The sequence below is a fragment of the Balaenoptera musculus genome, chromosome 14, assembly GCF_009873245.2.
Source record: "Balaenoptera musculus isolate JJ_BM4_2016_0621 chromosome 14, mBalMus1.pri.v3, whole genome shotgun sequence".
Taxonomy (NCBI): Eukaryota; Metazoa; Chordata; class Mammalia; order Artiodactyla; family Balaenopteridae; genus Balaenoptera; species Balaenoptera musculus.
The window spans coordinates 7,302,089-7,408,436 of NC_045798.1; the positions used below are offsets into that span (position 1 = coordinate 7,302,089).

The window sequence follows — 106,348 nt, forward strand, 5'->3', positions numbered from 1 at the left end:
AATAATTCTACTAACTTCCATCAGAGAGAGAAAATTCTAATCTCAAGGCTAGAAGATCTTAAGGTTCAACTGTGTGACGTCTATGTATTTTCTGGAGTGTGCTTTCCAAACAATTTCCCCACGTTGTACAACAGGAGGCTCATTTCTAGGTGGTAACAATGCTCCCGTTGAGACAGAAGCCTTGCCACGTACATACATTGCCCTTGATTTGCCAGTGCAAAATCTTAGTTAACCCACAAATACTACAGGCAGACATAGGTTTGCAGAGAAATCCCAACATCAGTTAACAAAAGAAAAAAAGGGGGGGAGGGTGACGTACAAGCCCACCCACGCATTTAAATCAACGGGTTTGACACCCATGCAATGATTCTCTTATGTTTCTTCTCTCAACCACTTTTAAGTGCCATGAGAAATTTTTAGAGCAGGAGAAAACAAGATTTTTCTGTGGTTAGCTCTATTTGACAAAGGAAGTGGTGTGTGACTCGAAAAGGTCGGTGGCAGAAAGCAGGTTTGAGAAGGTTTATAAAAGGACCGGGCAAGGCTGAGCTGTGAACCTGGTTTGGACTGAGCCTTCTAGGGGCCATTGTATACAGGTGTGCCATCCAGAACCGGGCTTATTCTTGGCGTGTGTCCTTGGATGAGTTACTTCACCCCTCTATGTTCTGGAGTGCTCTGCCCTCCAACCTTATTCTTAACCTTCTGTGGGGAATTTGAGAAATTTCTGGACAACGTCTTAAGCCTCATGGATGAGAATTTCCTGGAAATATAGCTACTATTCACAGTTTGGCAGGTTTATACTTTTCCTTAAGAGAAAAGAAAAAACGAAACAAAACTGAGTGACTACCCTGGCCATAAACTTGAGTTTCTACATTCCCTTCCTCTTTATTGCGGTCTTTCTTCCTCAAAGCCACCTTTTTGGACCACGTATCACGAGCTCAAAGGAAGAAAACAACTGAGTGCCCTTTTTTCTTTTTTTTTGGCCGTGCGACACAGCATGCGGGATCTTAGTTCCCCGACCAGGGGTAGAACCCGTGCCCCCTGCATTGGAAGCGCAGAGTCTTAACCACTGGATCACCAGGGAAGTCCCGTGTGCCCTCTTTTGAACTCGATAAAAAACTTCTGTTTATGGACAGTATGAAATGCTTCCTCTAATTTTGCTTATTTTCTACAAATGTGTGCCCTTAGTCACAGGGGCTAGGAGAGAAAGAACAGGTCAGTGCAGCCCAGTGTAATGTATGGGCAGAAAACTCAGACCTTATGTTCTATGGATGGCGGAGCAGAAACATCTTCATACACAAAGCTCATTAGTCAGCCAGCAAGCGTTTACTGAATGCCTGAACTGTGCTCAGTGCTGAGTTATGCGTCAAGGTCAGTGTCGTAGGGTGCCAGCGTGGCGGATGCCAGTCTGGGAGCCAGGAGAGCTGCCAATTGCTCGATTCTGGAAAAAAACAAAAACTTCCTCCTCCCAGGGCCTCAGTTTCCTCATGTGTGAAATTAGGAGGCTGTCATGGTTAACCTCAGATTCTGCTTTCTTCCAACTAGAACTGTGGCAGATTCCAAAGCAGGATAACAGTTCCCAGAACTCCTGGATCTCGAGAGGCTTCTAGATAGATGGGGAGATGGAGCAATGGCACCCGAAATCATGTGTTTCTGAAAGAGCACAGCTTGGCCCACCTGGATGTCTAGGCACCTTCCTCTGAGTTGATGCAAAGGGGCCGCTCACGTGGGTCCTTGCTCACCATGCTTCAGCCATACTGGTTTTCCGCCCTTCCTTGAATGTACCAAGCTAGTCCTGACTCAGGGCCTCTGCACATGCTGGTCTTGCTGCCTTGGGCTTCCTACAGGAATGGTGGCTTGTTCTGCCCTTCCCATCCTTCAGGTCTCCTCAGATATCTTCTCTGAGAGGGCCATCTTCTACTACTCTCTCTAAAGGTATTCCTATTATTCTCTTATTTCAGCATTCATTTCCTTCTTTGCACACTCCCAATTTGTAACCATTTGACTTTTTTGTTTGCTTCCCCGTCTGTTAGCTCCATGTAAGCAGGGGTCCTTTTTATTTTATTCAGAACTGTGTACCCAATTCTTCGTCCACATAGTAGGTCTCAACAAATATCTGTCAAATGAATGACCTGGCTGCCCCACAATTCTGAGGAACCAAAGGCATCTAAGGTTGTTTTCCGATAAAGTCCCCTTCTTTGGGGTTCCCCGGGTCAGGCTGTGCTTAGGCTGCAGGAGCTTCCTTCCCACTGCCTGCTTTCTTTGGATCTAGGCATTTCTTTTCCTTGAGGAAAAGGCTCTTATGACATCATGGCGCGCACTCCCGTGCTGCAGTGACATCATTACCGCTGCTCACTGCGTCACAAGCCCCTCCCCAGGTTCCTTTCCCTTCCCTTAGAAGCCCCCTACCTTTCCTCAGACAACCCCCGCCCCTAACACGCCTCCCGCCAGGTGCCCAGACTGCTACGTCACGTCCGCCTGCCCGCGCGCTGATGACGTCACGGCCCAAGGGCTGGCGTCACGTGCCCCCCCCGCTGGGGGCGGGCCTTCAGGGCGGTGCTTCCGGTCTGCGGAGCCTGGCGGCCAGAGCGGCGGCGGCGGCGGCGGCAGCGTCGGCAGCCGAAACGCGGGGATGGCGGGTGCCGGGAGCGAAGCCCGGTTCGCCGGGTTGTCGCTGGTGCAGCTCAACGAGCTGCTGGAGGACGAGGGGCAGCTGACAGAGATGGTGCAGAAGATGGAGGAGGTGAGCCGAGCGGGGGCTGGAGGCGGCGGCGGCGGGGCCTCGAGGGGGACGCGCGGAGCCGGGGGCTGGCGGCGGGCTGGAGGTGGCCCAAGGCGGAGGCGGTCGCGGTGCCTCAGGTTGGGTTGAGGGGACTGGGAGGAGAAATGGGGGGTGGTCTTGAGACGGGGTCGGGGGTGAGGGGACCGAGGCTGGGGCGGAGCTGGGAAAAGCGTCCTGGGACGGGGCTTGCGGGGGCTGTTGGGGTCCTGAGGCGGGGAGTGGAGCAGGGATTAGAGAGCCTGGAATGGGCATTTGGGGACGTGGTCGGCTGTGGCTGAGTCCGGTGGGGCGAGGAGGGAATGGGGGGGTCGAGACTGGGTTGGAGAGGGTAGAGGGGACGGTAGTTGAGGATTACGGGTGCCTGAGACCGGACTGCGGGGGCCGAGGGCTGGGTCTGGGCGGGGGGCGGGGCTTGAGAGGTGCAGGGGGACTGAGGCAGTTATTGGGGTCTGAGAATAGGTTTTGAGGTGCTGAGTGGACTAGCTAGATAGAATCTTAGGAAAGGATTGGGGGTTCTAGGATGGGTTTGGGGGCCGAGGGTCTGTACCTAAGTCTGAGAGGTAGTTCTGAGATGGGGTTTTAGGGTTGGGCAGGGGTCTCCAAGGTTGGGAGACACGAGGCCACGGACTTACCCAGTTAAGATTTGAGGTGTCCATGTATCTGAGGGATCCTGATGTCAGAGGGACCCTCCAGGATCTGACTTCATTTGGAAGTGGCCTTAGCAGCGTTATCCCAGGGGGCTCTTCTCCAGGGTTTTGTGGGAGGGGTCTGAGGGTGGCAGCAGGATGCCCTTTCTGGTTAAGAGTTGCCCCGTCCGTGGAAGAAGGGAATGTGGTAATTCTAGTAAGGTAGCTTTGCCCCACAGTGTCCTTCCTTGCTGGGGCCAGGGAGGATTCAATCAGTGCTGTTTTTGGGGAGGAGATAAACTGGAGGTCGGGGGCTGACAGCCAAGCCCCACCTCTTTGATAGTGGAAGGGCTGCCCAGTCTCTGGAAGGCGTGCCACCGCTGTTTCTGGAGATCTCACTGCATCCCTTGTGGCGTGGTTTGTTCTCAGGGGTAACTGACTTCACTCTTGCGTTTGCAATGTGTGCTTTCTTTTCTCCTTTTCTCCCAGCCCTTTTGAACTCTTTCCCTGAAAGTCCAGTCCTGTGAGTCTGGGTCTTCTCCAGGCAGGTGGACCCAGGCCGATCCAGCTCTCCCCAGCCCATCTACCACTCCTACTCCTTTGTCTCTGAAGTCTGAGCCTTCCCACGCCTACAGGGCTGAGCTTCTCACCCAGAAGCCTGTGGGGGGGCTTTTGGCTTTCTTTCCGAAGAGGGAGTGATTGTTCAGCACTGAGCCAGCCCCCTTAAAAGGGGGCTTGTATGGAGGTTGCACATTCAAAATCACTGGAAAACCCTCAACAGATCATTGTCCCGAGCTACAGAGAGGCCACTGTAGTAAGATGGTATCAGTCTTTCCATTAATCCACCCCTTGTATTCCCGGGCTTTGTAACAACTTGGCACATACAACTTGCTCTGAGATGCAATTTACCCTATTTATGGTCTCCATGTGGCGCTTTCCTTTTTAGAGAAGAATAAGTGACAAAATCCATCTTTCTTGACTGAATGAGAGTTTCATGTCTCCAAAGAAAGAAAATCTTTGCTTAGTTTCTCTGCTTTTCAGTTGCCAGGAGACCTTTTTGTTGATTGTCAGCAGGCATCTTTCTAGTTTAATAATAAAACGATAGGTATGTTTCTCTACTTGGTAACACTGCCTACAAGTTATTTTATTGTATGTGACTATCCAGTTTCAGAACAGAGTACTGTAGTTATATTAGTAGAACATTAATAGAAGTAAACTGCTTTTTAGTGCAGGGAAGATTGTGGAGTCAGGTCATTCTGCTGACTCCGGCTTCACCTGTTTCCACTACCTGAGAAACTGGAGGTTACTATTTAAAGGGAAAGGTAAATTAATCTAGCAGGATTTTTTTTGGGGCGGGGGGTAAAGGTGACCTTCATACCAGAGTACCCTATAGAAATACTGAGGACCAACTCCTCCTGATTAGACCACGTGGTTAAGGTCAGTTACTCAGCAGAAGTTTGTTCTTCAGGGTGTACTGCTTTTAAAACAAGGAAACTGAACGTGAAGACGGAAATACCTTAGCCAGGCAGCTCACCTAGCCACGGTCACCCTTTGCAAGTCCTGTTACCCTGACCGTGTGTGGTGCGTTTCTGAAGGAACTGGTGTGATGTGAACAACCAAAATTCTGACCATGGTAGTTTCTCTCAGCTACTAATCTTGTGTGTTGGTTTATTTGGGGATGGCTGTGAGACACAGTAGAAGAAAATACTTTGTGAACTGTCCACTCTTGACCAGATGGCACATTTATGATCTGGTGTTAAAGAACATTTGGGCTCTGGAATGATACACTCCAGGCCAGACCGGGCCCCTGCCCAGCTGTGTGACTGCAGGCAGGTCACCTCACCTCTGTGAGCCTCTGCTGGGGAAGGATATATGAAAATATTTATTTCTTAGAGTTGATGTGGGGACTATGTGAAAGAGTGCATGTTAAGTCCTTAACACGGCATATAGTTAGTGTTCAATAAAGAGTAATTGCAGTTAGTAATTTGTAGTTCTCTTTTTAGGACGATTACTGACAATCATGCATACAGATCATCCTGACCAGTTAATAGGGTCTCATCTCAAGAATCTATAAAGTAAATATTTATTTGGTATTAGCCTAAGAAACATTTTACCTTTCTGTGGTCAAAATGGTTATGTATCTCAGTAGGACTAGGATGAGACAGTAAATGGAACAGGACTTGCACAGCATAGAATCTCTTAACCCTGAACCAAAGGCTTTTTTTTTTTTTTTTTTTGGCAGAAGGAAGTGTTTTAAATTGTAGAGTAAGGCTTCTTCAAGCCTGAGGGGCTATTTTGTGGCGGCTGGGAAGTGTGGCTAGGTTTTGAAGGCATTCACTGTTAGGTTTAAATACAGCTGTGCATTATGCTTCACTTACATCGTTTTAATTGTGGCATCTGAGCTTTAGTCCAGCTCGAGACTAAATTCAAATCATGCTGGAGCTGCAGACATTCTCATTTTCCCTGCCCGTGGGTTTCTCTTTTCCTGTTCCTCCTGTCTGTATGCAGTTCTCTAAATGTAGTACATCCCTTGTGATGGTAGGTTCTTTCCTTTTGCTCTGGGCTGATGGTTGTTATGTACACGTTTTTATTTTTATTTAAAGTTATTTTTACATGGCAGTGGAATGTGCCTTTCTCTATGTGTCCACATTAACCCCATTGGACTTGCAGGGCACTCCCTTAAAAGGAACTGTCGCTTAGGGGATTAGGCAGCTAAGCCGGACCTCCTGGGTCATTTCTCCCAGTGTGCCATCTGAGGAAATGCTGATTGGTTGATGTTAACTAAGGATTCACTAAGGATTCAAATTCAGGATCTTTGTTCCTGGGGCAAGTGAAACTGCCCACCGGCAAAAACTCTGCGGGTCTGAAAAATAGATTGTTTTGTGGAAAGTAAAGAGTCTGGTCTGGAAGAAGCTGTTTCCCTAAGGCGTGTTCTGGTGTGATTTGTGTGGGGCTTCGAAGCTACTGCATGAATCACAATGGTTCATTGAAATGTACCGACCAGGGACTGCTTCCTCAAACAAGCTCTGAACGCTGGTGGGACTGGTTTTTTTTTTTATAATTTTTTTTTTTTTAATTTACTTTTGGCTGTATTCGGTCTTCATTTCTGTGTGAGGGCTTTCTCTAGTTGCGGCAAGCGGGGGCCACTCTTCATCGCGGTGTGCGGGCCTCTCACTATCGCGGCCTCTCTTGTTGCGGAGCACAGGCTCCAGACGCGCAGGCTCAGTAGTTGTGACTCACGGGAGTAGTTGCTCCGCGCCATGTGGGATCTTCCCAGACCAGGGCTCGAACCCGTGTCCCCTGTATTGGCAGGCAGATTCTCAACCACTGCGCCACCAGGGAAGCCCCGGGACTGGTTTTTAGAAGCTAAGATTTAAAACCCTTTTGAGTGTCTGCTACTGGAGTTTGTTTCTGTTCGTGTTGTACAATCATTATTGTATATATAAAGGCTTCAACTTTTATGTTTAAAACTTCTCTTCCATGGACCTATGACTTTAACTCTTGTGTAAAAAATTACTGTGCCCCAGAATATTTTCTGAAATCCAGTATTATCTGACTTTTTCTTTCTAAAGAACCTGAGAGTTTTGTGACTTATTTTAAACTCTGCTTCCACTGTAAAGTGAGGATGGTAACCATGCCTGCCTTCTAAGGTTCTTGTGAGGCGAAGTGGAATAGCAGGCGAAGTCAGTAGAGGCTAGCCCCCTTTCTTTAAAGAGATTTTCAGAATTGTTAGATGGTCTTAGGTGAAATCCGATCCCTTATTTCATTTAGTTGTGGTCTCCTTTTGTATTGATCAGAAGTGCAGTGGGGGTGGTATATTACAGAACTGGCTTTTGATACCAGCAGTGTGACCTTTGGCAAGTATTCAGTCTTTCCAATTGCAGTTTCCTCATTGAAAATAAAGGGGATAATAGCAGTAAGCTACTCCATAGGGTTGAGGGTTGCTGGGTGGACTAAGTGAGATAAGCCTTTAACATGCTTATCATAGGAACTTCCCTGGTGGCCCAGTGGTTAAGACTCCATGCTCCCAATGCAGGGGGCCTGGGGTCCATCCCTGGTCAGGAAACTAGATCCCACATGCATGCCACAACTAAGGAGCCCATGTGCCACAACTAAGACCCAGTGTAACCAACCAGTGAAACAAATAAATGAATCTTTAAAAAAAAAAAAAAAAAAAGATGTTTATCATGGTACCTGGCACAGAGTGAACACTCAGTAAACTGTTATTATTCAGTAGTATTGCCAAAACTAGAAGGCATAGTGTCCTTTCTGCCATTTCAAGAGATTCCATTTCGTTTAAATGCTGTGGAGCACTTAACTGTGTGCGAGGCATTATAAAGGATAGAAACATGAATAGCATATACTCCCTATATTATAATCTAGGAAAGAAACCAAGTACACAGACATCAGTACAAGAGAGAATAAGAGGTAGGGAGCTTCAGTTTGGGGAGATGAAAAAGGTTATGGTGGCGATGATGGCACAGCAACGTGAGTGTACATAACACCGCAGGAAGCGTGCACTTAAAAATGGCTAAAGGGGTCAATTTCATGTTTTGTATATTTTACCACAGTTTTTTTGTTTTTGTTTTTTTTTAGAGAGAGGGAGAGAATAAGAAAAAGGCCACATGTGAATTGTAAATGACATTGAAGTTCAGATGAGAGGCTTTCTGGCTAGATTAGGTTCCTACTGCAAGAGACGGACTTTGATAGGCAAGTAAGATTTAAGAAAATAAATGATCAAATACAGTAATTCCTATACCAAATACAGTAATTCCTATACGAGGGTGTGGAATGATACAAGAAACATCTGTGTACCTGCAAGCAGCTTTGGAAGAAAACACGACCAAGCCAGAGAAGAGCCCTCTGTGCTCCATCCTGAACGTGATTCCCCACCCCCCAGGGAGCCACTGTCTTGAATTAGGTATTTATTTCTCTAAGTAGTATTTTGACAAAAGTGGGGGCCCACGAAGGAGTGACAGCCTGAGCACGGCACTGAGCAGGAAAGCACGGGACAGGTTTTATGACTCGTTGAGTTACCAGATCAGATATGCTTGTGCGAAGGGAAGTGATAGGAAATAAGGCTGGCGAGGCGGAGAGTCAGGCGAGAACTCAATGGCGGTTCCTTTGGTAGCACTGAGTTTCCGTGACTCTTTGGAGCAGGGCAGCAGTGTGACCAGAAGAGCATTTTAGGAAGAGTATTTTGGCGGCAGGGTGTGGGCGGGAGTGGCATGGGGAGGTTCAGGAAGACCAGGTCAGAGGTGGAAACGGAAGGGCAGGTAAGAAGAGGTTAGGATTTGAGCTAGAGTTCTGGGAGGGGAGTTGCAGACCAGCTGGTTGGACCCCTTCACACCATGGTGCCCTTGTGGAGCTGTCCCTCCCCCTCCCCTGCCCACTGAGGGACCCCATCAGCTTTGCCTTCCAAATGCTCTCCCCCCGTCAGTCCCAGACACACGGTCCCTTAGCCTCTTTGTATGCCTCCTCGGTGGAATTTGAGACACATTTTGTAAGTCCCTTGCTTCCCTGTGTCCCCGACTGGCCTGGGGGTTCCATTTTATCACGTTTATTTTTGTGTCCTTGGCACCCAGCACATGCCTGGCACACAGGATGTGCCCAGTTAGTGCTGCTGAGTGAGTGGAGGTAGCTGGGCTTTGAGTGGAAGTGAGAGGGTGGGCCAGAGCGAGGCTGGAGGAGGGAAGAGGGGGTCCTTGAGACCGTGGTGGCCTGGGTGTGGGGGACAAGCAGGGCAGCTACATGACATCGTCCGGCAGGCAGCTGAGAGTGCAGTTCTGGAGCTCAGGGGGATGGTTTGCTTAGAGATACAAATTTGGGGGCTGACTTCGTCCAAGCACTTGTGGAAGTCAAGGAGAATATAAAAGTTTGAAAAGCCATTAGGAGTAATTGGGTTGGGAGAAGGAAAGAGGTGCCATGGAAGGACACGGGTCCGATGACTCGACTTTACAGACAAGTTGACATCCTGTTGCAGTGCCTGTACCGTACAGACTAGTCAGGAGGAACCCAGAAACAGGCTGCACTGGTTGAACCTCATTGTCGTGTGCAGAATTGAGGTGCTCTTGAGCTAAGCCAGCCTCGTTGTAGATTTGGCTTTTATCACAGTGTTTGTAGCGGAACGTTGCTATGGGGATCATGCCAGGTAGCAGTGCAGGGTTGCCTCTAACGACCTGTGCGTCAGCCGCTGCTCACAGATGTGATCGCTGAGGCTCAGCACATGCCGGGGCAAGGGTTCTAGCTGGTTTATTTCCTTCCTCAGCTGTGTGGGGTTTCCACATCCCATCATTATTCAGGAAAACCATCTTACCCAGTGGTACAAAGACAGAGGAAAGTTCTTCATAGAGTTACTTCATAGGGAAGAGTGAAAGTAGAGCAGTAGATGGAGTTTTGTGGTCAGTAGGTTACCTTGCAGTGCGTCAGGGGAAAGCTTGTCAACGCATTTCTCATGGAACTGTGAGCAGCATTGGTCATCGTACCGAAGAGTGCGTGTGAAGAGCAGATGTTTGAATAGCTGTTATATTACAAGCAACGTCATAGTTAATAAAAGGCTTGATTTGAAAGAAACATTATCTCCAAGGTTAGCTAATGGCACCTTGAGGTTATATTCATACCCATAGCCCAGGGCTGAGGTTGGCAGAGGGACAGTAAGTGCTAATTGGTGTTTGCCGTCAGACAGCGGCTTTCATTAATGTGAGCACAGCTGAGGTGGGGTAAGTTTATTCATTTACTCAACCTTTATGGAGCACCTTGCGTGTGGGGCGTGGGGTGTGAAACCGCTCAGCCAGAGTTTTCATCTTGTAGGATCTCGCAGGTATGCAAAAGCCAGTTTCAATGTATGGGTGAAACAGTAGGGGTGAGGACATGCCCTAGTGGGAGGGAGAGCTGGTGAACCTTTGCAGGGCTCAGGGAGATCCTTGGGAATGTTTCCTGGAGGAGATGACTCATGAGCTATGATTGGAAGGGTGAGTTAACCAGGTAATGAGGGAGAAAGACTTCCAGGCTTGGGGCTGGGCTGCATGAACAGAGGCACAGAGGAGAGAAGCAGAGATTGTGTGCACAGGAATACTGCAGGCCTTGCAGGAGGGGCCAGGGCAGGGCGTGGGGGGAACGAGGCCGGAGAGGCGGGCAGAAACCAGACAGCCCCATGTTTCCTGAGAAAGCTTGGGCTTCACTCTCCAGTCAGAGGATTTTAAACCAGGGAGTGGTGTGGTCATACTTGGCGATTTATGTAGATGATTCAGGCAGCCAGGAGAGGATGGATTTGAGGGGGTAAGACCAGAAAGCGGGGAGATCAGTTAGAAGGCTGAAAGAGGATTGAGAAGAAAGATTTTCAGGCAGCCAGACTCTTTGACTTGGAGGCTTACACCAGACTCATTGCACAGCCTGCTGAGTCTTGCTTTGCACACAATTCAGATAACAACACGCTTGGTCCTATGGCTAATCTGTCAGCGGCAGATTTTTTAAAGGGTGTAGGGGAAAACTAGTAGAGCCAATTACACCATCCAGAAATACATGAAGCTGCACAAAAAATGTAAGATCAGCTGTTAAGCACAGGATTTGGGTTGCTAGAAGACTTCGGACACGGATTAACCTTTCTAAGTATTGGTTTCCTCATCTTTAAAAGGGGAGAATTAAAATACCGTCCTTTGGGCTTCCCTGGTGGCGCAGTGGTTGAGAGTCTGCCTGCCAATGCAGGGGACACGGGTTCGAGCCCTGGTCTGGGAGGATCCCACATGCCGCGGAGCGACTAAGCCCGTGAGCCACAATTACTGAGCCTGCGCGTCTGGAGCCTGTGCTCCGCAACAGGAGAGGCCGCGACAGTGAGAGGCCCGCGCACCGCGATGAAGAGTGGCCCCCGCTCTCCGCAACTGGAGAAAGCCCTCGCATGGAAACGAAGACCCAACACAGCCAAAAATAAAAAAAAAAAAAAAAAAAAAAAAAAAATACCGTCCTTATGAGACTTTGGAGGATTAAATAAGATAATGTTTGTAAACTGTGGAACACAGTGCATGACCATGATAAATGCCAGTAAATGAAGCTATGACGGTTGTTAATGAAGTGGTTGAGGCTGTTTGGTTTAGGGTAGTGCTTCCCTAATTCTGTGATTGTTAATGGCGATTACAGTAAGAGGGCTCTGGTAAAGAAATCGGGGGAATCTGGTTAAATAAGAGGGGTTTTGCTTTGCTTTGCTTTGTTTGGTTTGGTTCTTACAGCTAGTGTGTGTTGTAGTATTTCCCACACTTACTCCATCGCAGAACTCAGTCTGGTGGGGCTAGGTTCCCCGGGGCACACTTGGGCAAATGCTTATTTAAGGACATAAATGTATCCATCTGCTTCCATGGCCCAGGGGTATTGGTTTTTCATAGACCCACTGTAGTTACTTGATATTGATGATTCTGTCTCATCAAAGGCTGTCCTTTGTGCTTTCATGTGCTCTGTTTAAGAAGGCAAGGAAGGAGACTTCCCTGGTGGTGCAGTGGTTAAGAATCTGCCTGCCAATGCAGGGGACGCGGGTTTGAGCCCTGGTCTGGGAAGATCTTACATGCCACGGAGCAGCTAAGCCCGTGCACCACAACTACTGAAGCCTGTTCACCTAGAGCCTATGCTCCGCAACAAGAGAAGCCACAGGAATAAGAAGCCCAGGCACCGCAACTAGAGAAAGCCTGTGCACAGCAACGAAGACTCAGTGCAGCCAAAAATAAATAAATTAATTAATTTTTAAAAAATAAAGCAAGGAAGTGTATATAGTATTTAAGATTTCTGATCCCAATTGATCAAACCTTTAAAAAATGACATTTTTAACATGTTTATTATAGAAAAATTTAAAAATACAGAACTATAAAGAAGAAAAATATAATCACATGTAATACCACCACTCAGATAAACACTGTTAAACATTTTATACATTTTCTTTATGTGTTTTCTACCACTAGGATCATTCTGCATGTAGAGTTTTTGACTTCTTTTTTATCTAAATTTATGCTCTGGGCATTTTCTTATTTTTTGTCAGAAGATCCTTACATGACATGATTTTTAGTGGCTTATGATATTTTATCATGGAGGTATGCCACAATTTATGTGACTAGTCCTTTATTACTGGATATTAAGGTACTGGGTTTTTTCGCTTTCATAAATTATATTGCGGTTAACATCTTTGAACATAAATCTGTTAAAATATCAACACCTAATTTTTTTGAAAATGAGTCAGTCTTAAGTATCTAGGCAGTTCTTTTAGTTAGAACATCTTATTCCCTACATCACTTATAATTGCAGTTTTTTTGTTGTGAAATTTAAGTAGAATAATTTAGAATAACTCATTCTCCTTTGACTAATCCCTTTCTCTACCCACAGACTAAAAAAAAAAAATCTCGTTATTAGAATAGCATTTTCTCATACTGAATAGAAGATGAATAATTTCAGTCATGTGAGAGTAAACTTTTATCTATTAAACTGAATTCTTGAGTCAGGTGTTGGAAAGTTCATGTCATGATGTATTTTAAATGTAAAAGCAAAATTGTCAAAAGATGTAGTCTTAATATACATCTGGGATCTACCTGGATAGGCATTTTCTTATCTGCATCTGTGTAAAGACTATCCCAGAAAATTCACATACATGCTTTTCTTGTAGTTTGTGGTGAAGAGGGGAAAACCCCAAAGCTCTTACTAAACAAGTGAACGCTTTGGTTGGTTGTCTTGGCAAGAAACTACTAATAAGAAAAGCAAAGTTTAGAAATTCTGTCTTCTGTAGGCTGCTTTCTTTTGGGGAGGGGGGGAGGGATCTGGATTTTTAAATTACGGTAGAAGCTATTAATTGACCTCCCTCTACTTAACTAAAGTGTTCCAATAATTGGCATTCTCCATGCCCTTCATCAAATATAATGATTGATTCTGTTCATTCTGATTTTTTTCTTTTTTTTTTTAATTTTTGAAATTTATTTAATTAATTAATTTATTTATGGCTGCGTTGGGTCTTCGTTGCTGCGTGCAGGCTTTCTCTAGTTGCCGCGAGTGGGGGCTACTCTTCGTCGTGGTGCGCAGGCTTCCCATTGCAGTGCCTTCTTGTTGCGGAGCACGGGCTGTAGGTGCGCGGGCTTCAGTAGTTGTGGCACACGGGCTCAGTAGTTATGGCTTGCAGGCTCTAGAGCGCAGGCTCAGTAGTTGTGGCGCACGGGCTTAGCTGCTCCGCGGCATGTGGGATCTTCCCGGACCAGGGCTCGAACCCATGTCCCCTGCATTGGCAGGCGGATTCTTAACCACTACGCCACCAGGGGAGTCCCTCATTCTGATTTTGTTGCAGTAATTACATGATTTCATTAAGTACTGTGGCAACCGAGGAACCGTGCGTGAAAAGAGTGAAAACTGTAAGCTGAGTGCTTTGGAAAGAGTTACTATAAGGTGATTCACTAGGGAAAAAAAAGCTTGCTAGTATTCCAGGAGGATTCTGCTCTCATCTTGCTTGTCCAGTGTCTTCAGTTTCCCCACATTAGAAGGTGTGGTCTAAGCAAAGAACTTCTGGAAATCAAGCTAGTGGACCCTTTCTCTAAGAAAGGACCTTTGCCTTAAGTGAAAAAAATGGATAGATCTTTAAAATTCTATGTGTTTCGTGAGTTACTGCTTTAACCAAACTGCTTAGTTAACCAGCAGCTGACTGGTTCTGATTATATGAAGTGAGGGCTTCTCTGTGTTTTCCTGGCTCACCTGCTGTGAGATTCTGATTCTGTAGGACTAGGCTAGGGCCAAGTGTGCCAAGCCCCTTGCTTTTGGGAGATGAGGGACAGAGGCAGGTAACATTGTGTTCAGCTTGGGTCCCGTCCTGCCTTCTGCTTCTCATCCCTTTCTTCTTCCACCCGGAGTCCCCAGGAATTACAAGGCCAGTGATACTAGGAAAGTAACATGTATTATCGACACCACTATCCACACAAGTCCAGGAAGTGGGGAGATCTTGGTCCCCCCCTCCCCCCCGCCAAATATTAGGAAATACGTCTTCTAGGAAACAAAAAAACAAAAAAACAACGGAACACCCTGGTATGTTGTGCCTGCCAGAAGTAGAAAACAATCAAATCCTGTGTAGCTGAGACCACTTCTTCCCTGGGGCTAGTCCGTTTATTTTCAAGCCCAGCTTTTTGCATTTCCTGTGATCAATTGCACTTACAGTGAATAACATACTAATTTTTAAGATGCGAGTCAGCTCCATATGGAAGGGATTGGTCGAGTCTACGTCCATTGTCTGCTACTTTCTGAGGACAGCAAGTTTCTCTCAACAAGAAGGATTTTGATATCTGCGATCAGAAGTAGCAGTCTTTATTAATCTAATATGTTCTGCTTGTTGAGTGGTTGTTTCGGTGGAACATTTGATAAGCAGCTGGCAAATTTACTTTCCCGAGTAGGCTGTAGTCTTGGAGATGGTTTCACACAGCCCATGAGATTGCTATATTTTAGAACAGTTTCATAATGTTCTACAGTTCTTTCACTGCATTTTTTGTATTTTCATATCCTTAATTTTTTTTAACATGTTAAACAGTCCAACTCAGCAACTGTTAAGTTTTTTCATAGAAACTCAGGGAACATTTGGATTGAATCAAGCCAACACATTGGGTTGTGTTTACAGGTCACCTCTGGGTTATTATAGGCTTGGATTACAGGCTCCACCTGAAAGCCTGCCTTCAAATGGAAGACTGGTGAAATGAGTGCATCACTGGGAAGGTCTTTTCACTGAATGGAAGATGAATTTGGGTTTTCTGATAATCTAACCTTTAGTATTAAAGCCCAAACTCAAATTGCATGTGACTTTGGTGAAATCTACCGTAAAATTAATTGGTGAACTAGATCAAGTGTAGCACGATAAAAGGAAACGAGGTTAACCTGGCTGAATGCGTGCCAACCTTTTTATCACCTGATCCATAAGCCTGCTGTGTTTAACGTCTGAATGCAACCTGAACTTTTCTAGTGGAAAGTAAAAGGCTAAGATTTCTTTCATTCTGTATCTTTGTATTATATATAACTTTCTATTTAATTTTATTTGGAGAGGAAAAAATCAAAATGAATTTCCCACCAAAAGGAACCAGTGTTTCTTTGAGAAGGACCCATCTGAGTTAGGGGCAGCAAATGTACAGATTGGTCTGGGACATCTTGTTTTACCAGAGAGCAGGGCAGCTGTCAAACCTCTGGAGTATGTCAGCCTAAGAGCCAGCTCGAAGTGTCTCCCACTGGCCATGGACAATTTGAGCATTAGAAAGATTAATGACTACAGCTGATTAAAAATCTGTTACTTAATAATGATACCTCCAAAAAAAGCTTATTGGTCGTTTTTGGAGGTTGCTTGAGCACTAACTCAATCTTCTAAAAGTTGGCTTTAAAAGTGGAGGGGCGGCAAAATCAAACATTAATCCTGCTTTTTCTATATAAATTATTTCCGATACTCAAACAGATGAGGCAGAATGCTCATAGAGGAATTCAAGCCAATACATACAAAAGATGAAATTAAAGAATTTTTAGTAAGTGTAGTTACAGCATTGTAGTTAGAGTTATGAAGTTCTTGCCCATTAAACATACATATTAAAGTTTTTAAGGGTGAAATGATATTATGTTGAGATTTGCTTTAAAATACTTCCCCCCCAAAAGTGGGGAGTACAGAAGAAACAAGACTGGCAAATGTCGCTAATTGCTGAACCTGGGAGAAGGGCGCACAGGGATTCATTATACTACTTACCTCTGCTTTTGCTTTCTGTTTGAAATATCCTAATAAAAGGGTAAATGAGAGGCATAAATAGAAATGAAATTTAGGTGATTACTGGAACTTGAAAATAGAGAAGTGGTGGTAGACTGGATTTTGTGTAGTAGGGTAGATTCTGTGGCATAATTCATGGTGTAATCCTGTAGAAAACACACCTGGAGACAAAATACCCTAACTCTTAATGTCATACCTCTGGAGTTACTTCCTGGCACTTGTGACTTTGGTGATCTCTAAAACCTAAGATTGCATTTCCTTTTTCCTGAGTAAAATGGGGACAAATCTCTCTCACCCTCGCTGAGAGGATTAAGGAGATATAATGCATGAAGGGACGGTGGCAAAGCGCCAAGCACGCGGTGAGAGCTCAAGAAATGTTCACAGGTACTGTTGAACTGTGTCAGGTGCTGGCGAGAGTGAAGCTGTCACGTCACCACCAGTAACTTGTCTTACTTAAATCTTTAAGTTCGCATCTGTTTGATTTTTTTTCCCCCTTTTTCTCCCCTGAACCTTTCTTTTTTAAACTTTTTATTTTATATTGGAGTATAGCCGATTAACAATGTTGATAGTTTCAGGTGTACAGCAGAGCGACTCAGCCGTACATATACTTGTGTCTGTTCTCCTCCCCTGAGCCTTTTCTTTGAAGAGCAAATGCAGTCAGGGCTACAGGCTGCAGTACAGGGTGAACGGCGCCCTCTGGCGTTAGGCCCTGGGAGCTGAACCCCGCCCATCTCCGTGGCGGTCTTGGCGCGGAGACTTAGGCTCAGGAGGACAGACTGTGTTCTGGTTGCTGCCCTCCCAGAGCCTGGCGTGTAATGGTGCTTCTTAAACTTATTTTTTGAATGAATGAATGAAACGCGCAAGCCGCTGTGTTGGAGCATGTTGAGCCGTACGTAGTCTAGGTACTGGAGTTCATTGAGTGTCTTAAAAAAAAAAAAAAGATGTGTGAAGTATTGTGGGCTCCAGGTCATCACAATCACACACATTACTCCCACAGTCCCGTAGGCTTTCCAAGAGGGCTGGATTTCAGCTCAAGAGAGGGGATTGTGTGACGCTGACCCACCTCTAATGATTCTCCACATATGTGTTGCATGTCTGATGTCTACGCAGTAATGGGTAGTTTTGCTTTAGAGCAATCACTGTCATAATCTTAATTTTTTCCCTATGCTTTGCTTCCAAACTGTGATCACTCCTGTGGTGAAGAAGGGGTGCAGATAGTTTCACCTGGTTGGTTGTAATAACGAGCATTAATCTATGATGTTACTGTTTAAAAATTTATTACAAACATTCAGAGAAGCTAATCTTCAGAACAGCTTAGCAAGGTTTTAACAACTGACAGGTAGTGTGGCCTGAGGCCCAGCAATCAAGAGTCCTCCAGATTGAGCTGAGCACATGTTTAGCGGTAGGCATGTGTTGGCCTGGGTACTGTGCTGGGTTCTGGGTATCGGGGCGTGAACAGGGCTCAGTTTTCCTCTTAAGGGGCCTGAGGTTCTCATCAGAAGGGTGAGCGTGAGCTCAGACGCCGTTGTATTTCATGGGGAAAGCCATTCCAATTCTGTCAGTCAGGCCTTTGGCGAGACACGGCACTCAGCTTGGGGAAGGTGGGTGTAGACACCCCCAGGACTGGTGCAGGACTGGCCACAGGTGTGCACTTCTCAGCCCCAGGCCTGAGGGATGGAGCTGGGTGTGGAGAACGAGAGAGGGGGCTGCTTTTGATTGGGGTGGGGGGTTTGGTCACCTACAGCGACCCCAGAGGGAGGGGACCCAGAGAACCCCCTCCTCATTTCACTCTCGTCCCACCCTCAGTCCCCATCGCTGAACCCAGCTAGAACCAGAAGGCAAGGGGCCTCGGTGGTGGATGTGGATCAGCCAGTTGGCCCCTGGGGCACAGAGCAGGATGGAGAGGGGATCTCAAGGAGAGATGGAAGATTCCAGCCCTGGATTAGTCCTCTGGATGCCATAACACATTACACAACTTGGTGGCTTAAAACAAGACAAATTTATTCTCACAATCCGGGAGACCAGAAGTCCTAAATCAGGGGTGTCCATGCTCCCTCCAGAGACTCTAGGAGAGAATCCGTCCCTTGCCTCTTCCAGCTTCTGGTGTTGCTGGCCTCCTTGGCTTGTGGCCGTATCACTCCATTCCCTGCCTCTGTCTTCACATGACCTTCTCCTCTCTCTGTGTTCTCCTCTGTGTGTCTTGTATAAATCCACTGGCCATTGGATTTAGGACGACCCAGGTAATCTAGGATGATCTTTGTCTTCTTTAACTTAATTACATCTGCAAAGAGTCTTTCCCCAAATAAGGTCACATTCCCAGGTTCCAGGGATTAGAATGTGGACATTTCTTTTGGGGAGCCACCATTCAGTCCACTACAAGCACCCGTCACTCGCAGGAGAGTTAAAACGCCATTGTGATACCGTGATAGCTGTTGGTGTGACTTTGTTTAATTTGCCTTCAGTCGAGGGGCACTCCGCGAGGGCAGGGTCCGGCCTGCCTCGTTCACCCCTGTGTCCATCGCCGCCGGCCCTGCGCAGGGTCAGCGCGTAACAGTGCCTCAGAAAATCCTTGTTTGGATGAATGAATAAACAGATGAACAGACAAGCGCCATGAACTACAATACAGAGTAAAACCAGGGGTGTGCTCTGTGAGGCCACAAAAAGCTCAGATGTCACTGTGTGCTGAAGGAAAGCCAGTTCAGTTATATCAGTTGGGTCTCTGGCACGACAGGGGGCGCTCAGCTTGGGGGAGTCGAGGGACGTTTAGTAAAGGCGTTCCTTACAAGGAGATGGTGGGTGTAGACCCCTCAGGGCTGGTGCGGTTCAGCTTCGAGCCGAACACTTGCAGGGATGGATCGAGCGGTGTGTGAGTTGTGCCTCGGAGAGCACCCGGCGGTCAGGCAGCGAGAGCGTGCGGAGCTTTGCGTGCGGCTCTCGGAGTCGAAAAAGGCCAGAGCCACAGCCAGGGCAGGGGTGTGAGGGAGGGGCGCTGTATATAGGCCAGGGAGCAGCGTGAGCAGAGCTGTTGGTGAGGAGTGTTTTATCTGCCAGATGGAATGGTTGCTTGTTAAATAAAATGGGATCCTTGACTTTGTACAAATACTAGGCCTCTGAGCATGGCAGTAGGTGAGAGGGCAAACCTGTGTTTTTTTTTGTTTTTTTTGTTTTTTTTTGTTTTTTTTTTTTTAAATTTAAGAATTCTTTTGAGCGAAAATCTATTTGACTCGGCAGTGCCAAACCTGAAGTGGTTACTAGCATTCCAGCTAACAGGAGCTCCGAGAGCGACTTTTTTTTTTTTTTTTTTTTTTTACAATATTACTTCTTTTTTTTTTTTTTTTTTATTAATTTATTTATTTTTGTTTTATTTTTTTTTTGGCTGTGTTGGGTCTTCGCCTCTGTGCGAGGGCCTTCTCCAGCTGCGGCAAGTGGGGGCCACTCTTCATCGCCGTGCGCGGGCCTCTCACCATCGCGGCCTCCCCCGCTTCGGAGCACAGGCTCCAGAAACGCAGGCTCAGCAGCCGTGACTCACGGGCCCAGCCGCTCCGTGGCACGTGGGATCCTCCCAGACCAGGGCCCGAACCCGTGCCCCCTGCATTGGCAGGCAGACTCTCAACCACTGCGCCACCAGGGAAGCCCCAAACCTGTGTTTTTTTGTTTGTTTTGTTTTTTGTTTTTGGGCTGCACCTCGTGGCATGCGGGGATCTAGTTCCCCAAGCTGGGATCGAACCTGTGCCCCCCTGCAGTGGAAGTGCAGAGTCTTAACCACTGGACCGCCAGGGACGTCCCCCAAACCTGTGTTTTTATCTCAGTTCCCCAGCCCAGATTCTGTGTCCTTACTGGGTTTTGAGCATTTAAAGGACTTCAGTACGATCAAGAATTTCCATCTATTTTGTTGAGATTTGCTAACATAATTCAATAATGTCATTTACTTTGTTATGATAAGGATTATATTATAGTGTAAAGGGGGAATAAGGAACTACTCTGAGTATTTTTCCATAAAAGATTTAGCTTGGAAACGTAGGCAGATTTGCCCATTGTAGTGTTTATAGGAAGGCACAGTTATAATTATAGTTGAAGGGGCAGACAGGCCAGCTTAAATCGGAACTTCACATTGTGGAAGCATCTGGTTTGGAAAACATCCACTGCAGACTCAAACCTTGACCCAGCTCTGGACAGTGGGGCGCAGGCAGGCCCCCGTCCTGGCCCCGAGTGCCTCTCAGTTGTAACTACTGCATGTGTCATGCAGAGGGGGGTTTGTCTGTTTTCCTCCTCACCAACTTTATTTTCTACCACACTCCCCCAACCCAAATAAATAATGACCTGTGCATTTGAGGTAGAATGTACATTCTGTGAGAACGTCATATAGTGATGTAAGCCTCCCAGGAGAGAACAATATCTCCACTCTGCCTGGACAAGTATATGTAAAAGACCTTGGTTTTTTGTTTGTTTTAAACAAAGGCAGCTTATCTCCCTAGAGCCTCTGCCCTTCTGGTTCTACTAATACCTAACAGGTTTTTTCTTTTTTAATTAAAACATAATTACTTTCTATAAATTTATATATGCTTATTATAAATGATTCAAACACTATACACAAGTAGAAAGAGGAAAGTAAAAAAAAAAAAAGTCACGCCATTGAGAGGTCGCTGTTAGCTTTGGGTGACCGTCCTTTCAGACTGCCCTGCTCACGGATGGACAGATGGGCAGAAATCACTGTATAAGTGGATCTTATTGTAAATGCTGCTATCACACATCTCAGTTTTCTTTGATTTTGAACAGAAAAGGAAACTGAAGTGAAACTGAGTACATTTATAAAAATGTTTCATTACCACAGAGAGATGATTTCCTGAAAAGATTTCTCTATGGTTAAGAAAAAGAATCATGAGAAACCATCAAGAGGCTGGGACCCAGTTTTCAATTTCAGGGTGTATGGCTCCGCACGAGCCCTCCTCTCGCGCGAGTCCTCGGATCAGTAGGACGGGGGGTGGAGAGTCAGACCGCGCGTCACCCAGCGTGGCTGCCACTTAAGCCTTGCTGAGTGTGGTGGGCATGGTGCCCCGAGTCCTTTGCAAACGATAGAACAAGGCTGGCTGCTTCCTCCCAGTTTTCCTCAGCTGGGATGATGAAAAGGAACGTTGGGGAGGAAGGTCTTTCTCTAATGCAATATCAAAGGCGTGTTTGGGCGCTGATGCTTGTGCTGGAAGAGCTTTATCAGAGGCTTAAGAAAGAGGCTTTTCCCCACTTCAGCCTACGCCCTGGCCACCGCTCCCGCCACCACTGTCTCCACTGTCCACCTGGAGAGGGTGCGGGTGTGCCCTGGGTGGCCACTGAGAATTTCCTGATAGTCTTGTAAAAACATCTGAGTACCCGGGGATAGAAAGAGTACAGCCAGCATAACGGTCGTCTCCATCGGTTGGAATTTTGTTTTGCCTCTGCATTCTGTGCATGACATGTTGTAGGAGAAGTGATTCTGACCTGACTTGGACCCCAGGAGAATAAGCTTTATTCGTAGATATATTTTAGGGTGGAACTGTGAGGCAGGGATCACCTGGGGGCTTTTGAAGACACTCTCTAGGCCTGGGTCCCCTCCTAGAGAACTGGGCTCATCTGGGGCTGGTCTGGGCCTGGGGAACTTGTCAGCGCCCCCTTGCCTTCAGGTAGTTCAGCTGACGCTGAGAACCCCTGCGGTAGGCTGGCACTTGGCGGTGCTAGGACGGTGCACTTCTCTCACGCGATGCCTTTCCAGTGGCCCCTCGGGAGCCCTGTGCTTGTGGTCTGCCTGCGCTGAAGACTTGGGGAAACTCCTGATCGGATGGCCCTTAGATCCAGGACGAGTGAGACCCTCCACCGCAGTCCCCAAGGGTTCCGCTATTACGGGAGCCCGTCTGTTGCATAAAGGATTTGGGGCATTTGTTGCTTGACAAGCACAGCTCATGGTTTTTTTCTTTTTGACTCTGCATTTTGTTACCCACCTTGTTTGCCAGATCTGGCCTCAAGTGACTGGCTTTTTAGGGGATGAGAGGGTCTCTGATTGATTCAGCAGATCCTTGCTGAGTGGCTGCTGTGTGCTGGCTGTTTGGCACACCACAGATGACAGGACGCCCAGAGGGGGTAAGAGTGAGCGGGCGCACAGACGTAGTGCTCACTGGTTGCCGTTGGTGGCAGGAAGGAAACAGGTGCTGTGACAGAGGGCGGCTGCTGGCTTAGCGACGACGGCCAGGGAGGCCTCTGCGGACACGGCGCTCAGCTGGGGCCGGGCAGTGAGGCGGGGCCGGGGGCCTGCTGGGGAGAGCTTGGCTGGTCCTCAGAACTGCTGGGACGGGGCGAGCGAGGGCCAGGTCACCCCAGGGCTCAGAGATCAGGGCCTGACGAGTTCGGTTCCATTTTCGCTGATTCTCAGTTTGAGAATAGGAGGGTGCCTGTTCCTCTCACTTCTCTGGGCCTCACTCAGGGCCTGGCAAATAACAGTTGCTCGGGAAGTGTTTATTGAACACAGAACTGATTGAGTCAGAATGATGGCGTGCACGGGGCGGTGGGTCCTGACGGTGGCCTTGAATACCTCCCCCTTCCCGTCCATCAGATGAGACCAGTGGGAGCAAAAGATCTCATCAACAGTCTGTTTTATTTATTTATAATTAAAGTTTAAATTTTGAGATAATTGTAGATTCACATGCAGCTGTAAGAAATAACACAGAGATCCTGTGTAGCCTTCACCCGGGTTCCCCCACTGACAACATCTTGCAAAATTCTAGTCCACTCCCAAGCCAGGATTTTGACACCGATATGGTCAGAGCAGGGCACCGTGGCCACGAGGAGCCGTCTTCTTGCCTCTTACAGCCACTTCCCTCCCCCCAACCACGAATCCATCTCCGTTTCTGTAGTTTTGTCCTTTCAAGAATGTTGTATACACAGAATCTTGGAGTCTGTGACCCTCTGGGCGGGTTTGTTTCTTTCGCTTAGCCTTGTCCCCTGGATCTTCGTCCAAGCTGCACGTGTCTCAGCAGCTCATTCTTTCTTAGGTCTGCGCTCTGCTCGTGGTGTGGGTGTAGTACTGCATTAAGCCGTTCACCTGCTGGACACCTGGGTGGCTTCAAGTTTTTGCTTACAGAGAAGGGCGTTCTGAACATTCATGTGCAGGTTTCTGTGTGAACATAAATTTTCATTTCTCTGGAATAAATGCCCAAGTGTACGATTTCTGGATGGTACGGTAGTTACCTGTTTTGTTTTAAAAGAAATTGCCGAGCTGTTTCCAGGGTGGCTGTACAATGGCTGGTTGGTTTGTTCTTTTAAATGGCTTAATCGAAGGGAAGACTCTTCTGCAGGACCTCTGCATGCAGTGTACCTGGAGGCTGAGCTGCTGTGGGTAAGGGTTGGGGTGGTGCTGGGAGCCCCCCAGGACCCCTCCAAAGTCTGCAGGACCAGGAACCCGATTAAACCAGGTCTTTCCAGCCCCCATAGTCCTTGCTGGCTGAAAGCAGCAGCAAGAGAGGAGAGTATTTCTACTGTACTAGTTTTATAGTGTTGAGCTAGAGGCTTAATATTCTATTTTAACTTAAATTCTGCTTTACCCTGAGCCTAATCTTGAGGGCCCTGCCCTGTGGTCCATGCGAGAGAAGCAGATTATGTGTCTGCTGAGGAGAGGAGCCCCCCACTCGGTGCAGGGCCTCCTGCTAGAGACCTGCATCCATGGCTCTTTCTTTGTTCTCACACGTGTGAGAGTGTGTGTGTGTGTGTGTGTGTGCGTGCTGGGAATTGTGCACTAGCACCAAAGGGTATGGCTGGAGGGGGAGGGGTTGACGTGGAGGCAGCAAGACCAGGAATCTACAGTCAGACGAGCAAGAGGAAGGAAGTAGCAGCGAAAATAGCCTGGGTGGAGTGGGGTGTAGAAAATATCAAGGGGAGGACAGGATTGCTGGTGTGGGGCTGACAGAGAGCTTCGGAGAGAAACGGGGGCAAATAAGACTTCAAGTCCAGAAAGCGAGGCGGCTGCAGGCCGTGGAGGAGCCCCTCACCAGCAAGTGGAAAGGGGACTGAGCTAGAAGTAAGACACGTTGGTATTTTTGCTTTTTTATTCAAATGTACTTCTGGTTACGTTTCATTAGGACTTCCTCACCTTTTCTCAGACCTCGCATTAACCCCTCTCACCCCTGAGGTCCAGGCGGGCTTCTCCACCCACTCGTGACCTGCCACCCCCGGAAGCGCAGGAAGCGCAGGACCCCTGTCGGGCAGATAAATCCCCGCCCCCAGCTTTGGGTCAGCGGTCAGGAGCTGGGGAGACTCAAGCCTCTGCTCAGACGTGAAGAGCCGGTGTCGGGCGTAGGGGCAGAGTAGAACAGGGCCCCTGAGTGGATTCCTTCCCAGGGTCTCGGGCTTTCGTGTTTGATCTCAAAGCCTGATGACTAAGCCTGAATTGACACCATGCCAACTGGCCCTCCTCTGATAAAAAGTGATTCTTTCACTTCTCTGGAACAGCAGCAACTCGTTTTGGAAAACTCTAGCTCCAAATCTTTAGAGCCGTCCGCTCCTAAGAGCACAATGGCAGTGGTAAGGAATTCCGGTCACAGCGCAGCTCCTGGGGTGAAAGCTTCAGCAGGTCCTGGGACAAAGCCCGTCCTGCAGGCCTGAAGGAGAGGAAGCGGTCTCGCTCTTTAAGAACGGGAACAGCGTCCAAACTAGAAATCGGGGCTGGCGTCGGGATGGGGGCAGCTGCCCAGCCAAACGGAAGCTGCTGCGGTGGCCCCGGGGGTGGGGCTCGGGGCTCACACGCTGGTTCTCATCACCCTGTATGGTCTTTGCAGACGCAGAATGTTCAGCTTAACAAAGAAATGACGCTGGCCAGCAACCGGAGCCTGGCAGAAGGAAACCTTCTCTACCAGCCCCAGCTGGACTCTCTGAAAGCACGTTTGACCCAAAAATACCAGGAACTCCAGGTGCTCTTTGAAGCCTATCAGATAAAAAAGACCAAATTAGGTAACTCTTTTAGGGTGATCTTTCAAGAATAAAGAGCTGAGGCAAGGGTGCATTTTCAAGCTGTTGCACTAACCAGGAAAGAAATGTTATTATGGAACAATTTCAGATTAAGACAGTCATTACTGCTGTGAAAAAATAGTTTATATATAGGATTGTGTCAGTAATTTAGAAAAAGAGACTTGACTACTTTTTAAACAAGACCCTACCTTTTCCAAACAGTATAGAAAAAAGGCAATTTTCTGAATTATGATATACAACTAATGTTTTATCCTTGAAGTTAGGCCCTCACAGTTAATGTTGAAAAATATTCATCCCTGGAATACTTTATTTTAATGTCACACTTTACTTTGGAGCCATTATGAAGTGATGCAAGCATTGACTATTGTTGAAGCCTGAGTGCATTGGGGGTAGCTTTCAAGGAAACTCTGAGATTAAGAGAAGGTTAAAAGGGGAGTTCCCTGGTGGTCCAGTGGTTAGGACTCAGTGCTTTCACTGCCGTGGCCCTGGGTTCAATCCCTGATCAGAGAACTAAGATCTCACAAGCCGAGGGGCACAGCCCCAAAAAAAAAAAAAGGAGAGAGAAGGTTAAGAAATCACCCCCTTCAGTGAAGTGTACAGTGACATCCGATACCATGATCCCTATATCCGTATAACTGCAGTAAAAATGCACTGTAACGTGCCCGACCAGAATGAGTAAAGGTGAAAAGACGGGCAACACCCGTGCTGGTGGGGATGTGCGGTTCTTCCATTGCTGGGAGGAGTGAGAATTGGAGAAGCTGTTTGTTAGCACCTGCTACAGTGAAAAGTAGGCATGCTCCGTGATTCAGCAGTTCCACTGCTGGGTGTCTCCCCAGCAGAAGCGAATGTTCACTCATGTCTATCAAAAGATGCACGCGAGAATGTTCGTTATAGCTTGCTCTGTGAGAGCCAAACTTGGAAACAGTCTAAGTGTCCGTCTACAGAATGATGGGTAAGTCGTGACACTTACACAACTTTCAGTGCCGCAAAGCGCTGAAAGAAATGAACTGCCGATTCGTGCAGCAACACGGATGGTCTCAGAGACGTGGTATTGAGTGAAAGAGGCCAGCACAGAGCGCATACTGTGTGAGTCCACTTGTGTGAAGTTCAGAACCAGGCAGAACTCTTGGGTAGTGAAGGTCAGCACCTCTGGGAGTGGGCCTGGGAGCCTGTGCAAACATTCTGTATCCCAGTCTGGGTCATGGTGGTTGGGTTTGTGTGTGTAAAAATTCAGGTGGTACGCTTAAGATGTGTATACTTTATGTATTTATGTAAATTATCACTCAGAACTCCAAAGGAAATAAATTATGGGGTGACTGCAGGGTTAGGTTGCAAGGTTAGGTCACATGCTCAGTAATCGCCGCTGCGTTGTGAGGCAGGCGGGTGACACTGGCTGCGTTACGGCCTTTCCTGTCAGCTTCCTGGAAAGTCAGCTCATCAGGTGTGACTCTCCTGTCGCCTATCCAGCGAAAGTACACTCTTTCTTCGAAAGGGAAGTGGGGAGGAGACTGGGGGAGCGTGTCATCCTGAGGGGCCGGGGGTCATGGTGGTTTCTGAGGGTGTGCCGGTGCCCCTCACTCGATCGTGCCTCCTGCTTCTTCCAGATAAACAGTCCAGCAGCGCTTCCTTGGAGACCCTGTTAGCGCTTCTGCAGGCGGAAGGGGCCAAGATCGAGGAGGACACGGAGGTAAATCCAGCCAGCCCAGCGGGACGCCCCAGGGCAGTTACCCGGGCCTGGGCCCAGCTCCCCCAGGGCCAGGCATGCCGGCTGCGCGGAGAGGGCGGCCCAGCCGGTGGGCTGGGGAGAGCACCAGCCTGGGGGCCAGGGGAGCAGCGGGGGCGGTCTGGTCCTCAGGTGAGGGGTGCACGCTACACTGAATCGGCGCCCGTCCCGTGGGTGCCGCTGGCTGAGTTACCATCTGTCTGCGTCAGCTGGCCGGGCACAGCCTGTGGGCACGGCCAGCTGAGCACCCGAGGCTTGAGCCTCGCTGAGCGATAAGGAAATGAGTCAGGGTCCAAAGTTGTGCAGTTGTAGCCTCGCCGGACTAGGCCACTAGGCCGAGTGCTCTGAGGAACCGTCGGGCGGGGCGGCCCTCGTGGGCGCGAGCAGGTTTCTGTCCTGCCGACCGTGTGGGGCTGTCAGGGCGCAGCCAGTGGAGGGAAGGAAACGCTGGTCTCCGGCCGGGGGCTTAGCATCTCGGGCCCCTCACCTTAAGGCGGGCTCTCCCCAGGGCCCGCCACCTGTCCGGCAGGTGGGACCAGCCCACCTGTCTTCCCGCTCACTCGGCCCGGGTGGGGCGCCAGCGGGGTCTGCAGCGAGCAGCGGCCGGGGACAGGGAAGGGATGCGTGTTGGGAGGAAGCTGGCCCTGCCTCCCCCGGTGCCCTGGGGGGTGAAGGGCGCTTCCTTCCCTCACGGCTGACCTGCCCCGTAAACCGGGTTTCTCCTGCTCCTTCAGAACATGGCAGAGAAGTTTCTCGATGGAGAGCTTCCCCTGGACTCCTTCATCGATGTCTATCAGAGCAAGCGGAAACTGGCCCACATGCGAAGGGTTAAAATCGAGAAGCTCCAGGAGATGGTGCTGAAGGGGCAGAGACTTCCCCAGGCCCCGCCGCCGGCCCCGCTGCCCCCCAGGGTGCCCGAGCCGGTGCCCGCTGCCCCCCTGCCCTACCCCTCCCCAGAGGCCAGCGGGCCCCCCTCCGCGGTGCCTCGGCGCATCCCTCCCCCACCGCCCCCGGTGCCTGCGGGACGCTTAGCCGCGCCGTTCGCCGCCGCCCTGGGCTCAGGACAGGGCCCCCTGCACCCAGTGGCGCAGTGCCCACCGCTGCCCCCGCGCGGGGGCCTCCCCGCACAACAGGGCTTCTCCCTGCAGCAGTTTGTGTTGCCACCGTACCCGCCGGCGCTGCCCCAGAGACCCCCGCCCCGGCTGCCTCCGCACCAGCCGGGCTTCATCCTCCAGTGAGCGGCCCTCGCCCTCCCCGCGAGACTCCCTCGCCGGCGCCTGCTGGCCGGGTCCGCGCGCGCAGATGGGGGCCGTGAGCACCGGCTGCTCTGCCAGGGGCTCTGGTGCTCGGGCCAGGGCGTCCATCTGGTTGTAGAGCCGTAGGTCAGGGGTAAGCAGACGTAGAACCCCGGTTGTGGACACCTAGGCGGTTGTGCGCTGGGCCTCAGCCGGGCCTCCCCGTGGTCGCGCTGGTTTGTCTTCTCGGTGTGATTCCTCAGTCTGGTGTTGAAGTCGTGAGTTTGGGAAAAGGCTCCCCCCACCGCCTCCGTTCCCACGTAGGATCGTGGTCCTCCCGTTGCAGCTTTATTTAATAAGCATGGTTCATCATTTCTGCTTTATTTTCAAGACGGTTCTGTGTGTCCCAGCCCACCGCCCACCGCAGCCTCTGGTGGGGGTCGGTCGGTGGGCCAGCCCGGAAGGTGCTTACTGAACCCGTGTGGGGCGGGCGGTCCTCACAGCCCCTCCCTCCCCTGAACCTGGATGCTTCAAAGCCACCCTCGGAGTTTGCACTTGGCCCACTGCCACGTCCAGAGGCCGGGCGAGTTGCAGCCGGGTGAGGAGGTGGCCGGGAGCTGGACTTTGCACAGCAAATGACGGCCCCAGCTCCTCCTCCTCTGCCTCCGCCTCGAGCCAGCCCGAGGCTCTCTATGAAGAAATACTCCTCCAATATTTTTACTATGTGTGTAATTTTCCTGTTTTATATTGGGAAAGAAAACTTTTTTGACACTCATAAGACCATTCAGGGAAACTTCATGAAAAACGCACATACTGTTCTGAGCAGGTTGAGAATACAGATGACGTGAACGCAGTTTCCTTTCTTGCAAGCAGTGCACGGTCGCCCCTGCGGGGGCCCGTGCTGTGCCTTAGCTTACCTGGTGCCAGGAGTGGCCGGCCAGGCGCTGGGGCGGCGTCACCAGCCGCTGCTGCCCCTGCGGCTCTGCGTTCCTTGTCGTGTTACAGGTGGAAGAAAAGCCCACCCACCTTGAACCAGAATACCCTTAGCCAATATTCTCTGCCTCTGACTGGGCCTTGGGGCAGGGGTGTGACAGAGGGATGCCAGCAGCATCTCAGCTCGGCCTGGAGAAAGCCTGCCCCGCAGCGTTAGGGAGGTACCAACAAGCTCTGATGCTCTGGCAACACCCCGGGCTCTGCCTGCCCCCTGGGTTCTCATCCGCACGTGCCATGTGTGCTGGATTCCCAGGGCCCCAGGCGGGGCTGGGGGTAGAGTTGCCGCCCACCTGTTGACCAAAAAAGGCCCGTGTGCTCAGTTGTGGAACTCCTGACTCCGGCCTGTGACTCCCCAGCTGGCTGCTGCCCAGGTGACGGAACCCAGGCAGAGCTCACACGGGGTCTGTCCTGGCAGGCCCTGGGCGAGGCCACCAACCTTTGTCCTCAGTTACTGTACATTTCTACTCCTGGACTTGAACTCTGCTGTATCGTAATTGTTTTTAAAGAGAACTGCTGCATAGGACGATTTACCGCCCTGCCAATCAGGTGGGCCTGTTCACGTCTGTGAATCTCGAGAGTGGTGCCACCCACCCTGTACCTCTGCCGCCTGCAAGGGGCACAGCCAAACGTGTGAGCTCGGCGTTGATGTGGGGGAGGGCCGCCAGGCTGGCCTTGCCGTCTCCAGGGCCACATCTGCGCTGTGGTTGTAAAGCTGTTAAGACCCTTTTTAATAAATAGAGAATTGTTAATAACGGCCCTGTCCTTTATTTGCCTGGGGACCCTCATGACGTGTTTGGTTCTAGAGTATCAGCAATCAGCGTTCCAACAGTGAGGCTGGCTGGTGTGGCTCTTGAAGTTACAAAAACTAAAGGCCACTGAGGTGGCTGAAGTGGCCGCCTGGCCCTAACAGCAGAGTTGTTCTTGATCCGAGTTTCTCACCTGCGTCCAAAGAGTCAGAAGGAAGCGTGCTCCTCCTGTGTCGGGGTGTCTTTGGGATCTTAGCCGCCCTGCCAGGGCCGCAGCAGGGGACTCAGGGTGCCCCCTGGGCTCAGTCCCCCCCCCCGGCTTCTGTCCACAGGGCCAGCTGCACAGCTGATGGAAACTCTACTTAAAACATTCTCTGCTGATTTCAAGTAAATGATACAATCCTGTGGCTGGCATTTTGCTCTCGAGACTCGCCCACAGGTGTTTAAAGGGGACCCATGGCTGAGTCACGCGCTGCTGGCGGCTGGGAGGAGGGACCTCACTGCCCGCTGGCGCCTTTGTGCCCCTGGGAGGGACTCTCCTCAGGGTGTTTGTGGAGCAGGAGCACGAAGCAGCCCCGTGAAAACTTCCCTGTCACTGTGTCCTCTGAACGGATGCCATTGCCTTCGCAGCACGGTGCCAGGAGGGCGTCTAGGAGACACTGCTATGCTTCTCCTGTAAGAGGGAAGCGTTTCCTGAGAAATCATCTTGCTTTTGTTTATGAGAATGTGTCTGACAGTTTTGTCTTTTCCCAGTGGCTGCTGGGAAGCTTACAGCCAAATCTGCAGTCCATCCCCCCTGGGGGCGCTGGGCTGGACAGAGCCACGTGTGACTCTCTCCTCCCTCCTCGGGGCCGCTTTGCTCACGGGACAGCCAGGGAGGACCAGTGCCTGACCTCAGCCGACTGGTAGGTGCCGCGCGTGCTCACTGACGACCTAGGTGCGGTCGGCTCACGCCATCCTTCACTGGTTTGGATCTGGTGAGAGAACCGTCTGCTTTAGTCTGTTTGCCGGAGCGGTTTTCCTTGCAAACAGGGACCAGACACCGCTCCCTCTCACTGCCCTTCCGGTTCACGGAGGCTGCTTTTCAAAGCCCTTTCTCACCTGACCACACCCGCCCCCTCACAGCCCCACTTCATCCTCCGGGAAACCGAGGCAGGGGGAGTGGCGTGCTTGCTACGCGGCAGGAGCCACACGAGGTGCCCTTTTCCTCCCCTGACCTGCACTGTCCTTTGGATCCACAAATGCTGGTGACCTTGGGGGAGGGGTGCGGTTGCTGAGGGCAGCCGGCCATGGGGTGCTTTCAGGGAAAGTGGGTGCGGACACAGCCAGCTGCGTGCTCAGGAACCTAGACGCCTGGTAAGTTCTCCAGTGTCAAGGCTCGTTTGGCCACTCCAGTCAAGTCCAGCCAGGGGGTCAGGGTCACCACCAAGCTCAGATGTGAAATTCAGGTAAAATTTGTAACTGAGGAATCGGCCTCATCCCCCCCCACCCCCACCCCCACCCCCACCCCCACCCCGGTTCCTGAAAGAGGCAGAGCTTCCAACAGCGCTGGGGGGAGGGGGCTCAAGACCTGAGGGGGCCTCTGGCTGGGAACAGAGGCCTCTCAGAGAAAAGCCCTGCGACTCCCCAAACAAGCGTGCCAGAGTCACAAACCTCCCGGGGAAGCGAGCCGGACACTTCTTGGCAGAACCGGAAGCGGCAAGGTTTTCTGTGGCTCCCGTGTTCCACTGTTGCTGCAGAAACTAAGGGGGTCCCTCCCCTCCCCAGCGTACTGGCCCCGGAGAAATCAACAACCAGGCGCAGCCCCTCACTGTGGGGCAACGGTGACAACAGTCAAAGTGTGGTTTATTGCCAATCTGACACTTCAACACAAGGAAACACTACACGCAAAGCAAATCGAGCTGGCCCCTTGTGCTCCTCTCCAGACCGAGGTTTCCTCCTTCCAGCCAGGCCTCCCTCTGCCCAGGAGGAGGTGGGGGGCTCGAGGAGCGCGCGTTCATCCCTCCCCGAGGGCAGCCCCCGCCCAAGGATCGCCAGGGGCCTTTGGTCCTGATCCGCAGAGGGGGCAGGCGGCTCCTGGTTTCTGGGCTTTTTCTGGCTGAGCTGGAGAGGCCTGCGGGAGGGCCGGAAACCTCCCAGGGATGGGGAGGCAGAGGGAGGAATGAGGTGGCTGGGCATGGGGAGTGGCCAGCGCGGGGCTTCCAGCACAGGGGCAGCCAGACCGGGGGAAAGACGAGCAGGAAGCGGGAGGGTCCCCGCAGGTGCCAGCAGGAACAGAGACTCCAGGAGGATGGCAGCACCTGGCCTGCCCCCCTTCCCAGGCAAGGGTCTCGTTGTCCTCAGCGCTCACCGTCACTGACGCCCTAGAGCGAGGCCCAAGGAGAAAGGGGCGATACCCCCAGCCCACAGAAGAGCATCCTGCTTTGCCTGAGGCCGCACCAGGTCCCAAGAAGGCCACGAACAGGTGATGTCTTCTTCCCCGTATCCCCAACAGCCAGCACAGACTGTGTTCTAGTCACCTCTAACCTCAGACCAGGAGTCCCAGGGGCAGGGGATGCACGGCCCAAACACCCGCTCCAGGGGCCCTGCTTTCTGGTGTGTTGCACACAACTCACAAAAGAAAGAACTAACTCAGAATATTAGAAATGCTCTGTATTTCCTGAAGTGCTGTGGCTCAGGCCTGCTGGGTCCTGGCTGCTCTTGAGAAGTTCCTGTTGCAGGTAACTAGGCGCTCGTCTGGGAAGAACTGCTCTGGTCAGCCCCGGTCAGCCCTGAGCCCTTGCGCTCAGTGAGGGCTGGGCCTTCTCAGAGGCTCCTCAGCCACGAGGCCCAGGCCGTCAGCCTCCCCGCTGGACCCTCCGGACCCCTCCGGGGGTGACCTAGTAGTTGACGAGTTGAGCCGCGTGGCTGCCATCCTTTTTGTCAAGCTGCAGGAATCAAAGGTGAGGGGCTCAGTGGCCACGGGTGCCTGACGTACCCTGCGTCGGGCCCCAGGCATCCCGCCACTCCTCGGCCCCTGCCTTCCCTGGCACGGGCCCTTGGCACCTGCCGTGCTCCCCGCGTTGCTGGGGCCGCATGTCTGCGCCCACCGGTCAGTGGCTTCTGACCGTCCCCAAGGTCCGCTGCCCCCCAGGCCAGTGAGCAGAGGCCAGGACAGCACTCCCGGGGCTCCTCCCCTGTCACCCCCCCCCACCTGCACTGACTCCCCACACCTGGTGGTCCTGCCTGGGGGCCACGCTGGGCTTCTGTGCCAGGGGCGGCTTCTTGGAGGTCCCGCCGCGGGGGGCAGCGCTGGGCCGGCCGGGCTCCTCCTCGCCAGGCGTCCCCACGGCCCCAGCCAGCATGTAGTGCTGCTTCCGCAGCTCGCCCAGCCGCACGCGCTCCACCTCCAGAGTCTTCTCCAGCTCCAGGACCCGCACCTGCAGCCCCGCGTGCGGCCGCTCAGCAGGCCCCACAGCCTCGCCCCAGGGGCCCTCCCGCCTTCCCGGAGCTCAGCCGCGGGAGAGGGACAGGAGAGGGACGCGGGTAGGAGAGGGACGGCCAAGGGTGCCCACCTGGGTCTCCATCTCCTGCTTCTTCAGCTTGATGAGGGAGAGGCCGGAGAAGTCCATGGTGTCTGCAGCCAGAGAGGAGTGGGTAAGCATCTGGGCACCCGCCCCCAGCCCGGCCGCTGCACCGGGGCCCCAGCACTCGCCTCTGTCCTCGATCTGCTCCTGGCCCGACCTGGTGGAGGCCACCACGCTGGCGGCCATCTCGTTGACAGCGCGTGAGCATTCCTGCAGGCGACTCAGGTGTGGGCTGTGCTTGTCGGCCTTCACCTGGGGGGCGGGGCGGGTTAGGGGGCGGGGCGGCCTGCTGGCTGCACCACCCCCACGCCCACGGTCTCCCCGCCACACGTGGTGCCGCCGCCGCGGCTGGGAGCCCAGGAGCCCGAGGGGAGCCTCACCTTGGAGGCCGCCACCAGCTGCGCCGTGCTGGCCGCGATCTCGTGGGAGCAGACGATGAGCTCCTCGTACTTGCCCGTGTGAAGCACCACCTTGTCAGCCGACTCCCTGGGGGCAGAGCCGGGCAGGGCCTGGGTCTCCGACCCCCTGGTCGGCGGGCCGCCTCCACACCCCTCCCCAGACCCTGAGCACCACACACCCTGCTGCCCCCCGACCTGGGGCAACATACACCAGCTGCGTGGCTCCCCAGCCCACGGCCTTGGAGGCAGAGATGAGGCCTTCCGTCCACCTCGAATTCTTGGCGTAAAATTCCTGCTGCGTGGCTGCCCCCTAGTGGCGACAGGAGGGCGGGGCGGACCAGTCAAGGAAGTCCCGGGTGGCAACAGATCCCCGCGGGTGGGCCCTCCTCCCCTCACCCCGGCCCTGAGAGCGCATCCCTGGGCTGTGGGGGATTGGACTGGGACTCCCAGTACGCTGCACGCACTGGGAGGGCCTGTCGGCACTCTGCACACTCAGGCGTCTTGTGCCCGAGAGGAGTCCCGTGGCCGGCGTAAGCCACAGGGCGGGTGATACGGACGGAGAGGGCTCTGGGGTCAGGCCCCGCTCAGGAACCTGTCCCTCAATGGCCTAGCTGTGCGGCCTGCCCACTAGGCAGGGGCCCCACCTGGCCCCACCAGGGAGGGCCACCAGGGAGGCCCCGTGAGACCAGCGGCCCAGCTCACCCTGCCGCTCTCCACGATCTCCTTCTGCAGGCTCGTGGATGCTGTCACCAGGAGCCGGATGGCCTGCCAAGACCCAGACGTGTGTCATCCTCGGGGGCCCGGCCAGGCACAGGGCCCGCCCTGGGTCCCAGCCGGCCACTCACCTTCATCAGGTCTGTGCAGGAGTTGAGGATCCTGAGAGGAGCAAAAGGGTGAGGAAAACAAAAGGATCTGCAAGGCGGCCCCAGAAGCCACGGGGGCGTCAGGGTGCTCAGCAGGCAGGCCCACAGGGTCAGGCATGCTCTGCGGTTCCCAGCCCTTCTTTCTGGAGAGCTAAGCAGTCAGGAGGGCAGAAGCCACCTCTCCCCTCCCCCAATCTGGAAAAACTGGGGAACCCGCCCTGGGGCGACTGGAAGGCAGAAGTAGGCCTCACCTCTCATTCACCTCCAGCTTCACCCCAGAGCTGGCATGGCGGGCCTGGTTCATCATGTCCTACACCCGATGACAGAGCTTTGAGTGGGTTGGGAGGAGGGCAGCGTGCAAGGACAGGGGACACCCGCACTGGACCAGCCGCGGAGCCAGGGAGGGAAAGCTAGGGCCCCTGCCCGCCCTCCCACCTCTGACCTGCAGAGGCCGCCCGGCCCTCGCACGGAGGCTGAGTGCGGAGGTGGGTGCAGCCCGCACTCAGCCCAGCGCCCCCCGGGCTCCTGCACCCTGGTCCTCACCTCAATCCTCCGCACCGCATCTTCGATGGCCGCAGACGTGGCCGCCATCTCCTTGTCCACCATGGCCCCAAGCTCCTCCTGACGCACATCCAGGCTCTTGGGCTTCAGCTCCTGGGGGATGAGGGAATCCAGGAGTCAGATGGGGTGGATTCGACCCCCCGCCACCCCCACAGAGCCTGGGAGCGAGACTGGGGCAGCCGGGCCCTAGAGGGTGGTGCTCTGTCCCCGCCCCGTGTCTGCAGCTACAGGTTCTGCACGTGAGCACCTGTTCAGCCCAAACTGGAAGGAGGTGCAGAGAAGCTGGGGACCCCAGCCCAGCCCCACCGCCCCCTCCAGACCCTGGGCCACGCTCGGCATCCCGGCTGCACACCGCACCTGGCCCAGCTGAAGGATGCCCTGCAGGGGGATCCGCACCAGGCCGGGCTGGGCCTGCAGCAGAGCTCGCTGATCCTGCAGCTGCCCCACGAGCTCCAGAGCCCGGGCTCCACACTCCCTGCAGGTGTCCATCAGGCCTGGGAGGAGAGGGCTGAGGGGACCCGGCGCCGAGAACCCCGGAAGACCCCAGCCAGGTCTGACACCAGGACCTAGCGGCAGCCGCCCCCCTTTCCCGGGTCCACCGTGAGGAGCACGTGGGACAAGCCCAGGGCGCACTTACGGTCAGCAGGGTCAGTGGGGGCCAGGTGGGAGGTGGCACTGCCGTGGACGATGGTGTCCGCGGCCAGGTGGGAGAACCGGGTCAGGGCTGCCACAAGGGCAGAGGCGTCTGCTCGGGAAGGACAACCACCCTCAACGCTGCTGCTCCGGAGCAAGTCCCGGTGGTGCCTCTCCTGCCCGGCAAGCCCGCACAGCCGGAGAGCAGCATCGCAGGAACCGCCCCCGGGTCTAGGTGACCCCTGGCCCGAAGGGCTGATCTCTGGAACGGGGCTGGGGCTTCCTGGAGAGGCACCTGTGGTGGGAAACCGCCCCGAAAGCAGGAGGCGGCCATGGCCCGTGGGCCCGGGTCACCACCACTGGCGGCCTCTGCCCTGCCCAGGCCCGCCCCGGCTGCACTCACCTGCCGTGGAGGTCAGGTACTGGGCGTGGCCCTTCTCCAGGGCGCTCACGGCATCCAGGGCAGCCTGGGCCCTGCTCACCAGGTAGTCTGCCAGCACAGGGAGAACCGGTGAGGGGCAGAGCCTGGCCTGAGGCCCCAGCACCCTCCTGCCCGCCTCCCTGGGGGGGGGGGTGGGAAGTAGGAAAGGGCGACGCCCGAGCGCCTGCCGCCGCGGCCCTACCCGGAGAGCTGGTGCAGCGCAGGTGCAGGGGGTCGTCCAGCTTGCCCACGGCGTCCTGCAGGATGCGCTCGGCCTCGGCGGCGGTGCCCCGCAGCATCGCAAACTGCTCATCCAGCAGCCTGTGCTGCAGGCCCTCCTCCTGAGATTCCTGGCAGGAGAGGGCGAGGCGGCAGTGAGCCGGCCAGGCCCCCGTGGAGACCCTCGCTGGGGAGGGGGCTTTAGCGAGAGGCCCTGCTGCACCGCCCCCCCCCCCCGTGCCGGGGCTGCTCCCTCAAGAGGGGGGCACACAGCTCGTGATAAAAGAGAATTCTGCCCCAATTCAGCTGTTACGGGGGGAAGGGAGGGGGAAGGGAGGGGGAGGGGAGAGGGAGGGGGACCCGCACCTTGTCCGCCAGCCGCCCCTGCAGCTCGTCCCTCTCCCTGGAGCTGCGCTGCTGCTCCCAGCTCAGCGCCGCCTCCTTCTCCCGCGCCAGGCTCTGGGCCGCCACCAGCTCAGCCTGCCGCTGCCGCACGACGCTGCTCAGTGTGTCCTTCTCCGCACTCAGCGCATCCAGCCTCGAGCTCAGCTCCAACCCGCTCTGTGAACACCTGGCCGGTGAGCAGGGCTTCCAGAGGCCCCGCCCCCATCCCCACCCAAATCTACAGACCATCCCTAGGGCCCCAGGAGACTGAAGGCTGACTCAGGGCCAAGGAGCGGGTCCTGTTCCCTGTGTACCCCCCGGGGCTGGGTCAGAGCCACACCTCAAGGCCAGGGCGAGCCGAGCCGCTCTGAACCACCCCGCGCTCCAGTGGCAGCCCGGCCTGGGAGGGCCCACACCTGCTCCGCGCGGCTCAGGGCCTCCTGCGCCCGCACCAGCTCTCCCGCCTTAGCCTCCAGCTCCCTCTTGAGCTTCTCCAGCTGGTCACTCTGCTCCTCCAGCTACGACGGGAGGGGACAGGACGTCACGGAGGCAGTGGAGCTGGGGGGCACGGGGGTTGCAGGGGGTGCCTGCGGGGTCTACGAGGCAGGGCCTGTGCTCACGGGACGCACCTTCATCTCTGACTCCCGTTTCACCTGCTCCACCTGGAAGGCCAGCTGCTCCTTCACCCGCGCCACCTCCTCCTGGCTCTGCTGTGTCACCGTCAGCTGCTTGGCCGTGTCTGCGTTCTGCACCGGCGGGGACCGGGGACAGGCTCGGCTGGGCTGCGCTCGGGGCCCCCCACATCCCACCGGCCCCCGTCCGCGCCCCCTGGGCCTACCTTCCGGAGCAGCTCGGCGTGCGTGTTGATGAGCTCGCTGTGCTTTTCCTTCAGCTTGCTGTAGCGCGCCTCGGTGGCGCTGGCCTTCTCTGCGGGGGAGGGGGAGGTCGTGGCCGTGACCCCCAGCCCCCCCAGCGGCGGACCCCGTCACCCCGCCCCACCCATGCCCTCGCCGCCCCGCGCCGCGCACGCACTCTCCGCCTCCTCTCGCAGCCCCCGGTCGCGCTCGCCCTCCAGCTGGGCGGCGCGCAGTCGGGCCACCTCGTGGCGCAGCTGCTCGTTGTCCACCAGGGCCTTCTGCTTCTGCTTCCGCTGCTCCTCCAGCTCGGCCTCCAGCGCGTTCACCTGGCCCTTCAGCTGCGCCATGTACCGCTGCGCCTAGGCGGCGGGAGGGGAGGGGAGGGGAGGGGGTGGGGTGTAGGTCCCCCGCGCGGGGCAGCCGCCCGCCCCTGCGCCTCCGCCCGCGCCCCTCACCTCCAGCTGGATCTTGTCGAGCTCCGTGCGGAGCGTCTCCACCTCCCTCTTCAAGGTCTCCATCTGGAGGTCCCTGGGGACAGAGGTCAGGCGGGGTTTTCCCCAGCCCGCGTGGTCCTGGCGTTCAAGTTCACTCAACCGGCACGATCAGGGGACCCGGGCACGGCCACTGGTCCTCTCATCAGCACCCCCTCGGGGTTTGAGCATCTCAGGTCTGTGTCCCCAGCCGAGATCTTTCGGGATCACAGTTCCCGGAAGGCTGTTTCCCACTATGGTGGGCTCCCCAGGCCCTCACCTGTCGTCCTTCATGGAGCCATTGGGGGGTCCAAATGTCTGCTCGAAGAGGTCAGCCACCACCTGCCACGGCAAAGCACGGTGACCTCCACCCCCACTCCCCCAGGCCAGGAGGGAGGCCCAGCCACCCCCAGTGCCCCCAGCAAGAAGGGGGCAGCTCACCGCTGGTTCCGCGGCAGGCGGCCCCGTGCCGATCTCGATGAGGCTCTCGGGCTCCTCGTCCTCAGGGGCCTCCTCGGGGATCACCACCACCGGCTTGATGTGCTCGGCCAGCGCCGAGGCCCGCAGGAAGTTGGGGGGTCCCTGAGGGGGCAGCGGGTGAAAGCGACCCAGCGCTCCCCCCACCAGAAGGCCCTCTCTCTGCCGCTCCCACAGCCCACACGAGGCCCCACGCGGGGCCCAGCCAGGCGGCCGCGGTCCTCAAGCCCAGAGCCCAGGGCAGAACAGGGCTGCAGGCGGGCGGCGGCCGCTGGAGGACGCAGGTACCTCGGGCAGCCGGGGGATCTGGATGAGCCGCTTGAAGTAGAGCATGTCAGAGGCTCTGCGGAAGAAGTTTCTGAGGCTGCGGGGACAGAGGTGGGAGGTCAGAGGAGCCAGGCCCCAGCGCGGTAGCCCCAGTACACGTCGCCGGGAGCCGAGGAGCTTCTTTCCTAGCCATCCTCAACCCCGCCCAGGCTGGTACCTGTGAAACTGCTCATGGAACCGGTCCCGGTGGCCTTGCAGGGTGTCCGCTGGGAGACCTGGGGGCGGGGAGGTTTAACGGGACTTCCTCCTTGCTCATTGCTCTGTGCCGGAGACTTCAGATCCGCTCCCTCCCTTCCCCCTCCCTGCTCCTCCACATTCTAGAAACCGTCATAGATTAGACAGATTACCTGCCACCTGGCTGCATCCCACCCACCATCAGGAGGGCCCAAAGAACCCCCTGTGAGGAGTTCAGCTCTTGACTGAGGGAGGGAAGGAACCAGTGAGTGGGATGGCCAGAACCTTGACCGCAGTGCACTGCATGTGGGCCCTGCTGGTCTGTCAGGTCGCTCTCACTCGAGTTTGCCCAAGGTTGACACTGGAACAGCTCACAGAACCCAGGCCAGCAGCCCAGACCCTCTCTGAGCACTAAGGAGCCACCACATGCCTCCCCCAGTCCTCCCCGCCAGCCCAGAGAGCACGGGTGAGGTCCCGCTGCCGCCTCCAAGGCCAGGCGGTTAAGAGAACTGCAAACACGTAAAACTACGTGGCTCTTCCCACTAAATCTTTGTTTTGGAAAATGGTGATTTTTTTTTATAACAAGTATGTTATTTATGTTAGTGGGTAATGAGTTCATTACTGTTAAGTTTAATTAATAAATATCTTAAAGACTGCTTGATTCCCATCCCTGATGCAGTCTATCAACACAGCCCTCTGGGGCTTCGGCTGACCCTCAGGGCCGAGGCAGGCAGGGGTGGGGGCAGGGGGACTCACAGGAGTGCAGCTTGAACATGAGCTTGACCGTGTAGTGGTAGAGGTGGCTGCAGTCCTGGATGACCTGGATGAGGGGGGCCAGGCGGCACTGGCCCGAGGACATCTGGGACACGGCAATGGCCGTGTTGAGCTGCCGGAAAACTGTAAAAAAAAAAAAAAAGGGGGGGGGGCGGGAGGAGCCTGAGCACGCGGAGCCGGGAGACGCAGGCACAGACCCCACTCTGCTTACAGGCATAGTGACGGCCACAGCGAGGGCAGCGGCCGAGCGCTGGCCCCGACCGGCATCTCACGGCACCGTCACGGCAACCTAGAGAGCTGGGTTTGAAGACGGGGCAATGGCCTGGGTAACTGGCTTTACCAGTCCCAGTCAGGCAGTGGGACTCTGCCCCAGGCCCTCGGACACCAGCATGCTCCTCGTGGCGAGGAAGGACCCCGTGCGCTGGAGCTGCCGAGGACCAAGGCCCAGCGCTCCCACGAACTAAGGTGGCGGCAAGGTGGGGGGCAAATGAAACGCAGCTCAGCTCGGCCAGGGTCTCTGGAGAGCTTCCAGGCAGTGGGCCCAGGACGCGGAGCTGCAGAGACAGGGTGACTTCAACAGTCCTGTACCCATGGGCTTCCAGCTCACTCTGAATCTTAGGGACGGACGGAGGCCTAAGGGCAGCCCCAAGGCCTCGTTCTGCAGATGTGGAAACAGGCCCGGGCTTGGTCAGTCTCACAGCAGTGGGCTCAGGACGTGGTTCTGCAAACCCCAAGGGACCCCAAAACCTCACTTGCACTCGGGGTCAATCTCCCCTGACCCTGAGAATCAGCCTTTCATCCGATGGACCAACTAGGAGGGAAAGAGGCAGACACACTGCCACCCCTGACCGGCTTGCTCTCTGGGGCAAGGAGAGAAATGAGCACGTGACACCCAGGGCGGCCCACGTGGGACCCTGTTCCAGATGGGTGGCCCCCAACCCGGGCCTACTCTCACCTTGCCTGGGGTGGGGCGATCTGCAAACCTCTGCAGTGACACAAGGACGCCTGGGAGGGAAGGGACAAGGAGGAAGGCGCTAAGCGCTGTCCCTCACCCGCTTAAAACTTAATTACATGTCACGTCAAGTCCATTTTCCTTGTAAACAATTAAAATACACACAGAATACTGTTTTGCGTTTTAAAACACAATGCAGCCATTTCTCATCTGAAGGGCGTTCAGGACATTTCCCATTTGGGGCTGTTACAAACCTCGGGGCGGGGAACGCCCACTCCCCCTCACTCTCAGGGAGACGCTGGCACAGGGGGTGTGGGCGCTGGCTGTGGCCTTTCTCCGCCTCCTGTCGTGGCGACTGGGGAGAGGCCCATCTCTGCAGCACAGCTGCCCCAGACTCGCCCAGCCTCAGGGTCCAGCCCCCGGCGCCAGGAGGCTGCCCAGACACCTCTTCCTCATTCCTGGTTTTCCATTAAAAAGGCATTTGCCTCTCACTCTCCCGTGGAGAGTGAGAGCGTCGAGTCACCCACAAGTTGTTCTGAAGCTGCCACTGAAAACAGTCACCTCTGCAGCCCCAGGAGGGTGAGCCCCCTGAGATTTCCTGTTCAACGGCTGCCGTGTTCCTGGGCTGGGAAATCTGACCTGACTCAGAGGCCTTTTACAGCAGAGAATGGGCAAGAAGGCTGAAACCAACTGCCTCAGGGCAGGCTCAGCTGGGAGGTGGATCGGGAACCTGAAGAGGCGGCTCCTGGCTCCCCCCGGCTCCCCCCGGCAACCCCCCACCCCGCGCCTTGGTGCCAGAGTGGGTTTCCTTCGGCCGAGACTGTTCCCTGGACGTGCCTGGCGTCCTGCAGGGGCGGTAAAGGCCTCTCCTTCCCATGCTCTGGGGGCACCTGGAGGCCCCGTGACCTGCTCCTGGTGGGAGTGTGGTCCCCAGGGGGCAGGTGTGTCCAAGAATGGCTGGCCCCCAGAGGCAGCAGGCCCCAGGTCACCCCCCCGGCCGGCTCACCTGATTCAGAGAGCTTCAGCTCACCGTCCATGTAATCGAACATCTCCACGGTAAGCTGGAAGCTACGGGGGAAGGAGGAGGGAGAGATGAGCGGGAGGGGTGCAGGGCGTGGCCCTGCGAGGACCCCCAGGCGGGAGAGGGAGCGCAGCGCATGCCCACGCCTTTGCACGGATGCACAGACGGCAGTCCTTCAGCCGAAATGCCCAGCTCCAAGTAAGCCCCATCCCTTTAGCTTTAGCCACATCTGCTGGGCACGTGACGACCTCCAGCCCCAGACAGAGCACGGCCCCGGTGGGAACCTGGGTGAGGAACGCCGCAGGAACAGACGGGAAACCGGGGGACTCACATGTTGTTGACGTCGGTCCCAGCTGCCTTCTCCAACACCTCGTCTGTCACCTCCAGGCCCGCAGGGAACTCGGGGTGCTGCGGAGAGGACACCCCCACTCAACCGCAGCCCCTCTCAGCTCTGGCCCAGCACCGCTTCTAGCTTTTGAGGGAGGGGAAGGGGCCAGAGAAGCCCCCTAGCCTGTGGAGCCACCATCTGCCCCGGGCAGTGACTACAGAGACCAAGACATAGAGGATGGGACGTCCATCCGGAGCTGAGGGCAGGGCTGAGACCACCTCCCACACTGGGAAATGCCTCCGGGCCTTCTGACTTCCCTGCCGTCTGTCCCAAGCTTCCCCTTGGTTCAGGTGGGGACAGGACAGATCCCACCCTCTGAGACATCTTGGAGGGAAGAGCCCAGGGTCCCACCAGCCCCACGATTCCCCCGAGGAAACTACCTTGAGGTGGAAGGAGATCTTGGTCAGCAAGAGTTTGGTGTAAATATTCACCAGCTGCCCATATCGGTCATGCAGATGGCCCTGTGGAGAAAGGGCCCTGGGTAAGGACACACTGCCCATGAGCTCGCCCAGGAACCCCGCGGGGCAAACAAGGAAGGTGAGGCCGGAAGATGCAAGATGATGAGCAGGGTGTCAATCCTTCACCCTCCCACGCTGTCACTTATTCATTCAACAACCACTGCTCAACCCACCAGAGGTGGCCAACCTTCTTTCCCAAGGGTCTCTGCCAGCCCCCTCTCTGCCTATCGCTCTCTTCTTCTCACTCTTGCCAGAGAGACTCTCGTGACAAGAGAGCTCCTCGTCCACGGCAAGAGGACAGTTCTGAGGTGGGACACTCTACCGAAATGCTGGTGGCGGCTGGGGAGGTACGTTCCGACGGGCACGTGAACACATCCTCCCCACAGCCGCCTCCAGACACCACGTCCCCTGCGGCCACGCCCGCTGGGCCCACATCTGCAGATGGCACCAGGGATGCCACCTTCCTTACTTCAAGGGGTGTCCCCTCTGCAAGCCGGTCAGTTCCCAGAGGCCACCCGGCCCCCGCCCCGGCTGCTGGGGCCCCAGCAGTGCTCCCAGAGGACAGATAAGGCCAGAAGCCCTCTCTCCACCCAGGGGACGCCCCTAATTCCTGAGGGTCGTGGAGTGGATCTAGAATACAAGCTCCTGGGGCTCTGAGACTTCACTGTGGAGGAGACGCTTCTGGAGAGCCTGCTGAAAATGCAGACTTCCAAGATTCAAGAGCTGCCGGTCTTGGGGGCCCAGCGTCTGCACCACTTACCCAGACTCAGGGTGGGGTAGTGAACTCACAGGGACTGAAGGGCTGCTGATTTCTGGAGCCGGAGGGCCCGTGAGGGGTGTGTTTGGGACTTGCTGCGCCAGGCCTTAAAAGCAAGGCTCAATTTCATTTACGGACGCTCATCGCCCGCTGCCACGGCCCCACTGAACGTGGCTCTAACTCTGCTGGGACGAGGAGGATGGGGGCACCACTGCAGGTGCTCTGTTCCCCCTCGGCCCTGTGTGCCAAGCAGGACGGCGGTGGACTTTCCGGGTGGTGTTGCTGGCGAGGCGCTAAGGCCACCGTGCCTGCTCCCCGCACCTACCCACAAGTCTCCGATCTCCCGAATGTTGCTCCGGTACCGCTGGCAGTCGTGCAGCACCTGCCCAGAGGGGGAGACGAGGAGGGAGGATGAAGGGGCCAGAGCCTTAGTCGGTGGGGGGGGGGGGCCGTCCCGACACTTGCTCCCATGTATGGGGTGCGGGCAGCAGGCAGGGCGGGCCAGCCTGGAGCTGAGGGACACAGACGCCGGGACAACCCTCATTTCAAAGGATGCGGCTCTGTGCCTCCCTGGGGTGTTCAAGAGGCGGCAGACGGAGGGCCCGGGCCCCCGGACCAGCGGCTACTCACGTTGGGGTGCCCATCTCGAAGGACCTTGTGGAGGACGTGGCAGAACTTCCAGCTGAGGATGGAGCTGCTGGGAAGAGGCAGCCCGATGGCGTAGGACCAGAAGGTGAAGGCCCCCTTCTCGTGGTGAGTACCCAGGATGATGCCTACCAGGGTCAAGGCCAAGTGCACGCAGCAGGGACTCAAGCGTGGGGGAGGTCGGGTGCTCAGCAGGTGCAGCTGAACAGGTGACTGAGCGCAGAGACGCGGGTGGAAGGCCACCCTCCCCCCTCCCCCCTCCCCACACCCCTCCCTCGGCGTCGGCCACAGCTCACCAAGAGCTACGGCTCTCAGCCAAGCAAGAGAAAGGGCAAGGTCATGCCCCACGAATTTAGCTGGGCCCAATGGCCTAAGACAATAGGTGGCCTTCCTGAGATGGTACTGAGTCTGGAAGGAGCTGAGCGAGGCTGGCCCAAGGCCACAGGGGGACACCCCTCATCAGGCCATCTGCCACGCCCACTGCTCCCCTAATTCATTTCCCCCATGTCCTCTTCACACTCCCCGCCTCCCCTGGGGCCCCGAGGGACGGAGGCTGGCCGGGCAGCAGGGAGGATACGCCGGGCATGCTTCTCCTTCACGGGGGCCTCCTGGGTGTTGATGGCTTTGCTGATGCTGATGGCCTGGGAGGGAACAGAGGAGGCAGAGGTCAGAAACCCACCCGGCAGGCTTCCCGGGACAGACCACCGAAAGGGGGAAGGGGCGACACACAGACAGGACCGATCCTTCCAGCCGGTTAAAGGCGAGAGTACACAGATAAGGGAAAAATAGAAATTCTCTAACCTAAGCAAACCAGACCACTCAAGACTCTTCTTCACGTGACATGTGCAGCTCAAACTACAGCTAATACCCGATGCCACAACCACACAGAGCTTCCAGAGACCTGGGAGGTAAGGACAAAAGCCGGCTTGTGCTGCAGGAGAGCAACTCTGATCTGAAAGCTGCGTGTGATTCGTTTTCCCCAGAAGGCGTAGCCCCTGGGCCCCAGGGGAGCCGCCAGTCCCCACAGGACATCCTCTATCGGGTCTCTCCTCTGGGAGAGGCTGCTGTGGCCTGAGCCCTCTCGCACTCCACCAAAACATGCACGTCACCCCTACTTTACCACGGGGCACGGCCTGGAGACATGAGGCCTCACAGCCACTTCGTGGAAAACCAGGATAAACCAGGTCCCATCGCCTGTCTACATGCCTCCTGGGTGAGGGCGAATCCTGACTCAGCTCCCACTCCCACCGACACAAACAGCGACCGCGGCCCCGCCAGTGGTGGCAGGAAGGGGGACCCGCTTAGCACACATGCTGCTACCACTCAGGCCCTGAGCAAGCGGCAAACTCATCCTTGATGCAGGTCCCCTCCCACCTCCACCTGCTGGAGTCTCGTCTCTTCCCCCTTAGTTCAACGCCGCCTCTTCCGAGAAGTCTTCCTGGATGTGACCGCGCCCTCACACAGACTCAGGGCACTTACTGTCACCCCCATCCCACTCACCCAGGAACCACCACCGGCCCTGGGTTTACTTATGGATATGTTTTAATTCTCTACCTGGCGGCAGGTCTTGTAAGCCTCTGTCCACCCACCTAGCCCCGAGCTGGGGGCATCCGTGCTTGCGGACCAAATGAGAAGAGCTGCCAGTGCCGTTGGTGAGAGGGATGGGATGAGGTCCCTGACCAGTGCAGACTCCTCTCCAGGTCAGCCGATTCTCCCAAGTCTCCCACAGGTCCTCCACCAGGGCCCACACTGCCCCAGGCCGTCCAGGGAGCTCGCTGAGCAGGGCAAGCTGTGCGCTCACCCTGCAGCCCGGCCCTGCGTGGACTTGTCCATGGCAGGCCCAGCAGTGGCGGGAGCGGGACAGGGCGGAGAGAGAGCGCCGAGGGGCAGCAGGAGCTTTCTTTCTTTTTAACCCAGAGGCCACTGTGCTCTCCACCTCTGGCCTGGGAACAATATTAACTGTCCCTGCCGGGCAAGGAGGAGACTTCTCTCATCTACGGTCTATTGTGACCCTACTGTGGTCCTGCTCTGCAAAGCAGTGAGATTTCCTCTGTAAGAAAAGCAACCCCCTGAGAGCCATGGCCGTGCTTTCTGCTCAGATTCACGGACCTAGGAGCTGCTGGGGGCTGGGCTAGCCCCTCGCACCCACCCCAGCAAGGCTGGCTGACCCCCTTTCACACACAGCGCCCATTGTGGCCATTCCCCGGGGCTCGGGGAGAGCGGGTCTGCAGCACACAGCACAGCGGGCCCCTGGGACACAGACGACTCTCCCAGCATCAAGGCTGGGCTGCGGGAGTGGCTCTGGCCTTGCGGTACCGGGGTCCTGAGAGGAACGCAGACAGGCTCTGGCTCCTCTTACACTCAAAGCCTCAGCGAGCCAGACATGAGAGCTCCCTCACCATCTGTTCTGTGTTTGCAGATCCTCTGCCAACTCGGCCTCCCCGAGGCCCCAGCGCCTGCCTTCCCTCCACAGGCATCACCGTGAGAGAGGCCGGACCCCGAGCGTACCGTTCCCGGCCCCGCGAACATCACGCCCCGCCAGGCAGAACTCTGCCCACAGCAGCAGCGACGAGGACAACAATCGACAACCAGCCATTCCCGGGCGCTTCTCCCCTGCGCCAGGCACAGGCAACACGCTGCCAGCAACAGCCCCAGCAAGTGGGCATGCCCCCACTTTCCTGATGAGGAAACTGAGGCTCAGGGAGTTGGGGTATCTCGTCCGTACAGCTAATAAGGGCCAAGGCAGGTCTGGCTGTGTCCTGAACGATTCTGCTATCCAGCTCCCAGGCACCCCCCTCCAGTACAGGTACAGAGCTGGGAAGAGACACCAGCCCATAAGCCGGGAGTGCCTGTCTCCCTGACAGGGGGTGTGTAACCCTGTCCCCCAGCTGCCCTGACACCTGAGCTGGCTCTGACGACTACCACCTGTTCAGAAGATCCCAGGCAAGAACAGAGCAGAGCCAAAGTCACAAAGGCAGAGCAAGCTGCCCAGGAGGCCGGGGATGCAAAGATGCCACCTGCAGTCCCAGCAAGTGCTCTGTCCTCCGCAGACGCCCACGAGGGGCGTGCCGACCCCCCTCCCCCCAGGGCCTGCAGCATACACGCCCTGAAGGGATGGGCTGGTGGGGCGGCGGCCCAGGCTAAGCATTCCCACCGCGGAGCCTTCCCCAGAGGCCGCTGGGCACAGGCTTTTACTTCACTATCGGTCCAAATGTATACGGAGCGCCCTCATGGCTGGGCCCTGGACCCCCAGAAAGAGTGCCTGCCCCTCCCCTCCGGGGAACCTGCTCACCTGTCCCCTTCCTGCTGCCACCCTATTTAAATCTCCCGGTTCATGCTTCTCCATGTGGTCAGCACCCCTGACAGTGTCTTCCTTGTCTATTATCCTCCCCCCACTCCCAGCCCATGTCTACGCCACGGGGGGAGTGGTTCTGCCTCTCTGGGGCTGCTGTGGCCCCAGCCCCTAAACGGTGCCTGGCACACGCAAGGTCTTCAGAGGCTCCCGGGCCCCAGAGCGAAGTGGTGACTCAGGCACACGGGAGTCTGTCTGGCCCCTCCGCCCAACCAGTGCCGCCCGCTCCCCGCGCCGGCTGTAGGAACAGGGTCCCTCCCGGCGGGAACACGGCCCTGCTGTGTGCAGGCGGCAGATGTGTGGACCGGGAGGCCTCACAAGGAGGCACAGTTCTCACACAGAGGCGGGTCTGTGGACACTGCACAAGCCTGCTTTTCCTGCCAGGCGCGGCAGCCAAGCCCCGTCCCAGGAGGGGACGGCAGGCCCCAGGGATGCCCGTCCCTCCCCTGCGCGTCCTGAGTGGGCCGAGCACTGGGGCGCCTCTCCTCAGCCCTGGAACCTGTGCTGGGCGATTCTGACATGGCTTAGCTCCTGGGTTTACAGTCCAGCTGCAGCTCTGACTGCAACATCTGCTTCCGTCTACACAAGCATGGCATCCTCACACCAGCCCAACGAGCGACTGCAGGAAGACTGAAGGAGGAGGGGGGGTCAGAGGGGCACCGGGGACCCTCGTGTGGGTTCTCTCTAGCTTGCCAGCCTGAGAAAGGCCTCCTTCCGCCCTGGTACCGGGGCAGTTCTGACAACAGCAAGCATAATCCCTCACGACGGGCGGGATCAATTGCCATGGAGAGAGCCTTCTGGGAGACAGAAACTTCGAGTGGAATGGATTGATTAGGGGCCTGGGTGCCGAGATGGAAGAGCCAGAGCCGGAGAGAGAGGGTCCGGGGGGGGGGGGGCAGAGGGGGGGGCAGGTGGCGACCGCCTTGGGGATCTGTTTATCTGACTTCCCACTCGACCTCTGAGAGGCCACGGATGGGGGGCAGGGAGCAGCAAAGCAGGACAACAGCAGTAACGGTGGGTCTATGACACGCCCAGATATGCCCAGGGGGGCTCTGGGGGAGGGAGCTGGAGGGTTTGCAAAGACAGCGGAGGGCGGGCAGAGACACGCTTCTCAGACCCGTGAGGGTGGGTGACTAAACAGTTTCACGGGCATTCGGACCACTGCTGCTCCTTCTGTGCTGGAAAAATCCAAGCCCAGGCCCGGGGAGCCACCTCACAGTGAGGGGCCTGACCCTCCGGAGGGCGGCGGGGGACAAGGCCGAGGGGTGGAGAGGCTCTAGCGGGCTCTGGAGACACAGTCGGAATTGCTGGCACTGGGAAGCTTGCAGGAGGCGTATCTCATGCCAAAGGCCAGCAAACTGGCCTCAGTAAACGAATAATAAAATGATTTTTATCGAGTTCAGCCATGTGCCAGGCACCATGCAGAGCACCTCACCGTTATCATCTCATTTAATCTCCTAAGTAACCCTTGAAGCATGTGGATGAGGAAATCAATGCTCAAGGTCACAATGACGAACACAGGCACTATTCTAGGCACTGTCCCCACAGAGACAACCCTCCCCCGTTAACCCGGGTCGAGCAGTTCCCAAGGTGGCCGCGCAGGAAGGGAACCCAGGCTGCTGGCTCTGCAGACTGTCCCCTCAGCCACCACCGGGTCCCCGGCCGCCTCTCTCGCTGGGGGAGGGGGCCGGGCTGAGGGAGCCGTGTGCCAGCACTCACGTCCTTCTGGTCCCTCTTTGTCCCACTGCAGGGACCCAGCTCCCGAGGGCCTGGTGTCACTCAGGGAGGACCTGGCCCAACTCCAAGTCAAAAACGCAGGTTCTGGATCCAGGATTCGTTCAAAGCACGGGTAAGAACAGCAACTGGGTACCACCGAGCAGCTCAGGGGGCTCCCCCACGGCTCCCCCATTCCTGCAGGCGAGGCCTTAGGGCCCTGGGCCCCCTCTGGGCCTTCAGGTCGGCCCCCTCCGGCTCCCTCCCGGGGCGGCTTCTGTCTGCAGCCAGGGCGGGGACATCTGGGAAGGCCTCTTACAAGGGCCCCACTGGGTCCATGGGAGCCAGAGCCTCAGGACACACTTGCCCCTGCTTCCAGGAACAATCTCGTTCTTGTTTGTCAAATAAAAACCCCATCTGGTGCCAGCAGAGGCCCTGGGAGTCAAGCCTGAGGAGGCAATCCCAGGACCAGGCCAGACAGAGCCACCAATGGCACTTGTCCCTGGACAGGTGACTCCCAGGGACACACGAGAAAGCATCTCGGTGCTGGTTCAGGAGAAAGGCGACCCGGCTGGGGCAGCGGGGCCGGGGCAGGAGCCCCAGCAGGTGATACTCCCAAGAGCCTCGGCGCCTGCTGCAGACTCGAGACAGAAGCCTTGGGGTGTGGACACCGTCAGCGAAGCCGGGCAACCAAGCTGGGACGCACTGGTCAGCAGTTGCACACAGCAAGCCCGTCCCTGCCCCATCGCCTGTGGGGCTGCACGCCAGGCAAAGGGGCCCCAGGAAGAGCCATGGGGAGAGGACAGTCACTGGGGACGGAGCAGGAGCCAGAGCGGCTCACGAGGCCACAGCCCGGTGCGTACCAACATTGGCAACACCGTTCTAGAAACCCACAGCCCCCTGCAGGGGGTCAGAACCACATGACCGCAGAGGCTGCAGCCCCGGACGTTCTCTGCGAGATCTGACATCCTCCAGGCCGTGGGGAGCTCTGCACAGCAGAGGAACGTGGACTCGGGGAGACCCCTTTCCCCAGGAGCCCACGTGAACGGGGCCAAATACAGGTCTGCTCACCCAGTTCCACCATTGCCAGCCATGGCACCCCAGCGCAAAGACCCCGGTCCCATCCACTCCGACCCACAGGGGCACCTTCACTTTAGAAACTTCCACTTTTCCTGTCTGGGAAGCAGGAGCAAAAAACCCTTGAAATCTTCGAGAATGCAAACATACACAAAGTGTGTCTGGAACATCTTGCTTTGTTCTAGCCACACCGTCTTCCTTCTGTCCCTCAAACAGGACAAGCCCGGTCCCACCCCCAAGCCCAGCTGTGCTTCTGGGGTCACCCTGCTCTGAGTTAAAGCGCCCCTCCTGGGGGCCCCCAGCCATCCTATCTAAAGCAGCCCCCCCCGCCACACACAGCTTCCTCCCGGTTACTTTCACCCAGGACATTTATTCCCTGAAACCGTCTTGTTTACCATGTGTTCTGTTTCTACCTCTGGCCCCTGAACAGACGTGCTCGGTACAACAAACCCTGCTGTGCCTCCCGAAACCCGTGCCTGGGGGTCAATAAATCTTTGCTGGATGAATGGAAGAGTGAATACTTGAATGAACGAAAGCACTTTCAAATACAAGTACTGGTTAAATTCAAGGCAGTGTGTGTGTCTCTTTCTCTAGCTAATAATTTATCCACTAGAGTTAAATAGTAAAGGCAACTGTAAAACAATTTCTATTTTTAAAATCAACCCTGAAATGAATCAGACTCAATCCTCCTTGTACTGTTATCATGACGCGCTTCATGGTGGCACTTGGCAGGGACAAAAAAACATCCTTCAAAGAGCCGGGTCACAGGGACTGGCAGAGAGGTGGGTTATCCTGCTTTAGTGTTTCCAAAGAGTTGTTTGAAGGACAGAAAGATCTCATTCAAATGCTTCTGTCACCTCAAAGGCCATTGATGAAAGCAAACACAGGATTTCTGTAGCCAAGGAGGCGGCTGAATGTGGTCTCAGGCAAAGCGGTGGGGAGCTCTGGGCCGGAGGTCTGCAGCTCGGTCATTTCAGCAGAGGGAAGTCAGTTCAGCAACACCATCCTGCGATTCAACCGTCTTTTCCCTTTATTCACGTCCCCCAGTGCCCGCTCTGTCCGGGCCTCTCAATCACTCGACCGTTTATGAAACTGGAGGGAGGGCCGCGCTGCAGCCGCTACTCCTCTGCAGGAGCCCCGGGCGGGATCCTCCCATCCACCAGGATGAGGCTCACTGGGGGACACTGCCACCCCTCTCCCGGGCTCTGCAGGTGACACATGAGGAGGAGGAGATGGTAGACAGGAAGGACAGGGAGCCAGCCCGGGCAGCTCCTTGCCTGGGCTCTGGTGACATCACTCCATAGACCTGTCTGTCCCACAAGCCAGGGGGCTGAGTCACTCCCTGGCGGGAGAACCTAATGCAGTTTGAAGGTTGTGTTTATTTCAGCAAGAGGAAAAACAACCCCGCCTCTACTAAACTTTTCTCCAAGAACTCAGTCTTTCCCTGCAGTGGGAGTCATGGCTTTTTAGGCCTCACTGAGTGGCAGCATCAAAAAAGGGAGACCCACGGGCCCCCGTGGCACCCATTTATTCAGCGCACGCACACCGAGAGGGTCCCCTGAGCCAGGCACTCCTGGGTGCTAGCACACAAGGAGCCAACATTGTCCGTGCCTGAGGATCTTGGGGTTCAGAAGGTAGTGCTTAGGGGCTTGGAGGGGGAGGCAATGCAATCCCTTCTCCGTGACCCTGGATCTAAACACACGCCCGACCTCACGGCCGTCCACTCCTGCCGGTTCGGCTGCAGGGTTTGGGGAGACAGGGGAATAGTGGGAATAGTATCGCGAGAACTAGGGCAGCCTAGTAAGGCTCGGGCAGGAGGAAAGCGCTTGACAGCTTCGCAAACAAGGTGATATTTGAGTCCTCCCTGGAGTCAGGTGGAGCCGGGGGGAGCGGGTTGAGGGGAAGGGTATCGCTGACAGCGCGGCCGGCTGGCAAAGGCTCTTTAGGCCCCAGCTCAGGTTAGCCCGCTGCGTTTCCCTGTCTCCCCGCCAAGCAGGCCTAGACTCGACTCCAGAGTTTCCACTTCGCACTGCTGGACTCAGAGCCCAGGCAGGTTTTATTCACAAACGGCAGGCTGGCCTGGGGACAAGGTCAGGAGGGCCCGCGTTTAAGTCACGGCTGGCTTCCCCCGACCTCCCTGGGGCACCTCCCTGGGGCTCCCCTCACCTGGGAGCAGGGCCTGCTGTCCTGGAGAAGGGGGGCACCGCAGGATGGCTCTTCCAGGAATGGGCTGCTCCCCACCTTCCCAAGTCCGCCCAACCCCTGTGGCAGATCTACTGCCCTCCCCAACAGCCCCAGCTCCCCATTTACAGAGGCTCAACTAGGGGCTCAGGGACGGAACCAAGAGGGCATCATTTCCATTTCTTCAGTCCAGCCCGCCTTCCCATACACAACGTAACAGCCAACAGCCGCTCAGTGCAGCATTCACTCCGCACCAGGAGCTGCGTCATCCTGCAAATCCTCCATGACTCGGGCACTACGATTATATCCATTTTGCAGATGAGGAGACTGAGGCACAGAGTCTCGCTCTTAACAGCTCTGCCACAGCACACCTGTTCATCTCCCACCTCCTTCGTCAAGATGAAAACCCTTGGAGGGGATGAGAATGATCTTCATCTTCCCGTAGCACATCCCAGAGCACCAGAAACAAGCCAACACATACACAGTAAGTGGTCCCTCATGAACGTGTCGTGGGACAAACGTACAAAGATGGGGAGGGGAAGGACAAGCAGCCACAACCCCACCCCAGCCTGAACCAAGAGGTCACCGGATACCCGGGGAGCCCAGGGGGACTGCGGCAGGAAACCCCAGGAACCAGGAAGTCAGCAGCTGCCCTGAGCGTCACCAAGCTGGCTGATGCGGCAGAAGCAGGTGGAGGGTGTCTGAGGGGCGGGCAACAGCAGCGCAGCTGGAAGGAAGGGCACAGCTCACCACCCACCGCAGCTGGCCCACCTCCGGGGGCCGGGGAGGAAGGCAAGCGCTGCTGGGGCAGCTCACACGAGGCTTTGCAGGCAGCGTCCTGGGGGTCGTGAGCCTGGTTCTTTCTCTCCTCCTTTTCAGAAAGCCTCGCTCACCTCTGTTCTTTAGCCGTTCGACCAGCCTGCAGTGGGTGCCAGGCCCCTTGCCCCTGCCCTCAGGGAGCTGACCGACGTGGGCGGAGCTGGGGAGGTTTTCTGGCTTTCACCATGTGGTTTAGATTTCCTCCCAAGCTCGGGGGTGGGGGAACTTTTTTAAAATAAACATTTAAATGAGGCCCAGAAAGGGGTTGGTAGCTAACAGTGTGGTAATGCCACAGCATCTATAAGAAATAATGAAGACAGAAAGGGAGCGTGTGTAACTATTCACAATAGCCAAGACATGGAAACAACCTAAATGTCCATCGACAGATAGATGGATAAAAATGTGGTATGTATATATATACATATACATATATATATATATATATATATATCCACACACACACACACACACACACACACACACACAATGGAATATTATTCAGCCCTTAAAAAGAATGAAATAATGCCATTTGCAGCAACATGGATGAACCTAGAGATTATCATACTAAGTGAAGCGAGTCAGAAAGAGAAAGATAAATACCATATGATATCACTTATATGTGGAATCTAAAGTACGACACAAATGAACCTAAATACGAAACACAAACAGACTTACAGACTAGAGAACAGACTTGTGGTTGCCAAGAGGGAGGGGGTGGGGGAGGGAAGGACGGAGTTTGGGGTCAGCAGATGTAAACCATTACATATGGGATGGATAAACAACAAGGTCCTACTGTAGAGCACAGGGAACTATATTCAATATCCTGTGATGAACCACAATAGAAAAGAATATATATGTATAACTGAGTCACTGTGCTGTACAACAGAAATTAAACACAACATCGTAAATCAAATATACTTCAATAAATTTTTTTTTAAAAAGGGAGTGTGCGTAAGTCTGCCTGCCTGGCAGAGGGGGTGATGGCATATGTGGGAAGGGAAGTCAGGGCAGAGGCAACAGTGTGCAGAGGATGGGAGTCCAAAAGACTATTGCCAATTTGGGAACAGCCTTCAAACCAGAAACTCAAGTTAAGTTCCCAAACACCTGTCTGTGTCCTGTGGCTTGCCTTCAATAATGAGATTCTAAAGAATTCCCGGCTGGGGAACTTGAAGAAAATAGACCTATGCGCCCAGGACTCCAATCCAAGCCAAATCACTCCAAATCTCCAGCATTTAGACACGGAAGAGTTTAAAAGCACCCCAGGTGATTCTAACACCCTGACGTCCAATCCGGTAGCTGCTGGCCACGTGTGGCTAATGAGTGCCTGAAATGTGAGTCCAAATTGAGATGTGCTATAACAAACACAAAATGGAGTTTGAAGACTTGGTAGGAGGAAAAGAATGTAAAATATCCCATTCATAATTTTTATAGTGATTACGTGTTGGAATGGCTATATTCTGGATACACTGGGCTAAATAAAATATATGATTAAAGTGAATTTCACCTGTTTCTGTTGGCGTCTTAGTGTGGCTAAGTAATCTAAAAACAATACACGTGGCTCCTGTTCTGTTTCTACTGGACGGCGTTTTTCTAACATGAGCTGGCCTGAGAAGCCCTGAGTGTCAATAAGTGTTAATTCTTACAAGATTTCAGTTCCACAGAGGCTGCAGAGGGGACGTGTCACCGACCTGGAAAACTGGACCTACGAACAGTTTTCCTCCCGCTGCTCCCCCTCCACAGCTCCCACCCCACCAGAAAACCCCTAACACCCGGGGAGCCTCACCCCGTATGCCTGTATCTAATGCCCTGCTTCCCCGCCGGGCCTGGTTTACCGAGCAGCGTGGCCCCTCTCTCATCCTGACCTTAGAGGAAGCTTTTGGGCTCTGTTTCCATTTCCTGCAGGGGAAACCGAGGCCCAGATGGCAAAGGCGCACTTAGACAAGGAAGAAGCAAGGTTGGAGTTTAGCATTTCCAGGACTCCCATCTGCTGCGTCCTCACCCATGCTATACCTCAAAGACGGATCTCCTCCCTCGTGGAAGGTCTGAAACAGTTCTCAAATTTTAAAGCTTTTTGGGGGTGGGGAAGGGAGAAAGATGGCTAGCTGACCATTTGCAGAGCACCGTACTACGTGTTTTGCATCCTGTAGGTATTCGTGGCCTATTGTTGCTACAACAAACGGCCACTATTGGCTCAGTGGTTTAAAACGACACAAATTTATCATCTTACAGTTCTGGAGGTCAGAAGTCCAAAACGGATCTTCCGGGGCTAAAATCAAGGTGCCAGCAGGGCTGCGTTTCTTTCTAGAGGCTCTGTGGAAGAGTCCATTTCTTTGCCTTTTCCAGCTTCTAGAGGATGCCCACGTTCCTCCAGCTTCAAAGCCAGCGATGTCCGGTGGCGTCGTCCTCACCTCACACCACCCTGACCTCCTTCCCAGCCTCCCTCTTCCACATTTAAAGGCCCCGTGATTACACTGGGCCCACCTGGATAACCCAGGCTACACCCCCTATTTTTAAGGTCAGCTGATTAGCATTTTCTTACCCAGGGCTGTAACATATTTACAGGTTCCAGGAATTAGGACGTGGACATCTTTGAGGGGTCCCTCTTTAGCCCACCCCACCATTTCTATACCTTAAAACAGCCCTAGGAAGTAGATGGAATTATCTCTATTTTTATAGACCAGGAAACAGGAGTTAAGCACCATGCCCAGGAACACAGGCTAGCACTCGGGTGTTAGTTACCGCTTTCCATGATACCACACCATCTTTTTAACGAGACGGTCAATTTTCAGGTTCAGAACACACAGGTATACTGTATTCCACGCTACTCTGCATTCAGAATACTACAACAACAAAAAGCCAATACAATTTTGTCACTTCCATTTTGAAAAGGGGTTTTATCACCAAAGGGACTAAAGTCTTGGGGAAGAAGAGACCAGCTTTCTGGACGGTGCCCCTGGGATTACACACACGCACTCGCATACCCACATCATACAGCAAACACAAGTACCTGCCACACGAAGGACGCATGACTGCCCCCTTCCTTCACACTCCCAACTGGGGCGGGGAAGGAACCTTTTTGCAAAACAGGGTGTGGCCAGTCAAGAAAGCAAATATGGAAGTATTTTTCCTCCTCTTGACCCAGAAACCCAGGAGGAAAAGCGAGGCTGGCGGGATGGTGGGGGACTTAAGTTCTAAGGAAACCAAAGCGCCCCTCTGCTACACAGGACGCTGTGGTCAACGTGAAGCCACAGGCAGTGCAGTCCAAAGGGAAGGTGCGTCGGTGGGTTGGATGTACTATTTTCTGTCCAGAAGGAGACATGTAAGCAGCAACCTCAGCTTTCCTCGTCCTTTTCACCAATGAGGTCCAGCTGGCAGCTCACTAGATATTTCTGGGAGCAATCTAATTAAATATTAACCATGCACAAAACCTTATTCCTACATCCCTCAATAAGTCACTCTGAAGACAAGCAAATCTAGACACTGAACCTGAATTCCATCTTTCCAGAAAAGAGCCCTGGAATTGGTAAATCCTGTGAGATTCACCTATTAGAAAGAATTATTCATGAAAAGTAACCCTCTCGGCCCCTGAGAAAAACCCAACCAGCAAAAACAAAACACCCTCTTGTTTACCAAACCAACCACCAGAATAAGTCGTCCTGTATCAGAGATGCTTTCTCTTTGACATTCAGAAAGCTTGTCCTTGATTTATAACAATTTAAGAGTGAGATCAATGAACTTGGCCCTTTAAATTCCATCTCCTCTATGTAGCAATCTGACCTCTTTATAGCTCCTCAAAACCACAGAAAAAACAAAAAATCAGTGAATGAATAAATCTTCTGACAACATCCAGATTCTCTCTGCCAATTAAAATTTTCTCCCCTTCCTTCCGCAAGTTCCTGGCACAATTAATTATGTATTAATGATTTTAAATTAAATGCCACATTTGTTTTTATGACGGGCTATCCGGGCTGAAAATACACCAGGGGCCAGATGATGATGATTTCAAGGATAAATTAATAATTTGCGGCTAGGTTGGTTCAGCACTAATCCTTTATAGAGCCAAGGTTTTATCATTTTCCTTGTTAATCTCAAGCACAAAGGTTAGATGTTTCCCCTGCATTTTTTCTTACTTCAAAACGAAAGTTATTGTAGGCTGCATGTGCTAACTTGATTTGAAAGACACCGCACAAGTCACTGCTCCTGGCAGGGAGAGGTGGGAAGGACCTTGCTAACGGCAGACACAAATGTCATCATCCTACTTCAGACAGGGGTGAGTGGGTTCCTTCTGGCTTTTGTTTTTTTTTTTTTTTGGCCGCGTCGTGCGGGATCTTAGTTCCCGGACCAGGGATCGAACCCGTGCCCCCTGCACTGAGGGCGCGGGGTCTTAACCACTTTCCGCCAGGGAAGTCCATGGTTTATTTCTAAAGTAAAAATTTTCTGCTGTTTCAGTCCTGGTTGACTTACTTTGGCAAAAAAACCCAGTATGCTCCCCCCCTCCCCCAGGCATAAGAATACCTCAGTGTTTGTAAAATAAAAAGGAACAGAAAAACAGAAACAGCACCGCCCTCATCAGTGTGGTCTCAGCAGGAACACATGGACAAATACACACCCCCGTCATTGTTTCATTTTTAAAATAACCTTCCCAGGATAGGCCACCCTCTGGAAGAGATGCGGGCGCGTGGGAAGTGCAGGAAGGGAGCCCTAGGAAGTTTCTGTCTGTCAGGCGCCGTCATTTAATAAGGGGGTGTGAACCTGTTTATACGTGGGCCAGCGCTCGGGCAAACAAGTCTGGCTACAGACGTGAAACTTTTCGCCCAGCAGATAATAAGATATTGTGCGGCCCTGAAAAACAGCTCAGGAGAAAAGGAAGCAGGGAGTTTCCTTTAAGGAAATGCATTGCTTCTCCGAGGAGGGGGCATTCTTTTAAGGCGTGGGAAAAGTGGACGGAGCCCGGGAGAGGCGGCGCGGCCAGGGCGGAGAAATCCTGTCGGGCCGCCCCGGCCGGGCGCACCCGGGCCCGGGACGCACCTTGACCCCACCTGGCCCCCCGCCGCGTCTCGGCTCCCTCCACCTGGCCCCCTCCCGCCCCCTCGGCTCCTAGCCACCTCGGTCCCCGGCCGCCTCTCAGTCCCTGGACACCTCGGTCGCCTGGCCACCTGGTCCCCCGGTCGCATCTCAGTGCCCGGCTGCATCCCAGTCCCCGGCCACCCCGGTCCCCCGCCACCTCGGGCCCGGGCGCCGGCTCGCGCTTCCGGTTCACCTGCGCGCGGGGCGGCTCGGGCGGCGAAGGCCGGGGAGCCGGGTGGCCGCGGCCGAGATGAGGCCGGGGAGCCCCAGGTGGCCGGGGAGCAAGGGGTCCGGGGGGCGGCCCGAGCCCCCGGCGCTCTGGAGGCGGGCGCAGGCCGGGCCCCGAGGGACGCGTGTGAGGGGAAGGGGAGCCGGCGCCGCCCGCCCGCGGCCCCGCCACTCGCCTGGGTCTTGTCGAACTGCTCGCGCTCGGCCTCCAGGCTGTGGCCAGGCCTGCGGCTCAGCACCCGCGCCGGCACGTTCTTGATGCTGTTCATCCTGCCGCCGCCTCCGTTCCTGGGCCCGGCTCCGCGCGACTGAGCGATCCAGGCCGGCCCCCCGCGCCTAGGCACCGCGAGGCCGCCCGCCGCACGGCGCCGCCCGCCCGCCCGCCGGGGGAGGAGCCGCCGCCGCCCCGCCCATGCGCCCCGCCCCGCCCCGCCCGGCCGCGCCCCTGGCCAGGGTAGGGGCCCGGGCCGGGGCCCCCAGGCCCTCGACGCCTCTCGTGTGCGAGCGGAAACACCCGTCCCTCCTCCGTCCTCGCACACACCTCCGCCCGGACTCACCAAATGCTGTCCACACCAGGCCAGGATCTGGTTAATTGGAGAAAACTTGGCCTCGATGAAATCTGACCAATGGAATCACAACTGGACATTTTTTTCTTTCCTTTTTAAAAGTCCTATATTACTTTATGTGTCAAAAGCATACCATTGAGCTGTCCACTCTGTGTGCATCTCTAATGTAACTGCAGCTGTTATCAACGCGGGACTGTGCGATGATTTTTCAGAGACTGCGGGCTCTGCACGAGGACACCTTGCAAGAGCTGAGAAACGGTAAGGGGACCAGGAGAGGCAGGGCTGGGACAGCCTGCAGACAGCTCTGGACCAAACGCAGAGCTGGGCCATCAAAGTGCATGGAACAGGTGCCACAGGAGGTGGTGTTAGATTTTTAAAAACATTGTTATTACTCGTTTGCTTTTAAAATTACCGGCCGCAAGACTGAAGTTTTTCTTTTCTTTCTTTTTTTTTTAAATCATAGTGTATGCTCTCAAATGGTTATTTTGTTTCTGCTATCCTCAGCTTTCCTCTCAGAATATAGGTGTGAAATCACCCAATACAGGTACTAGGGAAGGTACACCCCCTTTGAAGAGGGAAGGTGATGCCTACATAACCCTGAACATTGTCTCCCTGACCCTTTCTGTAACCTCACTGGTTCCTCACTGCCTAGTCCCAGAGCTGACACTGGGAACTTGAAAGATGTATTTAACAAGGCTTTCCTCTCACTCCCCTAAAGATAGGAAATAACCACGCTTTACCTAATTCCAATCACCGAAAAGCTTCTTTACCAGAATAACAATAGAATAACAATAGCTAATATTTACTGAATATTTATCATTTGCTAGGCACTGGACAAAACCCTTTACTTGTATTATTTCATTTTTAACTCTCAGCACCCTAGTCAATAGCTGTGGTGGAATAGGGCCTGCAGTAAAGGGATTTGCAGGCTCCAGACCAGCTGTTTCTCAGACTCCTTTTTCCACATCCAACGAAAGCGCTTATCCTGTGATCTTCACACTTAACACAGCGTCTTCTTTTAAAGCAGGCAACACCCCTCTGTTTAGAATGTCTGCCACTGGGACTTCATCAGCAACCAACTACCACTCTTTCAATAATAAAGAGTTGATTACTGTGCCAGGCGCTGAGCTCAATATTGTCGGGATCCCAGAGTACTTCGCTAAAACATCGCTATTGAATGTAATTTATCTGTTTGTAAGAAAGATTTCTGAGCAGCTGGAGGGCAAGGACCACCCTGTCTTACTCAGTTTTGTTTGTTTGTTTTGGCCGCACCGCACAGCTTGTGGGATTTTTAGTTCCCCAACCAGGGATTGAACCCAGGCCCTTGCGGAGTCCTAACTACTGAACCACCAGGGAATTCCCTGTCTTACTCAGTTTTATACCTTCAGTGCCTAGCAGGGTGTCTGGTGCATTAGCAACGTCCAGTAAAAAATGTGTGTGAAATGAAGGAGTTGAAAAAGTGAGTGAACAGCCCCCCATAATTTGGCACTTCAACATACCGCTTAGTGTCACGAAAGAGCATTCCCGGAGACAAAAGGACACAAGCTTCCCCACTCTCAATTTGTCAGGTTCACCTCTCGGAACACCTTCAGGCAGGAGACCTGGTTCTAGAACTGGCTCTGTCACTGTTTGGCTGAGATTCTCCTTGTTGTGATGTATCTCCAGGGCTGTTTAATGCTTCCCCTGGGCCATTATAAAGGCAAAGCATTTAGGTTACAAATTAGACCTGATTTCAAGGAAAACCCAAGAAGACAAACAATAGAGTTTACATCACTGGGCTTACTAAATGATGGTGCTGCAGTCCCCACACTGCCTGCCTCATTGACACGTGTGTCTGATCTGGTCCCAGCGTCTTTCCAGCTTGCCCATTCTAGTCCATCAGGTCCGAAAATGTGTCATGCTCCTTTCCACCTCAGGACCTTTGCACATGCTGTTACCATTGTCTGGAATGCTCTTTCTCTTCCTGTTTGCCAGTTAGCATCTACTCATATTTCAGCTTAGTTCAGATGTCACTTCCGTTAGCCTTCCCTGAGCCCTCCACCCTTGACCTATGCCCCTGTTATATGCTGACACAGTAGCTCAAAGCTTTATTTCGTACCACTTACCAGTTTTTCATGACCTATTTGTCATTATTTGATTAAGATCTGTCTCTTCCACTAGACTGTAAACAAAGATTGAGTCTGCTTCGCTCATTGTCGTGTCTCCAGCGGCCAGCAAAGCAATACTTGATGTGCGCTCAAATTATTTTGTCTTCTTTTGTTAGATCTCTTAAGCATGCATTTGGCTGAGAACCCAGAAATCATCATTTACAGGACTGATTAATGTGCCCTCGTTTGATGAAGTTCTCGCAAAGGCCATTCTGGTTTTTAACCTACCGTGTCAGCTGTGGTTCTGATTAATGTGTCTGGTTTCTTAATCTGATCTTATTCACTATTCTCTATCACGTATGAAGTGGTTGCCAAGATGATTGTTTAAGGTGTAGAATCATGAACCTTTCTGAAATGGACCCCAACAAAATTGTCATCACATGGCTCAAGAGAAACAAAGGTGCATGACTTTGAAACAGTCACCTAGCTACAGGTATCTAACCAGAGAAGGAAAATCTCAGGTCAAGGCCACCAAGAAAAACTGCAAGATCAATTAGCCATGGTATACAATGTTCCGAAACTCAGCCACATTCCTGAAATGAACCAACCTTACCCCTTAGAGGCTCTCAATCTCCTGCATCCTATTAGCACTTTTTAGTTAAAACTGTTGTTAAGTGTTTATGTATTATCTTGATTCAGAGTTTCTTTCTTTGGGGTATTTCTATTTCTGTTTAATAGAGCTGTTCACAAACTCTAAAAATATACTCACATCAGTCTCTTTTGATGGCTGAGATAATTTCTGGCAGGCAAATTACAGTACAATTTAGTTGCCTCCTCTTTTTTTTTTTTTTTTTCTATTTTTGGCCCCGGGGCCTGCGGGATCCTAGTTCCCTGACTAGGGATCGAACCCGTGCCCTCAGCAGTGAAAGTACAGAGTCCTAACCACTGGACCATCAGGGAATTCCCGCCTCCTCTTAAGATGAAAGAATGTTGATGACAAAATATAAAGGCTAAAATCTAGTTTCATTTTGCAACTATTTCAACATACTGAGGCTGCCTCTCTTTAACAGAAATTGCTCACATATTTAAATAACTTAGGTTGAGAGAGATAAATTGATAATTTAAGGTTTCCATTTTTGAACCGCATGTGCTGTAATTCACAAGAATGTGGAAGGGTAAGAATAGGTGTTGTAGATACTATAACCCTATGAGCTAAAATACATTTAGTTACAAAATAACTTTTGACTTCTTTCAAATCCTTTAGTTCCCTGAAATTGTTCTTTTTAGCACCTAACCAGTGTTCTCTTTTCACTAGGCAAGCTGACATGCAGCCATAACACTATCATAAAGAGAAGGAGAAAATTTAATATTTTGTTTCTCAGAGGGAAAGTCAGCCTCTCCAGGGACATTGCAGGTTTCTACCTTGGAGGCAATAGTTCAGAATCGACTATACACTACCTTTCTCAGTCTTGCTCTGTACACACCAGCCTATCCTGGGCAGAAAGCAAGCATTTATAAAGAACATAGCCAAACCTCGCCCAATTTCTCTTTTCAGCACCCTAATTAAAAAGGCTAAATGGGGTGGCTCCTCCACTCTCATGAAAATCACCTCTGAAGTAGCACTGAAACCTTTTAACAAAGGGGCATTTATACAGCACAATAGAACTTTGATATCTGCAATGCTTAAAAAAATACATTCCCTGTTCCTGAGGAAATTAACTTGCCAGGTTTGGTTTCAGGAGACTGACTTTCCTTATTTCACCCCCCTGTCATAAAAAGAAATCCCAGAAAATTATTTTTATTATTAAAAATATTTTTTATTGACTGAAGCTGATCAGTATATTCTTTAAAAAATTACAAGTTAAAACAGAAATGTTTTAGTCTTTAATGATTAAAAAAAATGCATATAAAACTTGATCTTCCAGCAAGCTTTTGTTTGTATAAGTTGATAGGACTACTACTGACCGAGACAAGAGGGGGCTCTGCTCAGCTTTTGGAACAGAAGGACCTCGACTGTCAGTAACCCAGGAGATAGTTTCTGGTTTAAAATATTTTATATCATATCATTTTATGTCTTTACACAGCAAAGTTCAGGGCTAAAAACCACAAGAGAACATATTTCTCATAGATTTGGAGCTGACTCTGATAAGCTACTGGTTATAATTTAAATGTATGCACAGGTTTTAAAAAAATCAGTTAAAACAGCATTTTATATGCATGGATTCTCTATTTGATGTTCACACTTTTAAAGAACTTGTCGAGTATTGAACTGTAGTGTGCATCTTTACAGAGAAGGCTTTTTCTCTCTTAGCATAATTCCAAGTTTGTATATTATATATAATATACAATTAGGTCTAATTTCTTACACATGAAAAATATTTTTTACACATGAAAATGGTTAACCTGAAGACAAACAAAATATAGATGTTTAAAAATTAACTTTCAGTTTCTGCTCCCCTTTGGTATTAAATGTTGCTTACGAAGGATTACAATCCTCTTTTTGTTTTCAAGGTTAAGTATTAGGTATTGATGTCTGCTTCCTGCCTTCCACATGGATGAGAAATCGGCTTCTGCGGGAAGGAAACGGAGTTAAATAAAAATCAATGAGCACTGGATGGTGTGCTGTAAACTCCCAGTCTCTAAAAAATTAACTATATGTCTTGATTCTCATCAACATAAGGTCACGCAAAATATTATAAATATGAAAACTTCTCAGCAAAGAGAAAGAACAGAAGACAGGGAGACAGGGAGAGGGCTACTTACTGCTTTCAGGGTCTTAAAAATACTCTTATGCTTAAGTGGAAAACAACGGAAATGATTTTACCTTTTAACTGATCAAAATGGATTCTAAAGAAACTTTGCCTATGAAATGAAGGTCTGATAGAAGGAAACACAAATCAAGAAAGTGCTTACTGGATCAATAAACCTTTTTATAAGACTTGAAACCCCAAGGAACAATTTCTTTCCAGACAGACATTCAGATGAAATGCTGACATGTGAGTTTACATTCCGATTTTGAAAGCTATATGAATTCACTTCCTTAGGTTTAAAATTCTGGGTACTGAGAACAAGAACTTTCTGATCTGCATTTCTCTTATAAGTAACTGACATTTTACTGTGATTAAATTTAGAAGGTATGTATAAATAGGTCAAACAAAAGAGAAAGGATTACAGGTCAAACAAACGCACTGCTGTGACTCCACATTATCAATGTTCCCAAGTTACTTATTAAATATAGATATAAGGTGAGATAAGGAAAGGTGACTTACCCATGATCACCATGAATACATGAATTTGTTTTCTTCAGTTACTGAGAAGGGTATTTTTTTCAGCTGACTCTTCTGAGACTTCCACATTCTACAAAACAACTCCCAAATTAATACCCAGGATAGAAAAACTAGAAAATACTTAAGAGGACAATACACAAATATAGCGGAAATGCCTTTAAAAGACCTTAGGGAATTAATGAAATACGATGAAGTAATTTCATACAACCACCATCCATCTACCCAAAAGATGTATTGATTTCCCGCTCATGTGTGGGGTCCCTGTCTCTAAACTGTAGCTGGAATGTTCTGTTTGCTTTACCATACGTGTTATGGCTAAACCCTGGCAATTGGCTAATGCCCAAATATAACTGGCTCTTTGTCAGCCTTTATTATAGACTCTGCGGTGAGCCTTTAGTGAAGACAGTGGTCATCAAGAAGAATCAACAAGTCATAGCGACACTTTAATTCATTACAGTGCCTACTGAGGGTGTAGCATTGTTAGGTTTGGGGGAAATATTAAAAAAGAAGAAGAAGAAAAAGAAGGAAAGAAGAGGAGGAGGATGCTTGGAAAGACACCGGTAGACTCCAGTGGTGAACCTGGCCTTGCTCAGCCTCTGCCTCCTCCCACGGGGCCTACGTTTGAACCATGTTGGGATTATTTTCGGTGCTTCCAGACCTCTGTGCTCTTAATCATGCTGCTTCCTCTCTACTGGAAGAGCCTCCCTAGGTATTGTACAATCTGATGTATTTTATTTTATTCATTTAAAAACATCATTCTAGGGACTTCCCTGGTGGCTCAGTGGTTGAGAATCCGCCTGCCAATGCAGGGGACATGGGTTCGAGCCCTGGTCCGGGAAGATCCCACATGCCGCGGAGCAACTAAGCCCGTGTGCCACAACTACTGAGCCTGCGCTCTAGGGCCCATGAGCCACAACTACTGAGCCCGCGTGCCACAACTACTGAAGCCCGCACGCCTAGAGCCCGAGCTCCGCAACAAGAGAAACCACTGCAATGAGAAGCCCGCGCACCGCGACGAAGACCCAACGCGGCCAAAAATAAATAAATTAAATAAGTAAATTTATTAAAAAAAAAAAAAGAAAAAAGAAAAGGTTAAGAACCCCGACAGGTCATCCCGACAGTTGCAAACTAGTGATGAGGATGTCCAGTCCCATGTTCTGGTCAAAAGTCCAAATTCGGTTTCAGGCTGTGTCCCCCTGACCCCAACACCACAGGAAGCCTGCCGTGGGTGAATGAGATGTGGCAGCTGTGCTGTTTTACTCTCTTTCCTTTTTTCTCTATTTTTAAATTATTGGGGTTTTCAAAATAGTTAATACCTGAGCATGGTTTCAAAAATATATATATTCTTAAAGAAATATATATATTATATATATATATGTGTGTATATATATATATATATATATATATATATATATACACACATATATATATATATATACTTATTCCCATCCCATATGTAGAATTCCACATGAATCTTTCAGCGTCCTGCTTCTTTTCACTTAATAGTATATCCTGGAAACCTTTCCGCATCCAAGACCTTCCTATTCTGTCTCATGGTAATATTCCATGTGCCACAGCTATTCACTCAGTTCCCTCTTGCTGGACACCTGGATCGCTTCCTAACTCTTGCTGTTATAAAGCAATGCTGCCATGAAAAACTTGTACATATACCATTTTACACACATGCGGCTGTACCTGAACGAGAGATTCCCAAAGTGACACTGCCACGGCAAAGGGTCAGCTCTTCTGCAGTTTTTAGAAAACACTGACAGATTCCTTGCCAGAAGGACTGAATCGCTTTGTGCTCCCCCAGCAATGTGTGAGAGTGCCTATTTCAGAGAAAGGCTTTGAATGAAGACCCTTGTCTTTAGCGACAGATGGCAAAACCCTGGTGAAGCAGACAGGCTGCTCAGAACTTACCCTGCTTCCTTACTGCAAAAATTAAGAATTTTTTACAACAGTATTTACTTTTTCTGTAACCAGTTATACTCTGTTCAAAGGACCAGAGGGGAGGAGTTTGCAAAGTGCATTGCCAAGTAGACTTCTGTTAGTTAAAATTCTGTTTTCCCAGCATCTTTAGAATCAGTTAATAATCCATGGGAAAATATATTACATCTGAAGACGATATTTTTTTCCAACTAAATGATTATCTGATTATAATCCTGTGGGATGTTAAGCAAGAGATTTAATCACTTGCCCTCCCCTGTAAAATGAATGGTTGAGACTGGATCTCTCTTTTGGATCCTTCTAGCTCAAAAATTCTCTTAAACCAACTTTTCACCAACCTCAAATAGCTTTAGCATTTTTTCAGTCTATACCTGAGGGTCACTGTTCTGCCTTTTTCCTGAACTCCTCCTATCAGTTCCATTCAAGGAGCATGCTCTGTAGCAGGTATGGCATGTGCTACACTGGGGAAGCCAGGATGAGTGAGAGGGGCTCCTTAACGTGCTCACGGAGGAGCAGAGACCCATGGATGTAATCAGCTGTCATGTACTGTGACACGCACTCTGATGGAGATGCTTACACAAACACACTCCCAGCTGTGCTGTGAGGACAAAAGTGAGGGAGCTCCTGATTACATCTTAGGTAGGAATTTAACATAAAACCCCAAAGGAGAGGTTATTCTGAAATACAGTTGGTTCTGCTATGACACTTCTTTGGAAAACATGCATTTGTTCCAACGCATCGGATATATTAGGGAACAACTTGAGCGTGATGTGAAGTTTGTGTTTGTTAATGTGCGACTCTGTCCACGGGAAACACTAGGTGAACTGGGCCGGGCCATGTAGGAATACACCCCCCACACCCCTCCAAACACCACCCGCGGCGTGTCACGAGCCACATCCATCCACATCTGCTGCTACGACTTTCCATCCACTAACCCTCCTCCTACCACTTTCCAGTAAGTCACAAGCTGCAACCTCTCCGACGCCCAGTTCTACCTGCAGACCTCAGGTCTTTTTCAAGGTAAAGTGCCACATTTATGGCAATATTTGTGTATTTCTTAACTACTTAACATGTATAAAACTGTACTACCATTTAAATTACATTCCTATCCTTTTAAAAAATGTGTCACTGATAAAGTTTTTGAGTATTATGCTCAAAACCCCATTTTCCCCATAAACTGTGTGGTTTTTATTGTGCAGGTTTGCATTGTGTGTTGATTTTTAGGAACCCGTATGTCGCATTACGGCAGATATAACTGTGGTTATCAAAATACTAAACAGGACTGTGATATAATAATACATATCCTTTTTATTAGTGCATTAAATAATAAGATCTAGCAGCAGGCCTAATGGTCTGTAATTCTGAGGTAGTACTAAGTGTAAGTGATATTTCAAGATATATGTAATAGTAATATGGCAGGAAACTCTCTGTGATCCCTACTAATGACAGAGTCACAGGTAGTATGTACTATGATGGCTTGTTTCCTATATTCATAATTGAAGGAAGTGCTACATTTTAATTAGAGGTTAATAAAAATAACCTTACGTGTAATCTTTATCCCCGTCAAAGTTTACGGATCCCCTGAATTCTATTCAACAAACTCTGATTAAAAACCTCTGCCCAACAAATCCATAAAGACAGGAAGTGGATGAGTGTCAGCCCAAGGCTGGGGGAGGCGCAGTGGGGAGTAAGTGCCAGTGGGTACAAGGTTCGTCTGGAATGATGAAAATGTTCTAAAGTCGGACTATGATGATGGTTGCACAACTTTGTAAATATACTAAAACCACTGAATTGTTCGCTTTTACATGGGGGAACTTTATGGTATGTATGTTATCCTTTAATAAAGCTATTAAAAAATTTAAAAACCCTTACCAATACTTAAAAATATGTTCTGCCCCAATGTAAATAAACTACTTCACTAATGCTTCAAAGATTTTGTCAAGAAAAAAATCTTCCTAGAAAACACCACAAAGTCCATCACGGTTTCTACTCTGAAAAGCTTATATGGCACACATGGCACAAATACTTTTAAAAATCACGATTCAGGGAGCCCATTATTCTTTAAGGTAATCTTTGCAATGACCTGTTGAAGCTAGTGGCAGTGAGCATGTTGATTCTAAAATGGTTAATGTCCTAGTTTCAGATCATCTGTCGCAGAGAAACCGCCCCATAGAACTCTGAGTCTAACAAAATTCCAATGTGAAGAAGAGCTAAGCAAGAAATGCCACCAGAGAGAGTATTTCATGGAATAAGGCAAGGATGTTCACTCTCACTATTTCTATTCAATATTGATCTGGAAGTCTTAGCCAGAGCAATAAGGTAAGAAAAAGAAATAAGGCATAAATATTAGAAAAAGAAATTCTTTATTCACAATGACATGACTGTGTATGTAGAAAATCCTAAGAAGCTACAGAAAATCTACTAGAATAGGTGGATTTAGCAAAGGTGCAATTTTTTTTTGACATTTTTTTTCTCTTATTAGTCATCAATTTTATACACATCAGTGTATACATGTCAATCCCAATCTCCCAATTCAGCACACCACCATCCCCACCACCCCGCGGCTTTCCCCCCTTGGTGTCCATACGTTTGTTCTCTACATCTGTGTCTTAACTTCTGCCCTGCACACTGGATCATCTGTACCATTTTTCTAGGTTCCACATACATGTGTTAATATACGATATTTGTTTCTCTCTTTCTGACTTACTTCACTCTGTATGACAGTCTCTAGATCCATCCACGTCTCAACAAATGACCCAATTTCGTTCCTTTTTATGGCTGAGTAATATTCCATTGTATATATGTACCACATCTTCTTTATCCATTTGTCTGTCGATGGGCATTTAGTTTGCTTCCATGACCTGGCTATTGTAAATAGTGCTGCAGTGAACATTGGGGTGCATGTGTCTTTTTGAATTATGGTTTTCTCTGGGTACATGCCCAGTGGTGGGATTGCTGGATCATATGGTAGTTCTATTTTTAGTTTTTTAAGGAACCCCCATACTGTTCTCCACAGTGGCTGTATCAATTTACATTCCCACCAACAGTGCAAGAGGGTTCCCTTTTCTCCGCACCCTCTCCAGCATTTGTTGTTTGTAGATTTTCTGATGATGCCCATTCTAACTGGTGTGAGGTGATACCTCATTGTAGTTTTGATTTGCATTTCTCTAATAATGAGTGATGTTGAGCAGCTTTTCATGTGCTTATTGGCCATCTGTATGTCTTCTTTGGAGAAATGTCTATTTAGGTCTTCTGCCCATTTTGGATTGGGTTGTTTCTTTTTTTAATATTGAGCTGCATGAGCTGTTTATATATTTTGGAGATTAATCCTTTGTCCTAATCCTTTGTCCGCTGATCCGTTTGCAAATATTTTCTCCCATTCTGAGGGTTGTCTTTTCATCTTGTTTATGGTTTCCTTTGCTGTGCAAAAGCTTTTAAGTTTCACTAGGCCCCATTTGTTTTTATTTCCATTACTCTAGGAGGTGGATCAAAAAAGATCTTGCTGTGATTTATGTCAAAGAGTGTTCTTCCTATGTTTTCCTCTAAGAGTTTTATAGTGTCCGGTCTTACATTTAGGTCTCTAATCCATTTTGAGTTTATTTTTGTGTATGGTGTTAGGGAGTGTTCTGATTTCATTCTTTTACACGTAGCTGTCCAGTTTTCCCAGCACCACTTATTGAAGAGACTGTCTTTTCTCCATTGTATATCTTTGCCTCCTTTGTCATAGATTAGTAGACCATAAGTGCGTGGGTTTATCTCTGGGTTTTCTATCTTGTTCCATTGAGCTATGTTTCTGTTTTTGTGCCAGTATCATATTGTCTTGATTATTGTAGCTTTGTAGTATAGTCCGAAGCCAGGGAGTCTGATTCCTCCAGCTCCGTTTTTTTCCCTCAAGACTGCTTTGGCTATTTGGGGTCTTTTACATACAAATTTTAAGACTTTTTGTTCTAGTTCCATAAAAAGTGCCACTGGTAATTTGTTAGGGGTTGCATTGAATCTGTATATTGCTTTGGGTAGTATAGTCATTTTCACAAGGTTGATTCTTCCAATCCAAGAACATGGTATATCTCTCCATCTGTTGGTATCATCTTTAATTTCTTTCATCAGTGTCTTATAGTTTTATGCATACAGGTCTTTTGTCTCCCTAGGTAGGTTTATTCCTAGGTATTTTATTCTTTTTGTTGAAATGGTAAATGGGAGTGTTTCCTTAATTTCTCTTTCAGATTTTTCATCATTAGTGTATAGGAATGCAAGAGATTTCTGTGCATTAATTTTGTATCCTGCAACTTTACCAAATTCATTGATTAGCTCTAGTAGTTGTCTGGTGGCATCTTTAGGATTCTCTATGTATAGTATCATGTCATCTGCAAACAGTGACACTTTTACTTCTTCTTTTCCAATTTGTATTCCTTTTATTTCTTTTTCTTCTCTGACTGCCGTGGCTAGGACTTCCAAAACTATGTTGAATAATAGTGGTGAGAGTGGACATCCTTGTCTTCTTCCTGATCTTAGAGGAAATGCTTTCAGTTTTTCACCATTGAGAATGATGTTTGCTGTGGGTTTGTCGTATATGGCCTTTATTATGTTGAGGTAGGTTCCCTCTATGCCCACTTACTGGAGAGTTTTTATCATAAATGGGTGTTGAATTTTGTCAAAAGCTTTTTCTGCATCTATTGAGATGATCATATGGTTTTTATTCTTCAATTTGTTAATATGGTGTATCACATGGATTGATTTGCGTATATTGAAGAATCCTTGCATCCCTGGGATAAATCCCACTTGATCGTGGTGTATGATCCTTTTAATGTGTTGTTGGATTCTGTTTGCTAGTATTTTGTTGAGGATTTTTGCATCTATATTCATCAGTGATATTGGTCTGTAATTTTCTTTTTTTGTAGTATTTTGTCTGGTTTTGGTACCAGGGTGATGGTGGCCTCCTAGAATGAGTTTGGGAGTGTTCCTTCCTCTGCAATTTTTTGGAAGAGTTTGAGAAGGATGGGTGTTAGCTCTTCTCTAAATGTCTGATAGTATTCACCTGTGAAGCCATCTGGTCCTGGACTTTTGTTTGTTGGAAGATTTTTTTTTTTAATTAATCTATTTATTTATTTATTTACTTATATTTATTTTTGGCTTCATTGGGTCTTCATTGCTGTGCACGGGCTTTCTCTAGTTGTGGCGAGCGGGGGCTACTCTTCATTGCAGTGCGCGGGCTTCTTATTGTCGTGGCTTCTCTTGTTTTGGAGCATGGGCTCTAGGCACGCGGGCTTCAGTAGTTGTGGCACGCGGGCTCAGTAGTTGTGGTTTGCGGGCTCTAGAGCACAGGCTCAGTAGTTGTGGCGCACGGGCTTAGTTGCTCCGCGGCATGTGGGATCTTCCCAGACCAGGGCTCGAACCCGTGTCCCCTGCATTGGCAGGTGGATTCTTAACCACTGCGCCACCAGGGAAGTTCCTGTTGGAAGATTTTTAATCACAGTTCCAATTTCATTACTTGTGATTGGTCTGTTCATATTTTCTATTTCTTCCTGGTTCAGTGTTGGAAGGGTATATACCTTTCTAAGAATTTGTCCATTTCTTTCAGGTTGTCCATTTTATTGGCATAGAGTTGCTTGTAGTAGTCTCTTAGGATGCTTTGTATTTCTGCGGTGTCTGTTGTAACTCCTCCTTTTTCATTTCTAATTTTATTGATTTGAGTCCTCTCCTTCTTTTTCTTGATGAGTCTGGCTAATGGTTTATCAATTTTGTTTATCTTCTCAAAGAACCAGCTTTTAGTTTTATTGATCTTTGCTATTGTTTTCTTTGTTTCTATTTCATTTATTTCTGCTCTGATCTTTATGATTTCTTTCCTTCTGCTAACTTTGGGTTTTGTTTGTTCTTCTTTCTCTAGTTCCTTTAGGTGTAAGGTTAAATTGTTTACTTGAGATTTTTCTTGTTTCTTGAGGTAGGCTTGTATAGCTATAAACTTCCCTCTTAGAACTGCTTTTGCTGCATCCCATAGGTTTTGGATGGTCGTGTTTTCATTGTCATTTGTCTCTAGGTATTTTTTGATTTCCTCAGTGATCTCTTGGTTATTTAGTAACGTATTGTTTAGCCTCCATGTGTTTGTGTTTTTTACGTTTTTTTCCCTGCAATTCATTTCTAATCTCATAGCATTGTGGCCAGAAAAGATGCTTGATACAATTTCAATTTTCTTAAATTTACTGAGGCTTGATTTGTGACCCAAGATCTGATCTATCCTGGAGAATGTGTTCTGTGCACACTTGAGAAGAAAGTGTAATCTGCTGTTTTTGGATGGAATGTCCTATAAATATCAGTTAAATCTATCTGGTCTATTGTGTCATTTAAAGCTTCTGTTTCCTTATTTATTTTCATTTTGGATGATCTGTCCATTGGTGTAAGTGAGGTGTTAAAGTCCCCCACTATTATTGTGTTACTGTCGATTTCCTCTTTTATAGTTGTTAGCAGTTGCCTTATGTATTGAGGTGCTCCTATGTTGGGTGCATATATATTTATAATTGTTATATCTTCTTCTTGGATTGATCCTTTGATCATTATGTAGTGTCCTTCCTTGTCTCTTGTAACATTCTTTATTTTAAAGTTTATTTTATCTGATATGAGTATTGCTACTCCAGCTTTCTTTTGATTTCCATTTGCATGGAATATCTTTTTCCATCCCCTCACTTTCAGTCTGTATGTGTCCCTAGGTCTGAAGTGGGTCTCTTGTAGACAGCATATATATGGGTCTTGTTTTTGTATCCATTCAGCAAGCCTGTGTCTTTTGGTTGGAGCATTTAATCCATTCATGTTTAAGGTAATTATCGATATGTATGTTCCTATGACCGTTTTCTTAATTGTTTTGGGTTTGTTTTTGTAGGTCCTTTTCTTCTCTTGTGCTTCCCACTTAGAGAAGTTCCTTTAGCATTTGTTGTAGAGCTAGTTTGGTGGTGCTGAATTCTCTTAGCTTTTGCTTATCTGTAAAGCTTTTGATTTCTCCATCAAATCTGAATGAGATCCTTGCCGGGTAGAGTAATCTTGGTTGTAGGTTCTTCCCTTTCATCACTTTAAGTATATCATGCCACTCCCTTCTGGCTTGTAGAGTTTCTGCTGAGAAATCAGCTGTTAACCTTATGGGAGTTCCCTTGTATGTTATCTGTCATTTTTCCCTTGCTGCTTTCAATAATTTTTCTTTGTGTTTAATTTTTGCCAATTTGATTACTATGTGTCTCTGCCTCTTTCTCCTTGGGTTTATCCTGTATGGGACTCGCTGCGCTTCCTACACTTGGGTGGCTATCTCCTTTCCCATGTTAGGGAAGTTTTCGACTATAATCTCTTCAAATATTTTCTCTGGTCCTTTCTCTCTCTCTTCTCCTTCTGGGACCCCTATAATGCGAATGTTGTTGCGTTTAATGTTGTCCCAGAGGTCTCTTAGGCTGTCTTCATTTCTTTTCATTCTTTTTTCTTTATTCTGTTCCGCAGCAGTGAATTCCACCATTCTGTCTTCCAGGCACTTATCCGTTCTTCTGCCTCAGTTATTCTGCTATTGATTCCTTCTTGTGTAGTTTTCATTTCAGTCGTTGTATTGTTCATCTCTGTTTGTTTGTTCTTTAATTCTTCTAGGTCTTTGTTAAACATTTCTTGCATCTTCTCGATCTTTGCCTCCATTCTTTTTCCGAGGTCCTGGATCATCTTCACTATCATTATTCTGAACTCTTTTTCTGGAAGGTTGCCTATCTCCACTTCATTTAGTTGTTTTTCTGGGGTTTTATCTTGTTCCTTCATCTGGTACGTAGCCCTCTGCCTTTTCATTTTGTCTATCTTTCTGTGAATGTGGTTTTTGTTCCACAGGCTGCAGGATTGTAGTTCTTCTTGCTCCTGCTGTCTGCCCTCTGGTGGATGAGGCTATCTAACAGGCTTGTGCAAGTTTCCTGCTAGTGTTGGAGGGTCTCCTGCAGAGGCGGGTGGTGGCTATGGCTCACCGTGGGGACCAGGACACTGGCAGCAGAAGTTCTGGGAAGTACTCCTTGGCGTGAGCCCTCCCAGAGTCTGCCATTAGCCCCACCAAAAAGCCCAGGTAGCAAAGATGCAATTTATATAGTTCTTTATATCATCAACAAACAATTTGAGAATGAAATTTAAAATACCACGTATGATGGCATCAATAAACAAAATGTTAGGAATAAATTTTTAAAAAGATGTGTAATGGGGCTTCCCTGGTGGCGCAGTGGTTAAGAATCCGCCTGCCAATGCAGGGGACACGGGTTCGAGCCCTGGTCCAGGAAGATCCCACATGCCGCGAAGCAACTAAGCCCGTGTGCCCCAACTATTGAGCCTGTGCTCTAGAGCCCACAAGCCACAACTACGGAGCCCGCGTGCCACAACTACTGAGCCTGTGTGCCTAGAGCCTGTGCTCTGCAACAAGAGAAGCCACTGCAATGAGAAGCCCGTCAACACAACTAGAGAAAGCCCACGTGCAGCAATGAAGACCCAACGCAGCCAAAAATAAATACATTAATTAAATAAATTTTTTAAAAAAATGTGTAAGACACCTACAATGAAAACTACAAAATACAGTTTAAGAGAAAAGAAGGAAGACCTAAGCAACTGGAGATATACTCTGTTCACAGATGTCAATCCTTCCCAAAGTGATCTATGGATTCAATGAAATCACAATACCAGAGGGCATTTTTAAAAAACTGACACGTTGACTCTAAAATTGCTGTGGACCTGGCAAAGGGCCTAGAACAGGCAAAACAATTTTGCAAAAGAACAGAATCAAGGATGTATACTGATTTCAAGATTTCCTATAGAGTTATATAATCAATTTGGTGTGGTATTGGTGTAAGGAGAACAACCATATCAATGGAACTGATTGGAGAGTCCAGAAATAGACCCTTGAATATACAGTCAACAGATTTTCAGTAAAGATGCTGAAAGTAATTCAATGGAGAAAGGACAGTCTTTTCAACAAATGATGATGATAATGGAGCTAAAATCTGTATGGAGAAAAATGAACCTTGATCTTTACTTCACATCATCTGCAAAATTTAAATAAGAGATGAACCATAGACCTAAACAGAACCACAAAACTTCTAGGAGGAGAAAATATTCACAACCTTGAGGTAGACTTCTTGGAACACAAAACGCACCGTTAAAAAAAAAAAAAGGATAAAGTTGGACTTCATCAAAATTTCAAATTTCTGCTCTTTTATTCTTAAGAGAATGAAAAGGCAAGCCACAAACTAGGAGAAAATATTAATAATATATTTGACAAAAGATAAAGAACTTGTGTCTAGATTATATGAAAAACTCTTACAACTCAATAAATAAAAAAGGAAACAATCAAATTAAAAATGGGCAAAGGACTTAAAGACACTGCACAGAAGAAGACATATGACAGGCCAAAGAGCACATGAAGATGCACATCATTAGGTTATCAGGAAAATGCAAATTATTCAATGGCAACGAGATGCCACTTCAGATCTACTAGAATGGCTAAAATCAAACAGACTGACAAAACCAAGGTTGGGTGAGGATATGGAGCACCTGGACCTCTCACACACGGCTGGTAGGGATGTAAAATCATACAACCACCTTGAAGAACGGTTTGGCAGTTTATAAAAAAGTTAAATCCTATAACTAGCAATTCTACTTCTAGGTATTTACCTTAGAGAAATGAAAACATATGTCTGTTAAAAAAAAAGGCTTGTGTAAGAATGTTCATAGCAGGGACTTCCCTGGTGGCGTGAATCTGCCTGCCAATGCGGGGGACACAGGTTCGATCCCTGGTCCGAGAAGATCCCACATGCTGCGGAGCAACGAAGCCCGTGCGCCACAACTACTGAGCCTGCGCTCTAGAGCCCGCGAGCTGCAACTACTGAGCCCACGTGCCACAACTACTGAAGCCCGCACGCCTAGAGCTCGTGCTCCACAACAAGAGACGCCACCGCAAATGAGAAGCCCGCGCACCAAAACGAAAGAGTAGTCCCCGCTTGCCACAACTAGAGAAAGGCTGCACGCAGCAGTGAAGACCCAACACAGCCAAAAAAAAAAAAGTTCATAGCAGCTTTATCTATAATAGTCCAAAATTGGAAACCACCCAAATATCCCATCAACAGGCGAATAAACAAACTGTGGTCTATTCATATACAATGGAATACTAATCACCAATAAAAAGGAGTGAAATACTGATACACACAGCAACATGGATGAATCTCAAAATAATTCTATTGAAAGGAGCTAGATAAGGAGTACATAGTGTATGATTGCACTTATATGAAGTTCTAGAACAGGAAAAATTATTCTCTGACGATAAAAGTCAAATCGGTAGCTGCCTAGAGTGGCAGTAAGGGAAGATTCACTCCAAAGAGGATGAGGGAACTTCCTGGGGTGATGGAAATGTTCTATACCTTGATTGGGATGTTGGTTACATGGGTACATATGTGTAATGTACACATACATTAACATACATTAGAGCTAAATAAACTGATTGAACTAATGATCTATACCAGTTCTTCATTAAAGAACAAGTATATAGGCATTAAAGACATTCTTTTATTTATTTATTTTGGCTGCGTTGGGTCTTCATTGCTGCACGTGGGCTTTCTCTAGTTGTGACGAGCGGGGGCTACTCTTCATTGCGGTGCACAGGTTTCTCATTGTTGTGGCTTCTCTTGTTGTGGAGCACGGGTGCAAGGTACGCGGACTTCAGTAGTTGTGGCACATAGGCTCAGTAGTTGTGGCACAGGGGCTTAGTTGCTCCGCAGCATGTGGGATCTTCCCAGACCAGGGCTCGAACCCGTGTGCCCTGCATTGGCAGGCAGATTCTTAACCACTGCGCCACCAAGGAAGCCCTAAAGACATTCTTAATAAAATGTCTTTATTGGCTGAGATAGTATAAATTACACCTAAATAAAGTTTATTTAAAAAGAAAGGTATTTCAGTGTTTTGCAGACCTTTTTAATTTTAGATTTTTTGGTCAGGGATACAAAAAAGTTTAACTCAATGGCCTTCAAATACCTTTAACTATGCCCATAGCACATCCAAGTAATGTACCTGGAATCTTAAAGCATCCGTTTCAAGCTCTTATTCTACAGATTAGGAAATTGGGACCCAAGTATTCTGATTTCAAGTTCAATGTTCTTTTCACTATTTATGTTAGGCTATAAAATCTACAAAGCAACTTATATCATTGCTACTGAAAGGTTCCTGTGCTCAGAAAAAGCAGTTAGAGGGAATTCCCTGGTGGTGCAGTGGTTAAGAATCCGCCTGCCAGGGCTTCCCTGGTGGTGCAGTGGTTGAGAGTCCGCCTGCCAATGTAGGGCACACGGGTTCGGGCCCTGGTCTGGGAAGATCCCACATGCCACGGAGAAACTGGGCCCGTGAGCCACAACAACTGAGCCTGCGCGTCTGGAGCCTATGCTCCGCAACAAGAGAGGCCGCGATAGTGAGAGGCCCGCCTACCGCGATGAAGAGTGGCCCCCGCTTGCCGCAACTAGAGAAAGCCCTCGCACAGAAACGAAGACCCAACACAGCCATAAATAAATAAATAAATAAATAAATTTAAAAAAAAAAAAAAGAATCCGCCTGCCAATGCAGGGGACACAGGTTCGATCCCTGGTCCAGGAAGATCCCACATGCCGTGGAGCAACTAAGCCCGTGCGCCACAACTACTGAGCCTGCGCTCTAGGGCCCGCGAGCCACAACTACCAAGGCTGTGTGCTGCAACTACCGAACCCTGTGCGCCTAGAGCCCGTGCTCTGCAACAAGAGAAGCCACCGCAATGAGAAGCCCACGCACCACAACGAAGAGTAGCTCCTGCTCACCACAACTAGAGAAAGCCCACACGCAGCAAAGAAGACCCAAACGCAGCCATAAATAAATAAATAAATAAATAAATAAACAAATAAAGAGTAGTATTAAAAAAAAAAAAGACAGTTAGAATTAACGTGTGAAACACTCCCCAAAGAATGATAAATTTAGGAAATTACTATTTTGCAATTCCTCATGAAATAACAGATCTAAGTCATAAAAATCAAGGAATGCTAAAATCCTTAAGTGAACTTAAGGGAAAGTCTATAATAAAAAAGCTCAGGCTGACAATCTCCTGAACTCCCATCAAGCCTGACATCCAAAAGTGGGACAACCAGACATGAGGATCCTCCCGATACAATGCACTAGGCAGTAGACAGCATCGCCCAGGAAGGCGTCGTCCCAAAACAGACAAAAACCCCAAACTGATCCCAAGTCTAATCAAGTTGCCAGATGGAAACACTAGTTTACAGGAATTTGGGGGATAAAACAACAGACAGGATGGAGTCAGCAAGATCCAGAACGTGGGAAATTCTACTGGACAATGACCCAGTGTTTCTTCCACAAATAAATGGCATTAAAAAACAATGAAAGAAGAAGAAGAAAGAGGAGGAAGAAGAAGGAAGGAAGAGGGAGGAAGGAAGGAAAGAGGGAGGGAGGGAGGGAAGGAGAAGGAACTGTTAGTGATTAAGAGAGACCTTAAGGGACTTATCCAAGCGCAAAGTATGGACCTCGGTTGAGTATTGATTTGAATAAGCAGTAAAAAGACATTTTTGAGATAAATGGGGAAACCTTAACGTGGTCTAGTCAATAGACGATATTAAAGAGTTCCTGTTAATTTGGCTGGGTGTGAAAAAAGTCCTTATCTCTTAGAGCTACAGAACGAAGTACATATGAGTGAAATGATATGATGTCTAAGATTTGCTTTAAAATGTTTCGGGAGAAAACAGATATGGATGGGGGAAGATGAAACAAAAACAGCAGAAAGCTGATGGTTACTGAAGCTCTGTGGTTGGAAGTATTCTACTTCCGTATTTGAAATTTTCTACAATAAAATATTTTTTAAAAAATCCTCCGGAATGTACGTACACGTGCCCAGGTAACTGGAAAGAGGAAGTCTGGGTGTGGCGACATCTGAGTATGACTTTCTCTTCCTCCTTAAACCCAGCCCGCTACCTCCTCCCCTTTCCCTCTAACAGAAAGGGACGTTTGCGCACAGCAACTGGAGTGTCTGGATACTACAAATGGGGTCGAAAGAAAAGGAACCACGTACATTTCTGGCGCTGCTGCTGAGATTCTCAGAGCTCATGGGGAGCAGCGTGCTCAGCTCCAGATCTGTAACCATCTGACGGGATTCTGCCAGCAAACGCTGAAGCTTGCTTGTGGGAGAAAAGTCATCCTGGGCAAACAACACAATTCAAGCATTCATGAAATCAAGAAGCACTTTTCATTGTTTACGTTTACAAGTACAATGTAAGGAACACAAATGTTAACTGTTCACTAATGTTTGACTTTAGGTATTACATATCAAAGCAGGGCATTAAACACTAGAAGAACCAAATTCCATTTATTTCTTAGAACCTACTTTGCTAAATAATTTGACTTAAACAGAACTTACTACGACTAATTAAGTAACATCCATGTGATGAAAGAATCCTAGGCATTGTTTACCTCTCTTAAATCAACTTGCCAAGGCTGTAATTACCAGGTCAAAATACTTACAAAACGCAACTTTAACACTCAAGGCTTGTTAGCTTTTAAAAATAAGTAGAAATACGCCTTAGTTTGTTTATTCTTATTTAATTTTCAACTCTGTGTAAAAAGTTTTCCACAGTGTACAATCTGTGAGTTTTCCACAGTGGACATACAATTAACTGTACAATTAAGTGTACAGGGGCTTCCCTGGTGGCGCAGTGGTTAAGAATCTGCCTGCCAATGCAGGGGACACGGGTTTGATCCCTGGTCTGGGATGATCCCACATGCCACAGAGCAGCTAAGCCCGTGCACCACAACTACTGAGCCTGCGCTCTAGAGCCCGCGAGCCACAGCTACCGAGCCCACGTGCCACAACTACTGAAGCCCGCACGCCTAGAGCCCGTGCTCCACAGCAAGAGAAGCCACCGCAGTGAGAAGCCCGTGCACCACAACGAAGAGTAGCCCCTGCTCGACACAACTAGAGAAAGCCCGCACGCAGCAACAAAGACCCAATGCAGCCAAAAATAACTAAGTTAATTAAGTGTACAATCTGATGAGTTCCTACATACATGTGTACATGAGTACACACCCATGAAGCCATCCCCACAATGAATATGGGTAGCGTTTATCACGCCTTTGGCCCTTTGGAATTCCTGCCTCTGCGAGTGCCTCCTCGCCATTCCCAGACAACTACTGATCTGCTTTCAGTCACCAGAGATTAGTTTGCATCTTCTAGAATTTTATATAGATGCATTACATACTTTTGTCTGTCTGGCTTCTTTCACTCAGCATAATTATCTTGAGATTTACCTATGTTGTATGTGTATAAATAGTTCATTCCTTTTTATTGCTGAGAAGTACTCCATTGTATGGATATACCCCAGTTTATCTATTCACCTACTGCAGTATATTTGGGTTGTTTCCAGTTTTTTTAGCTAGTGCACATAAAGCTGCTTTAATATTTATGTGGACATATGTTTCCATTTCTCTAGGAGTAGAACAGCTGGGTCATAGGGTAGGTGTATATTTAATTTTTTTTTAAAGTAGTTTTTTAATAGAAAGTACCCAAGTGTTTCCCAAAGTGGCTCTACCATTTACATTCCCACCATCAGGGAACAAAAGTCCCAGGTGCTCCCGATTCTAGTCAACACTTGGTGCAGTCAATTTTGAACAAAGAGAACTAACACTCATCAAATACCCATTAGGGGCCAGGCCCTACAATATCCCCTTTAAACCAAGCAACTGTGATGTTATAATTGCATATTTGCAGGCGAAGAAACTGGGGCTCAAAGAAATTAAATAACTGTACTAACGTCACTGAGCTATGACAAAGCAAAACTGGGATTTGAACCCAGATGAGTTTGATTTCAAAGCCGGATATCTTCCCAAAATAACACCAAAAATAACTAAGTTTACTTGAACTTATTTTCTTTATGAACCACCTGCAAAGGGGACCCCATTCATGATGAAGACACTGGCTCATCCACAATAATGACACTGTAGACACAACCTCACTGCCTGTCTGTAGGGGCGTGGACAGACTGCGGTTTATTCAATCACTGGCCCGCACATCAAGCAACAATCAAAATGAAGAGGCTAGGTCCACAGTGTCAGCACAGATGAAGGTCACAAAACACTGACAAAGCTGGAAAATCACATCAGAAAGGGATACAGACAGACCATAGAGCACTGAGCTGAGCTCCCTGTGCTATACGGCAGGTGCCCACTAGCTATCTGTTTTACACGTGGTAGTGTATATATGTCAATCCCAATCTCCCAATTCATCCCCCTCTTCCCCCGTGCCGTGGACACACGTCTGTTCTCTACGTCTGCGTCTCTATTCCTGCCCTTAAGTATACACTTTTATGTAAAACATAAAAGCATAAAGCAAGCATGGACGCAACTTCAGGGTAGTGGTTAACTGGTGGGGGTGGAGGGTAGGCACAGGCAGAATGGCACATGAACTTACCCTTTATCTGTAACATTTTATTTCTTTAACAAGTTGAAAAATATAGCAAACATGGCAAAATGTCAACATGTTAAATCCGAATGTAAGTACATAGTTACTTGTATTTTTCCTTTTCTGTGTGTTTAAAATATTTATTAAAAATAGATATATCGAGCTTCCCTGGTGGCACAGTGATTAAGAATCCGCCTGCCAATGCAGGGGACATGGGTTTGAGCCCTGGTCTGGGAAGATCCCACATGCCGCAGAGCGGCTAGGTCCGTGAGCCACAACTACTGAGCTTATGCATCTGGAGCTTGTGCTCTGCAACGGGAGAGGCCGCGACAGTGAGAGGCCCGCGCACCGCGATGAAGAGTGGCCCCCGCTCACCGCAACTGGAGAAAGCCCTCGCACAGAAACGAAGACCCAACACAGCCAAAAATAAATAAAATAAATAAATATAAATAAAATAAATTAATTAATTAAAAAAAAAAGAGATATATCCATCACCTGGAGGGCCTGAGGGACATCCTACCTGAAGTTATCTATAGGATATTTAAAGAAAAAAGAAGGTACATAATTATGACTTCAGTTAAATAATATAAATTAAAGTCCTATAATTAAAAAAAAACCTGAAGAATAGCCAAAATTAAGCACACTAACAGTAGTGCTCTAGGAGAATTAAAAGTATGCTGGGGCGAAGTCTTGCTTGAATTAAGCTGGGTATTTCTAAGCGAAATACAAACCTTTTCACTGGGCAGTGCTGCATCTTTGTTGACTAACAAAATCTCAGATGAATTCTTTTTATCAGAAGAGGACTCCGTCTCTATGAACTTCTCACCCTCTCTTAAGGCAGATTTTGAAGAACCCAAACAGTGGGACTGCTGGATGGCAATCAGCTCACTGTGAATAATAAAACAAAAACAAAAACAGGCATCTTGAAACAACAGCAAACACATGTCACCAATACTGTTATACTTGAAAGTATTTCAACAGGACAAAAAAAAAAAGAAAATGTTTTCTTTTCTGATGACGAAGCTCAAGTTTGAACAGAACATTAGAGACCTGAGCAGAATATTTGTGTAGAATATTATAAATGAATGCATACCTTTAGCAGTAAGAATTAAAACCAAATTCTTCGTTAAAGGGTAACTACAGAAGAGAGAATTGCCCTCCTCCCCACACCCACAAAAAAAAGCAAAGAAAAGAAGGTGTGAGGGACGGGATCATCCAAAAGAGAGGAAAAAAATGAATACAGCATAAGGTTAAACATTTGAAGATTTTAGGTTTTTGGTTTGTGAGACTGATTTTTGTTAATGGTCTTTTACAACTCCTTCTGTGAAAGCAGAATGGCACTGTTGTGGGTCCTTGATTCTTCCATAGGGTCTCAGTAGTTAGAGAACAGACACGTGTAGCTAAGTTTCTGGTGTGCTGTTAACACTGGGCTCAAAGCAGAGCTGAGAGCAAGAGGCCCTGGAAACCTCTTCCTCCCACAGGCCCCGTAAGGCAGGCAGAGCTGCGGTAGCTTCTCCCTCCACACGTAAACCCCTGTACGTCAAACGGAACGGCAGTATAAATGTGAACATTTTAGTCAGATGATGAAGTAGGTACACAAGCTCTTATAATCTAAGGAAAAACAGGAAAACATCATTATCTTTTCCACTTAATCACGCGTTTGTCATGCGATGCCTTGGCAAATGCCTCTGCCGGCAGAACAAGAAGTCACTTGAATCATTTCAAGCCATGGAGGTCAAAAGGGCCTCGAAAGAAAACTCTGAAATTGTCTTTGAATTTCTTTCATACGTTAAATTTAATATGTGTCCACTCTGCTCTTAAAACTACTTAACACAAGCTTTTCCCTTAATATATGCGTGTTTTTGTTCAATAGTGAAAAATAGGAAGTTGTGCCCTCCTGGTACTTGCAATTATCTAAGATGATCTTTAAAAACCAAATATGAATAGATAATATTTAGTGTAACAACCAGTTTTTGTTGACAGAATAATTGTATGATTTTTAAGCGACTCAGGCTTCTAAAAGGGCCAAACGATAATCCAAACAATGAAAATACCAGAAGGAAAATTTAATCATAGAGTCCTATGAAAGTCAATGTGGGGGCTTCCCTGGTGGCGCAGGGGTTGAGAGTCTGCCTGCCAATGCAGGGGACACGGGTTCGAGCCCTGGTCTGGGAAGATCCCACATGCTGCGGAGCAACTAGGCCCGTGCGCCACAACTACTGAGCCTGCGCGTCTGGAGCCTGTGCTCCACAACAAGAGAGGCCGCGATAGTGAGAGGCCCGCGCACCGCGATGAAGAGTGGCCCCCGCTTGCCGCAACTAGAGAAAGCCCTCGCACAGAAACGAAGACCCAACACAGCCATAAATAAATAAATAAATAAATAATATATTAAAAAAAAAAAAGTCAATGTGATGATTAAAATAAGGCTCTCAATACAGAAACTTCATCCTTTCTGTAATTTAAGATCAAAGAGCTAGGTTTCCTTTAACAATAGCAGACATTAGTATAGCACCCCTCAACTAACTACAAGATTCAGCAATTCAAACAGTAAGATGAGCCTGAAAAATGCAGCCTATGCCAATAACTAATCCATTTTTTTTCTCTTAAAAAAACCAGTTGGATAAGGTGGTCAAAAGGCACAAACTTAAAAAAAAAAAAAAAAAAAAAGGCACAAACTTCCAGTTATGAGATACATAAGAACTAGGGATTTCATGTACAGTAGGATTAATGTAATTAACACTGCTGTAGGTTATCTATAAAAGTTGTTGAGAAAGTAAATCCTAAGAGTTCTCATCACAAAGAAAAAATATATTTTTTTCTTTTTCTTTTATTTTGTGTCTCTAAGAGATGACGGATGTTCACTAAACTTACTGTGGTCATCATTTCCTGACGCACTGGAATCATTATGCCGAACACCTTAAACTTATACAGTGCTGTATGTCAGTTATATCTCAATAAAACTGGAAAAAAAACCCAATAACTGTTACCAGCTTATTAAATACAAATATTCTTTCTCCTGCATGATTTTTAAAAGTAAGAAAGTTTGGGAAATGTAAAGTGAACACAAAGGCCAAAGCAGTTGGATGTGTAAATAAGCCAATGGGGGCAAAAGGAATGTCTTATCTGGGGTCTAGGGAATGTAATCTGGACATGAAAGAAACGGCTTATCGATTCAAAAGGATCCTGGCTGAGGAATGCCCCAGAGCAGCACTCTACTCTGTAAAGTGACCTCCCCGTTTGTTTTAAAATAAAACATGTTTGCTCAGCTCATGACAGCTGGCTTTGTTTTTAAGCAAAACTTTTGCCTCAGAAGCTGTCCTAGGCACAAACTTCTCACTGGAATCCAATACAGTCTCTGTACAATCAAAAAACTCAACAGCCTACCCTGTGATGAAAAGAGGAAACGGTTTGTCAAACGCAATTTCTGTTTGTAAACACTGGTTTCCGTTTCACGGTTGGCGTGAAGTGGCTACTGCAGCCCTTTTATATTTCTCAAAACAGTAAGTAGGCTCCCTGGGTGTTTACAAACATGAAACGAGACTGACCTTGCAGAGGAGTTGAATTTGGTTCCACTGGCACTTTCCGAACAAGTGCACACCGATTTGTGGCGCACGATTCTCTGCACTTTGGAAGGCTTGAAGATGCTCATCCATTCCACGTCAGACATGTGGCCTGGAGCTTCGATTGTGAAGTTACTCGGGTGGCAGCACTTGGATTCCCACATGTCGCTTTCATCCAGACGGGCGTCGCTTTCATCCAGACAGGCTTCGCTTTTATGGCAACATGAGACTCCAGACCTTTCCAGGTGATCTTGACATTCGACATCCAGCTTTTCTGGTTGTTTTGAACCAGAACAGTTGGCCAGGCCCAGGTAAAGACTGACGTCATGCCACTTTTCACCGGATGCAGATGTTGATGTTCCCGAGAGTTGTTTCTCTTCATTCTGAACCCCAACTCCATCACCTTTTGGTGATTTTGCGTGGATCTTGCAAAATGTACTTTTGTTTTCGGGTTCAGTCTGGATTTTTCCTCCCAGAGACCAAGACTTTTGTTTCTCCACTAAGTCTTTTGCAAATAGAGATGAGACAGCAATTACACTTTTTCCCCCAAATGAAGTATTAACCTGTAGTTTCTTCTCTTTGCATACATCATAAGAGCTCTTGTCTGACTTATTTTGCTGAACCAACGTGGTCTCAAATTTTTGGTCCTTAACCAGTGACTTCTGATCTTCCTCCCTCCTAAAATCGACTTTTAGGTGGTTATTTTCAAGGTCTGATAAACACATTTCTCTGCTATGGTGGCATTACAAAAAACGGAAGTTATAAGATACATTTGATACTGTCGTTCTAAATATTTCACTCAAACCTCATCAGCTGAGCTAAACCCTAGTAAGACCCATTTGTCTGAGTTGAAAATATGAGGTAGAATTTGTATATTCTTCTGAGCCCAATTTTAGCCCAACCTCCTCCAGGAAGTCTTGCTGACCACCATACCCACTCCCCTCTTCCCATCCTTAACGTCCACTGTACTCACTATCCATACTGCAAATCATTATCTTACTGTACATATTAATATATATCTAATTAATCAGATAGCGACTTTCCTATTATAACTATATCATTCACTGTTTCATACATATAAAAGTTTTGTGAAAAGATTCTTAAGGTTTTTTTTTCACATGTAGAAGCATTTTTAATCCTCCTGGAACCTAAGACAGCCTTTAACATACACTAAGTGTTCTGTAAATACTTGTTGCTTGATCTGTTATTTCTCTTCCTAATTCACAGTTAAATAGACGTAAAGTCAGGATTGAAAGGCAATGGAGAGTCAAGGTACAACGATAAATTGGAAAGTGCCAAATGTGTTCACCATACTGCATTCATGACCATCCCATTTATCTGCTGGATACTTAATGTATCTATATATTGAAAACTGGTCTAAAGTAAAAATGACACCACATGTGCATAAAATAAAAATCATTATGATAAACCTTTTAATAAATTGTCAAAGTTTTTCATGTCACACCTATTCAGGTGTTCTAATCTGTAGGATTCTGATCCCTCCTTCTAGAATGGGATAAGCCACTTTACGTTGTTAAAGAATAACCTCAATCATCTAGCCCAGGTACCTACCAGGGGAAATGCAGTGCAAAAAGGAAAAAGAGCCAATAGGTTAGGGGTTTTTGCCTGCAAGAGGTCACTGGGTTGGTCTGGTGTTTATTAGTAGCAGCCACAGCTGGGATACAGAGCAATGGTGCAACAACCCCCAGCAAAAGACCTCGAAGAAGAGTACAGCAAATGCAGCAAAGTGCGGGTGAGTCCCCAGTCCTACTGTCTGTAGCAGCAGCTGCTCCTTACATTCCTCCCTGCAACTCTGACCACCCCCATCCTGAACTCCACCCTCCGGGGAAAGGAGCTGCGTCATCCAACCCAGCTTCTGCGCCTATGTGCGGTGATGGGGAACTCCCTGAATTCCTGTTCCTTTCCATGACTCCCTGTACCATTTCTGCTTGTCAAAGTGGACTCAGTTTAACTGTGGGGCAGTTGTATGCTTGTTAAATTAAACCAGACCTCATATATTTATATTTTAATTTTACAGAAACCAATTTAATTCACACACTGCCTTTTATAGGTAAGAGTAGACATCTCCTCCTATTAACAAGGAAAATGGGAAAATCAAGCTGAGAGCAGAGATCACCCTCAGCTGAACTCCTACTGCAGTTATTTATACCATTCTTTGGCATTATTTTAAGCAAGTACCATGCCCAATATATCTTCATTTTCCCTATTCCTAGCCCGTGCCTAAAATACTGAGTGCTGAATGAATGAATAAATGATTCATCTCTGTAATTTCTACTTTAGCTCAAAGCCTTCTACACAAGCACACAAATAATGTGTTTAATGAATTTAATCAAATGGTTAAATTAAGATCATGCCTAAAATTCTCACTACAACCCAGGATTAGCTCATATATATTTATTCCCTACTACCTACCAAACAGTACTTAAGTACTGGCCCACAGCAGGTACTTAACAAATATTGACTGAATGATGGAATAAAACACAAGATCATATTAATAGCATCATACTAAGATTACCTGGATTCCAGGGCCTTTGATTCCTCCATCTTTGAGTCATATATCTGTATTAATTCCTGAGAATTTTCCACATTGAAATTAAGAAACTGCAGGTCACGCTGTTGTTTTATGTAAATCTGCCGTAGATATTGATACATCAAAATAAAGTGTAACAACAAAGCTAAACTGAGCCAACAACTGGCACTTTCAAATGCCAAAACAGATCAGATAGTGACTAAAGAAGTATGCTGAATATGTTTGCTTTTATTTTTCCTATGTTAGCACTGAGATTTGTTAATGTAACTAGTCTCCTAACCTTTCATTACCATAAGCAAGACCCTATCTGCTAGGTTAATATGATATACCTTTAATGTAGTCAGGATTCCAAAAGCATCATAAACGAAATCACTGGGCATACACTTTTCCTAATTTGATGTTTGTTTATAAGCGTTTCCCACCTAATAGAGAAGGTTAAGTGGGAACCTACCTGTCTCAGATTATGCAGCTCTGCGCTCATGCGTTCTTGCTTTGACTTTGCGATATCCAGTAACTCGTCTTTCCTTTTTTCTCTCTCTACTATTTAAGAACAAATATTATTAAAACGTTTTTCACCAGCCCATATCATCACAAACCTATTCATTTCCAACAAGTTTATGCGCGGCTAACTTTTTTCCCCTCCTTCCTGAATTTTAAAATTGCAAAATGGATGGCTGGAAAGAGCTTTAATCAGTGATTCTGACTAGATCCTTCACCAAATTTGAAAACTTTCACAATATAATTAATGTTAAGTCAAAAAAGTATTCAAAACTGTACCAACTCTCTGCTCAAATTACATGTGTGTCTGTATGTAGATATGCATAGAAAAAGGCTGAGAGCAAGTATACTGAAGTATCAAATTAAGTTATTTTTTTAGATGGAAGGATTAATGACAATTATTTTCCTCTTTTTTTTTGAGGGGGTGGTTTCTAAATCTCTAAATTTAATACATATTACTTTATTCTTTACTTACTTATTCACATTACACAGGTAACTTACAAATGCATTTTCCTTGTAAAAATCCAAACAGCATATTACCTTTACCAACAGAAAAAAAACTAACATTACAGGGGCAAAAAAAAAAAAAAAATCACTATTTTCACCAGTATGTAAGTCAATCTGATATAATCTCACAATCAGGCCACTTGTATGTATTCTCACTGAGCAAAAACTGAAGATATTTGGACCTATGAGGTGACCCCATAGGTAGACAAACTTGTCTTTCCATTTTAATGAAAGTCCAGCACTCCTTTACAGACTTTCTTTTTCTTGAAAACTCTTTACCTGATGGGTAATTAAGATTCAGAATTTTCTTTAATATACATAGTATTACACTCAATTTTCTAGCCCAAAAAGACAGAACAGAGGTTTTTTTTTTTTAAATCTTCATTCTTTTACAAAGACCATAAACATTCTGCTGAAACGCAGACACTTCGCTGTTACTAGAGTTGGGGTATGAGAAATCAGTATTTTAAAAAGTTTCAGAACTTGGCAGATGAGAACCCCCAGAAAGGAAAGATCTAAAGTGCTATACGAAGACTTGTACGGGAAAAAAATATTAATATTATGCTTAAGGGGAAATAATTTCATTCACATAGAAGTGATAGATCAACAATAAATGTCTCACCTAAAAAAAACCATTATCTTTATAAGAAGTTCAAGCTAAATGCATAAAATGACCCTCTAATTATTAATACATGAATCGGTTTTGAGAATATCAGGTGCAGCCTAAATCAAAATTTACAACTTCTATGGTTTATTAACAAAGCACCTTTTCCACATGTCATTTTTCTCATGGATGAAAAAGAATACAAATATTGATTATTATCGCTTTACATCTGGAGCGTCACAGAAACCATTTAAGGACAAAGGCATGAGTTTTGCTGGAGACAGCAACTCTACTGAGACAGCTTTTCTGCAAAGTGTCTGCTGGCGGTCACTGGGGACCAGGCGGAATAAAGCGTGAGGAGGGATCTGTGAAAGCCACCACCTCCTGGTCAAACACGCTTAATGCTCAGCCCTTCTGATACGAGTCTGCAGCATCACCTTTTTCTTTTTTAAGATTTTTTTTGATATGGGCCATTAAAAAAATTTTTTTTATTTATTTATTTGGGGCTGCATTGGGTCTTCACTGCTGCACGTGGGTTTTCTCTGGTTGTGGCAAGCGGGGGCTACTCTTCGTTGCGGTGTGCGGGCTTCTCATTGCGGTGGCTTCTCTTGCTGTGGAGCACGGGCTCTAGGCACGCAGGCTTCAGTAGTTGTGGCACGCAGGCTCAGTAGTTGTGGCGCCCGGGCTTAGTTGTTCCGCGGCATGTGGCATCTTTCCAGACCAGGGATCGAACCCGTGTGCCTTGCATTGGCAGGCGGATTCTTAACCACTGCGCCACCAAGGAAGTCCGATGTGGACCATTTTTAACGTCTTTATTGAATTTGCCACAATACTGCTTCAGTTCCATGACTTGGCCTTCTGGCCACGAGGCATGTGGGATCCTAGCTCCCCGACCAAGGATCGAACCTGCACCCCCTGCATTGGAAGGCAAAGTCCTAACCACTGGACCGCCGGGGAAGTCCCGCATCATCTTACTTTTAAAGGTAATCCTCGTGCACAGAATTGAGAACGTGGCACAGTGAAAGCCACGGCGTCGGATTTAAAACTTACGTCTCTTCAATTCTGAATTTATTTCTTTGCATTAGGTGAGTCAACACCATAACAAAAGCCTACAGTGCACTTGCAATGTTTATGTAGAGTCGCATTTAGTTTATGTGAATTCAACTCTATGCACAAAGAAAACAGTAAAACAGTAGCTCTTTCTCGGTGGAAGTGACACCCTCAGGGCGTCTGGGACTCCGGGCTGCTCTCAGCTCTACCCACCTCTTCCGTTAACAGCATGATCACACACTGGGTGCATTCCCAGCACTCAGAGATACTTGTTTTGGACACAGCACAGCCCCTAAACAAAAGCCAGCTACTTTATTTGGCATTCAAGGATAATTTTAAATATATTTCAATACTGCCTTAATCTGACTTTAGAATAATCTACTGTTGCATGAAATAGAATTGTTTCCTTAGATCTGATACTTTCGTACATGGCTGGGTTATCTGGGTTTGGTCAAAGTGGAGTGAGTCCGCCTATTTCACAAGTTGGTCACTGAAGACAAAGAGGTATGGAACTCTGCTGACACCTGCCTGAGCGGGCAGCCTAAGGAAGACAGCACAAAAGAAAGGGTGCTGAAGTCTGGACCTGCCAAATTCTGATCAAGCTTCTGTGCCTTTTACTGCCTGGAAGACCTTCACTCAATCTCACAGGGCCTTGTTTACGGGACTCGCAGGGCCACAGAAATGTAAACTAGTATCATTGTTTTATTTGCGAACTTCTTATATGCAACATGTACAAATGAAACATGTCTCTAAGCCTCTGTGAAGAACTTCATCTTCAACAAGAGGAAAAAGAAGTTTTGAACTTAGAAGTACATTTTTAAGACATCTTCCAACCTTGAATAAAATGTGTTAATTTTTAGCCATGACACCTGATAGCATGTTATCATGTTAAGCCTTTAAAAATTCTTTTCAGGCTTTAATTCACTTTTATAATTTAAACACACAAAAACTGTTCTGAGACAGTGGTACGAATAGAAAAGATATTTAAGAAATCAGCTTAGGAAATGATAAAAAAATATTTCACAAAATGGATTTATTAGAGTATTATCTAACAAATTACATATACTTTACCCAGTAATACATAATAGAATGAGTAAAAATAGATGAACCAAAAAGAAAGGAGATTATTAAAATGTTCTGTAAATGTTTTTCCTTCCTCTGACCTCGCACAACATTTTATTCACAGCATCTGTAGAGCACTAAACTCTCTTTGGGCCTATGAGCTTCTTAGTCACTAGCAGAGTACCTGGCACACAGATGCCGATCTAAAGATTGCGGGAATTCAACTGTAAAGCTACAAACATATGTATAGATGTATATCTTTATGTAGATGTACAAATATATGTATATCTTTATGTAAGTATCTGTAACAATGTAAGAGATAATTACTTTGAGACACAGTAATCCTAGAAATAATGGAAATAGTGACCTCTAGTGGTAGAAAACTGCATTTCCCCAATCTTTAATCCCATGAGATTAAAATTAAGAATTTCATTTTATTTGAAAAAAATGTAATATAATACTGTATTCTGCCCTTTAACTTATAGAAATGTAGTCTCTTCCTAGCAGGAAAGACAATTGAGGGTAGGTATGAGTAGACCCAAACATGTTCACTTAATTAATTAAATTCTTGTTTCTTTTGGCCACACCACATGGCATGCGGGATCTTAGTTCCCTGACCAGGGATCGAACCCGTGCCCCCTGCAGTGGAAGCGTGGAGTCTTAACCACTGGCTCTCCAGGGAAGTCCCAGTTCATTTAATTTCTATTTGGAACTTTACCTCCAAACATATGATTTTCTTCATACAAACTACCAAAATTAAAGTCTAACAAAATCTTCTTGGCTGTCAGGGCCATATATAGATAAGCTCTAAATATCAGTGATTCTCAGTTGGGAGCAGAGAAAGGGGAGGCTAGAAACTCTGACATACTGGGGTGGGTTGGGGTTAGAGTGTAGGAGAACATGGCGGTGAGGGAGAGTGGGGAGTGCCACTTTTATGTTTATCAGAAGGGGGCCTAAGTTACACACCTTACTGACAAACTTGCTTTTAAGTCATGAAAAATTCATCTCCAACATTATTATTTTGCGGTCATACTGATGTAACAAAACACATGAGTACTTTCCAACTGTAATAATTACAGGTGGTCTATTTGCAAAATTGAAAAAATGTTGAATTCCTAATTTTTATCTAGTATTTGCAAATACTTGGCTCATAAGATTCTTTCTTATTGAACTTCTAAGCACAAGTGCTATGTTTTTAGTAAGCTAGTATAGTCACGCACTCAAGCTGGAAGGGAGAGCAGCTCATTTCACAGAAGAGGAAACAGAGTGAACTGGGAGGCAGATAACAGCTTTAAAATTCCCTGCCTGGTCCCTCCTCATTTCTCAAAGGGTGTTAAAATAAATTAATAAAATACATAAAGTATTTTGAGAGAGGTACAATTCATTTAGCCCGTCACGGTAGTATCGTAGAACGTTCAGGTTACTTAAACTAATTATCTATTTTTACCAGTAAAAACCAATTCATCATGCAGGCAACTTTTCTCTTGCTTGAGGCGAATGATCTCTTCTCGTTGTTCATTATTTTCTGTTGTCTTTTCATTTAGATCCTCTTCACAAATAGGGGGAAAAAAGGGGGAAAAAAGTCCTCAAATAAATACTAGTTCCTAGAAGAATATACACTGTGAATACCTCTCATGTCCTCCGCACCCGCTTCCAATTAATATGAAGTCCTGTTCGATCTACAGCCAAAATATGTCCCTCATCTAACATCTCACTGCACCCCCAGCAGTGACCCTGGCCAAGGCTCCCATTGTCTCCCTGCTCGAACCCTGCCTCTCCCTTTGCAGCCTACTATCCACCGAGCCATCAGGGCCATCTGCTGGCGTCGCTTCTCTGTTACAAGCCCTTGTGCTACACTTAGGAGGAAATCCAAACTCATTACCTTAAGGCCTGCACAGCCTGGCCCTGCCCTTTCAATCTGTTCCTTACACTGGCCCCAACCTCAAAACCCACCCCAGGGCTTTTGCATTTGCTGTTTCTTCTGCCTGGAAGGTCCTGGCCCAGATCTTTGCACGACTGGTTCTTCCCATCATCCAAGTTTCAGCTCTAATGTTCTCTTCAAAGACGCCTTCCCAGCGCACCCAAATTAAATGAGTCTCTTTCCCTCACTCTCTAGTACACTATCCATGATGCTGCTTTTATTTTTTTCATAAATATTGAATTTATAAAATAAGACATAAAAGTTGATAAAACAGACTTCTTTTTACTTTAAATCTTACCTAGGTAAACACAGCATTCAATAAATACTTATCGAATGCCTACAATGTAACCCAGGGGCTGTGCTATTAACTGTGGGTCCAAAAAAAGAGAAGACAGAGTCCGTCCCTGCTGTCAAGGGGCTTATAGTACGATTATGATTTTAGCTGAAGCTACAAATGGAGACAAAATTATGATTTACCACTAGTCAGGGCATCATAGGAACAAGATTTTAGGAGGTGGAGTTTTTTAAATTAAATCTGCCCCGATAGCCTTTCACAATTTGAACAGCAACTCCCTGCCTCATGAGGGATTCCACCAGGGACAGAGGCGGAGCAACTGCACCATCGCACGGCTCTGTCATTCTAAGTTTGCTTGTTCCACAGCAGGAGTCAGTCTTCGTGTCTAATGTGATGACCACTTATAAATGGGACAGTCCGGGTGCAGATTTCAGACCTGGATGGCGCCTCCATCCAACAGCTTCCCCTGCCCCACAGAGGGGAAAGGCCAGAGAAAAGTGGGCCTCCCTCCACATCCTCTGCAGACGAATATAAATTTTTACTCCATCACCTAGATCCATATTCCAGTACACAGCACTAACCTATCTGGCATACCCAGCCTTCGTTTCATTAGAAAACGTCAAGTAGTAGAAAAATAAACTGTGGGGTTACTGTGAGAATGAAAATAGAACAGGAGGACACAAAAGGAATTCCCCCCAAAATAAAACATGCACCAAAAAGCCACTCTGGGAGTTTGTGTTGTTAGTGGTAACTCCTCACCGCTCTCTGCATTCCTCCCTCGATTTTTTGTAAATCCTCCCACAGAGGATTGTCTGACTCTGGGTTCAGCCATGTGACTCACTTTGGCCACAGAATGAGGGGGAAGTGATGGTATATATAGGTCCTCCCATCCTTCTGCTTCTCTTAAGCTTCTGCCTTCACCGTGGGAAGAAATGCCCAGGCTAGCCTACCGGGGAGGAGAAGATGCCCCAGTGGAGGAGCTCAGCTGGGCCCAACAGAGATCAGCCAATTCCCATGTGGCTTCCAGATACATGAGTTTCTCAAATTCTCGTGGTTGCATGCCACTGAGATACTGTCGTTGGTTGCTACAAAGCGTATAGTAGCAAGAGCTAGCCGGTACAGCAAAGGCAGGATTATTTTTAAAATAGAACGCATTAGGCAGTTACCCCCAACTCTGTTATTTATCTTGTAACACAAAAAATTGCAGCATAATTCTATACAAATGAAATGAACATCTCATGGTAGGACCTAAAGCTAACAACAGACCTACTCTCAGTTATGAGATTAAGTGAACCCAAATGAAGAAATATATTCCCAAGATAAAATGCTTAAATTTATGCCTCTTCCTTACCTTTTAGCTTATTGACTTCAATCTTAAGTGCCTTCAATTTCTGCTTATAATCTTGCTTTTCTTTCACAATACAGGTCTCCACCGCCTTAGCGTCGCGTAAGGCATGCTCTAACAATTTAAATTTACCCGAACAGTCAGCAATGTGATTGACTGCCTCGATAATATCTTTGTCCTACAAACCAAATTCGAAAACTGTTACATAAGATTTTAAAATTCCAACTAAACAATAAGAAAACACTACACTTATTAAGATCTCATTGTGGGAGAGGGATAAATTGGGAGATTGGGATTGACATATACAAACTACTATATGTAAAATAGAGAATGAGTAAGAGCCTGCTATAGCACAGGGAACTCTACTCAATACTCTGTAATGACCTATATGGGAAAAGAATCTAAAAACAAAGAGTGGATATGTGTATATGTATAACTGATTCACTTTGCTGCGCACCTGAAACTAACACAACATTGTAAATCAACTATACCCCAAAAAGAATTAAAAAAAAAAAAAAAGATCTCATTGTGTACCCGGTTTCATTCCAAGCACTTTCCATGTGTTACCTCGTTTAATCCTCACGGTAACTCTCTGAGGTAGGGACTACTGTTACTCCCCACATGACAGAGGACTCGACAGTAAAGTGGACACAGTTATACAACTGGTTAGTGACGGAGTTCCGATTTGAACTTAGCCGGCTGCCCCTGAAACCATGCACGAACCACCATAGTTCACTGTCTCACAAAGTTTAGAAGCAAACATTTGATTACCTATGAAACTGTAATAGCAATAGGAAGGCTGGTGACCCTTGAGGGGGCTTATTCTCTGCATTACAGATAAATCCCATAGGCCCTCTCTTCCTCCCCTTCTTTTCAGCTTGTAAAAATGACAGACTCCAAGACCTTATCCCAAACCTACCCAATTCAGAACCTCTTATTGTTGAGGTGGTTGTTTTAATTACATAAAAGGTATCTATGTGCTTGTTGAAAAGCAATTCAAATAACACCTGAAAGTATAAAAATAATAAGGGGCTTCCCTGGTGGCACAGTGGTTGAGAATCTGCCTGCCAATGCGGGGGACATGGGTTCGAGCCCTGGTCTGGGAAGATCCCACATGCCGCGGAGCAACTGGGCCCGTGAGCCACAATTACTGAGCCTGCGCGTCTGGAGCCTGTGCTCCGCAACAAGAGAGGCCGCGATAGTGAGAGGCCCGCGCGCTGTGATGAAGAGTGGCCCCCGCTCGCCGCAACTAGAGAAAGCCCTCGCACAGAAACGAAGACCCAACACAGCCATAAATAAATTAATTAATTAATTTTAAAAATAAAAATAAAAATAAGCAAAAGTACTCCCCCACCACTCATGTGGAATAACTATTACTTGCAGGTTTTACCTTTGCTTAAGGACAAAGGTTTCTGCGATAGCATCCTATACGCGTTCCTAAAATACTTCACAGTCTGCACATCTCACGTTAGGACTTATGGGAAAAACAGGGTTTGGGCAGACCATTCAAAAACCAATGGAACTCTGTGATCAGACCAGTAGCAAAGAAACAGTAGTCCTGTTACGTACAAGAACACAGTTCAGCAAATGCCACTGCAGACACATCAGTCAGGCAATCCTCTTCAGCTTCACCAGGAGTTTGCTATGATGGACACTGTAGAGGTTGCTGAAGCCAGGAAACTGGTCACTACTTGATTAAAGACAATTCTATAGATTTTAATATTTTCTTTTTAATTTTATGAAAGCTTGTCCCTGATCACTCAAAAACATTAATGTGCTGGGAAAAATCACATATGAATCAACATGAGTGTCCCATTACACCAAAATCACTCCTCTAGCCACCTGCTGTTCAACACGTGTTACCACATAGAAGAGACTTTATCAATCACTGTTTATGGCATGTTAGTGACTACATCAACTACTTGACTGCTAAGTTTTCTTCTCAATTAAAAACATATTAACGGGCTTCCCTGGTGGCGCAGTGGTTAAGAATCCACCTGCCAATGCAGGGGACACAGGTTCGAGTCCTGGTCTGGGAAGATTCCACATGCTGCAGAGCAACTAACCCTGTGCACCACAACTACTGAGCCCGCACTCTAGAGGCTGCGAGCCACAACTACTGAGCCCACGTGCTGCAACTACTGAAGCCCGCGCGCCTAGAGCCCGTGCTCTGCAACAAGAGAAGCCACTGCAGTGAGAAGCCTGTGCACCACAACTACTGAGCCCGCACTCTAGAGGCTGCGAGCCACAACTACTGAGCCCACGTGCTGCAACTACTGAAGCCCACGCGCCTAGAGCCCGTGCTCTGCAACAAGAGAAGCCACTGCAGTGAGAAGCCTGTGCACCACAACGAAGAGTAGCCCCCGCTTGCCCCAACTAGAGAAAGCCCGTGCGCAGCAACGAAGACCCAACGCAGCCAAAAATAAATTAATTTAAAAAAAAAAACATATTAACAAGCAATTTGATAGCTAATGACTTTATGAGACCCAGTAATGGATACCTCAGAAGAAACCAGCTGAATGCAGGCATGCTGGACCGTGGAATGGGCCTTGGAGACAGAGACCAACAGTGCAGTCCTGCCTCCTCTCAGTGCCTTGGGGGCATCATTTTAAACTTGTTTCCCGCATTTCTAAAACCAGAATTTAAAAAAAGAGAGCAACATTGATAGCTCAACCTATCTGAGTCGCTGTGGGACTTCAGTAACTTAATGTACATTGCTATCAACTACAAAGTGCCTGGCAAGTGGAAGTATCGTGATTCTGAATTACCTTCAGCTTTATCATGGTGGTGAGAGCCTGTTCTCGAGCTTGCAATTGTCCCACTTGAGCAGAAAGTTCCACTAATGTGTTGCTGAGATTTTCGTTTCTAGCCTACGAGGGAAAACATAAAATACTAATTGAGTCATTTAAAAGCTTTCATTACTCTCACCAGCCACAACCTGTGCTCATTCTTCTGTTTTGTTTTTTCTGTTTAGCTTTTTTAGTAACAAAGCGGGCTAAGTAGGCAGTCATCAAAAAGGAACACAAATATTTATTTCCCCATTATCCCCAGCATCTTCTCAGTATACTTGAGTTTTGCCCTACTGAATTCTATCAGTTACGTTTATAAACATGTCTACTTCCTAATGGTCTTTAATGTATACTTCCAGGTTGGCAAGAATGAAAACTGGATTAGTAAGAGACTTCCTTTGCTGAAATAAAGTAGCATTAATGAACTTTTGTGCATCTTTACTCTATGTTGAAACAATTTCATATTGGGGTATTCCCACTTATCAGGGTTTTTTTTTTATCCATAGATCTAGATTTGATATAATTATTGTGTACATAATGTGTTTATTGGTTGGGAAAAAAAGAATAATCAGGCTTTTTAAAAGAGATCTTCATGGAGGAAACTTAAATGCATGTTACTAAGTGAAAGAAGCCAATCTGAAAAGGCTACATATTGTATGATTCCAACTCTATGACATTCTGGAAAAGGCAAAACTCTGGAGACAGTAAGGAGATCAATGGCTGCCAGGGGTTGTGGCAGAGAAGGAGGGAGCAGAGCAGAGAGGGTTTTTAGGGCAGTGAAACTACTTCTGTATGACATTACAATGGTGGATGCAGGTCATTATTTGTCAAAACCCACAGAACGTACAACACCAAGAGTGAACCCTAATGTAAACTATGGACTTTGGGTGGCAATGATGTGTCAGTGTAGATTCACTGATTGCAACAAATGTACTACTGTGATGCAGAATGTCCACAGTGGAGGAGGCTGGCTGGGGGAGGGGGCAGGGTCTACGAGAAATCTCTGTACATTCCACCCAATTTTGCTATGAACCTAAAACTATTCTAAAAAATAAAGTTTATTAATTAAAAAAAAAATCTTCCTGCTATGGACTGAATTGCACCCCCCACCCAAATGCACATGTTGAAGCCCTATGAAGCCCTAACCTCTAATGTGATGGTGTTTGGGGGTGGAGCCTTCGAGAAGTAATTAGGTTTAGATGAGGTCATGAGGGTGGGGCCCTCATGATGGGATCAGTGTCCTCATAAGAAAAGACACCAGAGAGCTTGCTCATGTACTGTCTCTCACCCTGCCACATGAGGACACAGTAAGAAGGTGACCATTTGCAAGCCAAGAAGAGAGCCCTCACCAGAAACTGACCAGGCTGGCACCTTGATCTTGGACTTCTAACCTACAGAACTGTGAGGAAAGAAATTTCTGCCCAGTCTATGGTACTTTGTTATGGCAGCCCAAGCTGACTAACATGCTTTCATTTTTTAATTCAACATATCAAGAGATTCCAGAATAGTTTTCACTTATTTTATAGCTAGAAACTGTCTAGAAGAGTAATCTGAAAAAAATTTTAGACATAAAATCTATACAATTATTATGAGTTATTAAGACTCACTATATTACCAAGATCTATACTGATATCATTATGAAACAAGAATATGAAGGCTATAACAACAACAAAAAAGGCTTTCTCACTGCGTCTCTCAAAAAGCATGAGCTCAAAAGATATCTGATGACTCACCAGCTAGAAATGAAAACTGAAAAATCACTCTTACAGATTTTATTCCCAATATGCGCCACTAACGTGCTATAGATATTTGTTTCATCAGATTAGACACAGTTATTCAGAAAGCATAATTTGAAGCTACTTGATGATATGGATTTCAGAATCTGAGAAAGGCTTTCTAAAATAACCCATTGTTGATAAAATGATAGATGCTTCCAAACAGATGGCCTAACAGTTAGAAAAGGGCTGTAATGAAGCTTCATCTCCAAGACAAGATAGCACTGGCAGCTAATCAAAGCCCCACAGTGAACACAAAACTATGATGATGGATGGATGGATATACTTTCATACACATGCACATGCATTTTTAATGGAAATATTTAAATCTAATTTTTCAATAACTGAAACACAAACAGAATTTGGGCTAGGGAAGCTTATCTTAAAACCAACCTCAAGGTCTTCAGAGAGGAGAGTGGAATGGGTTGCCTTTTGGGCCATTTCTTGAAGCTGTAGTTGAGTCTTTTGAAGAGTACTTTGGCATTCAATGTGATTCGATTCAAGGGTTTTTACCTTCTTTGTGAGTGACCTGATTATTTCAGTTCTTTTATGTAGTTCACCTGAGGGAGATTTCATCAATAACTTACTTGTGGTCAGATTTGAAGCTGAAAATGCATTATATTCAAAACACATGGTTAAAGGTTAATACTTCTTTTAAAAGTTTTTATTATGAAATGCACGATATTGTACCTTAGTCAAGAAACAGAACACCAGCGGCAACCCAGAAGGCCCTGTATGTCACTTCCTGAACACAATCTCTCCAATTTCCCACCTTCCTAACCACCATCCTGATCTTACTCATTTCCTTGTTTTTTTTTTTTCCTTGTTTTTTATTATAGTTTTACTATCTATGACCACATCCCTAAGAATAGTTTAATTTGAACCATATGTAAATGGAATTATACTCTATGAATTCTTCTGTTTGCTTTTTTTGGTCAAGATTATGATCCTGGGAATTCCCTGGCGGCCCAGCGGTTAGGACTCCACGCTTTCACTGCCAAGGGCCTGGGTTCGATCCCTGGTTGGGGAACTAAGATCCCACAAGCTGCCTGGCACAGACAAAAAAAAAAAAAGATTATGATCCTGAGATGTATCCATGTGGCTGTAGGTAACTCCTGTTTGTGTGCTGTATAATATCATTATATGATCATGCCAAAATGTATTTATACATTCTACTACCGGTGGCCATTTGGACTGTTTCCACTTTGCAGCTATGATGTACAATGCTGCTCTAAATATTCTCCTACAAGCATCTTGGTGCTTTTGCAGGAGTTCCTCTAGAGCCTCGATACTCAAAATGTGGCCCTTGGACCAGCAGCAGGGACATCACCGGGGACCTTGTTAGATACACAGACCTATTGTATCACAATCTACATATTAACAAGATCCTTAGGTAATTCATGTGCATATTGAAGGGTGAGTAGATTTCCTAGAAGTGGAAATGCTGGGCCATAGCTATGTATATCTTCAACTTTACCAGAACTGTCAAATGATTTTCCAAAGTAGCTGTACCAGCTGACACGCCCACCAGCAGTGAATGAGCCTTCCCTTGCTCTACACTTTTACCAATACCTGATATTTTTTGCCAGGCTGGTAAGTATAAACAGGTCTCATTATGGTCTTAATTTGCATTTCCCTAATTACTAATGAGAATGAGAACTTTTTTGTACATTTATTGGCCATTCAGTGTTCCATGAAATGCCTATTCAGGTGTCTTGCTTATTTTAAAACCAGATACTGATGGTTATACAGGCAGACCTCGGAGATATTGCAGGTTCAGTTCCAAACCACCACAATAAAATGAATATCACAATAAAGCAAGTCACACAAATATTTTGGTTTCCCAGTACATATGAAAGTTATGCTTACAGTATATTGTAGTCTACTAAGTGTGCAATAGGATTATGTCCAAAAAACAATGTGTATACCTCAATTTAAAAATAACTTATTGCTAAGAAATGCTAACCATCATCTGAGCCTTCAGCGAGTCGTACTAGTAACGTCAAAGATTACTGATCACAGTTGACCATAACAAATATAATAATAATGAAAAAGTTTGAAATATTACGAGAATTACCAAAATATGACACAGAGACACAAAGTGAGCAAACGGTGTTGGAAAAATGGTGCTGACAGACTTGCTCAGTACAGGGTTGCCACAAACCTTCAATTTCTAAAAATCATAATATCTGCAAAGTGCAATAAAACGAGGTATGCTTGTATATAATGTTATCTTTGTTCTTTAATATGTTTATATAAAAGATATTAATTATATAAGATATATTGCATCTAATGTACAATCATATTAAATACTGCGTTTATGTGTATCTACATGTGGGTGGGTGTGGTCAGAATAAAATCAGATGGTCATCAACAAAATGGAAAAATTACTCATATTTAGATTGTCGCATTTACAGAATCCTTTTTGTAATATAAGTAAAAAAGAAGGCGATATATTGTTGTCTTTCTATTAAACAGATCTAGTATTTTCCCCTCTAGCACATTCTAGTATTAATGCAGTGTCAATAGAACATTCAGACTTTAGGGCAGCACGAAAAGGGATGACAGTTAAAATATGGTACAAAAGGAAATTTTTGTAAGCCATTTTTGAGATTGCTCTTATTTTAAAAGATGACTATTTCAGGTATTTGAGATCAAGTTCAATACCAAGTTTAAAATCTTTGAGTCAGTTCAAGAGAAATGGCCAGTTCTGTGGCATCTTCATTCATACTTTAGCTCAAAACTAATTTCCTTCAGGTGCACTCTTGACACTCCATGTTGACTGAAGCTGCCCAGCCCTCTTTCTACAGTTAAGTACTTTGCTTGCCCTACTTTAATTCACATTGTGTTTGTTCTGTTGTGAGTGTTCATGATGTCATCCTATCTTCAATTAAAATAAACTCCAGGGACTTCCCTGGTGGCGCAGTGGTTAAGAATCCGCCTGCCAATGCAGGGGACACGGGTTCGAGCCCTGGTCCGGGAAGATCCCACATGCCGTGGAGCAACTAAGCCCGTGTGCCACAACTACTGAGCCTGCGCTCTAGAGCCCGTGAGCCACAACTCCTGAAGCCCGCGCACCTAGAGCCCGTGCTCCGCAACAAGAGAAGCCACCGCAATGAGCAGTCCGCGCACCGCAACGAAGAGTAGCCCCCACTCGCCGCAACTAGAGAAAGCCTGCACACAGCAACAAAGACCCAACACAGCCAAAAATAAATAAATAAATAAATAAAATAAACTCAATAAACTCCAGTGCAGCAGGGATTGTGTTGAGATATTCCTATCTTTCCCTTGAGCCCTTTTAACGTGTTGGCACGTACAAGTGCATGACAGATGCTGCTGCATATATGTCTGACCTTCTAATTTGCTGCAACGTTCTTCCAAAGTCAACACTTTCTGCCGATCCTCTTCCCATGAAAGAAGCTGTCTTTGATGTACTGCAACCATATCATTGAGCTCTCTATCTCGATCTTTTAATTCTCCAATGAGCAGCTGTAGCTCTCTCCGTTGTTTCTCGATAGTGGAAATCTCAACTTCTGACCCAATGCTCTAAACATAGAAAGTGGCTTCACGTCAGGATAAAACTAATCAACATAAATCGGCCAAAGCATATTTTCCAAACAATTATATCTTCTTTTGCTGCCAATTCAAGGTAGTTAAATTAACTACGTTTTATTCACTGATTATAACATGGCGTCAAAATTATGTATATTTAAAGCAAGTTCACACCTACTGTACACTCTGCCTCTATCACTTTCTGTCGTACCATTTACACCACTCTTAAAGAGTGGGACCATTTGTAAAACCTCCATTGGTTAATCACAAATGAACCCATTTCTGCATTTTCTTTTTCTTTGCTGTCAACCCTCTCCTTGTATCAATCAACAATATTATCCCTCAGCTGCCCCAGAAATTCTACGGCAGTCAAGTAAAGGGAAACAGGAAGTAATTACTGTTTAAATGTAACTGATCCAAACTCAACATACCTACTTAAAAACAAATTTTGTAAAGGAAAAATTTCAAATATACGCAGAAGACAAGAGAATAGTACAATAGACTCCCATTTGCTCAGTACCTAGGTCTTTCTTACCACTATCAAGATTTTGCCACATCTGTTTCAATTTTCCTTTATCTTTTTGTTGTTGATAAAAAATACTTTTTACTCTTAGATACTTTAGTATGCATCTCTAAAAATGAACGTTTTTATATTACCATGATGCCATTTTCATGCCTAACAAAATTATCTACGATAACTCCTTTTAAGCATACATCATTTTAAAGTCTAGTGCAGTGAAGTTGGTCTGACCTGAGTTGGAATCCAGAATTAGCCACTTAGTGGCTCTAAGACCTTGGGTAAGTTACTTAATGTCCTTAAGCCTTAATTTCCTTGTCTGTAAAATGGTAATAGCAGCATTTTAACTTCTTAGAGTTGTGTGGATTAAGCAAGATAATCTCGGTAAAGCACTTCACAGTACTTGGCACCATTGTAAGTGTCATTAAAAATTAATCAATAGTCAATCTAAGAAAGAAGTGGAAAATTTTATTTGAGCCAAGCTGAAGATTATAACCTGGGAGACAGTCTTTCAGAAAGCTCTGAGAACTGTTCTGCCTGTAAGAGGTCAAAACACAGTTACAAACACTTTCAAGACAAAGGGCTACACATCAAAATAATATATTGACCTTTACACAATGCAGATCTGCGCATACAAGGCAAGTAGTGGGTCACTGTGACCCCTTACAGGATTGAGAAAGGAATGTTATCTCCTAAGGAGTTCCTTGCTGACACCAGGAGAAAATAGCTTTTTTTTTTTTTTTGGCAAGCAGGCATTCCTACGTCTTCTAAAAGGATCTAGTTAATGTATAATGCAGATGCACAATACACACCAAAGCGGAGGAAGCAGTGGCAAGACGACAGAGAAAACTTTGTTAACTTTTTCTTGTCCTGCCTTAAAATAATTTTGTTCTATCATAAACGACCAACAAACATTAGCTAGTATTATCAATATTATTTTATTATTAAGGTTGTAAGTCACATTCCAAAGTATGGTGTACTGTCCCCATCTATGAAATAAAGAACTAAAAACAAAACAAAAAAACCCAAAAACTGAATCACTATGCTGTATACCCGAAACTAACGCAATATTGTAAACCAACTATACTTCAATTAAAAAAAAATAACTAAAAGTGTTACTTTAAGAATTCTACCTTGAAGACAGTAGTTTAAAGTTCACCAGAGGCCCATGTACATCATTATTGCTTTCTGAAAAATAAGATTTGTAAATAAATAATAACGACGAGTGAATTACAGTTTCTCACTAAACAGAGAAAATGGAATTTGGAGCCAAGGGATTCCAAGCCACAAGACTTGAATTCCAGTCTTTGGTAAGCCATTTCACTCACTCACTCATTCAACAAATATTTACCGAGCGCCAAGTCGTTGGGGACACAGCAGCCGGCAAGGAGCACGTATTCTAATACAGGAAACAAGCAACAGGCCAAGCGTGCAAAACACGTTCATCTTATCCTATACCGACAACTGCAAAGCTTGGGCAAGTTTACTTTCAAGACTTTTTGGTAAAACGGTCTATCAGAGTGTTGCTCCACTCGCAGGGTACTGTGAAGCAAGTGAAGCGCAGGAAGCGAGGAGGTATATAGAGAAGCAGCTCTACAAATGCCCAATGTTATCGTTAAAAAGTGAGCACCCAGTACTCGCGACTCGACTCTGCGCCTGGGCTGAACAACCCATTTTCATTAAGGTAAGGAAACTGATGTGACGCTCCGTTTTCCTTCTGCGTCCTGGGTATTAAATTTTAAGCAGAAACGATTCCTGAATAACCCCAATGCACGTCGTCCCCGCGGTCTGCTCTCCTCTCTCCCCGGGACGCGCCGGCGGAAACGGGAAGCGCGGAGCAGCGGCCGCTCACCTGGCGCCCGGCCAGGAAGGAGGCCGAAGGGTTCATAGGTGTTTCCTCCGCCCCCGGAGAGAGTCGGTGTGCGCAGCGTCACCCTAGAAACGCCATCGGTGCGCCTACCCGGAGCGGCGGGGGCGAGCCCCGAGCCCCGGAGCCCCGCGCCCTCGCTGGCCCAAGCAGGCTCGCCCAAACCGCCGGCCCCGCGGAACGCGCCCGGCCCACTCGGCCTACGGCGTAGCCGAGCGGCAGCCCCGGCTCTCGCGACACCTCGGCGGCCGCAAGACCCCGCAGGAGGCCGGTTCCCACTCGGCCTCGTCGGGCGCGGGCCCCGCCCCCCTCCTGGCGTTTTGTTCTTCCAAATCCGGGCCTGGGGGCTCTCGAATGGTTTACCTGGAGATGTAAAAGCCATTATCCCGGCCCGCAAAGAACCGTTCCTCACCATGACCCAGGGATTGATGGAGCAAATGAAGGGCTGTCTCTGCCCCGTCGCCCTGGCGTGTGACCATGTGCTCGCTTACTTATTTGCCTCT

The 106,348-nt window shown here is 48.5% G+C and overlaps 3 protein-coding genes across 9 annotated transcripts; 1 reads left to right on the forward strand and 2 right to left on the reverse strand.

Moving 5' to 3' along the window:
• Positions 1-2,497: 2,497 nt before the first annotated feature.
• Positions 2,498-31,291, forward strand: VPS37B (VPS37B subunit of ESCRT-I). 2 transcript variants are annotated; one of them, XM_036823872.1, is made up of 4 exons: positions 2,498-2,740; positions 24,937-25,108; positions 26,731-26,813; positions 27,584-31,291. In XM_036823872.1, the coding sequence occupies exons 1-4, from the start codon at positions 2,630-2,632 to the stop codon at positions 28,085-28,087; spliced, it is 870 nt and encodes a 289-aa protein (XP_036679767.1). In that variant the 5' UTR covers positions 2,498-2,629; the 3' UTR covers positions 28,088-31,291. The 2 variants fall into 2 exon arrangements, with proteins under 2 accessions (XP_036679767.1, XP_036679768.1); XM_036823873.1 differs by lacking the exon at positions 2,498-2,740 and adding an exon at positions 19,814-24,179.
• Positions 31,292-32,460: 1,169 nt separating this feature from the next.
• Positions 32,461-58,976, reverse strand: HIP1R (huntingtin interacting protein 1 related). Of its 5 annotated transcripts, none has more exons than XM_036823870.1 (32): positions 58,782-58,976; positions 44,746-44,809; positions 44,154-44,296; positions 43,849-43,905; positions 42,689-42,769; positions 42,252-42,328; positions 41,906-41,967; positions 39,930-40,070; positions 39,157-39,214; positions 38,961-39,036; positions 38,637-38,777; positions 38,476-38,537; positions 38,181-38,253; positions 37,901-38,084; positions 37,707-37,795; positions 37,498-37,614; positions 37,285-37,386; positions 36,851-37,045; positions 36,468-36,615; positions 36,248-36,334; positions 35,849-35,956; positions 35,569-35,705; positions 35,194-35,304; positions 34,902-34,960; positions 34,633-34,663; positions 34,490-34,552; positions 33,997-34,097; positions 33,770-33,875; positions 33,518-33,641; positions 33,378-33,439; positions 33,036-33,242; positions 32,461-32,750 (listed from the first exon to the last, which is right to left on the reverse strand). In XM_036823870.1, exons 1-32 carry the CDS (start codon positions 58,872-58,874, stop codon positions 32,703-32,705), a joined length of 3,207 nt encoding a protein of 1,068 aa, XP_036679765.1. In that variant the 5' UTR covers positions 58,875-58,976; the 3' UTR covers positions 32,461-32,702. The 5 variants fall into 5 exon arrangements, with proteins under 5 accessions (XP_036679765.1, XP_036679763.1, XP_036679764.1 ...); XM_036823868.1 differs by having other exon boundaries at positions 35,849-36,139; XM_036823869.1 differs by having other exon boundaries at positions 33,378-33,641.
• A 4,138-nt stretch (positions 58,977-63,114) lies between these two features.
• Positions 63,115-106,137, reverse strand: CCDC62 (coiled-coil domain containing 62). 2 transcript variants are annotated; one of them, XM_036874113.1, is made up of 13 exons: positions 105,831-106,137; positions 103,263-103,455; positions 100,303-100,469; positions 98,114-98,215; positions 95,352-95,523; positions 93,232-93,333; positions 88,515-88,603; positions 88,049-88,164; positions 85,498-86,244; positions 82,684-82,840; positions 79,571-79,696; positions 64,528-64,615; positions 63,115-63,828 (listed from the first exon to the last, which is right to left on the reverse strand). In XM_036874113.1, the coding sequence occupies exons 1-12, from the start codon at positions 105,864-105,866 to the stop codon at positions 64,562-64,564; spliced, it is 2,061 nt and encodes a 686-aa protein (XP_036730008.1). In that variant the 5' UTR covers positions 105,867-106,137; the 3' UTR covers positions 63,115-63,828; positions 64,528-64,561. The 2 variants fall into 2 exon arrangements, with proteins under 2 accessions (XP_036730008.1, XP_036730010.1); XM_036874115.1 differs by lacking the exon at positions 93,232-93,333.
• Between the last annotated feature and the right edge of the window lie 211 nt (positions 106,138-106,348).

Coding starts and splice junctions, on each gene's coding strand:
- VPS37B (XM_036823872.1), top strand. CDS start 2,630: ATGGCGGGTGCCGGGAGCGAAGCCCGGTTCGCCGGGTTGTCGCTGGTG. Junction 2,741..24,936: donor TGGTGCAGAAGATGGAGGAG/GTGAGCCGAGCG, acceptor TGGTCTTTGCAG/ACGCAGAATGTTCAGCTTAA. Junction 25,109..26,730: donor GATAAAAAAGACCAAATTAG/GTAACTCTTTTA, acceptor TGCTTCTTCCAG/ATAAACAGTCCAGCAGCGCT.
- HIP1R (XM_036823867.1), bottom strand. CDS start 58,874: ATGAACAGCATCAAGAACGTGCCGGCGCGGGTGCTGAGCCGCAGGCCT. Junction 41,968..42,251: donor GGGACCGACGTCAACAACAT/GTGAGTCCCCCG, acceptor CTTCCCCCGTAG/CTTCCAGCTTACCGTGGAGA. Junction 38,778..38,960: donor AGATCCCCCGGCTGCCCGAG/GTACCTGCGTCC, acceptor CTGCCCCCTCAG/GGACCCCCCAACTTCCTGCG.
- CCDC62 (XM_036874113.1), bottom strand. CDS start 105,866: ATGAACCCTTCGGCCTCCTTCCTGGCCGGGCGCCAG. Junction 88,165..88,514: donor AGCTGCATAATCTGAGACAG/GTAGGTTCCCAC, acceptor TATCTACGGCAG/ATTTACATAAAACAACAGCG. Junction 82,841..85,497: donor AAATTCAACTCCTCTGCAAG/GTCAGTCTCGTT, acceptor TATTATTCACAG/TGAGCTGATTGCCATCCAGC.